The sequence below is a fragment of the Ictidomys tridecemlineatus genome, chromosome 9 (genome assembly GCF_052094955.1).
Source record: "Ictidomys tridecemlineatus isolate mIctTri1 chromosome 9, mIctTri1.hap1, whole genome shotgun sequence".
In the NCBI taxonomy this organism is placed as follows: Eukaryota; Metazoa; Chordata; class Mammalia; order Rodentia; family Sciuridae; genus Ictidomys; species Ictidomys tridecemlineatus.
In genome coordinates, this window is record NC_135485.1 from 32655175 (window position 1) to 32799353 (window position 144179).

The 144179-nt window shown below is 36.2% G+C and overlaps 1 protein-coding gene across 1 annotated transcript; it reads left to right on the top strand.

The window, feature by feature from the left end:
* Positions 1-1258: 1258 nt before the first annotated feature.
* Positions 1259-107215, top strand: Grxcr1 (glutaredoxin and cysteine rich domain containing 1). Its single transcript, XM_005319956.4, has 4 exons — positions 1259-1642; positions 64201-64443; positions 97781-97846; positions 107002-107215. The coding sequence occupies exons 1-4, from the start codon at positions 1259-1261 to the stop codon at positions 107179-107181; spliced, it is 873 nt and encodes a 290-aa protein (XP_005320013.2). The 3' UTR covers positions 107182-107215.
* Positions 107216-144179: the final 36964 nt, after the last annotated feature.

Sequence of the window (144179 nt, forward strand, 5' to 3'; positions counted from 1 at the left end):
TTCATATCTCATAGACAAAAGCTAGGCACTGGTTCCCTCTCCTTAAATGCAAGAGGCTGAGCTATGCAGTTTTGTAAGCATCAGGAGCATGTCTGTCACTCACACTGGAAGAAAATACACAAAATTATCAATATCTCTAGTGAGGTATTCATGATTTTCATTTTCAACTTTGTGCTATAGAGTATTTTCTAAGAATATGAAATTCACAATTAGATAAAAACTACAAATATTAAAATTGGCAGTGCTATGGGCATGTTGGCTGCTGATCCTTTCATACCAGGTGCAGATGGCTTGGCGCCCTCACTGTGTAACACATTTCAATGTGCCTTTATGACTTAAGAGATTCAACAAAGTGATAAGAACATACACTGAGCCTGACCCGGAGGCCCCTTCTCTTCTCTATGCATGGATGGTTTGGAGATAGTATCTATCATTGCCGATCACTTGGATTGCTTTGGCTGATCTGGCTGGCTTGGGGGATTTTCCATTCTTCCCTTACTGCTCCATGTTTTTTTTTTTTTTTCAAAAGCTTCCCTCTAGTAGAGAACAACACTTTCAACTAGCAGAAGTAGAAGCACGACTAACCCAAATTTATCTCTTTTCACAGCCTATTATAAAGATTTCTTGAGCAAAATGGAAATATAGTTTGAAAATTCATCTTATACACTGGTTATTTAATAAGCATTAATATCACTAGCTCTATGCAATCATGGAACAGATTCACTGCCCTTCTCAAAGATCACCTGCTGAAAGTGAAAAAAGAAATTAGCATTGGGAGAAGATGATTACACCTCCTATTCCACACCTGGGATTCCACTTTTTATCTCTGACTTTTACTCTTTGGACATTAAACTTTAGAATTTTTTCTGCTGCTAAGATTTTTTTTTTCAACACTTACCATGGGATTCAAAGTTTGTCCTTCATTTCCTTTCCTTAAATTTACTTTCTGTTTTATTGCATGCCACTTCCTTGCACTTGTCCTGTTAAGGAGTCCACCATGGCCATTTAATATTTAAAGGCCAGGATCATTTTGCAGGTTTTAGTTTAAAGGTAACCATAGCACACACACACACACACATTTATTATTAAGAGCAGAGATGGCCCTGTATGTTCTTGGGACTCTTATTTCCTTTCAGTATTAGTTTTGTAGGAGTGCTGCTGTCACTAGGTTTCAGCTCTGACATTGCTGTGGCAATGAACTAGTGCATTAACAATGGGTTCAAAATGATGTAAACTGTTCATGCGGGTGGAGGCGACCATGCTGAAAAGGGAGATGAAGCCAGAAAGTGACAGGCCACGGAGAGTCCGGTTTCGGATCGCATCATCTCACAGTGGACGAGTTCTGAAGGAGGTTTATGATGATGGGCAACCATCCGGCTCTCTGGATTCTGAATGTGCCAGTATTTGTGGGATAGATGGACTAAGTGATTCTGATGGACAGCAAAATGGCCACATTGGATCGGAAGGCGACGAGCAAGAGAATGATCAGGATAACTTGCTGGTGCTGGCAAGGGCTGCCAGTGAGAAGGGTTTTGGTACAAGAAGAGTCAACATTTTAAGCAAAAATGGCACAGTGAGAGGAGTCAAATACAAAGTGAGTGCTGGCCAAGCTCTATTTAACAATTTGACCAAAGTATTACAGGTAAGTCATGACACTTTCCTCCTCCTGAGCTTTGTTCCCAACTGGCCCTCTGAACACCTCTCAGCTCTGCAGTTTAAAGCAAGCCTCTCTTATTCATGACTCCTCCATACTTCAGAGACACTCCCCATGTAAGACATGGTCTCAACAGCCACTGATTAAAAACAGTGTCGTTATTCTTGGCAAACCAGACTGACTTCTCAAAGCCATGTTTCTAACATGTATATGAGCTTTTCTTCCAATGTAAGGACTAAAACTGCATCTCTACTTCTCAGGCAAGAAAGGAGACAGACTCTAGTGTTCAAAACATTTCATAAAGCTTAGAAATTGATTTCTTTCTGGTTTATTATTCTTAAATCATCCGGGTACCATTTGCTATCAGCTGTGATGAAAATGTTGAATGTTTGCATTCAGGGGATTGGATTCAGTTGGAATATCACAAAGATGCAAAGACTGTGACTTCTTCCCATTCCAGAGGAAATTGCAGGTTTTATCTGAGGTCCAATTCTTTGTTATTTGCCTATCATAACTCTGGAGTAGCATTTGAAAATTCTATTTCTATATGAGTGTACAGACTAAAATCCTGACTTTATAGTCAAAAAATGGTCCTTAAAATGTGGCTCACCCCTCCAACTAATATAGGGATGTATCATTCAGATCCTAACATCATTGACAATGATCTAATGATAAGTGCTTTAAATTGCCTGGGAGCATTGGAAAAATATTTTTTTTCTTAATAACAGACATAATTATTTTAGCAATGGAATTTATAATAACTAACATTAAGGTAGCAAACCAATAATCTTCATTGCAATTCTGTATTATATGATTCTCAGTATTTGAATGAAACAATCTCTTGTGATAAATTATTCAATGCCTCTACATTATAGAGATGCAGGAGTGGTTGGGGGAAAGAATTTCAATAAAAGATACTCATATATGTTTTATTTCAAAGGGAGTATTTGAAAAGATCAAATCATCAAGATTTAAAAGCAAATTTAAATTTTAATAAAAGGAAAAAAGCAGTTAAGACTAAAGGGTTTTTTTTTAAAATAAAACTTACCCATGAAGGATTTTATAGAAGGGGTAGCTATGGGGACAACAATCAGAAACTGATGACTCTTTTATTAGGTTGGGGATGATCTTATAGAGACTTCTAGACATGTGATTGTTAAGAGAATCTCAGTGGAATGAGCTTCACCTAAAGTAAAAATTGTCTGTCAATGTGTAAACTAGGAATCTTTGTACAATTGAGTTTTAAAATGTTTGCATTCATTGCAATTAATTTAGTTCTTTATTATTTGAGTTGCTTTATGATTTGGAGGGTTGTTTATAAAACTGTTTTACCAGTTTTAGTGCTTTGATTTGAATTTGTGTATTCAACTCTCCCCCCAAATTATGATTTGTGAATAAATATCTTAAGTCTTCAAAACCTGCAAGAGAAAAAAAAAACCCTAATCTTCTCCCTATGCATTTACCTCGATAGTGCTATAAATTCACAAATAAGAAATGAAGGAAATTTTGAAGTCAAATTCTAATATTAAATTAGATTAGAGTATTACACATTTTCTATTCATAATTCTGTTACCATTTTATGAGAACAAATCCATTGAAACTTTTTCTAAGAATTTAACATAATTCCACTTACCCATGGCTTTAAAAGGGTAGCAATGGTTACATGTAGAGGTCCCTCAAAGTCTTTGATATTTGATCAGTTTTTTTCTTATATGTGATCCTTCTTTCTTAATAGTGTGGGTAAATCAGCCAGCATGTTATAGGTAATCACAGATTTTGGTTATTGTCTTTACTTTCATCACCCACCACTACCACTACCACCACCACCATCATAAAGTGAATGTTCTCTGATCTCTCTAGGACAAAAAATAAATTAATTGTGGTTGCCAGTGGCATTATTCGAAGGGCTCCATTCAGATAATTGTCTGTGTGAACAGCATGCTTTGACTTGTACGATATAACCTACACAGTTATGTAGAGAGCCAATTTGAATGTTTGCCACTTGCTAAGGGATGTACATGTAATAAGGGGCTAATCCTTGTCCTAGGATGTCTTAGAATGACTGAGTAGTTTTCCACAGACATCTTATTATGCAGCAGTAATAGCTGAAGCTACCATTCAATTATTCCCATACACACTACCAGTTACAACTCTTTCTTTGGATCTCTTTATATTTTCCATATCCCTTGCAAAATAAGCACCAAACTTGACCTCATATAACTGTAACTTAACAGTTTCCCTCCAGGAAGAAAATGTGAGCAGTTGACATCTTAGATGTCTGGTTAGGGATTCAAAGGATGGCTAATTTTATTGAAAAGGAACTGTGATTGATAAAAGAGTCAGACTTTTCTTCCGTTTTTAAGGTATAATGTTTTAAAGCACTCCACTAGAAACTCGAGAGGAAACAACATAAACAAAATCTTTCAAAGACCCTGAAAGTCACTTTTGTTCCTTGCTGTTAGTTTCCCACTCTGCAATTCCTATTTCATAAAATACTGGCATGTGCCTTGCAAAAAAATTCAACTGTGCAGACAATAATCACCAAAATGATTTGTTTTAAAGTGTTTTTACTTTTTAGCAGTACTTATTTATAAAACTGTATATAAAAAGGATATCAGAGCTAATTTCTGTTTTGTCAGTTAATTTACCCTACGGAATCTTGAGTAAGTGAGGATGCCCAATATTAGTTGAGGTCATTAAGGGTAGCAATGGAACCAGGAGGCAAACAGAATGGTCACCTGACTGCTCAAGTGAAATTTGTGGAGAGCAGTTTGTTGGTGAGTCACTCAGGGCTTCCAGCTTGTCTTGATTATAACTCTTCAGATGTGGTTGAATTTTCCATTTCTCCCAGAGATATCATGAATACAAAGCCCAGGAAAGGCTAATTTGGAAATATGAAAACCTAGAATCTATTTGTGATCTGGAAATATGCATTTATTAGAAACTTTTTAGGTTGTTCTTATATAGACTACAGTTTGAAAATTATTGATCTAAAGCATAAAAGGAAAATCCAGCCAGTTTTCTAGAGTAAAACAAAAATTCCTAAATATTCCTATGTCTTTAATTTTTAATAAGGAAAATGAAGAAGATATGTATTGATCTGATTTGTTCTTTGGATCAGGTTAGATCACTAGAAGAACCTTTTCTGAGCCAAAGATGACAGTCATGTTTCCTATTAATATCTTATTTTATCAATTAGTTGATTTGGGAACAGGTCCAGAAATTATACCAGTAGACTCCAATATAAGTTCTGTGTTTTAGTACTTTTGAAGAAATTTTACTCTTAGGATGTTTCTATCTGGATAGATTTTACACTTAATTACCAGAAAATTTTAGAAAAAAAGTTATTTTCTCCTTAAAATCAGTCTCTTGTTACCTCATGCAAAACAAATTAGAAAACCATTGTATAGTTCATAGATCTCATTACCCAGTTTGCATGATTGAATGTGAGATGCACCTTGCTCTTAGATTCCTAATATTTCTTAGGGTGGCTCAATGATGCAGATAATTAAGGTCATTTATTTTTGTTATATTATTTTTATAGGATTAAATTTTGAATAGTAATCTTTTCTTCACCTTATCATTAAACTATATGGGTAGTCTGTTAGAATCTTCTACTATAATTTCCACAATTTTAGTTTTTTCACTTCCAAATTTAAAATTACTGTATTAGAGAACAATAAATCCAAAGAAAATAATTATAATGCATACTATATTTTTGGCAGGTCCTTTCTAGGACTTAGACATACAGCTTCTGTCTGTGCATATACATGCTTATGTCTGGTTAGTGTAGTTGCATGTATAAGCATTCTTTCAAGATAAATAAAATTAAAATAATAACATGTTTGCCAAACAATTTGCATTTTGCATGGGTTTTCACATACATTATTTTGTGAAATAAGCAGCAAAATTATTATAATGCCCATTTTTTGATAACTATCAGAAATAAAAGCTACTAATTCAAGAACTCTAATTTTGGATACTTTGACAGTTTAAAAAACATAACAAATGCAAAATGTCTCACATTTGCTGTTTTAAATGTTATCATGACAAATATGAATATTTATCTGACTACATCATGTTATGATAAAATCTGGTATTCTTAAACTTCAACATTTGGTTGGCATGTTTTAAAATATATCATTTGTTTCACATTTGATCTTCATCTGGCAAAGTTTTTTCAGAAGATATACAAGCTTCTATTCACTTTTAAATAGTATTTTAAAAAATTTATCAGAAGCCATTATTTCTCTTCATCATTTTTTTAGATCCTAATGAGGTTAGTTGGCACTGGAAGAGGATGAGTTGGTTACTTAAAGCAGTACTATTGCTCAGTCTTGTCCACTGACTCAGCATAGATGATATTAACAGAAGTTTCTGGCAGTATTTCGTATCCATCTCTAATTCACTAAAGCTAGCTCTGGTAATTGAATAATATTCCAGTGAGAAGAAGGTGACTCTTTGCATCACTCTATAAAAACAACAACAATATTAAGCCTCAACTAGGTACTTCCTGGATGCCAGGCACTGTTCACATTATTATGTGCATTGATCCATTTATTCCTCACAGCAACCAAGAGGTAGTATTATTATTAATAAATTATTTATAATTTGAACGTCTTCTCTGTGTAAATATTAAATTGTATAATTTCAAATATCATTTACCAGAGAAATTCTTAGGTGATTTTTTTTTGTCAAAATGAAAATATTGTCTTTTGAGCTTTCAGTAACTCTAAAATTTTTGGTACAATTAGAAATGGCCCAAAAAGTCACACTAACAAATCAGGTGACTTGTTATCCAAAAATTAGGAAAGAAAGAATGCCAAAGACATGTTTACACTACTAATAAAATATTTATACCAAAAAAGAATTATTAACTGACAGACCTTAAGAGTCCTGTGATCCTCTTCCATACATCAGCCTTTTGTGACTCTTGGTCACAGCATTAATCATGGATGCTGAGTAGGATATAAGCAAATGTCTTTGTTGTTGTTGTTGTTGTTGTTAAGTTAGTGAACTTAGTGAAATTCACCTAGTGGTTATTTCCCTTTATTCTATTCCTTTTGCATTTAGAGATTCCTATATGGGGAAGGGCTAGAGTTTTCATGGTGAATTGTTGCCATCTGGCTCCATTCCATTCCTCAGTGTTTCTTCAATCATTTTTTAAACAATCATTTATTGCATCTCTACTATGGAGCAGACACGGTTAGGTAATGTGAGAAATAAATTCCATTTCTGCCCTTTGCAGAAATATTCAGGAGTGTGTTGTAAATGGTTGTAGAAAGCAACTTCTGAAAAGAATTTAGATATGAACTTGACTTTGCTTTCCATCTGACTTTGTTTTTCCATCTGTTTTCTTGTTGATGTAACAGACTCTGCTACTCATTTTTTATTTCTCCACTGTTTTAAATTTTCTCTTTTAGTTTTTTCTTTTCTTAGCCCATCATTTAATTGAATTTTTTCTTTAGCGTTCTCTTGCTTTTTTCCTAACTTAGTTTTATCTCAAACATCAGGAACTGAAGGGCAATCTGTAGTATTAATGACTCTTATCTTGATCCTATCAGTCTCTAGAAGTCTAAAACAGTGATTTACTATGAGCACTGACTTACTCAAGTTCTATGAAAACCTTTTCTCTTTAGCTCAATGAATATCTAAATTGGATATCTTTCATTCTTCCTAATCTATCAGAGTTCGGTATCATCATGGTATTTTAATTTGTGCAACCTTGGTTTTAATTGGCGGAGTTTAAGCTTATAAGACTGAACTCTAACTTCAGAATGACATGCTGAACAAACTCATGGATTCCACCAGATGACTTGCAACCACCTAATGAAATCTTATGGGTAGCCTGTGGTTACCACATAATTAGGAAATTAACACCTGGTATTTTCAAACTTTATTTAATTAAAGAACAGCTTTATTAAGACATACTTCATATATCATTCAAGTTTTCCATTTAAAGTATAAAATCCAGTGGTTTTAAATCTTTATAGAGTTATGTAACCCTCATCACAATCAATCTGAGAACATTTTAATCATTCAACAAAGAAACTCCATAACCATTTCTAGTCATTTCCCATGTCTTCCTTCTCCCCTCTTATCCTCTTCTTACAAACTCCCTCAGGTCTGACAAAATCACTTATGTACTTTCTGTCTCCATTTATTTGCCTATTTTGGCCATTTAAAAGATAATCTCCCTATCTAACTATAATTATATATTCATTTATCAATATTTCTCTATCCTTCCATCCCTACTAATTACTTATGTGTCTCATAACTGTGTTCTACTGTCTCCTTTAGGAGATCAATTCTTTATATTTCACATAGGAATGGCATCATGTGGTATTGGTCTTTCCCTGCCTGATTTAATTTCACTTAATAGTCTTCAGGTTCAACTATGTCATTGTGAATGACAAGATTTCTTTCTTTATTTGGCTGAATAGTATTCCATTGCACACAGATCCCACATTTTCTTTATCCATTCATCGCCTGGAGAATGTCCCATATGCATTAGTTGAGAAGAATGTGTACCTGTACCCATTGGATGAAAAGTTCTGTATTGTCTGGAACTTTCATTTGGTGTACAGTGAGGATTAACTCTTATGTTTTCTTGTTGAGTTTCTGTCTGAATGATCTGTTCATTTCTGAAAATAGTGTGTGGAAGTCTTCTACCACTATTACATTACAATGTATATCTTCCTTAATCTGTGAACATTCATTTTATATTTTTAGGTGTTCAAATATTGTGTTCATGTATATTTTTACAGTGGTCAGATCCTCGGTCTGAATTGACCCCTTTATTATTATATTGATCTTCTTTGTCTCTTTTTACAGTTTTTGTCTTAAAGCCCATATTTATAAGCATATAAGCATAGCTACTGCTGCTGTCTTTTGGTTTCCATTTGCATGGAATATCTTTTTCCATTCCTTTACTTCCAGTCTATGTATGTCCTTACAGGTACACAGTAGGAGATTAGGTCTTGTGTTTTAGTCTTTTTAGCCACTCTTTGTCTTTTGAATGGAGAATTCAATCCACTTATATTCAATGTAATTATTGATAGATAATTACTTTTTGTTCATTGTTTTCTGGTTGCTTGTATGTTCTCTTTCTTATTGTCTTTGTGATTAAGTGATTTTCCCTAACAGCATGTTTTCATTCATTATCTATTTCTTTTTAGTGTATCTATTATAAGATTTTGGTTTGTGGTTTCTATGAGGCTTTCAAGCTGGGTATTTTAAGCCAATAGAAACTTTGATTAAAAAATAAAAATAAAAAACCTCCATGCTTTTATTACACTGCTTCCCACACATTTTGAATTCTAATGTCATAATTTACAATTTTTAATATTGCATATCCTTTAACAAATGATTGTGGTTAATATTTTTAGTAGTTTTCCTTTTAACCTTCATAATAGATTTATAAGTGATTTTTATACCACTATTACAATATTATAGGACTCTGAAGTTTGAGCACTTACTTTAACTGGTGGGTTTTACACTTATGGGTTATTTCATGTAACCCATCACCAACTTTTCTTTCAGCTTGAGAAACTCCCTATAGGATTTTTTTATAGGGCTGGTGGTGAAGAACTCCCTCAGTTTTTGTTTATCTGACAGTCTTTATCTTTTATTTAATTCTGAATGACAGCTTTTCTGGGTACAGTATTCTTAGTTGACATATTTTTGTTTTTCCTTCATCACTTTGATTATACTCTTTTGCTCCCTCTCGACTTGTAAGGTTTCTGCTGAGAAATCTGCTGGCTAGGCATATTGAATTTTCTCATATATTATTTGTCTCTTTTATTTTCTTCTTTTTAAAAATATTTTATTTTTTAGTTGTAGTTGGACACAATACCTTTATTTAATTTATTTATTTATATGTGGTGCTCAGGATCCAACCCAGGGCCTCACATGTGCTAGGCGAGCACTCTACTTGCTGAGCCACAACCCCAGCCCTGCCTCTTTTCTCTTGCTGCTTTCACGACCAGCTCTTGATCTTTGGCAGTTTGATTATGATAAGATTTCTGGTGGAAGATTGGTGTCTTTTTACTTTCCTGCACCTGGGTTTTGTATTTTCTCTAGCTTTGGAAAGTGTCTGATATTATTTCTTTAACTAAGCTTCCTACTTCTTCTTCTCTATTCCCTTTTGAATTCTAATGACTTGTATGTTTGCTCTTTAGATACTATCCCATGAATCCCATGATCTTTCTTCATTCCTTTTTATTCTTTTTTTTTTTCTCTTCTGATTGGATACTTTCACATGTTTGGGGTTGCAACCAGCCGGCCCATCCAGAATCCCAGGCTAGACTAACTAGTAAAGGTCTGTCACCACCAAAGAACACCTGCAAATGCTGGACGGGGTCAGCATCTCATCAAATGTGCAGGCATCAACATAAGGACACAAGAATCATGAAAACTCAAAGGAATATGATACCACCAAAAGAATCTAATGAAGCTCCAGAGGTGGACCCAGAAGAAAAAGAGATTTACGAAATGACAGACAAAGAATTCAGAATAATCCTCCTAAAGAAGTTCAGAGAATTACAAGAAATTACAGATAGAAAATTAAATGAATTTGGGGAAACAATTCGTGCACGGCATGAGACATTTGATAAAGAAATAGAAATTAGAAAATTCCAAATAAAAATCCTCGAGATAAGGAATACAATAACTGAACTGACAAATTCAACAGCAGGTTTCAACAGCAGACTTAATAAAGCAGAAGAAAGAATTAATGAACTTGAAGACTCTACATTTGTTTCCAAACTTTAAAATAAAACAACAAAACTTAACAGCAGGACAAGACAAACCTCCTTTCAGTAGCTTGTGCATGCTGACAGTTTGATATTTTCTCTGAAACTCGGTATTTCAATTTTGCATAAAATTAATATAAACATTTCATACTTTATAAACAGATACACTATATAAATATATCAGTTCCTCAATCATTATTGCCTAAAAGGGATTTATAAAATCTTGAACTGAATAAAATGTCATGTGTAAATTTTTAAAGGAATTCTATTTACATGCACAAACACACTCAACTAAGGTTTGAGAACTCTTTGTCAATTTTATTTTTTTAATAATTCATTATCTCACATAATTGCTGATAAATGATTTTCTTGATTCCTCTCTTGTGGTTTTATACATTGACACACCTTTGCTAAGATCATCTGTGAACATAATGTACTTCTACAACCTTTGACATAGTCTTGGCTTCATAACTTCCTTTGGCTGATGAGATGATAATAGATATGGCACAAATAGAGGCTTGAAGTGAACATGCATGGTTAGACATGCCCCCTTTTACTCCTTCATTAGCATGAAAAAGATATGCCATGGGAGGCCTACTCATCCCAGAAACATGAAAGACAAAGAATAGACCTGTATCCAAATGACAGTTTGAAGCTAAGTCTCACAGAGCTCAGCACAGGTCAGCCAACTGCTAACTGATCTTCAGACTCATGAGTGAAAAATAAATGCTTAATGTTTTATTTTGTTCAGTTTGGGTAGTTTGCTAAGTAGCAGAAACAAACTAACTGCACACTTCAAGATACTGAATAGCTTGCTCCAAGTTATGTAGATAGCAAGAGCACAAAACATACTTTAATGGTAATTATTGGTGTATTTGACTTCAGAGGTTGGGCCACTCATTCATCATATGCCTAAATCTTTTCTTCAATGTCTCTGTCAAGGTCTTATCTAGGCTTTGGTGGGGATTTCTCAGGGCAAAAGATTGGACAGGAAAAAATTAAGTCTTCTCACTGTCTTCTGGATAGTGAATGTACTGGAACTGATCATACCAGCATAGAGTAAAGGCCATTTGTTATCCATATCTATTAATATAGTTTAAGATTAAATTAATATTTTTGGTAACTACCTCATGCTAAAGTGATGTTGGTTTGTAACTTATTTGAATATCTTTTCTTGGTGATATGGTTCATGAGTCAAAACTTACATAAAACACCTATTTTTATTTCATATAATTGTTTTGTCATTTTATTTTCTCTATTTATGTATAGGACTCTACTTTGGGACAAAATTAATTTTATTGTGTAATCCAGGTTGTTACAATCTTTTGGGATTCCCATCTTGTGCATACCCATGTCTTAGTACATTTTTGAGTCAATGGAACACAGTTTTTATTATGGCAAATTACTAATGTGGAAAAATTAATACTAAGTGAGTAAAAATAAATTAATTTAAAGAAAATTAAAATTTTTAATGAAGAGACAAATGATTTTTACTAGAAATCCACAAATTTAAACTAATTGTTTTAGGTAAAGAGAAGAAAGATGACTGATGTGAAAACCGTTGTGACACACTGTATCAGTCTTGAGGACTCTGCTGGTTTCCCCTTTTCTTTAAGTATGACTCTTATACATTACATACACATACCATGCCAGAAACTTTGTTCAGAATGGGAATCATTTGTCCCAAAGGCTCATGCACCCTTGCTATGATTTGAATGTGTCCCCTGCAGTTCTTGTACTGAATACCTAATCCCTTACATGGCAGTGTTAGGAGATGTGGCCTAATCAGAGTTTTTGAATCATGGGAATGGAGCTCTCCTGAATGGATTAATTCCTTTCTCATGGTATGGGTTATCAGTTACAGGATTCAGCCTGCTTTTCTCTTGCATGCAAGTGAATTCTTTTCCCTTATATCTTCCACCATGTAATGAAGCAGAACAGGACCTCACATGAAACAGCCATATGGCCACCTAATCTTGGACTACTCAGCCTCCAGAACCATATGATTAAATAAACTCATTTCCTTTATGAAGTACCCATTTTCAAGTATTCTGTTATAGCAACAGACAATGGAATAAGATAAAAAAAAAGATACTGCGAAAAGGGGCTATTGCTATACAAACAAACATCTGAAAATGGAAAAGTGGTTTTGGAACTGGGTAGTGAGTAAAGGATGGAAGAGTTTTTAAGTGAATGCTAGAAAAAGCCTAGAAAGTCATGAATGAAACTTTTAACAGCAATTCTGGTGAGGGCTCTGAAGAAAGAAAAAGACTAAAAAAGTCTGGAACCACTTAGTTGGTCATGATCAGAAAACAGAAGAAATATGGACAGTTAGGACCATTTTGATAAGGTCTTAGAAGGAAATGAAATATATGTTATTGGAACTGGCATAAAGTTCATCCATGTAAAGTTTCAAAGAACTTGTGTGACCTGTGCCCTTGCCTGAGGGCTTCATGGGAAGCAGAGCTTAAGAGTGATAAAGTAGGACACTAGGCAGAATAATTTCTAATTAGCAAAGTCCTTAAAGAACTGTGTGGTTCCTTTTTACTCCATACAGTGAGACAAGAGAGTAAATGAATTATTTTAAGGCATGATTTATAATTAAAAGGGAAGCAGAAAGTAAAATTTGGAAAATTTACAGCCTGTCCATATGAAGAATGAAAATAGTATTCAAGAGAACAAAACAAGTCTAAGGCTAAAAATAATGTTACTAAAGAGAGAAACATGAATAGAAGTAGGTGATAACCATCAAGACAATGGGAAATGGCCCAGAAGGTATTCAGAGATCTTCCAGGCTGCCCATCCCATTATATCCCCAGTGCTCTTGTAGGGCAGAGTACTCTCAGAGTACTCTCCATGTAGTCACTATTGCTCAGGGACCTCAGGATTCTGTTCCCTGAATCTAGATGTAGCAGTGGTTTGTCCCAGCCATGGCCCAAGCAGCCACAAATGTGGCTTGGGCTGTCTCTCTGGAGGGTGCAAACTGAAGTTTTGGCAAGATCCATTTGGTACTGATTCTGCAGACGTACAGAATGCAAAAGCTAGAGAGACATAATTTCCTCCCTGTAAATTTCTAAGGATCTTATATAACAACTGTAGGCCTACCTGCCATAGAGATTTCTACCAGGGAAATGCCTAGTAGAACCATGGGAGTGGGGTCCTGTCCTTAAGACTCTAGAACTACAGATACAGGCATGGTTCAATTCCCACCTTGGGATGCTATAGGTGTGCTAATCTAGTAGAGCTGAGGCAGGAACTGAGCCCAGGAAAGCCACAGGTATGTGATTGCCCCCATGGTTCCCAGGAAGCCTCACATGGAACAAAAGATTAAGCTCCAGCTGTAAGACTTAAGGTCTGCCCTTGGGTTTTGGACTTAATCGGGTCTGTTACTCTTTTATACCTGTCATCCCTTTTCAGAACGGGAGTGTCAGTCTTCTATCTGTTCCACCATTGTATCTTGGAAGTAGACAATTTGACTTGATTTTGTAGGCTTGCAGCTGGAAGGAATTTGCCTGAGTCTCAGATGAGACTTTGGACTTTTGAATTGATGCTGGAATGAGTTAGGAATTTAGGATTATTGAAATGGAATGAATGTTTTGTGCAATGTAAGAAAGACAAGAACTTGGGGGTCCAGGGGAGCAATGATTTGGTTAGCATATCATCCAAAAGTTTATATGTTAAAATCTTTTTTCTCAATGTGGGTGTCTGGGCACATGCATCCTATGGGAGGGATATTCATGATGGGGTTGTAGCCCTCAGAATGGATTAATATCTTTCTCTTGGGAAGAGGTATCTATCCCAGGAGTCTGGTTACTTTTATTTTCTTGTGCTTATATGCCCTTTCTCCCCTTCTAACTTCTACCATGTTATGAAGCATCATGAAGCTCTCACCAAATCTAGCTGTCCACTCCCGAACTTCTCAGCCTCTAGAACTATGAACCTAAATAAATTTATTTTCATTGTAAACTATCCTGTCTTAGGTATTCTATTATAGCTATAGAATCCGGTCTAAGACAATCCTAATTTCTATAATCTGAGGGTGATAACTGTTATTTCTAGGGAACACACAACTTGTCCTCATGGTAAGAACAAGGTTGAGTCATTTGAGTCAATACTCAAATGGTGGTGGTGGTGGGTTCTAGAACTCATGGAGTTTTGTTTGTAACACAAAGAAAGAAGTAGAAGCATTTGGGCTAAAGTAGTACTATATGAGTACTTATTAACAGGTGTAGTAATATAGAAATACATATTTTTAAAATCAAAGAAGTATTGGAACATCTACTGCAAGGATACCATATAAAAACCAATTTCCTTTATTGAGGATAATGCATTGCTAATTAAACTAAATAATAGAGATTTGGGACACAACTTTATAGATTTCATTGATTAATTTTCAAGTTTCAGATCTCTTTCTCTAATTTGGAATAAATGAATATATGTATGCATTTGGAATCTACGTGTGTGTGTGTGTGTGTGTGTGTGTGTGTGTGTACCTTTACATTTTTCTTCTTCTGAGTTTGTGCTTCCCTCAGCATACTTTAAGGCCAGTGCTTTAATGCCTCAGTTACTCAGTTACAAGTTGATGTCATCAGGAGTGTGTGTATATTTCTATGAAGGAGTTTTGGGGAGGAAATTATACTCTCAAAGAAATGATTTGGTGGTGGAAGCTCTTGAGAACTGAAACATACTCCTTGAAAGCTGTGCTGGAGATCAGGTAGCTGCCTACTTGATAAAATTCCTTTCCTTTCCCCTTCTTTCTGTTAAAATTTAAAGATTAAAAGTGGTTGTTGGCTCCTATTTTTGAGAGTTGAACCACAAGTTCTTTATTAGTTATCATTGGCGATCTTTTCCTCACTCACAGTGAAATAGCAATATGTGCAAACTTATAAGGGATCAGAGAAATTAGTGATGGTCCTGGTCCATGGATCCACCTGTGGCACTGCCCCTAAGCCACATAATGCTGCACTCAGGCTTCAGAAAGCTTTCAGGACCCTTAACATTGGCCTTCTCCCAGGATGCCCAACTCTTGATTCTTCTAACTCTTGAACTCCCAGCTTCATTGTCTTTATGTCCAGGCTTTTGCAAACTATCAATAATTCCTAGGAACAAGATAAAACCCAAGATTTTAGGAATCAAAGCTCTGCTTTGAAAGAAAATAAAATATCACTATTCTCTAGTAGTATCTTAAATGATTAATGCGCTCCCTTTCCCTCCATTAATGAGTAAGAACACTGTTCTCTGGATGGAGATGACCTGGTTTCAGATGGAGCCTGCTCTTTCCTAGTGTATCTTCTAGGAGAACATACTTCTATGAATTTCAGTTTCTTCATTGGTAAAGGGTAGATAATGATAATGACTATTTCCTATCAAATAAATGAGCTATCGTGTGCTAAGCATTTTGCGAATGCTTGGCACATTCTAGGTACTCAATAATTCCTATTGTTTTTATTATCTGTCTCCCACACACATTGTGAATCAGGTACTACTAAGCCCTCTGCTGGATCATGAGGATGCAAAGATGAATAAAGCATGATCTCTGTCCTCAGGGAATTTAAGTTTTTCTTATGAAATACACAAGCACATAGTTAATGTAAAACATGAAAAGTACTCAGGAACTTATTGGGGGATAGAGGCAGGACATCTGACCCAATTCTGTGTCTCTTACAGAGATCTTGTTGCCCTCTTGCAGCAGCTGTTGGATATAAGGCTGTGTGAGAAGTCTAACTCCTTAAAAGGCTTCATGGTACTGAAGGCTTTCTTGGCAGAACTCACTTCCCTTTGGTAAATTGCTGCTGTTGCTTCTAATCTTGGCAGAGCTCCTGCCACACAAACCTGTTTTGTGTGGCCAATTTCCTCTGTTTGAGATCCTGTCTTGGCTCTGGCCCCTACCTGGATCTTTGTCTTGTATTACTGAGTTTTCACCTCCCATGTCTACTTGGCCAAATGTGTGCCAGCCTGGCTGTGCTGTACTTGGCTCCATAACTGTGAGCTCAGCCAGACACCCACGTGCCTTGTGTCTGAGTTTTCCTCTGGAACACGAATCACCCTTGGGGCAGAGGCTGACTCAGTCTCTTTGTCAGTGATAACCTGAGTTGGTTTTTAATGCCTTTTCATAATAATCCAGGGAGTTAATTATATTCTGTGGGATGTGTTCTGCTACAAACCACAGAGGGTATTGCTAGACATGGCTTAAAATACACAGGGATGCATTATATTATGTATGAAGGCATTCAGTAGAGGCAGATGCTGAGGTTATTTGGTGGCTTGATAAGCTGATAAAGAACAGCTTATCAAGAAGGGGCTTTTCTTGCTATTCTGCTCCATCATCCTTGGCTTGTTCATGATACCTTTTGGGAATTCAAATGGCTGCAACAACTCAAAGCCAGCCCAGAGTCAAAAATCGAAAGATAGAGGTGGCAAAAGTGAATAGTCCTTGTAAATGTAATCTTTTGTCTGAAAGACAAACAAAATTTCAGAAACTTCCCAGATGCATTCACTTACATTATATAGCTTACATTTCACGTGGCTATTCTTTTCATGTTTTCTTTCTTTCTTTTAATTTTTAAGTTGATATATTATAATTTTACATAATAGTGGAAATCATTATGCCTTATTCATACATGCATATAACACAGTTTGATCAAACTCTTTCCCTAGTACCTGTCCTTTCCCATTCCTCCTCCACCCCCTGATCCATTTTCTCTACTGATTTCCTTTCTATTATTACTATTGTTATTTATTTAAATTAGTGCATTAGAAGTACTATGGTTTGGATATGAGATATTCCCCTCCCGCGCAAAGCTCCTGTATTAATTAATTCAGGGATATTCAGAGATGAAATGATTAGATTTCAAGAGCTGTTACATAAGCAGTCTATCCTAATTTGAATGGGTGGTAACTGTAGGGAGGTGGGGCATGACTGGAAGAGGTGGATCCCTGGGGCCATGCTAGTCATAAACAGTGTGCTCTTTGTTTCCTGACTTCACAAATGGGGAGGGGGAAAATATACATAGATACTTTTCATAGTAGGAGACTAGGAAGGTGAGTTTCTGGACTATCTCTGAAGTAGAAGATATCATGGAAGCATGGGTTGGAGACAACTTTTGAGTAAACAAGAAATAGTGTCAGTCACAGCCTTACTCAAAAACTTGAAGCTGACTGAATTTTTCTTTTAGTTTATGTAGCTTATATTGGCTCATACTGCTTGAATTACAAAAGTCCTTCAATAATAAACTTATTTTACAACCTGTATACATGTCTTTTGCCTGTACTTCCTTTTTTTCTACCTTTTAATTTCTTTAAAAAAATCTCAGTACTCATTTCTTTTGATATCTACTTACCATCGATATTTTCCCAAGGACAAAGTGTTTTTTTTTTAACCAGACCAGTTTAATGATTTTAATAGTACAATTGCAGAAACTTCAAATGACATTAAGATGGGTAAATAATGTTCTGTTAACGAACAATATTAAAGTGTTAGTATATTAGGTATCTGTTCATCTATAGTTATCTATAGTCCTCTGTTCTATCTAGTTTAGTTGGGTAATTTTTAAAAGGTAAATGCTACATTTGATCTAACTAGAGCAATCTAAAACAGAAAGGAACTCTCCCTAAATTGTGCACGTCTATATTTTTCCCCCTGCTTACCTACATTAAATTTAAAAAATAGAAAGTATGATAACTACATGGTCACAGTGCTCATCCCTGAACTCCTCCTTTTTCTTCTTGCCTCAGAAGCCAGTCACCTCAGGAGCTCTGTAGTCAGTGGCTTAGAACCCAATTCACATTTTACAACAGTGGTAGAAACTCTCTGCCTACAGAGCAGCACAGACCTGTGCTCAGAAAGCCCTTGAAGCAATGCATCTCTGCTTCCCTGATCCTCCTAGTCATAAACAAGCCGTTTTTTATTTTTGAATTATTTATTTATTTTAAATTTAATTTGTTATATACGACAGCAGAATGCATTACAATTCATAAAGAAGATTGTTAGTATTAAAGCAAGGTTTTTTGACTACTAACCTACATGTCACAGAAATGATCTCAGGTACCTCTCTTTTAGCATTGTTTTTTTAATCCTCATAGCAAATTTACAAGGTGAATATGAGCTCATCTTACATGATGTAGACTGACAACATGTCCAGATAATTTAAAGGACAATGAAAAGACATCTGTTCTCCAATATTTTGACCTTCATTTTGATCTCAAAATATTTCTGTTATATTCCCTGTTTCTTTGCACCAGAGATCTCTGTTGTATTGAGTTTCTTAGAAGCAGAACCTAAGACTCAATTTATGTAAAAAGTGATTTCTTAAGACAGCAATCTCAGAAGAGAGGGAGCAAGGGAAGCAGGTTAGGGCAGGGAAGAGAGTTAGGCAAGGTAGTGATTTTGGCTAGGGACCAGCTTCAGTCTACAAGTTCAGGAATACAAACTGCTGTATTGATTGGTCCCACTTTGAGGCTTGGGATACCATTTTTCATACCTGTGTCAGTCTGTCATTAGCCACTGGCTGTGAGCTTTTAGTAGCCAATGTTTATAGTAGTTGAGAAGTGGCTTGGCCAGCAGTGTGAAAAGAGTCTGGGGGCATCCACTACTGTCCGCCTCTTGAACTATCAGACTTGTTTGCTTCCATTCATTAAGTAAATTCAACCAAACACAAATTTGCAAGAGTTAGAGTGGGATAGATTATAATTATAATTCCTAAACTTCTATTGGTCTTAAAGTGATAACCAGTATTTATTTTCTCCTTCTTTTACTATCCATTTTAAACCCTCTTGCTTTTAGTTAGCACATTACTCTTTGCAGTGGCTTACATGTTTCTGTGACCCATCTTGTCAGTCCCTACAGAATGAGCTCTGGTCACTATGCCCTAATCAGGTAGTAGGGACTGAAATTGTCCATTTGCATCTAAACCCATGTGAGTTCCAAGACAGGCCAACCATATATCTGCCTGAACCTTATCTAGAGCAGTAGTTCTGTCTCCTCATGACAATAAGGGTCAGTTACCTTTGCCAGTATAGAACTTTTTTATGCCAGCTAGTTAAATGTTCTAAGAACCTCAAGTATCCAGATGTCAACTGTAGCTTTAAGTTTAGTGGAACTCATTGTGTTATTTGGAAATAAAAGAGCTCCCTTCTGGATTCAAGGACTTACACTAAAAATGTCTAATGTTGCAAGGATATAAAGCACAATTCCTCAGGGAGGTGACTGGGGGTGATAGAGAATGGGACCATTCCTACATCTTTCCATTGAATTACGAATTCTAGCTATTGGAAATGATAACTACTGGTTTAGATATAAGTGGCATCTTGAAGAATTATGCCATCTTCCCCCAGAGTGTCACTTCCAAGAAAATGCATCAACTTCAACTTCACAGTGCTCTTCTAACATGCTCTCGGATGGCAGGACAAGATGGCATGGTGCATGGCCGGGCTGTACTCCTTCTTGTTTGTATAGCTTACTGGAGTCTTTGATCCACCTGAACCCAATTTTAGACAAACCTCTTTCATTTGATGATGAATTGCTGCTGTGCCTGCCTGACTTGTGACTTTGTGAGTGTGACAGTATACATTTACAGATGGGTACTGATAGGTAGTTCTGATGACTTGCTAGGGTAGATACTCAGTTTCTTCCATAGCCCATGGCCTGCCAGAAGCTGCTTTTCACATGCTGTGAAGTTTTCTCCTGTTTATGGCAAGGTCTTGATCCAGCACCCTGGGTATTTCTTCTATGACCTTCCTATTAAATCTGGACAGAGACTCTACATGGTGCCCTCCTCTACCACAGAGAAAGCTAGGAACATGAGATCTGCTGGGTTGTTGATCCAAGCTCCAGGCTCCTGTTTCATCCTGGAGCTGTTGCCAAGCCCTTCTTTTTGTGGGCTCTCCCCAAAATGACCAACCATCTACACCACTTGATAAATGAATTACAAAACTTGAAGAAGCCACCAAGCACTGTTATTCTTTCTTAGAAAAATGAAACTATAGCTGGGCATAGGAACACATGCCTATAATCCCAGCTACTCTGGAGTTTGATACAGGAGGATGGCAATTTCAAGTCCAGCCTCAGCAGTTTAGTGAAACCTTGCCTCCATGTAAAAAATAGAATGGTTGGGGATGTATTCCTGTGGTAGAGTGTCCCTGGATTCAAACCTCAGTACCACCAAAGCAAGAAAGCAAGGAGAAGGTACAAAACACAGTAACTTCTTCTTTCCTTTCAAGGGATGATTCCAGCTTTCCCCAGACCAACAGACTCCAAAATAATGCTCTAAGAGTTGTAAGTTCTTGGGTCTGTGTTAGCAGGGCTTATCTTCTATGATTTGGAGCAAATATGTTTTATTTATCAAAGCATCCAGATACTAAATATTTCTTGCTCATCAGGTCTTAGTAAGATGGTGTCATTAATACCAGAGGACCAGTGTGAGGTTCTGGGGATCATCAATTCCCATCAATTCCCTTCACCCTCCAGCTTCCTGGATGAAGAGACCCATTTATCTGAAGGAGCATTTCTCTATTTAGAGGAAGGGGCAGCTGAGCACATTTCATAGTCAACATTCAAAACTGATGGGGATGGTTCATCCACTTGGTTATGGGAAGAGGTGGAGGACAGAAACTAAAACATCTAGTACATGCTGTTAACATAAACCTGCATTCTCTGGAGACAAGGCAGGAGTGTGGTGTGTGGAGAAGGATCAAAACTCAGGATTCTGGGATCCCTCATTAACACACTGTACTGAAAAGCAGTGAAAGGCAGACGCATCTTGAGAGAAAAGAGAAGGGGGAGGGTTGCCAGGAGTTCTGTGTAGCCAGAGTCCCTTTCTGTGGGGAGTGGTAGCAGTGTGCTCAGAGAGGATTGTTAAACATTAGGAAATTCAGAAAGTCAGTTGCAGACCCTTGACACTTTCAATTAGCCATCGTGGCAGTTTTATATCCCAGAAATAAGAAAATTCTTCAAATTAGGGATATTTTTCCTGTGAAAGTAGTTTATTAGCAACATATCTGAGAATGAGGATATCAAATGCTTTTCAACTGAATGTCAAAACAGGAAAAGATGAAAAGCAAGAGACACTCCCTTTCCCACAAACAACAGCACTGCCACCCAAACTCTACATCCTTAATAATTTATCCTGGAGTCAGAACAACTCCCTGCACATTTTCCTTTTCCTAAAGTGCAATCAGAAAGTGCCATCTGGTTAGTCAATTTTTAGGTTCATTATTGTTATTTCCTCATTAAAAAAAAAATCCATCTACCTCCTGGGTTTGATTAGTAGCTTCTCGTCATGTTGCATTAGATGGGAAGAAACTCTATGTATTTCCTTTTGCAGCCTCCAGTCTTAACAATCTGATCATGTTCCTCCTTTGTTAAAAACAAACCAAGGGTTCTCTGCAGCATTTACATTTAAATCAAGTTTCTCAGTTTGCTTTAGTGACCCTAGTTTCTCTGACAAAATAAAAGGTGTGAAATAAGGACTTCCATTCAGTCACTTTAGGCTTACTGAGGAAGTAATTACAAGGCAGAAAGGAGGGATGGAGGGATGTGGAAGAGGTAAGGAGGAAAAGGCCATATGAAGTGCCTTGACTACTGCCATGGACAGCGAGGGTTTGATTCCGGATCCTCTGGGGCATTCTGAGAACTGTCTAGAATGCCTTTCATACTCCACGCTGCCTAGTAACTACAGAGTAAAACACTGATAGATTCCCTCTTTTATTTTTTTGATTGTTGCCCCAAGAGATCTCAAGCTTCCCACACTTATGCACTACTAACCTATATGCCAAGCGGGCTTCTACAAAAGCCCCCCTTTGTGCAGTCAGAAGCAGCCCAGGGCAGAAAGTCAATGATGTGTAACTTGATTTCTTGGAGAGTTTCTATCAGTACAAAGTGATTTGAAGCTTCTATGTAGCTTTTCATGGAAGCTGTGGCTGGAGTCTAACCTGAGGCCTAGAGGAAGTGAGGTGGACTAAAAGAGGCAGCTGATACACCCAGCATAGAAAGCTCCTGGGGTTTCCTATTCCAACTCCTCCAGTCTCATCCCTGGGCAAGGCCACCCTTAAAGCCTGCCCATACCAATGCAGGTGTCTGAACTCCACAGAGCCATTTTATATAGCCAGATTAGTTTTGTTTTTTGATACATGCTGATCTCTCTTCTAGAGAGGCTGCCACTTTCTTCTGTTAGTTAATTTTAAACTGACCTCAGCTGTGACTTTTTGCTGGATGCTTCCGTGTCTTCCTTCGGTTAGTGTTAAGTCCTTCTACATTCCTTGTCGTATGGCTCCGCTGAAGACCTTATTACAACATGTGTAGCTCTAACACAGAAATTTGTTACCCAGCTTCAGTCTGTGAGGGATTGCATTTTTTTAAGTTTCCATATCCTGAATAGCCATATACTTGGTTATATAATAAATGTTCCTTAAATACTTGCGGACTAAATGAATGAGTACATTTTGGTAGTGTATTGGATAGCTAAACCAGTGGATTACAAAAAAAAAAAACCAAAAAAACCCAGATTCTATTAAAGCCTTCCCAAAGCAATTGAAGCATGGGCACATTTTGAAAGAATACCATGTATCCAAATATACCTCTGATGCATAGAATCAACAATGTCATTTGATTTTGTAGGAAATCAAGTAGTAAGTCAATATAATGAATATGGAATTCTTGCTTTCAAGAATTAGACAAGATGCAAACACATAAAAAGATGAGTAACAAAGGAGAAATACAAAGAGATATGAACTATTTATAAGGTAGTATGGGCAAGCAGGAAATGAGTAGCTGGAAACAGATTTGCCATAACTGAGGATTCTAAGATTTTCTTTCTGGAGACAGAAGGACAAGGAGGTTTCTAGAGTTTGAATTTGCCATTATGCATACTGATTTACAGCAGTGGCTTTGGAAAAGAGCACTTAGGTTCAAATTTCTACGTCACATACTACCCTTTGGCTGTGTAATCTTGAGCAAATTTTACCTCATCTATAAATTGGAGTTAGTGATTATACCTAATTCATGTGGTTGAGGATAAAATTAATTAATATATCTATAGAGATTAGAATAATGCTTCGCATATAACATTTGTATTACATTTAGTATAGCTTACCTTAAACAAGGGGGAAGTTAGTCTTTTAGCAGGGATGTAAGTTATGTTTGGAAGGCAGTGAAGGGATTAGTTTATTTGTAGCAGAGGTTTTGTGTGGGGGAAATGGAGATAGATAAAATTGGAAAGCTGTTTGGAATCTTAGTGAGGATCTAAAAATTTGGATACAATTAGTAATGGAAACAAAAAGATGGGATAATTGTATGTCTTAATTTTTCCTGGATATTATAGTTTAATAATTATCTTAGTATAATTATTAGAGCTCACATATTAGTGTTTTGTTAGATTAAAGATGTCTAAAACAGGGGTATGTAAGTAAGAATCATGGAGATTTAGGAATATTATCTAGCACAAATATGTAAGATACATTGGAGAAGAGTTTGTAGGTTGGGAGGAAAGTCTGCATATTTATTCAAAATCATACTTGTTTCCGTAGTGTAATAAGAGCAGTGCTGAAAAGGATCTGGAGATAATCTGGTAGGAGGCTTTCTTCATTTTGCATATTGGTACATTGTGATTTGCTTTTCATGTGTTTTGAAATGTTCAAAGAAGTAAGTGAATCTGAACCCTTTGTGGTAAAACAAAACAAACATAGGAAGAAGTCAAAACTCATTGCTAATGAAGTAAGGCAGCTCATGTAGATGGGAGGTCTCTTGCTTCATATTAGAATGACAGCCCTAAACTGTTTTCATATGCTAGGTTCCCAGTTTTATTCATTAGTTCATAGTTTAGTTTGGACAGTGACAACACCAGCAGTGTTTGTGCCATGATCTCAACACTCTTCTGTTCTTTATATTTATAACCTTATTGGAATTATTATGATTGGGATATTGGGAAACTAAATTGTTGATACTAGTGAGATCACTTTAATGAGGTAAGATATGAAATCATTAGCTGTGCTCAGAAAAGTGAATCTCATGTTATGTTGAGTGGACCTGAGTCCATTCTCTAGGCAGCAGTAAGAGGCGCAGTGCAGGCTCATAATCAACCTTATTCCCTTTTACCTGGTGAAAGCTGGTCAGAACCCCTGCAGAGCTGGTCACCACATCAGAGAATGGAGTCTGAGAGACGTGAGTCCCAGAGGATCAGGATCTGAAATGGCCTGTAGTGGTGTCTGACTTGAGACCATCAGATTGTGGCCAACATTTTCATGCCACCTGTACTGACTGTCTTGCTTCCAGTACCTTTTTTTTCATACATTTAGAATTAGGGAGTGCAGGATTGACTTGAATAGAGGGTAATTTTTCTTTCTCTCCCTCCAATTCACTCTCAGTAGTTATTGTTGCCTCTATCCAGGCTGCAAACACTTCTTAAATGGTGATGCAAGACTTTTAAATTTTTTTTAAATTGATGAATTAATTTATTCTAATTAGGTATATATGACAGCAGAACTCATTTTGATTCATTGTACACAATTGAAGATCAAGACTTTTGTTCTGTGGTAATACAGATATGTTTCAAATTCAGTTACCAAACAAGGGGGTGTGATGTGGCTCAGGACCTGTTTGCTAGCTTCTGTTGGTGTCTCAACACATCTCTTATAAGCTGTGTTTCTAGGCAGCCAATGGACTTATTTTCTTTGTACCTGTCATGATCTGTTGAGCCCTAGTCTAGTTCCATTTCAGACAGTGAGTCTGGCTTCAGTTCACTGCTGAGGGAGCCCTGTGGCTTCAGTCCTGCTCATTATTTTGTTTCTTTTTCATTTCTGGTCCTTGACATGCTATTATGTTTTGTTTTTTTTTAAAGATTTACTGTTTTCATTTTCTCTCTCAGTGCTGTGTATTTGGAACAATGCTTTGGGATACCTCTAAACCATCTCAACTGGACATCTCTCAGGAAAAAAAGATTTTGAATAGATAATTGTATTTCTGGACAAACTACTGATTAAGCATAGAATGAATGTTTTCCATATGTGCTAAGACTTAAGTGATTTTACCTTTCTTGCAGCATTTTTTTGGGGGGGGAGGTGACTCAAGCATGAATTTTTGCAAAGCAGAAAGTTAGAAAGCAAGGGAAAGATTTGGAATTCAAGAAACACTGGTCCAAATCTGGAGAGCTATAGAGACATTGGGATGAAAGTATTCAGTAAACCCAGAGAATAGTTGGCCCAAGTTGGATTTATAAGCTAAATGGCAGGGAGAGGGAAGTCTTCAGGCACAAAGAGGACTACCCGAGGTACTCATGCATATTCATCAAGGAAAATTACAAATACCAGGTAAAACTACACAGGCCAAGAGCAAAGCCACTGTTCAAATACAAAGCAAATGAATATTTGTCATTTTCTTGAGGTGGTAGTTCCGTACCCCCAATTTTTTCTTCCATACTATTAACATTTTGAAGAATACAATTACTTTATAGACTACCCCTCAGTTTGGGTCCCTCCAAAGTTTTATCATGGTTAGATTCAGGTTATGCCTTTTTTTGCCTAGAATATTACATAAACAATGTTGTATCCTTCTGGAATTATCCCAACTGAACACACATGATGTCTGGTTTCTCTCTCTTAGTGATGTTAATTTTGATCACCTTAATGTTGTGTTATTTAATTTCTCTACTATGTATTCGTTTTCCCCATTGTAATCAATAAATAATTTATTATGCGATAGTTGGAGGATATGTAAATATTTTATTCCTCATCAAACCTCAACAACCATGATTAAGTCTCCATTAATGATTTTGCCTGAATCAACTTTTAGAATTATATTTGCAAAATTATGATTTTTAAATATAGATATTAGTCCATACTTCTGTAAGACAGATCTTTTTATTCTTCTTTGTTTATGACTTTATTTATCCATCCATTATTATCAATATATGTAGACTAATGGATGCTTTTTTACTGGGTTATAGTCTGTCATTGTCCTTATTTATTTTTGTGCTCTAAGTGCTTCAGTTTTGGCTGGTGGAAGTCTCTTAAAACTGGGACTGGTGCCTTTTTGACATGCCCCTGTCAATTTTTCTGAGCCCTTCCCTACTTTTGAACACAAGATGTTACAGGCTTACCTTGTCCCTTTCCTGCCCTGTTTAGAAATCAGCAATGTCTTGTTGATGTAGAATGGTATTAAGAGACCAAAATATGTAGAATGGTATTAAGAGACCAAGATTTGTCCCTTTAAAATATGAGTGGTAGTTTTTGTCATTGCTGCTGGTACATCGTTGTCATCTGTCCTTTAAGTGGACAAAACTGATGATAATGTTGGAGGGAACTGTGTTGAAAATTTTCACTTTAATTAATTTGAAGCTCATGCTATTTTCTCACTCCTAATAATATGGAAAACATGGGACATGAGTGATTTTATTTTTGCTCCTTGTTGATGTTATGTTTATTTGGGAAGATGGATCCTATGAGTCTATTCAGAAATCCATCATGCTGACCAGAACCTCTGAGCAGCACCTCTGAGATTCCAGTGGTGTCTCTGTCTCCAGGAAAATTAAAATTTAAGTGGAGATGAATTAGTGTACATGCTGATTATAAGTTTGATAATAAAAATTTGTCTTCTCTCTCCCAATAATATTTCACTCTAATAGTGTGTGGTTGCTTGAGGATCAAAAAGGAAATTTGAGGAAATGAAAGCAAGATTTGTCCCTTTAAAAAGAACACGATAGGAAGATAGCTTTTGTAATTTGCTTCTAATCGTTGCCTACAGAGACTACTGATGTTTTCCCAATGTATTTGACGTTATGTATACATATATGCACCCACATACACAATATCTAGAAGTGCAATTCTTGGAATTTATGAAAGTTTAGTCTGATTTTATTGTTGAAAGCAGAAATATGCTAGAAGAGAAAAAAATGTCCTATTTTCTCCAGTATTGATAGCACAAAGGAGAGCTTAGTGTTTCATTCCAATAAGATTGTGGCTTTCATTAATCTCACACTTGCAGCTGATGAATGAAAATTGTTTTGTCGCCCTAAGCATATGACTCCTGCAAAGTAATTAATCCCAAATGAAGGGCTGGAAAATGCTGTGTATTTGCAGCTCTGCTGAAACTCACCAGTGAGGGCTTTCCTGGCAGAGTGATAAATAGAACCATGGATACATGTGTTAATTAAATAATGTCATAAATAGGTGGCCATCAAGATGGAGATACAAAGGGCTCTGTAGATCAGAGTTTTTACGGGGAATGGATTTCACTGTGAAAGAAACATTCCTTGCAGAAAGATTAGCTTAGTGATTTTGGGTGGAAGGGAATCAGTTGGGATAATTGGGCATAAGCCACCATCCTGTAATAGGAATTAATCTTATTAATTCCTAATCAGTGGGAATCTATCTTAAATGGATTAATTCACTAATCAGGTTACAGCTCTTACAATCTAATCATTTTGCCTCTAAATATTCTTGCATTAACACTTAAAATTTTGGTTGGCCTTCATCTAAACCAGAAGATCTTAATATTTAGTTTTTCAATGTAATGAAATCTGATAAGGAAATGAATCAGTGACAGACATTTTTAGATTCCAGCATGACCAGCACTTAATTTTATCTCAGTTTAAAGTTGTTTGGATACAGCTTTATATGTACAATATATTTGTCCAAAATTTACCTCGTTGAGTGCTTTCTTTGCTACACCAGCTTCTCACCTTCATGAATGGTCGAAACTATGATCACATTCCTATAGTTCTTGAGTCTTGTTTTAAATATCTGTGTAGCAATTCTGGTTCTAACATGATTTTAATTATTTTTCCTCTGGGAACACTAAAATCCTCAGAAAACATAGGATATTCCTTAACCAGTTAGCAGAGGGCCAGTAATATCTACATCACCTGAAAATTTTTTAGAACATAATTTTTTTTTGTCTACAGTCAGACTTAATCTGTGTGTAAGTTATAATGAGATACCCAGGTGAGATCTTTGTAAATTAAAGTTTGAGAAGCACTGCTCAAGAGGATAAAACCTCTCCATAGATGTACATATATTTTGTGCTGCTATAGCAAAATACCCAAGACTGGGTACCTTATAAAGAACAGGAATTTATTTTTGACAGTTTATGGTGGCATAGAGGTAAAAGGTGAAGGTGCTGGCAGGTTTGGTGTCTGGTGAGGGCCATTTCTACCTCCAATATTGTGCCCTGAATGCTGTATTCTTCACAGGGGAGGAACACTATTCCTCACATGACAGAAAATCAGAAGGGGACAAAGCCATACTTGGAAGGCTTATCTATTGTGGCATTAATTCATCCAGGAAGGAAGAACCCTCATGACCTAAATACCTCCCATTAGGCCCCACCTCCCAACACTGTTGCATTGAGGATTATGTTGGTAACTCATGAGTCTTGTAAGAGACAAAATCATAGTATTTGACTTCCTGGTGTTCCCTCCTTTTCTCCATATTCCAGCTCTATTTTCCCTCCCACTCTGGCTGATGCCTATCCTGTCAACACCCACTGCTTCTTCTTAACATGAGTGCTGTCCCTGTAGGCACATGAGGTCTGTGCTGAGTCTATTTGTGCCTAACATTGAAGGAGTGAAAGATGACACCAAGGATATTTGTTCCATCTCTGCTGCCTCCCATTATTTTTGCAACAATTTCTTGTTTTGTCCATCTCTTTTTCTGTACTTGAGTTCTTTACTAGTAGATTTCTCAGTATATCACATCAAGAAAGTTCTATCAGACTCTTGTTATTGGTCCTTCCTTTAGTCAGATTTTTGCCATTGTGCCCAAAAGACCTGACAAGAACAATTTTAGAGCAGGAAAAGTTTATTTAGGGTTCATAGTTTTAGAGATCTCAGTCCATAGATGGCCGACTGCATTGCTCTGGGCACAAGGTGAGGCAGAACATTATGGCAGAGAGGTATGGATGAGGAAAGCAGCCCACAATGTGGCCATCAGGAAGCAGAGAGTTTTCCTCACCAGGGACAAAATATATAGTCCAGTGGCAATCCCCAGTGACCTACTTCCCATAGCCATACCCTACCTGCTTACAGTTACCACCCAGTTAATCTCTATCAGTTGATTGGTGCTCTGATTAGGTTAAGGCTCTAGTAGCCCAATCATTTCACCCCTGAATGTTCTAGTATTCTCTCACACATGAACTTTTGGGAGACATCTTATTATCTGAACCACAACAGTCTTCTATACATATATATTCCTAAGGTGAAGCTATTTTAGGCTCAAGTTGAGAGCTCATCTAGCTGCCATTTTAGTAATAGCTAGTGTAATACTTGGGGTTAAAAATAAGTTGTATTAGTTACTAATATTTTAAAACCAGGAGCTTTTTTACACAGAATCTGAATTGATAGCATCTCTTAACAAAATTCGGTGACATGGCAAAACTGGATTGGCTTTCTTCATGTGGTACCAGCTGAAGCTGTGTAGAGGTTGGTCAGTGAGACAGGGCTGCACCTTCTAACATGGCACTGCTCCTACTGCTTTTTATCACTTACTTAACTCCAAGTCCAAGGGTCCTCAATGTCTATCCTCATGTCTACTCTATTTTTCTTAGATCTGGCCTCTGTCCCTTGTATTAATGTTGCATACTTATTTCCTGTGGGCATTGGATTTGAAGCCATGGTCCAGATGGTTTAAGGGCTTATGCTTATGCTTTTATAAAGGCATGCTATAACACTTAAGCCCTTTCCAGGGTAAACTCAGGGTGTTGTGATTCTAAACATAAAAAGTTTGGGACTTTTCAGATCATTGCCTTCAGAGGTGACAACACAACAGAATGTGGAAGGAAGATCTTTGGATGATACAAAAACTCACCAGGCCATGTTTTCTTAGTTATTCTGACGGGGTGCTTTAGAACACACAGTGGGCAGAAGGCCATTTCTTAAGAACATATCACACCCTAGGGGAAAAATCAACTCTGGGAACTCATGCTTTGTTTTGTATATGCAGACCTGAATTTTTAATTTCTAAGATGTTAAATTCTATAATGGTTATTCTGTTTATATTATTAATTTAGAAATCTATCAATTAACCTCTATATCTCTCCAAGGTCTGAGATATGTGGTTTTTTAAGAAATGTAGAATGTGTAGAATTATCCTATATATTCTTTGTATGCCTGTGAAAAGCATCATGCTCTTTGTGGCCCTGGACATCCAAGAGGAGAGTAACAAGTCTTGCTGGTATCTGAGGCCAGGCAGGAGGTAAAGCTTTCCCAAGAAATGTTTCTTCAGCATCACTAGCTGAGAGTTTATCATAGGGCAGTGGACACCCTGGTGAACAACCTCTAGGACTGGCTGCCTTACTTGGAGTGAGCAATTGGCAAGGTGGGAGGGAAGGGGAGGGAGACAAACATGGAGCACAGAGAGTGAGATTATACCAGCAAGCAATTACCTCAACTAAGGAGAAATTTTCAATATGTCTAATGATATGCCTGTTCAGTCAGCCAAGAAGTCTTTCATTTCACAGCTTATGATGAACCAATGTGAGAATTAATTTGTTACTGCTGCCATCACACTTAATGCACACATAGGGGAAGAATGGCATTTGAAGCCAAGCATGAAATTATGATATATATGTTGGTACAGCGTGTCACGTAGAAATAGCAGATAGCACTGTAGTGTGTGGCAAACATGCGGAGAGGAGCCAGAAACAGAGAATGTGTCAACATCGGGTAAGCAGAGAACCCATTTAGAGAGTTGAGAGGTTCTACGAAGATCCCAGCTCTGTGTGGCACAAGCCACAGGGCTCTTCCCTAAACAAACCGGGTAAATCTGGCAGCATCTAAATTTCCCTTCCTCTCTTCCTTTTTCTCTTCCTCTGTCCCTCCCTCTCTCCTTTTTATTCTTTCTCTCCTTTGTTCCTTTTATTTTTTAATTTTCCTTTCAAAATTTCTTAAATGCATTTTTGGGAAATGAAATCTGTTTCATTTTTCTCTTATTTTCTGTACTATGTCATTACTCTAATCCTGAATAAATTCTTATTAGTGCCCTTTGTAGTTGTTTCTCTGTTTTTCCTTCTTTGATCTTCTTTAGTAAGTAGAGAAGAATAAATTATTCTAAGTCTGCTTTGCCATGGGATTATCTATTGTTCAGGTTTGCATCCTAGACAAAGGCAGCATAAACATACATTGGAGAAAATATGGCTTTGCAATAATTTCCTTTTAATCTGCAGCACAGAAAACAAGTGCCAATGAGCTTTACACCCAGGCTCTATTTATTTCCACATGTTCACTTTTTATCCATTTTTAGATTTTCCTTTTTTCTCTTAGGATTTTCCAAATTTGAGAATTCAGAAATATATCATCCGTCTGGTAAGATCCCATGGCAGGAAATATAACAATGCAGGACAGACAGTGGATAATTTTCTAGTTAGAATTCAGTGGTGGAGGCAGGGAGCAACCTGGATATAGGCAGATACTGTAATTATACACACACATACATGAATCTTTCTTGTTCTGAATCTGTCTTGCACTGATAGCAGCCTACTCCATCTGTGTGCAGTCATCTCAGTCAACATGTTCAAGCTTTAGTTTACTTCTTACTATGTGCTGCAAACTTCTTGGCTATTCCTTGGGCCTGGAGTTTTTTTCCTCAGGAGAATGAACACAGGAAAGAAGTTCGTGTAGACTCTGGTAGCAGGGTTGAGGCCATTTGGAGACAGAATTCTTGAGTACTCAGTACTCAGATCATAATCTAGAAGAGGTTGCAAGTTTCCTACAGACATGTATCCTTGTCCTTGTAGGGATAAGAATGACTGTAGGAGGACAAGAAAAGGTCCTGTAAAGAGCAGATTAGGGGTAGCAGCCCCTCTTACCCATTTGTAAGAGGTCATGTTGGTGGCACAAAGGAATTCTTGAGGTCTTTCACTAAATGACCCCAAAATATGGGAAATCCATTTCTCCTTCCTATCTTTTTTTGTCACTTAGCCTTAATGCTGGAGATAATTCTCTATAGCCTCTTGCTACTGGGATTCTCTCACCTGGAGACTAATGTTCTTGGATGTGGTACCTGCAAGATGTCTCCATGGTACCCACTTCACCTGAGGGATAGTCCTACAGCTATATAGAGTTAAATATTAGGAAATTAGATTGCTTCAATCTGTCTTTCCCTCATCCTGCTAGTTCTCTCCACTTGTTTTCCTCTTATCCTGATTACAGATCTGCAGAATTGTTGCATAAATGGACACCCAACCTTAAATCAGTTGCTGGTCTGCCTTTTCATAGGAATCTGTTAATCATGATAAATGATTCTCTTGGACTTTTGTTGGCTTTCTTAGTGGGGAAGTCACATTCATTATTTCTCCATGAGGAGGGAGAGGAGTGAATAAGCAATAATTCTCTCCTTCTAGACTCATAACTGCCTACTTCAATGGTCCTTTATTCCCATTTATCTTCTGCTGATGCAAGGTAGGAAATGGCAATGGGATAGCAGGTAGCTGAAAGATAGCTGAGTTTATTTACTTGTTTTTTAATTAGCCCAGGAAGGGCTGTTTGCTCACAATTATAAGGCAATTTATGCTCTCGTATTCTCAGCTACAGTCACAGTATTCCATCCAGGGCCAACAGGAAAAGCTGTCAATATCCTAATAAGCATGCAAACAAAATATCCTATGAGAGAAGGTAACATTGCTGCCAATTAAAAAAAATTGACTATTTAGGCAAATATTTACTTTGATCTTTGCCTTTTATATATAGAAAATTTCTTTTATTTCACAGTTATACAAATAGCATAGTTGTAATTGGCTTAAAATGTGTTCTGAGCCATATGCAAGTTACCAAATTAATCCCTTGTCTTTCTTGCCTCACTCCATATTTCTATGCTCCATCTGTCACCGTGCAAGAAGTGTACACAGTATATTCCCACAAACACCAAATCTCAAAAAATCTCCAAAGAGTTTGCAATATGTATTCTTTGCTCCTTTCCTCCCCTCTCCTCTTCTTCAGAGACATTCACGATAGATATTGCTCACATCCCAAGCATCATTTAATGGGCAACCCTAAAGTTGATGTTCTATGCCTGGTGTGCTGCCTTCATCCACTTCTCTCTTAGTCAAGGGGAACATTTAGGGATGTCAATGAACAACAGAGAGTGATTATGGGGATAACTTTGAATTCTCTCCAGTTTATATCAAAAGGAAAGCTAATCACAAACTTTATTGCTATTCTTGGTAATAAGTTGCTGCTACAAATTGCACAAGGGATTGTGACACTACAGTTGTCAAGCAATTCCATGGAGGTCCTAAAGTAGAAAAATAAATATATAGTAGGATGTTATAATGAAGTGGAGAATTTGACTTCTGAGTGATTCTTGAGAGAGACCCTAAATTATGGTGAGTCCTGGGTACACAACAAGGTCCTATAATCCAGTTTCAATTTCACCAAACACTCATTGACTATTAGGGTACTTTTACATAGTTATGGTTTAGAGATATCTATGTGAACCATATGAGAATGCTAAAATAAACTCCTATGTGTTTACATGTATGTGGATGTGTGTATAACATACACACAGGAATGATGATTTTACTTATATTATCATACTTAACTCTGTGGGAAAAGTCAGGTTAATTCTATTTCTAGATAAGGAAAGAGAGCTGCAAAGAATTTACTTAATTTGCCCAACTTTATACACTTAAGAAGCAATGAAGTCATATTGCAGCCCAGGACCTGCTAACTTCAGAACCAATGTTCCTAAAAACTATCTCCTCCTCTCTCTGATTTCTTCTTTAGTTATTTCCTTTATTTAACAAAAATATATGGAGAAAAATTATGTGCCAACTATGTTTCTAGGTGCTGTGTATACTACAGGAACAATACAGTTTACATCTCCTGGAGCTTATTTTTTATTTAGACTGCTAAGTAATAAGCAAATAACTAGGTATATCCCATCAGGTAGAAATATACACCACGAAGGACATCTCCACAATGTAAGGAGATGAAAAAGAAGGATAGCAGTAACAGTTGGGAATAGGAACCAGATGCTATTCTAGAAATGGGGGGCAGGAAGTCTAAAAATTGATGTGCTTCCCAACGCACTGGCAATTTTATTGAAGTCTGTAAGTTCCACTATTTCTCTGTAAACAATGGGCACTTGTTAGTAGAAACTCTTAGTTGGCTACTTGGGAGAGGAAGATGGAAAGTTTGAGCCCATCCCAGACTCAATATATATATTTTAAAAAAAGCCTGGGGATGTAGCTCAGTGGTAGAACACTTACTTAATATGCATAAGGCTCTAGGTTCAATCCCCCATATTATAAAGGAAAAAAGAAAGAAAACCATAACTGTTTTCTGTAATTTGTTCTAAGCTCATGTTTTCCTTATATAGCAATATACGCATGTGCTCATTGCATCTCCATAAAAGACAAAAGTTTGCAATCTGTTCCTAAAAGCATGAAAAATGTCTTAGTGTATTTAAAGAGTGTTTTAAGTTATATTGCAAGTAGGCTCATATCCTGTGTTTAGGTGAATACCTCTTTGACCAGGATCAAGATTATATGTTTTGGAAAAAGAAGAAAACTGGATTGAAGAGTGAAAAATTATATGGGTCAAGATTTTGGGAGGGGAGTGGTAAGGCTAAATTGCCAATGGAAGCAGAATGTGAAACCTACCAATCTAAAACAAAAGACACCTCAATTTTGTTTTACTTAGGAATATAATAAACTTGGATCTAGAGGAAAATAAGATGTGAGACATTTTACGAAGTACATTAGGGCCCTGAATTAGTGTTCAAGAATAAATTTAAGATTAAATTGCAGAAGACCAATTAACCAAATTTTGCTAATTTCAATAGTCTGTTATTTTTTTCCAACAATTCAATTACCATTGTAATTTATTTCAACATTTTCCTTAATGATTTTCTCTGAATGATGTTCTCAGATATAACTAACTTTAAAAGTATGCAGAATTCATGCATGTAAAGACTTTACAGTCCATTTCCTTCTTCACAGTTGGAAATGAAATGGAATACTTGGACTCATGCCCTTCCCTCTTCTTTGCAGTGAACTTAATGAGTTGGAAAGTGAGAGCGAGATGGAGAAAGTCCTTGCTTTGTTAGCGAGTGTAAGAGGAGAGGCAGGCGTGGTACTATGACAGCTGATTCAGTTAATTCCCCCAACCAATTTCAACACCTCCAAAGGTCAGACTCTGAAGCTGAGAACTTCAATGTGGAACTTATGGTGGGAAACGTTCATATAACTCCATTAAATGCTGCAAAGAAATAAATTGCTCTGATTGAACATTTCCAATATCCCCAAGAGAAAACATTTTTTTTTTCTGTCCGATTCTTTCGACTTGAAAATGTTCAATGGATGTATTTTCTTCCTTCCTGTTAGGGAGAAAGCAGAGGTTCAGCAGGGCAGTTCTATTTTAGATTTTTATAAACTCAGACAACACCAACTGGGACCAGAGAGTTCTAGAACAGAGTTAAACTTATTTTAGTGCTTTCTTCATTTAGGTTCCTTTGAGCTCAACTTTGAATGAATATATGGGTAAAAATATTCCAAGTGTCCACTAGAAAGTTAATTCCATAAAAGGCATAAATTAGTGTTTGCCTATTCACTGTTGTTGTCTCCAGTGCATGGAACAGTTCCTGGCACACAGCAGATGTACAATAAATTAAAAAAATAAATGAACCATGGAGCTAGTATGACCCAATATAAGCTTTCAAAATTCAGCTAATGCCTGTAGAATAGAACAGTCCCTGGCACATAGAAAAAAACTCAGTAATGTTAATTCCTTCTCTCCATTCTTTCTTTTTTCTCCTGCTGCAATAAATAGAGGATAATCAAGCCACTAAATTTTCATAAGGGTGTAAGAAGTGATTTATGTCAAGTGTAAAATCTAACGCAAAATCTGACAGGTTCAGAGACAAATGTTATATTTGAGTTAATAAGTGGAATATATGCAACAATAATATTACATATTTAAACCAATCTCCTTGAAAGATGAATACAGTCTCAGACCCATTTTCCAAATAGAACCCCAATACCAATGTTCTTATGTAACTCTTTGAAAACTCTAATGAATACTTGAAAAGAAATAAAGAAAGAAAACCAAGTGTTTTCTGCAATTTGTTCAAAGTTCATGTTTTCCTTATAAAGCAATATATGCATGTGCTCAGAGCATCTCCATAAAAGAGAAAATTTTGAGGTGTGAGGTAGGTTTTCTAAGGTGGGAAAGCTCTTCACCTGGTTTCCCCCCAGTATCATGAACTCTTGAGAATGTTTTAGAATCTAATAGACTGTGAAATAGAAATGACAAAAAAAGGTATAAATATAGATCTGGCTGAAGATATTTCAGTATGTTTCTGGAGACTTTAACAATATCATCAATTAGCAGGCAGTGTTTTGGGTTTTGGAAATGGAACTCTGTTTAGACTGCTGCATCCATAATGGATACTTGACAGGAAGGAAGGCATCAGAGCAATTTCCTTCTGTTAATTTATCCTGCTTTGCAGTCTCTAGACAATGCTAAGTTTTGAAGATAGTAGCTCAGCAAAAGTCAGAACGGGAAGATGGCTGGTTTATTCTCTTTTATTGTGTGTTTGAGCCCAAAATTTATACACCTTTTCTCCACCATTTTTTGCGTTTATGGATAGTTCTTCATAAAGTATTGGGGAAATATCAGGTAGGTTGTATTCAGGTCGGTAGTTGTATGTCCTTTTAGAAAGTGTTATGATTTGGATCTTGAATGTCCTCCCCATACTCAGACCTTCAGAAAGGCCTTTAAAGCCTTGGTATCCAAGTGGAACTAGTAAAAGGTGGGTTCAGTGGGAGGTCGTTAGAACATTGGGGAGTGGGCCTTCAAAGGACACTGGGGGATGCAGTCAATCATGGAATGGAACCATTAAAACTATGAGTCAAAGTCAAACTCTCCTGGTTATAAATTGGTTATGTGAGATTTTTTGTTATTTTGTAATTGACTAACACAGAAGGTGAAAGGCCTTTTGGCTTAGTCACAGACCCATTTATATAAGTAAATATATAATCTAGTGTAATAAGTAAAACTTTGAACTTAATTCAAAGTTTATTTCTATTATCCTCCAATTGGGGTCTCTCAAGTCTGAAAGGCTGACAGTGGGGAGCGAGAAACAGGGGTTTCTTCTCTAGTTCCCTAACTTGTTCTTCTCATGGTACACCTCAATACCTTTCCCCTGTCCTCTGTAGGGTTTTTGGTTGATGGACGGAGCACAAGTCTTTCATGATCAAATGTAACCCGTCATGCTATCTTCTGGGAGTTTTGCCTTTGCAAGCTGATTTTTCCTCTCATGCTATACTTTTTTGAGTTTATCATTGATACCTCCTTTGGGCCCTTTCAACTCTTGTCTTTATTTAAAAAAAGGAATTATTTTTAACTGATAAATAAAATGTTTGTATATATTTATGGTGTCCAACATATTTTGAGATATGTGTGCATTCTGAAATGACTAAGTAATTAACATATGTGCCACCTCATTCTTATTGTTTTTTATAGTGAAGACTACCTTCTTAGCAATTTTTAAGAATGCAATGCTTTGTTACTAGCCATAGTCATCATGTTGGCAATAGATCTCTTGAATTTATTCCTCATATAAATGAAATGTTTGTCTAACCAACATTTCAACTGCCCTCCTCCGGATGTATCATGCAGTACCACCCCCCTGCATAGACTCCTTCATTGGCCTCTGTCATCTGGCTATTCATTTCCCATCACTTGAATGTGTCTCTCCACAGCAGTATTATTGGGCAACATTCACAACAGCTGCAGGCTGCTCCTTGCTTCTTGGCCCACAAGTAGTCTACAAGGAGAAAAGACATTAACCCTTCAGAGTTGGTTTAAGTGCAGTTTGCTCTCCAATGCTGTCTTTATTATGCAGCCATGGCCTCAAAGCCAGCCTCTTGTCTGTAGACCTTTCTGTAAATCATAAGGGAAATAGGTCAAGTCAAACTGTCTCTGAGTGTTTACTTTTTTAAACTCTCTCCTGATCCCAACTAAGTAAAGGATAGAAAAATGCCACAGCCCTCCAACAACACATCCAAGAAAATTCTTTCTCTTTTCCTTTTGTGTCTTCAACCTTTTCATGTACTTCAGATTAGTGAGGTTAGTGATAAAGTAGCTTGATTCTTCTAGCACCTACTCTGCATGTGGATCACTTGGAAATGATGTTAATGTGCAAGATCTGATTCAGTAAGTCTGTCTTCTGTCCTGGGATTGTGCATTTCTTTCTTTCTTTTATAAAATAGTTTTTAGTTATACATGGACACAGTGTCTTTATTTTGTTTATTTACTTCTTTGTGGTAACTGAGGATCGAACCCAATGCCTTACACATGGGAGGCAAGTGCTGTACCGCTGAGCCACACCCCAGCCGTCCTGGGATTGTGCATTTCTAACAAGTTTGTGGGTCATATTCTTCTTGCTGGTTCATGCGCCACACTATCTATTCTAGAGAATATCCTTTATGTAATACTTTTGTGAGTTTTATCAGTGATATCTCCTTTGGGCCCTTTGAGACCTCTGAAACTGTGAGCCCCCAAATAAACTTTCCTCCTCTACAGATGTTCTAGTTCGGTCCTTTACTCACAGCAGAAAAATAGTTGACTAATAAAGTGACTTCTCTGAGTTGGGGAATGCTTGTATAAACTAGGAAGACTGCTGCGCTGGGATATCAAGACAGGGTTCCAGCTCATTCTTTTAATTCTCTATTTTGTTTTGGAAAATTAGCACTAAAGATGAAAGAGTGGTGACTAATGTCCTTGCTGATTCAATATCACCCATAGAATCTTGAAATGAGGTTAAAGGATATGACAAAATGCACAAAACAAGTTTAAATATGCATCAAATCTCTCTCTCTCTCTCTCTCTCTCTCTCTCTCTCTCTGATGTATAAAGCTTATGGAGAAGTTCATTGTCATCACCAGGTGAGAATTCTCACAATGTGAAGGACTATGCTGCATTATGAAGGATCAGTCATAGGCAGCTGTAGAATAAGTGAATAACTATAAGTTTTTGAATGCCAGTCTACATAAGGCACTGTGCTATGCCAAAAAGGAATGTGAAATATCCCTGTTCCCATGGTGTTTATAGTTTATTTGTTGAGTGAAAATATACTTCCTTTGGCCATGAATTACAACCAAGACTAAGACCAAACACAAAAGGAGTTGGGTGCCTCTGAGTTTTATAGAGCTGGTGGCACTTGGGCTTGCCATCATCCCAGAAAGTTTATTGGGAGAATGTTCTTCTCTACTGACCACAATCCTAGTCCTGAACTCCTGAAGGTGGAGAAGGAATAAGGAGATCTGATGTTTCTTCTTTCCTAAGCTAAGGAAGGGAAGGGGCCAGTGTGGGGAAAATTAGAGTCATCTATGATTCTAGGGACCCACAAATAAGGAGAGACTACAACTTTACTCAATGATTAGACATGGGCTGCATGGAAAACCTAACTTTCCAATATATTATTAAAATATAGGAAAAGAGAATTAGGGATTGATGGCTTGGTGAGACGTTACTAAGAGAGAAAGCTAAGACATATCCCATGCATAATTCTCAGCTTAAGTAGATACCCCCCACCCCCATTCCTGAATATTTAGGATAATGATATAGGAAGCTACAGTCTTCCTGGACAAAAGAGGAAAAATTGGGGAAATGGGGAAAAAACTGAGTCATAAACCAGAATGATGTTGCCTGAATCAGTGAGCTGGGGATCAATTAGAAGAGGCAGTAATACCTTACAAAGACTTCCAAAACAAAGTGAGTCTTTGAGAGTTTGCATTCACACCTATCCGTCTCTCATCTAACAAGAACAACTCTCATGCTCCATCAAGCAAATACTGAGTAAAGTGAGATATTTGTGTTTTAATATCTTCCCTCCTAAATTCACATGTTAAAACATTCCCCCCATCAATATAATGGTTTTAGGATGTAGAGCCTTTTGGAAGTGATTCAGTTATGATGGGTAGAGCCTTCAAGATTCGATTAATACCGTTAATATGAGAGTGGGTTAGTTATCACAGGAGTAAGATTTCCTGATAAAAAGAATGAGTTTTGCCTATTTTTTCTCTGTGTCATGCTTGCTTGCCCTTCTGCTATGAGATGATTTTCACAATATGTGCTCCCTTGATCTTGAACTTCTTAGCCTCCCAAACTGAGTGAAATAAACTTCCATTGTTAACAATTTATCCAGCTTGTAGTATTTTGTTTATAGCAGCAGAAAAATGGACTGAGACACAAATACTACTGTATTATTCTGCTTTCTGCTGCTGTAATGAAATGTCTGAGGTTGGGAACTTATAAAGAAAAGAGATTTATTTAGTTCACAGTTTTGGAGATTCAAGAGCATTTGGAGAATTAGCACATGTTTGGCTTTGGTAAAGGCCCATCATTCACTGCATTATGACGCGGTGGATGACATCATGGTAGGAGCATGTGTGGAAATAGAGGTCTCATGGTAAGACAGGAAGCCAGAAAGAAGGGGAAAGCTAGTATTTCTCTTTTTATAACAACTCATTGTCTCAGGAACTAACTCATTTGGCAAGAGCAGCATTAATCCCTTTTGAAGGCAGTGTCTCTGATGACCTCATGACCTCCCACCAGGCCTCATTTTTTCCACTTCCACCACTTGCCAACATTGACCAAGCTTCAAACACATGAAACTTTGGGAGAAATAAACCACGTCCAAAACGTTGAAAGTACCTTATTTATTTTGCTACTCAAATTTCTCTAGCTTTGATCATTGAAATCCCAGATGCCTCTTTTGACCCTTTGACATACCCACATGATTGAGGTTTTTGTTTTGATATGACCATGGTTTTATATCTAGTACAATTTCAGCTCTAGTCTTAGAATTGTCAATTTCTCCAAGTAACTTGAGTTCATTTGAGTGGATAAAGCGTATTAAAAAATATCTGGGTGCTAAGTGTGCTGAGTGTGCTCATTGCTTCAGGGATATTATTGCTTGTAGGTCTTCTCATTTGTCATAATGATAAAATATATGTGTGTATACTAACCTGTGTGTAACCCTTATCTGTAAATATTTCTGTCACCACATAAATTAAACTAAACATAAATTCATACCAGTGCCTACAACATGGATATTATCACATGAATTATTGTAGTCTTCCCCCTACCTTGCTTATTTCTAAACTTCCGTTTTTAAAAGTGAAAAACATGAGTCCCATCATCTATCATTCATTTACTTAATTGTTAAATTTCAGTGTATATGTATGAATGTTACAATATATACTTTAAATAATCTATATTCATATTCAAATATAATTATATGGTTTCATATGTAATGTAAGTACCCTAATAGAATATCTATTGTAGTATTCCTAATTCTTCTTTCCTGTCTCATATATTGGGGTTGTTGGAAGTAAAATCCATTAAATTTTGGGGTAGCCTGTAAGACAATGGCCATCTGGGCTTTCTTTCTTTTATAGCAGTCTATCTTTGGTCACCAGTAGTTTATTAAAATTATCTCTCATATTCCATTTGATATGAAATCAATTGATGTGCCCATTATCAGATGAAAAGATAAAGAAAATGTAGTATACATGCAAAATGGAATATTGTTCAGGCATCAAAGAAACGAAATTCTTTTATTTGTGGCAACATGGATGCACATGGAAAGCATTATGTTAAAGGAAAAAAACAGAAAGACTAATATTTTCACTCATATGTGAAAACTTTAAAAAGTTGGTCTCGTAGAACAAGAGAGTTGTGTAGTGTTGCTAGAGGGTAGGAAGACTGGGAAAAGAGGATGGAGTGGGTAGGATACTTAGGTGAAATGAATAAGTGCTAATGCTCTATAGTATGTTAGGGTGACTATAGTTCACAACAATTTACCATGTATTTTGTATGGAACTAGAAAAGAAGGGTTCAGAGACTCTCAAAACAAAGAGAATGATTCATGTTTAGGGAAAGGGAAATACCCATTACTCTGATTTGATCATTACTGATTTTATATACGTATGGAATAACTACACTGTACCCCATAAAAATGTATAATTATTATGCGTGAATTAAAAAATTTACAGAAGTAGAAAAAAAAGAATAGATGAGGAATAATTACCATTTAAGTATTCTTACCAGCTGTGGCATTTTTAGCTTGTGCTCCAGGTGAGTATATCTCAGTTACATCTGTCTGAATGCATCTGTCTCTTCAAATGTCAGGGTGACAATTTGCTCTGCAACCTGCAACCCCAGTTCTTTCATGGACCCAAGGAAAGTCATTACCTTTCACTTTCATCCAGCTTTTTTTTTTTTTATTGTAAGGAAGGGATCAACAACCATCAAGCTCTCCATGTTGGAGCTGAAACTGGAAAACCCAAACTATTTGGTTTTAATAATGATGGTGTCATTTGATATTCTGAAAGAAAACAAGTGGTTTATTTCTATGATCAGATTTCAGCTGTAATACATTGTAATAAATGGGTCAAGGAATGATACTAATTGGCTTTTAGGAGCCTCTTAGTTTTTCCATTTTAATTATATAACCATATTACTTTCCAATAACATCAATAACAACCTTTTTTCTTTAACTTTAAAAATCATCAACACTTTAGGCCAGGCATGGTGGTGCACACCTGTAATCCCAGCAGCTCGGGAGGCTGAGGCAGGAAGATCAAGAGTTCAAAGCCAGCCTCAGTAAAAGCGAGGCACTGAGCAACTCAGTGAGACCCTGTCTCTAAATAAAATGCAAAATAGAGCTAGGAATGTGGCTCAATGGTTGAGTGCTCCTGAGTTAAATCTTCAGTACCAAAAAAAAAATTATCTACACTTTAGACAATTCACTTTTTAAAAAACATTATTAGCCCTATCCTTAATTTCTACCTTATAATAAAAATTAATCTTCTAAGCATGCGCTGGTATTTTATTAATATAGAGATGTCAAAATAATTCAGATTTCTCATTAATTTTAATGGAGTAGAACAATGACTATTGTTTCCATATAAAATATTTCCTAACTTCTTTCAAATATTACTTTTATCCCTCATTCAGTCTCTCTGTCTCTCACTCTGCCTCTCTCTTTTTTTTTTTTTTGGAACCAGGGATTGAACCCTGGGTTGCTTAATCACTGAGCCAATCCTTTAGAGACAGGGTCTCTAAGTTGCTTAGGGCCTCACTAATTTGCTAAGACTGGCTTTGAACTCCTGATCCTTCTGTCTCAACCTCTGGAGCTGCTGGGATTACATCTATGTGCCATAGTGCCTGGCCCATTAAGTATCTTAATTATTAAGGTTTATTATGTTAATATTTAGTCAATTATGAAGTATATTTGCTCTATTTTGTGGTTCCATGACAATTTGTATACATACAGAAATGTAAGTGGTTTAATTTGGGCAAATTATTTAAACTCTTTATGCCTCAGTTTCTTCCCCTGGAAAGAGAAATTATAACCATAATATTACCTCATTTTGTTGTTGAGGATTAAAATGAGTTATTGTAAGTGAGATCTCTAGTGTAGAGCCCACATGTGGTAAGCACTAAATGAATGTTGGCTATCATTAGTACCTTTGGTGGTTTCAGTGACCATTACTTAGAATAACGCTGTGTGTGTTTAAAGCTAGAAGGTTCTTGAAAAGCCATCTTATCCAGGAATCATGACCTGACTGAATTTGATTTTCAAAAGTTTTGTTGTATAACTATTTTAAAAATTATTTTTAATCTGAATGCCTTTTGAGGTGCCACAGTCTGGCTGGGCAAACTAATAGGGGGATGACAAGCAACTTGTGAAGGTTGATACAGCAGAAGCCGCTTTATTATGGGACAGAGAAGTATATATACCCAACTAATTACACACAGCTTAACTTAATTAACATAAACTAGATACAGCAGTCAGTCATTAAGAAATCTCCATCATCTTAATGGCTCTCTGGCGTTACTCAGAAACCACTCCTCCTAGCATACTGCCAGGCGCCATCTTAACCTAGTTGTGGCCCTCATCATGAGGGAGCATTCAACTCTAGCTCCTCAGACTCTCCATTAATCTCTGTCAAATTCCATTTGTCATTTGCCTCCAACATTTGGTTACCTGCTTAGTTCCTGAAAAACCTTTAATTTATGGCCCCTGATTAAAGCTGTTGCTCTCATTTAGTACAGAGGCAAATGTCTTCCATACAAAAGCCCCAAAGTTGTGACCATGCTGCAAATAAGATCAGAGACTTGAGTTTCCTAGCCCAATGCTACCCCCACACTCCCTGGTGTCTGCTTTAATTGGAATTGCTTAGATCAAGTCCCCATGGAATAACAATAGACTGCAGGGCTTATCAAAGAGTCACATTTCCGTACACATCAGTGGGACAGTATGAATTCTTGGGGACAAAATAATCCTCCCTATTGGGAATTTCCCCAAAATGACACAAAACAAAACAAGAAACATAGGAAGATGTGTGGCAATGTTCACACTGTCCTTGCCCACTTTTAATGATATGGGTGGGTCAGGTGAGGGGTGTATTTGAGAAGTTCTTCCTTTATAAATCTGGCACATATCCGAACCTAGGGCAGCAACTCAAACACATCACTTTTAAATCTCTATGTGAGGAGCTCAACAAACACAGCTGCTCCTCCTGCTGTCTGTAAAGAGGGAGTAAAACTAAAATTATTTGTGTGGGACTAAAGTGTTGTAATAGGAAACTATTCTGGTGGTAGGCATGGTAACAACAATGAAATCGTTTCTACAAAATATAAAAGGAAGCAGAGTGAGGTAATTAATTTTAGCACTCTAGATCTGGTATGCAACTTGAAGCCTGTTAAACTAGGAAAGGTGGATGGGTTGTGATTTATTTAAAATGAGATGCCTGTTTTAAAAGTGAATTGAGTTTTGGTGCAAGATTTTACTTTTTCCTTCATATTTTCCTCCTGAAATCAAGAAAGGAAATAAGACAGGATAGGTGCTTGAACATGAACCACTGTCAACCTAGTGGGAGGTTTGAATTAGGACTCTCCTTCAGTAAGAATGAGAAAATAAGAAAAAAAAGTTGACAGTCTCATCCCTCAACAGTCATAGGACTGGGAGAATTTCCTGTAGAATGTTTGTTTACTCTCCATAGGGTGTAAGTAGAATGTGCTATTTAAAAATTGGGGCACAAATAGAATATGCTATTTAAAAATTCATTCTTGTGACAAGAAGAGAGATTTCAGGTTGGTGATTTACAATTTGTCATGTGCATCAGAAACACGTGGGGCTCTTATTGCAGTAGTGGATTACTGCACCAGCATCAGTGAGGTTGGGGCCTAGGACCTGCATCCCAATACAGCTGAAGCCAGTGACCTATAGACTTACTTTGAGAAGGCATGATGATACATTTGTCTCTTATAGAAGTTCTAGAGGATTTAATCTCTACCTGCCACCTCCTGTTCTTAGCTTTATTTTAGGGACAGAAAATAAGACAAAATAGATAATAATATAATTTGAAGTACTTTGAAGACTTAAATCTTTCCATCAAAGTACTCACAATCTGCTTGGTAAACACATGTCCATTAATAAATGGCATAGGGGTTGGGAATGTAGCTAACTGGTAGAGCACTTGCCTAGCATGTGCAAGGCCCTGGGTTCAAACCCCAGCAAAACACACACACACAAACAAATAAACAAATAAAACAATGTAAGAGTGGCATAGGTTGAAGAGTAAGGGGAGAAAAGGAGGATATTTGAGAGCAAGAGGAAATTGCAAAATTCTCAATGAAAGGATTGAGATGTGATATGTTCATAGAAAACACCGCATTATTTAGTTGAGAGATAGAGGTAACAAAGCTTAATTCTATTTTTCTGTACTTCAGCTATCCATTCTAGGAAAAACTATTTTATGTCTCTGAGTCTCAGTGTCTACATCTTTCTAAAAAATAAAAGCACACTACAGAGTTGTAACACACACAAAAAAATCATTTAATTCTACGACTGGCACAGAGTAGTTGCTCCATGAGTTGCTATTTTTGTTATCCTTTAAAGAAGAGTTGGCTGTAGAAATAAAGAGGAAATATGCTGAGAGTGAAACCTCAGTAGTTGTATTCCATCAGGTCACTCTAGTTTAAGTATGCTGGTATTCAGAAAGTTATCTCTGAAGTTTTGACTTCCAGTTCAGAGTTCAAACTTTTAAGATCATACAAATCACCAGAACTATTTGACACAGAAAGAAAGATCTCTGGGCCCAGTGCCAGAGTTTACAAGTCAGAATCTCCAGAACAAAAGCCCAGACACCTAGCTCAATAAATATCCATGTGGCTCTTAGGTTAGGTACCAGTCAGAGATCATCTCAGATTCAGGAAACAACCAGGCCAAAGCCACTCAAATGGAAACACAGAAAAAATATTTATGAAGAATGAGAAGTGGGGCTCACTAAGGTTTAGGTACTTTCATTTATTCCTTTAGGAGATATTTTTTTTCAGCATCTTGTATGTGCCAGATATTGCTCTGGGTCAGTGGTTGTCAACTGGCATAAATTTGCCTTCTAGAGGTCATTTGTCAATGTCTGGAGACATTTGGTTTTCACAGTTTGGAGGTTGCCATTGGCATCTGCTGGGTCGAGGCCGTGGATGCTGTTAAACATCTGATAGTGGATAGACAGTTAACCATTTCCCCTCCAATAATCATCTATTGCAAAATGTCAACAGTAGTAAGGTTGAAAAACCTACTCTCCGTGTTGGTAAGGAAGATAGCCAAGCTCCATGCCCTAATGAAATGTGTATTCTTTTAATGGGAACATAATTGAGAGTGATAAAAGGTAAGGAAAAATTAGAAAGTATGGGACAGAATATAAAGAAGTATATAAGCCAAAATAAGAAGTTTGGATTTTATGTGGCAGGGAATCAGACCCACTAAATATTTTAGATGGAAGGTTTGAGAGATTATTCTGAATGGGTAGAGGAAGTAGTGTACTAGGGAGGAAAAATTGACGAAGCAGAAAGGATGTAATAATCTAGGCAAAAAGTGATGAGATTTGAGAGTTGCTTAAAATGACAAGAAAAAAGCAATAGAGATAATAGAGAAAATATTTTAAGGACACTTCCCAGGAAAAATTGGCCTATGATTGGGTATGACCAATAGGAGGATTGCGGGGAAGGAGGCTCCGTAGTCCAAGAGAAAATAAGCAGACCAAAGCTAGAGAGGGAGCAGAGAGACAAGGAAACTGGGGGAAAGTTCAGCATGTAGACTAGCCAAGTTTGAAATGATGTCGGGATTCTAAAAATGGATGGCCCATTAAACTGTCCCACAAATGAGAGGAAAAGGAAATAAACATTAACCTGGGAGAAGAAGAAGGAAAGTGATAGTTTCAGGAAATCAGAGAGATGAGTCCTTCAAGACAGGGTTTTATAGAAAAGATATCAGGGTTCAGCACCCAGCCTTGAGGAAGGCCAGTGTTTAGCAGTCACTTATGCATCTTTGTACAAAGTCCAGTCATGCCACCCGTTTTATTTGATCCTCATCAGGGCTGGGTGATATGAGTGGATAGGTACATTTTACCTATTTTATGAATATGGGAACCAATTGGCTATAGGTCATCTTACTACAAAATATCAAAGATGGGATTCACAGTTGAGGTTTCCTACCTCTGAATTTCAGAATTTTCAATGCCATGAGCACCAGGAGTCAAGAGGAAGGAGATTATTTGTGCACTCCTAAGGTCTGTGCTTATTCTGAATAGCCCAGGTGATACGTGAGTGTGGAGGTGGGCTTACGTCCCCAGTGTGTGGAAACTGTTACTACCTTTCTTTCAAAAACACTGTTTCTGGAAAGTTTTTGATTTATAAAGAGCAAAACAATCTGAAAAGTTCACTGGATCTGCTGAAATCCTGGCTATTGCATCAGTCAGTGTCTTGGTTTGTGTTATGATCTGAATATTTGTGTCCCTTTGAAATTTATTAATTGATACCTAAACGCCAAGGCCAAGGTGATATTATAAGAGTTAGCACCCTTGGGTGGTGAGGAGGCCACTCTACTTCGCTCTCATGAATGAGGTTAGTGCCTTTATAAAAAAGGCCAGAGGCAGCTCATATGCCCTTCCACCTTGATAGGACACAGAAAGAAGTCGCTGCCTATGAGGAATGGGCCTTCCCCAGACACATAATCTGTTGCTTGGGTTACTGGTCTTGGGCTTCCCTGCCTCCAGAACTCTGAGAAATAAATTTCTGTTGTTTGTAAGTCTATGGTATTTTGTTATGCATCCCAAAAGGACAAAGACACATTGCTCATGACAGAAACATGGGAACACGAAGAATTAAACAGACACATACACCCCCAAACTACCCCCAAAACACAAAGAGGAATTAATTTATTGACTCATGTAAATAAACCATGGCCCTGGCAGGGATGAAGATGAACAATGAACATGGAAATGCTGTCAGATCCCTTCTCTGACCGTGTGTAGGGGGTAAGAGCACTAGGTCTGGCATCTTCTATGCTTACACTTTCATTGCTTTGGAACCAGAGACAAAGATGATTTCTCCTTCCCATGTCCAGTTGAATAAGTGGCTATGTCTTATAAATCTGGACTGTAAATTTCAACAGGTGCTAATGGGTGAACAGTGGGTGATGATAAAAGGCAGCAGGTAGGGTTTTCTTGGGCCTGGTGGACATCTGCACAATATATCACTGGCCAATAATGATGCTCTGCTCTGTTTCAGGCGTGGTTTGCCTGTTTTTAATCCCCTCTTCCCTCTCTCACAAACGAATATTTTTGAGTACCACTTCACAGTCTTCAATGTTTCTGAAATCATTGGCTTTAATGACTGTATAACATTATTTCATTTTAATTGTGAGCAAAAGTCTTTTGGCCTTTTTTGTCTTCAATCTGCTATTAAAAATGATAAAAATGAGGCAGTGAGAGACTTTTGGCAACATGTTTACATGCGTCATGGTGTTCAGGGTAAGAGGTTGGCCACTGTGCAGTTAGCCTGCAGCTTCTGGCCTGGCAACGTGGTTTCAATTTAATCAGAGGCAAGTGCTATAAAATTACCCTGTTCAGAATGATACACACCCACTTGGAAAGCTCAGACACACCAACAACCTGCATTTCTGCCTCAGCTACTGAGAAGAGCAAAATTGTATAAAATTTTTTAAAGAGACAGGGAAAAATGCTTACTTGAGTGACAATTCTTGGATGTTATACCAGTGAATTACTGTTGATTTACTTATTTTGGATTAAAACACTTTTGTTATTTTTCTTTTTTCTTCATTATCCCCATATACAATGCTAGATTATGCTATTTTATTACAACAGAACATATACATATAAAATTTAGCATCAGACAGCCTTAAATTTAAATTTTGGTTGTTCTTTATTCAACAAAAATTCATGGTATCTGTTTTGATGCATTTGGGCTGCTATCACATAACACCTTAGACCTGTAACTTATATATAATAGACATTTATTCCTCTGGAGGCTTGAAATTATATGATCAAAACATTAGGGGCTGGGGTTGAAGCTCAACAGTGGAGTGCTCACTTAGCACATGCGAGACACTGGGTTCGATCCTTAGCACCACATTAAAGTAAATAAATAAAATAAAGGTATTGTGTAATATATATATATATATATATATATATATATATATATATATATATATATATATAGTTGTATTTGGACACATTATATATATAAACTTTAACAGATTCAGAATCTGGTGAGGCTTAGTTCAAGGATGGTGACCATTGTGGTAGCTACATGGTAGAAGTTTCACACAGCTCCCTCTGGTCTCTTTTAGAAGGACGACAATCCCATTCATGAAGTCTCTGTCCTCAAGACCTAATTACCTCTCAAAGGCTGACCTCTTAATACTATAGCATTGGGAATTAGGTTTCAAAATATGAATTTTTGGGGGACAGCAACATCCAGGTCACAGCAGTGTCTATGACCATGTTCCAGACTCTATTAACTCTAGAGTATATAAAATTAAGTAACACAAACTTTTTGTCTTGGGAAATTCATAGAGGGAAAGAGTCAGTGCAGGGATCCTAGAAGATGGACAAGTCATATCCCATTGAAGAGAGAGGGCTGGGAGGATCCCCAGAGGTGCTGCTGCATGACTTGAAATTATCCACTGAGGAAGATGATGTTAAGCTCCTACTCCTGGAAAAGAGTAGGAGTTTTGTGTCTGGAGGATTTTGCACATAGAACATGGTAAATATTAAATCACAGAACTTGATAAATATTAGTGAAACAAATAATAAACACACAAAGGGGAGTGTTATAACAAACAGGACTAGGGCAAAAGGCAGAAGCCACAACAAACAGGGTTTTTCTTGATATTTTGACTTTTATCTTTAAAGCAATAGGAAATGATTATTTCATTATTATTTTATGTTGTTTTAGGCAATTCACTATTGTGACCAGAAGACCCAACAAAAGCAATTTTAGAGAAAGTAAAGTTTATTTGGGTTCACAGTTTCAGAGGTCTCAGTCCATAGATGACTGATTCCATTGCTCTGGGCACAAGGTGAGGCAGAACATCATGGCGGAAGGGTGCAGTGGAATAAAGCAGCTCAGGACATGACAACCTGGAAACAGAGAGAGTGTTCCTGAATATGGGCAAAATGTATAGGACAAAGTCCTGCCTGCTTACAGTTACTACACAGTTGATTCCAATCAGGGGATTAATGCACTGATTAAATACTGGCTTTCATACCCCAGTCATTTCACCTCTAAACGTTTTTGCAGTGACGTGACTAGTTGATTGTAGAACATGGGTTTGGTTAGTGTTAGCTCAGAAGATGTCCAAATGATACCTAGACTTCAGGCAATTGGTTGAGTAGGCTCAGTGGCAATGATGATGTGAGCTTCTGACAATCTGACTTCAACCTATGATAATTATATGCAAGTGCAGATGCTACACAGCTGGAATTCAGATCCATATTGTAGGAAAACAGTCTGAGATGAAGATATACATGTGGAGTTTCATTAGCCTTGAATTAGCTGGTGAAAATTTAAAAAGATCATTAGCGAGAAGGAGGTAGCCAGTACACCCAGCTGAGAGCTCCTGGGAAACAGGATGCTCAAGATAAAGTGTGACCATTGTGGAACATGGAGAAGGAACAGCCAGATTTGTAGGAAAAAACCTAGAAAATGGGGAGAATATATATATATATATATATATATATATATATATATATATTTATATTTTGTGACCTTGAGAAAGTTGTAAATCTCCTTGTGACTCATTTTTATTGTCAATGAAAAAAAGAATAAAAGCATCAATTACATAATATGTTGTATGGTTATAATAAGAATAAAATACATTCAGTAGACATAATTCCTGGAATTCACTCAATAAATAATTTTTATTTTTCCAGTTTTAACTGGGTTATTGATAAAATTATTCACATAAAATCTACCATTTAAATAGTTCAGTTAGATCTCTTTCCTATTGGCTGAATCTCCAAAACCTAATTATCAGCTACAGTATGGAGCTCTGGTAACAAACCAAGCAGATTTGGATGAAGGACATTTCCAGAAATAACTCTTTTCTTCCTTCTGATAATGACTCTGTGATCAATCTTGTTTTAAAACACCTGCATTCATTTCTCATTTGAATCTACAATGAATAATAAGCATTAAACTTCCTTCTCAGAATTGCATAGGTCATTCCAAATGATAAAGTGTATACTTGAAAAGACATGACTTTTAATGTTTTGAGCATTATTCTGCACATCTATTGTGTAATTTTATGTTCCTCACAATTTAGGTGCTTTTATTAAAGCAACCCAATTTGGGGACATTTCAGAAAAAATGGAAAGGCAATATTTTCTTGCTTTTGAAATCTTAGAGTTATTTGTTCTCTTTGAAGTTGAGCTAAGAAATTACCTAGATTCCTTTGTAGAATTCACAGACTATTTAAACCTCTGGCTTTATGCAGAAATTTCAAATATTTTCACTTGTGTTTTCCTTTTCATGTAACACAAAGCACCTCCCTCATTTGGTCATGCTTAGAATCTGGCTTTCGTAGCAATTTCTAAGGCTTATTTGACAATTGAAGGAAAAGCATTTTGCAAAGTAAGAGATACAAAAGAGTACAGAAGATAGATGGATACACAAGATCAATAAAGAATAAGCAAACCATCTCCTTCACTTTAATCCACTTGCTTCTTTTTTAAAATACTCTTTTCATTTCTTAAGTAGCAACTTAAAGAAAAATCCTTTTCACAAGTGATTCTATCAAGGGTTTTCAAAGAACAATGTGTTTCATGCTCACCTTACTAGAATTACCTTCCAGTTCTGTTTCTAAAGCAATCTGAAAATTACAAGGAGGAAGATCTAGGCAAGCAACCAGAAGTTTGAGAGTGTTCTTGATATTGTCATACATTTGCTTGAGTTGCACTAGATAATTTTCAAGTCTCCTTTCTGTTTTAAGCTTATGTAATTTGAAGAACTTTCTTTCCTGTAGCTGGAATCTGATACTTTACCTACCTATTTGTTGTAGGCCACTGAAAAATAGCTACCTACCTTCCTGTAATATCTGTCTCCTAATCCCCAGTCTCATATATATGATATCTCACAGTAAAAAGGACTTGAAGATATAAATGAGCTAGAAACATTGAGATGGGAAAATCATCCTGTATTATTGGATGAGCCCAATGTATATGTAGCATCATAGCCGGGCCCAATGGAGGAAAATCTGCTTAGTTCATGGCAGAAACAGAAAGCAGAGAGAGGGAAGAGAGAGTAGGGCCTCACGGAAGATGAATCCTTTCAGAACACATCTCTTACAAAAGGGAGGCAGGGAAGTTCAGAGGCAGAGAGAAAGGGGAGACTGGAGGTAGTGCTTCATCTTCAAGAGCCTTGAAGATGGAGGAAGGGAACTTGATCCAAGGATACTGTAGCCTCTGGAAGCTGGGAAGGCAAGGTAATGCCTCAGGCTCCTCCCCTGAGTCTTAGAAGGGACTGTAGCCCTGCTGACACCTTCTACATCCTGAAACCTAGCTGGGACTTCTGACCTGCAGAATTCTAAGATAATATGTATTTGTTGTTTTAAGTCACTGAGTTTGTGGTAATTTGTTAAAATAGGAGTATGAAATTAAAGCAATAGGAAGTGATTATACTATTTATAAAACTTTAGGATTCATAGATTCTCCCTCAGTCGCTCTAAATTCTTATTTATCAAAAGACATGAGGTATAGATGGAGTCAAGAGTTCTATGATTTATGTAGATCAAATACCAGCTTTATAATTTGCTAGTCACCTGACTTTAGGCCAGAAACATATTCCTCTGGGCCTCAGTTTTTTAATTTGTACAGTTAACATAATAATAGGACTTACCTTACTTATAGAGGTAAAGGATTTATAACCCATAAAGTGTATCTCAGCTTCTTACATCAACCTCTAATTTCCTCATCAGAGTTCTTCAGCAATTACCCCTACCTATGGCCCAAGTGCAGCATTAGGAGTCAGGTGAGTCTGGAACCCTGATCAACAGGGTAGTCAGAGGGACAGATTAACCTCAGGATGGGAAAACAGGAGGTGACAGGGATGAGAAGTGTGCCTGCGGCTGGGTCCAATTTTCTCAACTTCTGAGTTTTCTGACTTTGCCGCTCTTGGTTCTCAGTCTATTATGGGAATTCCTCAGAGACTGAGATCACTTCTCTCTGTCACTCTGGAACTTATGAAAGCTTCAAGCTGAAATTTGGTACAGGTAATTCAGTCTCTAAGGTAAATTCTTATTGCATCCAAATCCACTGAAAGGGATTGGCTATAGTTAGCTGACAATTCAAACATTTTCCTTGGTGTAGAAAATTGAGGACATTTTAAGGTTTTATTGTTTGATATTTATTCATGATATGCATGCATTTGAGAAAATGGAAAAGAAGGACACCTTTCCTGTTTAGAAAGAGCATGAGGGTTTTTGTAAAGAAGATGAAGGGCATTATCAAATGACAGCATGGTGCTTATCTAACCACTTATTCGGCGGCCACTCATTGTCCGATGTTTTAGGCCTTTTTCTTTTGGATTTTCAATTTTAATATTTCAAAGGATGAGATTAAAAATATATTTTAAAGATTTTCATTTGTAGAATGTTCTTGATTCATTTGTTTCCTGGCTTTTTAATGTTGTAAGCCTATCATTTTGGGATTGGATGCTCTTGAATATGGTAGTTTTGGCATTCACCTTGATCTTTCTTTTGTCTGCAGAGGTGAGCAAATCTCAAATCCCATTAGGTAATGTTTGTGACAATTTCTACAGAAGTCAAAGTGTTTTTGTTATAAGAGAGACACTTTTGCAGGAGCATATTTTCTAGTAGAGATTTCTGAATTAGATCTAGTCCCTTTTTTCCCATACATGAACTTTGAGTAATAATGACATTGGTGAGCTTGCAATGTTTTATAATTAACAATGTGTTTTCAGGTACATTTTCTATGTGATTCTACAACTACATCATGGGCTAGTGCGTTAGTTAGCTGTTTGTCTCTGTGACCAAAATACCTGACAAGAGCATCTAAGGGGAGGAAAATTTTATTTTGGCTCATGGTTTTAGGTTTTTATCTCTGCAGATTCCATTGCTGTGAGCCAAGGTGTGGTGAAGTATCATGGTCTAAGGGTTCAGTGAAAGAGAAACTGCTCATAGTGGAGTCAGAAAGCAGAAAGATGGGTGTGGTGGGAAGGGTCACAGGGAAGATGAATCCTTCCAAGGAACATCCCTAGTGACCGGCCACCTCCTTCAGCCATACTCCACCTGCCTATTGTTATCACAGAGTTAGTCCACTCAAACTAGGGTGGACTGTTTAGGGTATAGCTTCATAGTCCAATCATTTTCCTTCTGAACATTTCTGCATTAATATGAGAGCTTTTGGGGTAACAACTCATATCCAAACCATAACAGCTAGATAATAGCTATTTGCATATTAGGGAAGAGAAAACCAAATCCCAGAGAAGTAAACTAGGTTCCCCAAATTCATATAGCAGCTATATTGCTCAAATTTTTCTGGGAAAACATAGCCAAGGTGCAAAGTATGTCCATAGCTACATCTATATCTATGCATACCTGTAGAGATATCTATATCTAGGAAGAGATTTATTGTATTGGCTCACGGGATTATAGAACCTGAGAAGTACAATGCTCCTCAGATTGCAGGTTACCCCAAGGAACCCAGTGGTATAGTTGGAAGGCCTGATAGCCAGAGAGTTAATGGTATTGATTCAAGTCTGGGTCTGCAGACCCAAGAACAATAAGCACTGATGTCTGAAGACCAGTGACTTAGCTCAAGCAGTTAGGTAAAAAGAAAAGACAAAAACTAACCTCTGCCTTCCTGTTTCTTCAGGCCCTCTACAGATTATTACATGGTGCCCACCTATATTGGGGGAAGCCATCTATTTTCAAGTGCTAATTTCAATCCAAATGCTAACCTCTTCCAGAAACACCTGCAGAGACAAACTCAGAAATAATGCTTAGTCAGATATCTGGGCATCCTCTGGTCCAGTAGAATTGATACATAAAATTATAAAATTAACTATCACAGTTGTAGTGCCAGTAAGTGCCAATGGATTGATGGCTGGGCTGTTTTTGTTTTTGTTTTTTTTTTTTGCTGTTGTTGTTTGTTTGTTTTTGTGCAAAAATATTGCTTCCTAAAGAAATATTTGATTCAAGTAATTAAACTGTGTGGGTCTCAGTTTTTTTTCATATAAGTGTCTGTGTGAACAAACCAGCCCAGATTCCAAATTGGTAGTTCAAATCTGAAGGGGTGATGCAAAGTCAATGAATGAAATTGTCCAGATAGAGGGAAGTGACATGAAATTCAGCACTAAAGGACATGTGTCATCTAAAGGGAGTAGCTGATGCCAAACTCCAGCTATTGCTTCTGTGCAGGAATGTATAAAAAACTACATTTTTGTTTTGTCAGATATTTTGTGTTTTCAAAAGATGAAAATCTAGATTTGTATTGGAAACCTTCCTGTGCCTGATTAATGCTGACTTGGTAGACCTGTGACCACCTTCTCTGTGGTGGGTGAAGGGGCTAGCTTCATTTTCATGAACTTAGATGAACTACAAAAGCAGCATTGTTTTAGTTTAACTGTCTGAAACACACATGCGCGCGCGCACACACACACACACACACACACACACACATACTGATTTTTTGGAGAAGAGGTGGAGGATTCATTAGGTTCATTGACTTTTCAATTAGTGTCTGGGCTAATTCAGTAATTGCTTTGGACAAATAGACAGTTCCTAAGGATGTAATCAAAATGTGTTTATATGCAAGATTTTAGAAAGTTAACAAAACAGAAAGAACTCTCTACAGAAACCTTTGCTTGCAAAGATTATGCTCCTGCATTTCTTCCATGTCAGAAAGGGCAGTGAGCTTGGAAAAAGAGAGATCTGGAGAGATGTTCATAACATTTGTTAAATATATTCTTCTCCATCACTTTTATTCTTAGAATTGGTGGCATATTCCAGACAAAAATAAATGACAGTTAACCTCAAAACATTTATTTTTTGATCACTGTGTAATTGTGAGGTTAAATTTGCTGCTAAGGTTATGAGAATGACGTCTGTAGATTTCAACTTTTTGTTTATAGAAATAATGGTATTGGTGCTGATAGGTGTCAGTCACATTTTACAAAACAATGACACACCATTTTCCAAGTATTTATTATGCATAAGTGTTCATGTTAAGATTTTCACCCTCATTCATTGTATTATTTAATCTTTACAATCTCCATGGAGTAGACATTATTATCCCTGTTTTAAAGACAAGAAAAATTGGACTTAAAGAATTTTAGTAATTAATTCAAGATTATTTAGTTACAAAGAGGGTAATTCGAACCAAGTTCTAATGGAAAGCATGAAAAAGAGGCCAAAGGTACTTCTTGAGCATCTACTATGTACCATATTACATTCTGCTTTTTTTAGTTCTAGGGAACAAAACTAAGTTGGTGATTAAATGGGGTTATATTTTATTAGTAGGAATAGATAGTGAAGCAATAAGCAAACACCATATAATGTTCCACAACACTGAGTACATTAAAGGAAGGAATTAGGTAAGAGTACAGAGGTGATATTTTCCATAGGATTTGTGGGAAAATTTGTCTGAAGGGTGACATTTAACCAGAGATTGGAGTGAAGTAAAGGGACAAGCAGTGGGGCATCTAGGATTGTTCCTGTGACAGTCCTTTCATGATATAATTTGCCACACAGTTCTAGAACAGTGGGATGTGGTAATTTACAATAATAGGGTGATGGAGCATCTTCATGGGAAAAGAGCAAGGACTAGGGAGACAGACTGAGCTCGGATTCTGGCTCTGTTACTTTTCCCTAAGTTCCCTAAGTTTATTTCTGCACCATCATTTTTTATCTATAAAATCTGTATCATAATACTCATTGCTTATGGGAATAAAGAAAAAACATGTAAAGTCCAACTTGAAGTCTCTAGAACTGCATCTAGAACATGCAGTCATCATGCAAAAAATGACAATGTAAGTATTTTAAAAACTTTCTTATGGAGAGACATGGTGAAGTTCCCTCCAAAGCTTCACACTTCCACCCTAAAACATAAAATATGTTTTGCATTCCAAGTGTGGGAAGGGGGATGCAGCATAGAAGATCATGGTTCTCATTTAGGACTGAATAAAAAAAAAATGGTTGCAATGGAAATGAGCTAAGAAAGGAACCTGTGTAGCGAAGTGGGCTTTCAAATCATGTTACATTCAAGAATGAGAATTCAAAGTGATTTGAGAGCAAGATGGGCAGAGGTTTATTTAGCTATTGAACATCAAGAAGCACTCAGGATACACATTTAGCTACAGGGTTCAGAGTAGCACGGAGAAGGAGAGAGAGCAATAGATATAAAAATCCCCTGCCCACCCTTGCAAGGGCCCACGGCCCTGCATCCACTGGGCCTGCTTCTTAAAATTGTACCCTGGAGCCAGGTTGGCCTGTTGCTTGGCAATCAGGAAATCTGGGTCTGGTCCCAATTGCTTTCTGACATGATTCTGAGTCAGACTCTGAGTCAATCACTTTGCCTCTTTGGCCTTCAAGAGGACCAGAAAAGATCCCTACACCTTATCTATCTCAAAGGAGTTTTTTGAAACTCAACAAACAAACAAATTGTTTAAAGTGCCCCTTGTGTGTTGTATCGTACTGTTAAATGTGGTAGCATAATTTAGTAAAAGGCAAACCTCTATATATCATAGCCCTTATCTCTATCTTGTTGACAATGGATTCCATCTCCTGCAGCGTGTAAATTAGAAACAACTTTGTTGTGGGGAGTTGTCAGCTAAACAATGGGGGTTCAGAGGCTCAGCTTGGAGCTCACAGACTTTGGGAGGGTGTGCTTCTTGGTTTGCTAACTTGGCCTTACTTTATTTAACTGTCACCTTGTCAAGGTTCATTTCTGAGCCCAGGTTTTTAGATCTATTAATGAAGACAGGAACATCATCTAAGTTATTGCGAGGATTAAATGAATGCCAAGGGATTAACATTATGTCTTCCACTGATATTCAAAAACTTTAAAAAATTATTAAATTTTTCCCCTTGAGCTTAGAGTTCCTGGAGATGTCTGGGAATTTCTAAGTCCTTGATTTAAGGATATGCTTGGGCAAATATCAGAGACCTCTTCTGGAGAACTGGACCAAGCTGAAGTGGGAATAACGGGCTGGGTTTGCTGCAGTGGAGGAGCTGAACCTGCTCTGCTCTGCTCCTCTGTGAGGGACTTGTGGGGACTAATTCTTGGCCTGAATTCCAGGGGCAGTTCCAGTAGGGGCGAAGCCTTCAAAATTGTCTAAGATGATTGGGTGATGACAGTACTTACTGTTTCACCGGGGCCATCATTGCAGGGTGAAGGCAGACTGAGGACATAGGTCGGCTTTTGTTACCTTCATTCTCATTTTTAGCAATTTCCATCCTAATCCATGTGTGTTTGCTGCAGGTTGTTGTGAGGCTTCCAGGCATCCCTGATTCATATTTTTAATCAACCAAGAAGAGGAAATGGTCTGCCTTTATCACCCTCTCGGTGGCTCTCTGAGAAGCAGCAGGCTGCAATCCCAGTTGCTTCTCTGGTTGCTCACCTGCTTCCACCCCTCATTACACTATTCCCATGGTAACCCTCAGGAAGCCAGAAGAGGAAAGGCGAGCCATCCAGAAGCTATTTTTAGATTTCTGGCCAGATGCTTTGTCAAATCTGTTGAGGGAAAGAAAATGGAACAAATGTAGAAGAGGATTTTTTTTTCCTCCCAAGACAATATCTTTTAAAATTCATATTATAAAACTGGAAAAGATTTAGAGGAATCATCTGATCTACCCCTATCTCTAGGAAAACCTACTTCACACCATATAAAAAATGTGCAATAAGTTCTCTTTTAGGACATTATATTGGATACCCCATTTAATACACAGCCATACTTTCTATGCTACCTTTGCCCCACATTCAATATGGTTCTTAGGCAAGGGGGTGAGCGATTAAACTGAGTATGCTAGCACAAAAATATGGACTCACAACTCTGGACAAATCATTTATTTAGACTGTGATTCTTCCAGCACTATCTAGGGCTTTGCAGTGCACACTGTCTGCAACTACATATGCTGTCCCTTCTCCATTCATCTTTTTTGAAATGTAAACTTCATTCAGTGCAGCCTCTGCCATCCTCCATAGAAACCTTTAGGAATTTCCCATTGTTCTAGATTTTTAAAGTCTCAATAAAATACAACCCTGCATATCTGTCTGGGCTAATTTAGTACATTTTTTTCTATTTTTTTCCTCTCTGTGTTTCAGAAAATGACCTTTGAAGAATTTCAGAGAAGCCACCTTCTTCTCATGGTCTCTAGTTAATTTCTGTGACTCTCTCCTGTGCTTCCAATCTGAACTCAAATGTCAAAAAACCCTTTCTTGTCTTCTAAGATAAGAAGAGACACCACTGCTGCAAAATGTTCTAATTATACATCTCTTTTATGGTACTTAACAGTTTGTAATTCCATACTTATGTAATTGTTCAGTTTTTTATTATTTTATACTCTGAGCTTCATGTTGATAAGGAACTGTATTATTTGTACATTATTATATAGCTATTGCCCAGCACTGTGCTTAGCAAATAAATTTGCTGAATGAATGACTAGGCATTATTTTATTTTGTTTTCTTAAGTATTGTTTTTACTTGTAGTTGGACACAATACCTTTATTTTATTCATTTATTTTTATGTGGTGCTGAGGATCAAACGCAGTGTCTCGCATGTGCTAGGTGAGCGCTCTATTGCTGGGCCACAACCCTAGCCCATAGGCACTATTTTAAATGGACATAAATCCATTTTGTCTTTCAAGCTATGTGATCATAACATAGTTCTTCAAAATGTTATGCATCTAGTTCAATGTCCTTTCATGATACAAGAATCTCAATAAAATAGAATTAAAAAAGAAAATTCTTCACCATAACACAGGCCACTCATGAAAAGCTCACAGCTAGCCTCCTGATAGGTAAGCCTGATAGGACATGGCAAGATTGTCCACTCTCACCATTTCTACTCAAGCATTCCTGGAAGTCCTAGCTGGAGCATTCAAGTAAGAATAAAAAAAGAAGTTGAAGGAGAAGTAAATTGTAGAGGAAGAAGAAATAAAACGATCTCAACAGGATCCGATGAAGGAGAACACCCATGCTCTTCCACAAACTGCCAGGTCCCCAGTGAGCCCGGTGCCTCACTTACTTGTGACTGTGAGCATGGAGAAGAGCCAGGGACTCTGGGGTGTTTGGTTGCTTCCTCTTAAAATTAGTGCTTCTTAATCTAAGCAGAGTAAGAATCCATCTTTGTGTTATCAGTTATCCTGGTCTTTTCCACAGACTTATTTTTGTTTAAGTTTGAACTGCAAAATCTCATGGTGTGAAGTTTAGTATTTTTCCGTATTGAGCAGCACCATCTTTCAAGGCCCTACAATAGCTGTTTTCATAGTCTCTCTTACTCAGTCTTCTCAGAAACTCTGTTAGGTAGCTTTTGTTATTATCACATTTTCAAATGAGGAAGCTGAGGCTCAGTAGTTCAAGTGCTTCCTTTAGTTCCTGTGCTGCTTCTTTAGAAGAACAGATGGCCTAGGTTTATCTGATTTTCAAGCCCAGGCTCTCTAGTGGAAATAGATTGGCAGTTTATGCCGTGCTATAGTTTGGATCCAGAATGTAATCCAAAGGCCCATGTGTTAAAGTTTCATTCTCCAAGGTGGCACTAGAGAGAGGTGGTAAAATCTTTAAAAGTAGGGCCTGATGAGAGGTCTTGAGGTCATTGGGAGCATGTCCTTCTTGCTGTCTTTTGCTTCCTGGCCAAGAAGTGAGTTTTCTTCCACTACATACTTCTGTCATGATCTGCTGCTTTGCCACATACTCAAATAAATGGGGCCATACAATCATGAACTGAAACCTCCAAAATTGTTAGCCAAAATAAGCCTTTTCTCTTTCATAAGTTGATTATCTCAGGTATTTTGTTATAGAAATGGAAAAGAGGACAACTTCACATGTATTGGTCCAATTGGTCTTTCAAAACATTTTTCATTAGATACAACCATTCAGAAATCAGAAAATTTGCTACAGAAATCTAGATTTTAGTTTCTATATAAAATAAATCATGTCTAACCATACGGGGGTCACACGTATGCAAGCCAACAATTGCCTGAAGCTGTGTAAAGTTTGTCTCTTATGGATGCCATTTTTCCATCTGTCACTAATTTTTCTACTAGTCCTGACCTGCTTTTGTATTTGTGACACCTGTTTAGCCCCTATAGGTCTCTGAGTTTTCAACTTAACATTTATATTCTATTGAGGGAAGAAATGATTCTTACATCTTGAATAAATTTTATTGTTAGGATGTTGAGAGCCAGAGTTTAGTCGGAATGATGCCTGGTATTTTGCTAGAGGGAATGGTTGAAAGGTGACCCTGCTCCAGGAATAGGGCAGCTCTGGGATTAGGGCGGATCCAGCTGCCTCAGGCGCCCACTATTCTGGAGTTCCCGTTGAGTTCTCTCAGAGTTCCCAGAGAATTGGTGCGCAGAGCCTGGTGGAGAGAGTGTGTTCCCGGGAAGTGTGTGTAGAGTGCTGGTGAGAGTTCGGGAATAGAGTTGCTGTTTGAACCTACAAGGCTTTGTGGCGGCTCGGTTATTTTTGTGCCCAGACAAGACTATGGCATTTGGTGGCCCGTATGGGGAAAAAAAAAACTGTCCTTTTTTCTCCACAAAGTGGAGATCATTGTATTGACATCTTCATAACATTAGATGTTCTTAGTTCCATGCATTTTTATAGTAGCAGATGATCTGATTTCTTTAAATATAAAGTGGTGATGATTAATGTGGCTGGTTTGGTATTTAGCTATGTGAAATGATTTCTGATCTAGGTTTTGACTTCATGGGGATATCACAAATTATATGGCTATATTTTTCTTATTTTTTAAAGAAAATGGTTTTATTACTAATTTTTATTTCCATACAGTTTACAAATACACTTTATTTTGATAATCTGTCTTTGCAACCAGCAAAGCAGTTGAACTAACACCCATAAATACAGCTGGATAGACAATAAACATTCAATAGTATTTCTCTACATAAACTACTCTTTTAATGTCATTATTTAAAATAAAATTCCAAATAGACTGCATAATATACATGGGCAAAAAGGCAATTCAGTGAATATCTTGAAACACTAAATGTATAATAAACAGCATATTATCAACATTTACGCCATTCACATCAAAATGATGATATCCTAAAATGCATTCCTTTTGAAGGATAGATTTATCAATAAAATATTACATATCTTTTAATACTCTAGTACAATACTTCTCATAGAATGCAGGAAAATTAAATGTAGGTCTGGCCATCAGCCTAATAAAGAGTGTTTTCCCATTACCTTTTATTAATAAAAGAATTATAATTAGGTCACAAACAAACAGGCACATTTTTAATTACATGATTTGAGGTTTAGGATGGAAACTTTAAAAAATTTCTTTGATATACAGCATAGTTACGACACACTGTAAGGCTACATTTTTAACAACCACAGCCCTGTGAATTCTCAAGAATTTCTTGGCTTCAGGGTATAGTTATGTCCTATTCAGTCTCTTTCAGTAAGCCTGTGATAAGGACAAAGAGGAGCTTTCCTGCTGGCCTTGCCCCAGTATGGCCCCGTAGCTCACTCTAGCAGTGCTGTGGAGTTTCCCAGGCCAGCAGTAACTGATTCCTGATTTAGCAGGAAACGGAGATTCTCCCATACAGCGCTATTTGCCTTAGTTTTGAATGTTATTTTCCTCCACTTCCTTGATGTCTGAATTCTTTTTTGTTTTGTTTAGGTACCTGGCTGCAACTCTGGGTTCACTTCTGTTGGCTTCTGTGCACTCCCTTTCTGGTCCATTCCTTGTGGCAGAGACTGCACCTTGCAGCCCCGACACTCAATAGAGCACATTTACCTGTACTGTGCTACCTTACCTTATGAGGGAGCTCTTATTATTCCCAGGAAAGTCTGGCTCAAAAGACAATGAAAATTCACTAAGTTGATATGTAAAAGAATTTCCAACTGGTTAAAACGTCTAAACTTTTCTATTCAGTATACTTTGTGTTTAAGGCACAGATATAGAAATTGCTAGAAAACATCAGAAATAATTCAGCCATTCCTACATAATTCACCATGTTGCATCTTGTTTGAGACTTTGCCAATCTTCAGATAGGACATTACTTGAAAGGAAAGAAATTATATTGTGTCATTTAAATGATATTAGAAGTCCTATATATCAATTACAAATATTCTAACTTAGAAAAAAACAAGTCTTTATAAATAAGGTACCCATTCAACTTTTATTGCATGTTGTTTGTATAATATACTTGCTAATTTTCTGATGATAATAAGATGTGGGAAAGTAAAAGATATGTGTTTACACTGCAATTTTTTTCCCCTTCAGCAACCATCAACTGACCTAGAATTTGACCGCATAGTGATTTATACCACTTGTCTCCGAGTGGTGAGGACAACCTTCGAGAGATGTGAACTGGTTAGAAAGATCTTCCAAAACCATCGAGTAAAATTTGAAGAGAAAAACATAGCTCTGAATGGTGAATATGGAAAAGAGTTAGATGAAAGGTGCCGGCGAGTTTCGGAAGCTCCATCCCTCCCTGTGGTGTTCATTGATGGCAATTATCTCGGGGTAAGTACTCAGCCAAGGAAGAGATCCTTTGTCATAGACCCCAAACAGTGTTGAGAGAAATATGTAAGCTTATCTAACAAGATGACTTGCAACATAACTACCGGGACACGTGATATTTTTTGAAGCTCTAACCAAAGAGATTGAAGCATTTATGTCTGTCCCAAATGATGTGCTGTTACCATGTTCAGCCTTACAAAAGTACAGCGACATAAAATCAGCACGAAATTGCATTTTTGAATACATTTTTTAAATGTTCAGGTTACTTGAATTTTGCAATGTGAAGATTGACGTGGGATAAAACTACCTTTTCTTTCATTACAAATCAGAAAAATGAGAGGCTTATGCATTTGTGTTCTCTTAACACCCTATTATCAAACACCCAGTTTCTTACCCAATGAACCTGAGATGACAATCTTGAAATGAGATAGATAGAAAATGGGGCATGGGATCTGAATTTTATCTGCTTGTTTATTATCAAAATAATAATTTTTTAAATAAATTATTATTGAAATAATAAATAATTAAAATTATTCTTGGTTTTTGTAGTGCAGTGTGAAACATAAATTCAAGCTTGAAGTAAGCAGAGAGAACTCTCAGAGCAGGAAATAAAATATATCTAATTTATTTCTCTTTGAATAATACTGTTAAGTGTAATTGACCCCCAGTGATCTGTGAGCATGCTTGGGTAAGAAGCCCAAGGCAAGGGCTTGGGGAAGTGCCGTCTGGAAAAGGAGACAGCACCAAGGGAAACCAACACTCATTGAGAGCAGCAGCAGATGACATGATCCTTTATCATAGAACAGAGACTGTGAAGGGTACTTGCACCTTGGTTTTGTCTAGCTTCTGACTTTAACCTTTAGCTTTCCAGAGGAGATGGAGAAATCCAGAGCAGGAGAGGATTGTGTTCTGTTTCAGGGAATGTGTGTTCTCATATCTCAAATACAGCCGTACCTGTTAGAGGCAGCCTATCCTCTAATGGAAAGATAAATGCCAAGCAGTTGTAATTCCATAGTAAGGACATTATGTACTCTTATTTTAACCAAAGAGCATCAGCTACATTTTGGAGTAGAGGAATTTTGAAGCATTGATCCTGTTTTTAGTGTATTTCAATATATACCCTTAGGCTCCAGAAAACCATAATAATAGTGATAAAAACTAATGATAGTAATAATAATAACAACACTATACTGTGCCCTCATGTTTCCACCAGTCATCTTATCTAATCCTCATGATAACTTGGACAGCACACTGGTTAAGAGGGGAACACTGGTATTGGGTAGGTAGCCTTATTAAAATTCCTGTTCTGATATGTAACTTGTGACTGCTTGTTGGTTTCCTCATTTACAAAATGAGAATAATAATAGAGCTTATCTCACAGGCTGATGGTAAGGATTTTATGAAATAATACATATATGTACTTAGTTTCTATGCCTAAGTAATTGGGTTTTCAAGAAACACTAATGATTATCCTTGTTTTGCAAAAGAAAAGATTAATTTCTCTGCTTCAAGTGACAAAGCTGGCCAAGAGGCAGGGCCATGACACAATGTTAGATTTGACATTCCAAACCCCTGCTTTCTGGAACATCATCTGGAGGAAAAGGGTTTGGGGCTCTTTGATGATTCTGTCTTAATGCTTCCAGCAGGCTAGGCACTAATTGGGTGCCCACATAAGGCTGGGTTGACAGGATGGGTGGATTATGCTGCATTGCTTTCTCATGTTCTTTCCTCCCCCTCCTGACTTTCATCCATAAAGAAAGGATCTGATAAACTCAATCACATCAGGGAGAATATAACTTACCAGGGCTGTAGGCATTCGTCTTTCAACTCAGGAAAAATTCTGACAAGAAAAGATGTTTCTCATTGGATTTGTACGAAACCTCACACACAGGTTGACCCCACCCTATAGACTGCTCTTGACCATGCCTGTTCCCATCCAGAAACCTCAGACTTCCTTCCTTCCTTCTTCTGAGGCACTGTAACAGACTGTAATGCCTGTCCTGCTCTTTCAGCTGGGGGCATGGAAAAGTGCAGTGGACCAATGACGTTGGGCACATGTTCCCCTTTCAATTGCCTTTTCTCTGTGATCACTTTATTTGCACACTTAGTAAACTTGGGGTGAAAGTGTCATGCAGGTGCAACCTCCCTGATAATGCAATTTGAATCCAATGCTCCAAGCCTGGAAAGAGTCCAGAAACAGATTATTTTTTTTCTCCTTTTAGTTTTGTGTTACTGCTAAACCTACAATTCAAAATGGCAAATGATAACTTACATAATAAAAAATGACTTATAAAACATACCTCCCCTTCAACTACAACAGCCCCATTATTGAAATCCCAGTGTTCAGTTGTCAAGGAATCCAGTGCTGGCATTGTGGAGCCTTTTTCCTGCTGCTCATGCATCTGAAATGGAAGGATGCCCTCTGCTGGGTTTTGGCATGTGGTGAAACATGGCTTTCAGGAAACTAAAGTGATGTTGGTAATTTCCCTAACATTTGTGATGTTTTCAACAGTCACGTGAAGCTATTCGATTGAGTTTACATTTAGGTGGGTGAGAAAACTCAAGATGTGTGAATCATCTAGACAAGAGTTTTCTTTAGAAAATGAAGTGAATAGATAGAGACAGAATGAGCGGCACCTGGAAGCAGAGGCAAGGGACACCTGGAGGGGATTGGGACAGCAGGAGAACATTTTGCACCTCCTTCACTGTCCTACTGTTCTTGCTACCCACCCCAGGAGTCTGGCGCTGGAGGAAGCCAGTTATCTTCCTCCAAGTGAAGACAAGGAGTTCAATGAGAAAGAACAGAAGAGCTGACAAGGAAGGAAGCTCTTTTTCCTGACTCCCATCCTCCACCAAACTTAAAACTAAAGATGGGAACAGTCAAAGGAAAGGAATTACTTTAGAAGACAAATCAACACTACCTTGGAATGCTGCAATGTGGGGAGAGAGGAATTCAAGTTGGAATGGGCTTGGAGCCACTGTTCTGTAGTTTTGGCATCGGAAAATATTTCCACAAAAAGATCCAATAGTTTAGACAAAAGTTCTTAGAAATTGTATTGGGAAATAGGTCAGAAATGATGATGTGTCTGGACCAACCACAGAAGTCTACAATGGAAATCCACGAAAACTTCATTGGATGGAGCTATAAACAGAAAGTACTTAAGTGGAGTGTCTGGTATCAGTGAGTCATAGAAGGACCATTGATAAGTGTCTTATACTAGCTGATATTGTGACTGTGATATTTCCCCATCTATTTAACTATATTGTTCCATTGAAGAAAGAAGGTAATTATTATTGAGCATAACTAATTTATGGACTAGAAATAGAGTCTAGGCCCATTTCTAAGGACTACTCACAAAACTTTTCAGCTGAGATGGGTCCCCAAGGCAGCTCCTGCCTCCATTAAGAAGCATGGACCAGCTCCAGAGACTCACTGCCTTGGCTGTGACTCACACCAGCAGAAAGGGCTATTTGTTCTCTGCCCTTCCCAATACTCAACTCTATTCCTAAATATAGTCTTCAGTAAGTTTATTTGATCTGTGTTTACTAAATAAGCTCCATTCTTAACATGAGGGAATCTGGAAAATGTGCTTTTTGGTTTTCTAGCCTCTGAAGTACAATAAGAACTTCTGGAACAAAATTGGATTGATTATTGAGTGAGCCAAATCACAGCATCTGCCAGATATGCTGTTTTCATTTATTATTTTAAATGCAACTTTATTGGGGTAGACTTGTGCCCATTCAAGGACATAATCCAGTCTTGTCTAGTGGCAACACCTATACTCCTCACACTGGAGCTAAGGCAGGAGGATCACCTGTGAAGAGGAGTTTGAGACTAGCCTGGGAAATATAGTGAGACCCTGTCTCCAACAACAAAAAGTATATAATTCAACAAGTTTTGACAAATGTGTATACTCATGAACCTACTACTTCTTTCAGAATGTACAGTCATGTACCACTTAATGATGTTTAAGGACAGACCACATATACCATGGTGGTCCCATAAGGTTATAAGGAAGATAAAAATGTTCTATCACATGGTGATCTTATAACATTGTGGTATAACATATTCCCCACCTCTTTTTGATGATGCTGGTGTAAACAGACCTACTTGATTACCATATGTTTTAAAACAACTTTGTTTTGGTGTGCCTAAATTTCACAGGATTCTTGAATATTATCTTTGGGGTTTTTTTTTTTTTTGGTCAAATTTGGAAATTTTTCAGCTATTATTTTTTTCAAACATTTCATCTCCTCCTTTTTCTCTTCTTCCTCAAGGGCTCCATTTATATGAGGATTAGGCTGCTGGAGTTTGTTCCATAGCACAATTCATTTCATTCTGTGTAGTTTCTATTGCTGTATCTCCTCAGTCCCTGATCTTATCTTCCATAATGTCTAATATTTTATTAATCCCAGCAGTATATTATTTTTTATCTCAGACATGGTAATTTTATCTTTATAAGTACAATTTTTAAAAATAGACTCAATTTTTTAAAGAAGTAATTTTAGGTTCATAGTAAAATTGAGCAGAAGTTATAGAGATTTCCCATATAACTTGGATCACATGTACAGCTTCCTCCATCATCCACATCCCCCAACAAATGATACATCTGTTACACTGATGAACCTACATTGACTTATCATTATTATCCAAACACCATAGTTTATCTGACAGTTTACTTTTTACATGTACATTCTAAGAATTTGGATAAACTTATAGTGATAAGGATTGTGAGCATAGCTTGGGGGTAGAACACCTACCTAACATGCAAAAGATCCTGGATTTGATCCCCAACACTGCAAAAAAAAATGCATATGCCATTAAAAACTTATAATAACATGTGTTTACCATTATAGTACCATTTGGGGTACTATACTAAAAAAATCATGTACTATCTAAAAAAATTATGCTTCCACTACAAGCAACTACTGATCTTTTTGCTGTCTCCATAGTTTTGCCTTTTCCAGAAGGGTGTATAAGTGGAAATAAACAGTACATAGATTCTAGATTGGCTTTTTAAAATTAAGTAATGTGCATTTTAGTTTCCTCCATGTCTTTTCATGGCTGGATAGCTCATTTCTTTTTAATGCTGAGAAATATTTTATTGTCTAGATGTGCCAAAGCTTATTTGTGCATTTTCCAACTGAAGGGCATCTTGGTTGCTTCTACAATTTGGTAATAATGAATAAATCTCTAGTAAATAAAAAATGAATATAAAGGTTATTGTAAACATAAATTTTCAGCTCTTTTGGGTAAATACCACGGAGTACTGAGTTAGCTTGATTTTCATCACTATGACAAAATATCTGAGAATAACAGTTCAAAGGAAGAAAAGTTTATTTAGGCTCATAGTTTCAGAGATTTCAGTTCACAGTCAGCTTATTCCATTGCTTTCAGCTGGTGGTGAGACAGAATATCATGGTGGAGAGATGTTGTGGTATTGAGATGCTCACCTCATGGCAGCCAGGAAGCACAGAGAGAGAGAGCAAGAGAAGGGGCTGGGCAGAAACATGCTCCCTTGTCTAGTAATTCTAATATCTGTGCCAATTCTAGTATGATTTAATTGATTGATACTTTTCCTCATTATAAGCCACATTCTTCTACTTCTATTTCTTTGTATTAATTAGCTTCACATAACTAGGATGAAATGCCTGAGGCACTAACTTCTAAAGAGAAAAGATTTATTTAGTTCATACTTTTGAATGCTTGAATATATGGCATCAGCATCAGCTTAATTCTGGTGATTGTGGCAGATGGAGGCACATCATGGCAAGATTGCATGTGGGAGCAGAGCAGTCATATCTTGAACCTGGACGGAGAGGGGCTGAGAGATACTGCAGTTCTATCATCCCCTTTGAAGGCACACCCACATTACCTAAGGACTAGCTTCCACCTCTTAAAGATCCAGAGCACCTCCTGGTACCATCACCATAGGAAACAAAATTTACATTTGGACGTTTAGGGGACTTCAGATTACACTCAAATCACAACAGCCTCTTGGTCATTTTGAATGGATGACACATGTTGTGAATCTTGTGAATTGGTCCCGATTCTTTTTCGTGGACCAATATAAATAGAAAGTGTTTCTTTGTTCTAATAACTAACTTTTTTTTTTTACAAGAATATTGACATGTTTTCTACATGGTTCCCTAAACTCTAACTCCATGGTGTTTTGAACCTCCACATCTTAATTATTCTCTACTCTGGTCTTTATAGCATCCAGAGCCAATCTCCCTGAAAATGGTTTCTATCCCTCCTATAAAGGAGACCAGATTGACTTTAAATAGCTATGACATATATTTGATCAAATGAATCTGGGACAAGTCAAAATTTTCATGTAAATTTCACATAGATTGTTTTTCAAGATAGATTCCATATCTTCATGGTTTTGGGTTATATTTTACTACACTTTTTCCAAGTTTTTTTCTCATGTGTGTGTTGTTACTGTGCAATGATTAAGTCCTCAAGGATCAAGTTTCTTTCTGGTGCTGGTATCATTCCTTAGATCGGGAAGCTAATGTCTCAATCTTCATCACCAAAGAAAAGTAGCATGGACTGGAACAAACCATGGTTAAGGTTTGGGTGTTAAGATGTAGACATATTTGTTAGTTTTTGTTATATAACAAACTACTCAAATCTTAGTGGCTGAAAACAATTGTTTTCATAGGTTGCAATGTTGGTGGAATTTGGCTGCTCTCTGTAGTCTGCTGGTGGCTTGGCCAGAGCTGAATGACATAGGATGACTTCAGTTACATATCTTGAGATTGGCACCTCAAGTTTTTTTCCAAGTCTCTTCTTGAACAGAATGTCTGGGACATGTTAAATGGTGGTTAAGGGGTTTGAAAGAGGCAAACCACAATGCTCAAGCACATTTCAAGATGATGCTTGTATCATATTTGCTTTTCTCCATTGATTAGAGCAGGTCACATAATGAAGTCCAGATTCAAGATGGAAATAGACCCCATGTGTTGATGAGAGGCACACTAACATCACACCATAGGGGTACTCACACAATTCCTGTAACAATCTACTAAAGTGCAGGATTTTGATATTATCTAATCCTGGTTTTTGCCAATGTTTTCATGTTGGAGGATTGTATACTTTTGATTGACCAAATTCAGTTAAATGCTTTAATACCTCATCAGCCCATGAAATGTTTTTGGGACAGTTTGGCATTGAAAGCTCAGTTTTGTAGATTTTAATCAAAGTACCAGATTCCCTTCAAATTTCCACTATCAGCACACCATCATTTTGTTCCTTTAGTAATTTTCCAGCATAAAAAAACAGTATTTTGAGATACTTTGGGTCCATTGATCAAATCTTTACCTGCAGTGTCACAGATTTATTTGTCATCTTTTCCCTCAAGTCTTCCCTCATAGAAGAAATGCAGAAATACTATGGCTACAATTTCCTTATCTCATATTTTGGAAGCTGCGGTTAATTCAATGACATGAAAAGTCAATAGCAGTAACCTCTTTATGTACAATTCAATTTTCACTCCTGAAACTCAGAGTCAATTAAAGAGAGAGAACTTTTGAGGCGTGCAGACATTAAATATTCCTAGGAATAGTTTCCTCCACATACTTTGTATTACAAATTAATAAAAAAGAGTCTATATTCTGTCTGTATCATTTCAAAGGTTTACCTCTTTTATCATATTAGATCAAGACTTGACATTCTCAGTTTCACCTGCCAGATACTTGTAAATTGTCTAGTAGGTTCATTATTTTAAAATTTGTATAATAAGTCAAAATTTAAGTCTTATAGTTGGTCCTCTGGACCTAAACACTAAGAAAAGTATAAAGCAGTTGTGTCTATTGCAACTTGACCACAAATTTAATTACCTACAATTTACCTGTATCTCAACTTACTAAGTCATTAATCATTCTCAATCTGATTGAGGAGAAAATGTATTTGTGTATACTTAATGTTTTCTTATTTGGATTTAAATATTCTGTAAGTATTTGAAAATGTCCTTTTTAATCCTAAAAAATGAATAAAAAATGAATTAATGAATAAAAATAAAGTAAATGGAAGTTCATAGATTTTTTTTTTGTACCAGGGATTGAACTCAGGGGTATTTTACCACTGAGTTACATCCCCAGCCATTTTATTTTGAGAGAGGTCTCACTAAGTTGCTTAGGGCATTGCTAAGTTGCTGAGGTAGGCCTTGAACTTGCAATCTTTCTGCTTTAGCTTTCTGAGTTGTTGGGATTTCAGGTTTGCACCACTTGGCCCTGCAATAGAAATTTTAAAAAGCATCCATTTTTAATAGAACTTAAAATCAGTATCTTCATAAAGAAAAGCTTTGGTTGGTAATGAACTCTGTTTATATTCTTATGAGCCTAGAGATTTAGTGTCTTCTCAGCCACCAGAGGGCTCTCACAATATAAGAAAACACATTAAATGTGTAAGAAAACACATGGAAATAAAAGAAATCATTTGTGATATATCTTTTGTAGAGCCCAATTAAAATTACATGTCTTAACCATATAGATTACATGCAAAGTTTCAAATCCAGATTTCCTTTAAGAAAATTAAGAATTAAGAGGAGCAATTTTAAATGGATAATTCAAAAGTTTAAAAGAAATATAATAAATATTTTACTATTTTATGCCTAATCTTGAATCAGATATTTAAAACCTTCATTTATCTTTTGAATGGAAAATAGTAAATGGAAAATACATGGATTTTTTTTCTGAGAGATTTTGGGCCTTAGGACCCCTTTTCTCTAACCATCAAGTTTGTTACTATGATGTTATATGTAATTACAGCTGAGCAAACATCTCACACAGGGATTTGAGAGAGCAAAGCTTCTGAGCCACGCCGCAGGCATGCTTATGCCCAGGTAGGATCAGGATGCACTCACTGTGGTTTGGCTTTGTTTTTAATCACTCCTTGGACTCCTGGTTTGATTGAGCTCTGCCCAAGGTACTTCTCTCTCCATAAACAAAAATTAAGCTAAAGACCTGGCCATATGTTTGATCCTGATGGTGTTTATTCTCCGGGTTAGACTCAGAGAATGAATATAATGAATAAAATGAAGCAAACCACCTGTCCAGTGGCAAGCCTGCAAGGCTGAGACAGGGCTCCTGTGTGCTGCCTCTTTGGGTGTGACCTTGCAAGATATCAACAAGGGCTAGTGCTCGTCCACTTGTTTTGGCTCCCAGCATCTCTCCCTGATTCATGTGTCCATCTGAGGCATCAAGGGGGCTGGTTCAGAATTTATGCTTTTTTAGTGGCTTTTGGTGGTGCCTCTGAGCTTCCCCCAGCCGTTCCTTTGGATGAACCTGATGGGTAATGTAAGTGAGAAGGATTTCAGGCTCTTCTCCCAATGCCAGCTGTATCCTCTATACATTCTTCTATTCATTTTACATAATTTCCTTTGAAAGGTTTTAAAAAAATAAAACAAACTGAAATTTTCCTTTGAATAACTTGGGGAAAAATAAAAATGAATGTGTGCAGTTTTTAAATTAATGTTATATTATTATTATTTTTGTATATCTCTGGCACTTGGGTGCTTCTGTTAATCTGGGTGGAGACCAGTGATTGCTAATCAGATGAGGCAGGTGAATATGTTTTTGCATAGCCTACAGGGTAAATTAGAAATTATTTACCCTGAAAAATCCCAGAAGGAACAGGCTATATAGTCATGGAGCAAACAGCGAGCATTCTGTCTGTACAGCATTTTACAATGTTCTAGAGGGTCACAGATTTTAAGCACACAGTCCCTGCTGTCTAGCCTCCAAACTTAAGGAATGCTTGTGTAGGGTTTGGGAAGGTGGGGGTGGACCATATGGACACACACCACCTCACCACAGGCTCTGCTAGTTGTGCTATGTGCTAAATTAATGGTGAAAAAAAAAGTTTATTTAGGAAAAAAAATGAGACAAATACACTTTAACTAGGACAATGGGGTTGATTCTAAGAAAGTAGCTTTTGAACTGTGCTTTGCAAATGAATCAGGTTTTAAAAAGGAGTGAAAATATGCCTCTGATTCTAGGCCTAGTGTTTTCCCAGCAGGAGGCTTTGAAAAAGAACAAATCTTGGCCACACCTGACTTTAAAAATTCTTTGGTTCCTTCTGAAGAGTTGTGATTCAATTCAATTGTAGGAAAGGTCTAGGTGATAAAATGCAAGATCAAAGATCTCTGGAGACTCAGAATGTTATCCTGAAGGAGTTTCAGATCAATTTAGACTTCTACAAAGTGTCAGTGTCTAAGGACAGAAGGTTCTATTAGGCTTGTCTGACCGCTTAGCTCAAGGCTGATGGTAACCAGTTTCCTTGCTGCCTATCTTCCACTGTGGCTGCCAAAGGACAAACTGTGTCAGAGCCTACATCTGGCAGGAGAGCCCCTTAGTGTTCTCAATGGATCCTCAGATGTCACAAATTTCCTGAAGTGTGCTGTGTGCTCTGGAGCTTGAAATGAGTGATCCTGGGATTCAGTCTTCTAGTCTCTTCTTGAATGATTCTAGACAGGGCATAAGAAGGTGACCTGAAGATCTGGGGTACTGAATGCTGTCTGCAGCTGGGTGCTTGCTGAGAATCCATCCTCCGCTCAACTGTGTTCTGTGGCTGGGGAAAATAGGACAAGACCTACATTTCCAGATTTTTTTACAAGTCAAAATGAGAAATAAATCAATTCCTTCTGTCACTAACTGAAAGCACTGATGCAGAATGACACAGAATTTCAGTCATTTCTCAGGCAAAAGGTACAATAAAAAATAAAATATGCCCTGTCCAGAGGACTGCCAAGTTTGGTCTACTGTTTCTCTTTTGGGTAGGGCAGAGTTCAGGTTAAAGAGAGATTATTGACAATAAATAGTCTTTCATGTTTTCCTCTAGATTCAAAAGATCATATTTCAAAATATACTATGATAAATTATTAGAAAACTGGAATAAAAATCTAGCTAAATGTTCAGTAGTAGGTCCATTTTTCTTTTGTAGAGGAAAACTGGGTACATTTTCCAGAACTTCTTTCAGTCAGTGAATAGTTTGTGAAGTTCTAGTTGACAAACTGTGAAGTTCTAGTTGACAAACGGATAAGAATCTATCATATGTTGCCTGGGTTTTTTGAGCATCCAGGAGCCTTGAAAACTGTGCGATCTTTCTTACTAGAAACTTCTAAGACTGACAAGATGTGGTAAATATAGTGCCCCCGTGCAAGATAGGGTTGTTGTGGTTTTTTTTTTCTTTCTTTCTTTATTTTGTTTTAATCAACTAAACAAAGATCAGAGGAGGAAAGGTCAGTGTGAGCTTCCTGAAACAGAGCCTAGCCTTTGATTGTCCCCTTCTGTAGATGGGAAAACCAAAGTAGAGTGAACTTAACTAACACACTCAAGGTCACCAAGTCAGAAAAGCTGAGTTAGATCTATGGAGAAATGGATTATGAAAGAGTGGAATCCTGCTGCTTCAAGAAGTCTTCTCCTGATAAGGGCAGCTCACACTCACCTTTTCTCTCTGATCATATACCACTTAATTGGCCCCAACTTTATGAACTTATTTAACTTTATCTCTTTAAAAGCCCTATCTTGAAATATAGTTTTAGCCCATCTTGTGTTGCTATAATAAAATACTTGAAGCTGGTTACTTTCTAAAGAAAGAGGTCTATTTGGTTCACAATTCTGAAGCTTCAAGAACAAGACATTGGCATTGTCTTAGCTTTGGTGAAGGATTCATGGTGGATGGGATCACAATGATAGAAACACATGTGGAAAAGATCACAGGGCAATATAGGCAGGAGGGAACCAGAGTGGGCAGACACAGATATTGTGGGAACTAAATGTGCCTTTGACAGACTTGACTTGCTCCCAAAACATAGCATTAATCCATCCATGTAGTCATAGCCTCACAACCTAAATACTTCCACTAGGTCCTGCTCTTACAGGTTCTATCACCTCAATATAACCACACTGCAAACCAAACCTCCAGCAGATGAGTCTCTCAGGGATAAATCATTTCATATCAGAGTCACATTCAATGTAAGGGCTTAAGAGAATTTTGGAAGGGGGCAGAGGCACAGTTTAGCCCATAACAACCTATAATAATGCAAATTACTCCATTTGATTTCCATGAGTATGCTTCTACCTCTGTGCTGTTGGGCCCCTATGGACTACTCCTGTTTTATCCTACAGTAATCTGGAAGTAGAACTTCATTATCTTGCACAATAAGTCCACTTAATCAAGCATGTCTGGGCTTTATTTGATCCAGAAGGATCACATTATGCCCCATATAGAATTCTTCTTTTCTTTTTTTTTTCTTTTAATGGTTGACTTCTTTAAATTCACCTTCCTTTGTCATTTTCCCACTTTCCGTACAGAAATAAGCAAATTCTTCCTCTTTTCTCTTAGAACTAAGAGTTCCACAAATATCTCAGTGTCTTCAGGCAGTATGGTCTATCTGCAAGCACCTGACAAGTCATTTTTCCTATTAAATATAGGGTCCTTTGTAAAACAAATCCTGAGGTATTAATATAGTATCATTTTCCATATTTATAGTAATGATTCCTGAATATTTTCAAGATTGTGCAAACATCTGATTTAATAATTAGAGAAAATCATTTCTTGCAAATTTCAATAGTTTCCAGGAAAGCACAGTATATACTTGTTATAAGATTTTGGTCTTTGTTATTTTCTTCTTTTTTCTTAGATACTTTTGATTTATATTGTTCAATTTCTTGAATTATTAGTTCATTTATTTTTCTTAGGGAATAAAAATGAATGGATATGATTTTTTTCTCATAAAATGATTTACATTGTATGTGTAAGTTTGATTTAAATTTTTATTAGAGTAGGTGGTAATTTAAATTTTTCCTTCTTTAACCTAAATGTTTTTTGGATAATTTATTAATTTCCAAGAAACTGAATATTTTTGTTTTATATTTAACCACTTATAATTTTACTGCATTGTGATCAGACAATATGCTCCATGAGATGCTTATTATCTGGAGTTTGTTGATATTTTCTTTACAATTTAACGTATGATAAATTTTTGTAAAATTTACATAGCTTATTGCAAAGAATATGTAGTCTCTGTTTTTGCATATGTATACATATATATGTACAGAAATACCATATATTTTAAAGTTATATCATTCAAATATCTTATTTTAATGTACTAGTTTCCTCAAACACTTGTAGTGATTTATTAATCTTCTATTATATTTTAATTTTTTGTCAATTTGGCTTTGTATGTTTAAATGTGCAGAGATATATTTTTGACTAATCTCTCTTTTATTTTGATTTAATCTTTTATTAATGTAATATAATCACCTTCATTCAATTAGTGCTTTGACTTCAGTTCTTCCTTCTGTTTATTAATACTCACTTGGCCTATTCTACATCTCAGTATTTTATTGATGTATTTTGTTTTAGTTTGCCTTATATTTATTTGTTCATTCTTTATTCTTCTTGGTAATTTAATTTAAGAGTGGCTTTTGTAAATAAAGATATAATTATATATAAATATCTATTTTTAAATATTTTTTCTAGTTGTTGCTGGGCCTTTATTTTATTTATTTATATGTGGTTCTGAGAATTGAACCCAGTGCCTCACACATGCTAGGCAAGTGTTCTACCACTGAGCCACAAGCCCCATCGTAATTATATTTTATTAAAAATTTTTCTACATTTTATTTTCATTATATAAAAATATATATTTAACAATATATATTTTTATTATTACATAGGTTGTATTTATTAATATAATATTAACAATATAATATTATGTATATGTTGTCTATAACTATTTTTCTTTGCAGTTTAAGGGAACAAGGAAGGAGACAGCAGGTGAGGTAATTACAATAATCAACTGCCTCTTGCAGTGAGGCAGTCAGGAGTAGCTTGGGGCACTTTTTGCCAACTGTCCATGCCACTGTTAATTGCTGTTTCTTGTGTCAGAAGCCTTTCTCTGTAGTTGGTGCTGTACAACCTATTTCTCATGATTTTTCATTATCAGCCCTATTGATGTTCTATATGTAGATCTATATACCTGTGACTATATATAAAAAGATATTTTTTTTTTTGGTTAATTCCTACTCACCCCAGAATTAATTTTCACTTGCTTGGAGACAATATTGTCCTCAATGAAAAATCCATGCAGTACAGAGAGGTCTCATTACTGCTCCTCACTTCTAAATGATGAACTATTGGTGACACCTTCTGAAGGTATTTTCCTTTTCCTCCAAGACATGTGGCTCCTCTGTATGGCAGAGTTGCAGCACATTCCAAGCTGTCTGCCCTTCCTTTTGTAACATTTCCTTTAAGCACCTGATATGCAGATGTAACCTTTTAAATCAACTCTTAAATTCCTCCTCAACTCCCCATGGAAAATCTGGTAGTGGTGGATAAAAGAGTTGGACTCATGGACTTATGTTACCAGCGTATGTAGAAATCCATATTGTTTTTCCTAAGAAGATTCTAGAATACAGCCATGAGCATAACGTCGAAATGAAGCTCAGCAAATGCTACAAGTTAAGCTTGGGATAATCATTTTATTAGAATGCCAATTCTTCTACCATTTTCTTAATAATTAGAACAGGGATGATAAGGTGATTTTATGCTTTATACACTACAAGATATATAATGATGCCAACTATTTTTTTCTACCTTTAAACATTGCTAACATTTTATGATCCAGAGAATTTAACTTTTTTTCCCCTCCTGTCACAATTTTCTTGCTTAGAACTGTAATACAAGGGTGGAAAAAGTTTAAATCAAATTTATGCTCAATATACTCGTAGTGGGCCGTGCTATTGCCTGGGTAACCTCAGAGCCTGTGTCTTTGTTTCCACAATGGAATGTAGGAGCTCATAATGCTTACTTGATCCAGGTGCATGACATGTTGAGAAAATGACTTTGCATTGTTCTTAGCTGTCAGTACATGCAGAATATTAAGTTGAGGCTGTTGTGGGTGGCAGTAAAATTCATAGATTGTAGTATAATTACTTAAATACAAAACATAAGTGAAATGGGTTCCTTAAAATGACTTACAATATTTTTATAAAGATGCCAAATTTTTTATGCTACCTTTGATTAATCAGTATTTTTCCATTTCTTACATTTCTTAGTCATTCCCAATTTGGAGAGAAAATTAATAAAAAGTTGTTTTTTTTCTGAAGGTAATATTTATTCCCCCTCATTTCCTTTTTTTTTTTTTTTTTTTTTTTAGTAAACACCAACTCAGTACAAGTCATTTTAGCTTTGAGACAGCAAATTCTGCTGTAAATTCATGGTGGGATTCTTCCTACCATACCTCTGCTTCTTTTCTTCATTCCTTTCTCCTTCCTTCCATCTAGGACCAGCTAAAAATGTGCTCCTGGCCGCATGAGAGTCATGTCCTTGGTAACATCCCAGAAACACTCTTGTCATCTTCCTCATTGTCTCCTGTTTTCTCTTCTTGGATCCAGGGGTATTAATTCTTTGAAACATTTCTTCCTTGAATTGAAAAAAAAAGAGTGGGGGGTACAGTGAGGAACTAGACTTTTAGCTTTAACCTCTCTTATCAGCTTCTGAACCTAAGATCTGCTGTTCAGTTATTTTCAACAAAAAAATACTTATTAGGATCCAAGTAGGCATCAGTGATTGGGATGGATGCTGTGTTCTGAGAGTGGAAAAGACATATGGTCCTGTTTCCATTCTATCTTCATCTCTTCCATAAATAGAAGTGTGAAAGAAAATTGATTGGGGCATCGTGAGCAAAAGTCCTCATTCTATAATGTCAACAGGTAGCTTGGAAGGAGCCTTTTTCTTGCTAAAAGAGATTTTTTCCCCCCAGTGCTGGGGATCAAACTCAGGGCTTTGTACATGCTATATGTGAGCCATATCCCCAGGCAGAGAAAATGTTTTATAGGGCTGTAGCAGCGCAGGTCAGCAGAATTTCACTAGGTTTAAGGAATTCGTGGTCAAAGACGTTTCTTGAAACAGGGTATATTGCTCTTACAGATTAGCAACAACTGTTGATTACTTTGGATATCAAGAAGTGTGGACGAGTTAGGGCCTACGTCATGAGCTGGAGGGCAGAGGACAGGGCCGTCCAAGTGCAAAGCTATCCTTGTTTCTTATTCAAGACAGTGTAGGAAGAGCTGAATGAACAGGGGGAAACTAAGAGAACTTCTGTTTAACTTTACTATAAAGAGCTAGGCAATTCTAAGAACATCAAAATTTCCAAAATAAATGAGGGGCCATATCGTTGCCTTGCTCTGCTCCAGCTCCTACAATGTGGGGACAGTAAATTGTGCAAGTTAATTGTCCGCTTTGATATGAGGCATTCATAATAAGTGGATCATGTTTACTATGCGGGTTAAATCTAATTTAACTTTTTTTATTGCCAAGTACTTGTAATTAAAATTGAATATGATTTGACTTTATATCATCATGTGACACATTTAAAATTATTAAACATTTCCAATGCAGGGATTTTTATGCTTTATATATAACACTGGAGCTACCTGTTGAATTATGTTCCTAGGACAGAATACCAGAAATGGAATAATTGAGTTTTAGTTGTATTTTAACAATAGGCATCAATTCTGCTTTGGACAATTTACAATATGCATTTTATTATAGCTTTAAATGTGCTTATCCTTACATGTATTTTCTTTGCAGGTTTAATAATGACTTATTTAAAAATGTTTCTTGAAAAAATAACTTTTTTGTTTAAAGGACAAAGAAGCATGTATTATGTTTTCCCCATTTTTATTTTACTGGAAATAGATATTTGCACATTTGTATACCAACCACTAGGAGTCACTACCTTACCACATCCTTGCTGCATTGAGTTTGTATCTGCAATCCTGTGCACACAGATGAGTTGGTGGCATTGAGGAAAGGCACATGTGGTGCAAATCTTATTAAAATGTCCATGTGTCTGCTGTCTTAAAAACAACATGGGATGTATGTATGCCACTCTTTAGGTCAATAAAATTAATAGGTAAATAAGACTTTTAAATTTTTCATGGTTTTTTCCCTTCCAAGGTAAGGAATAACATGTCACATGTGGGGATTATTTTGTCCATAACAAATCAAAGTATCATCTCTAAAGAATTGGAAGAACTTCATGCAGGAGTCTAGGTACAGGAGCCTTAGAGACAGCTAAGGATATGCTCTTATTGAATCTGAGGGCTTAGAGGGTGTTTGAAGCAAAACTATGGTTTATGTGTTCAGGACTGATGCCAGGCAAAGGCCTTACTGACTGCCATGGGTCCTTCCAGAAAACACCTCACATATAAACACCCTCAAGCTTTCTGACTTCTTCATGATGCTGCTTTATCTAAGGAGTCATTTAATCAGTTAAGAGTGGATATTATTTGTTGAAACTATGATACTCCAAAAGCATGCAGAAAAAATTATATACTTTTAAGAATGTTTTAAAAATGAAATTTAGGGTTCAAAATTATTTCTTTAGAAGCAAAATTACTGTGGAAATGGAGTGAAAATTTAATTTGGTGAATAAATCCTGCTTTAGATATAGTGCTATAGACATCTATCTCTAACATAAATAGAGTTACAGTCATCTGTCCTTGTGACTTGTGGTTTGCTCTGCTGTGGCTAATACTGTCTGATTAAAAATATACATTATGGCAGGGTAGAAATAGCTTTGGTTATAAAATGACAGGGGACAAAGCAAAGACATAAATTTACTACATCCAGTGCTATTTTATGACTCTAATAAGTCATCTTTAACTTTGACCTAGAGTTACTTGGAGAATAAAATCATTGCAGTTTTTCTAACTTGTATATTTTGATACATGGGACTGTTGGTTTGCACAATCAAGAAATCTTGACTAATAATCTATGAGTTTTGAGATGCACTATGTAATCCTAGTAAAATAACTGATTTGTGATTGAGTTTTATTTTTGCTTCAAAAACTGTAGTCAAGTATTCATTTCATTGTGAATTTATACAGGAAGACCAAAAATAAAACATTTAGATTTATTATACAGGGCTGTAGTCCTTAATTATGTATATGTAATATACTTCAAAATTGTTACTATGAAAGATGATAAAATAGCATACTGACTGCATAAAACATAAACTCTAATAGACACTATAACTTTTTTGTATATTAATAAAACAAATATATTAATAAAATGTAGATAGACAAGAAGATGAATGTATCCTTCTCTCTGTCTCCTGCCGCACAATGGTGTGATTACAAACCCTAGTAACTAAGTACTTTACATTTTACCTCCTGAATATTGTTTACTTCTGTTTCTTTTCCTTAATTTAAACTATGTCAGTTTAGTTTCTTACCATGTTTAGTTAGTGGCCATTTTTATGACTTATTGAGTAAATTTTTTCATATGTCATTGATAGTTTAATTGATATACGTATGTACAAATTGTAACCGACGTGATTCTGCAATCTGCATTTGGGGTAAAATTGGGAGTTCATAACCCACTTCAATCTAATGTATGAAATATGATATGTCAAGAGCTTTTTAATGTTGTGAACAACCAATAAAAAAATAAAAAATTAAAAAAAAAATAAAATAAAATAAAAGGAGGTTATTGGGCTGGGGTTGTGGCTCAGCGGTAGAATGCTCGCCTAGCATGCAGGGGGCACTGGGTTCGATCCTCAGCACCACATAAATGTAAAATAAAGATATTGTGTCCACCTAAAACTAAAAAATAAAAAAAGGAGGTTATGACCTGCAGGCATGGCATATTTGGGGTAGATGATGTAATAGATTTGGAATAGTTTATGTAACCCCCTGTCTCCACTTTTGCCATCTGTGAGAAGCCTCAAATATTTGGTGTAGGTTATTAATGTTCACAAAATAGATTGGCAAACTATGATTTTAATGAGCAGAAATGTGTCTATTTACATAGGCAGTGTCTAGTTAATATTCAAACACTAATTAAAATCTATGGCAGAAGAGAATAATCACGAAGCTGAGATGTCTGAATTTTTTTTTCTTGTGTTTTGATGCTTTGAGATGGACCCTTACAGACAGTGGAGTGCCCCTGCCAGGGTGAGCTAATTCCTAGAGGTGGCAAACAAATGGCTTTGGAAGGAGCCTTTGAAATGCAAACCAACCAATCAGAGCCCACACCCACAGCCACCTCCTCTATGGGATTCTCACACTTAGGTCCACTCTGCCCCTGCCCTAATTTACTCCAGGGCTGGTATCAGATATATAGGGACAGCCTGTTTCCCAAACCCCACTGAAATTAACCAAACCAGCCAATTCTAGGCTAGCTGACCCTTCCTTGCCAGTTAAGGGTCCTGCCTGCTTTCCCCCTCACTCCCGCTGCCTCCAGGCAGGCCCTGATGCTACTTCCACCCCCTTGTCCCTGACCTGGAGTGGTGAGCCGCCTCCTCTTCAAAACTGTAAGCACAAACAGTGTTTTCCATGGCCAGCTGTCTCCTGATCTGCTGCCATCACCACACTTGAATCACCATTAAACCTACATTTTAAAATAGAACAGATTACCACTTTTTTAAAAAGCTTACATTTATTGAGTACTTTGTGATAGGCATGGTGGTACATGCTTTTCACAGGGGATCTTACTAGGTCCTACCAGCTTTATGAGGTAAATATTATGTAGCCTCATTTTGCAATTAAACGTTTTCTTACTGTAAGAGGGTAAGGAACCTACCCAAAGTTCTATAGCCAGGAAGTGGTGGAGTAAAAGTTTAGAACAAGACTTTCTGCACCCAGCCCTCAAGCTCAAATATGCCACCACTAGGCTGAATTCTGCAAAATCTAGAAAACTTGTCCCTTTGTTTCCATTCATTCTTGTCAACTATTGGCAGATTCTTTTTTTTTAATATAAGAGAATATGAAAACAAAACACACTGAAATATCTACTCCATTCCTAAAGAGCTTCACATCTTTATTTATGTAACAATTGCACTATGTGCATGTAATTGAATAGAACATGTAATTCGTCACACCTGAAAAATGGAAAATAGGAAAATCACAATTTCTAAAGACAATTTCACCAAAGTGCAATTGAGTGACATATTGTAAAGGTATCAATGATTGGATTAACAGTCATCAAAATGGCCAGGCTTCATAATGCCAAAAATGTTTTTCCATGACTCTTAATAAAAACAAAAAAGAAAACCCAATGGAATTTGCATTTGAGTGGTCATGCTTAGACTTCACCCTTGTGACATTTCTCCTAAAAGCATCATTGGTCCAGGACATGTCACATATCCTGACTTCTCCATAATGCAGAGAGAGTCTTGTTTCAAGAAACAATCACCTTGGAAAATGTAAATTTAAACAGAAAAAAAGTGTTTTTCACCTTTTTGATCATTCTTGATGATAATCATTAGTTGGAATTTTATAAATTTTTAGAACTGACTTAAAAAAAAATTAGTAGACTTATCTTTCTCAGCCATGAAATACAGCTCATGATGGTGATTTGATATTTGGTACCAACATTATTAAGTCCCTCTCAACTGTCAAAACATATTTTAAATAAGCAGAATTTAGGAACAAATGACTTAATTGACACACAACTCAGATAACACATGGGTTCCCTGACCACGCAGGATCTGAGTACCAATAAACTGAGTCACAAGATTGCCTTCTTGGTGCCCATTCAAAATCCTCACCAAGAGTTTGGTGAATTCTTGACAGCAAAATGGGGAGAGGCCTGAGGGCTTGCATTTTTATGGGCACTTCTAACTCAAGCATGATGTCTTTCACAGTTTCTTTGTGCAGTTTTTCTCTGTATGTGATTCCTGCAAAGTACCTGTGAGTGGAATTTACTCAAGAATCAGAGGGTATGTGAGAAAGGTAGAGGAGGGACTTGTTTCAGTCCCCACAACTTCTAGTTAAATGTGAGCTTCTCCATGGTCCTTCTGGCTACAGGGTTTCTCGTGTGCCCTTGATTTATCATCATCTTAATGGCTCGCCTCTCAACCATTACTTCTGGCAAAATGCTAGGGGCCATTCCGACTCGGCTGTGGCTCTCAACATCCTACAGAGCAGTGCAGCAATTCTCCTTCGTGGCTTTGGGTTCTTACTACCTCTCTCACTGTCAGATTCATTCTTTCCCTCAAGAAACCCCAAGATCAGGGTCCTCCTTCCAAGAAGCCTGCTTTGTTAAAGATAACTTGCTAGGTGCAACTAGTAGGGATTTTTAAAAAGTCATTGTTAAAGTTTGTCATACACTGAATTAAGAAAACAGCTTTAATTCACTAATGGATCTAAAAAGTAGACAGATTTTAAAAAATCCCAAAGCATATTGTTGGCTCATTTGTCTGTATGCATCAGTAAACAGAAAACAATCCTATTAAATTCCTAAAATCGTTTGTGATCAGATGGTTGCTGGAGTTTAGCTTCTGCTTAATGTGACTTTTATCTTTGGTGATTCGTGAGCCCACTTTTGATTATTATTATCAAATCACAGGGGGAGAGGTGGAGAGCACTATATCACCAAGGCATAATTTTTTCAGCCATATACTTGGACTGTATGCACTTGGCTCTTTTTTCAATATAACTTTTCTTTATCAGAGATGATTGGATGACTTTGTACCAGAGCCAAATTTCCTTCCCTGGTGGTCAGGTAACTATTCTTACACTAAAATAAACTTTGAGCAAGACTCTACTTTTGTTTCTTTTACTTGTCTTAAACCTAGTTGTCTCATTCTTCTTATTGAATTTACCTTGAGGAGGAGCTAAAAACCAATCAAACCTCAAGAAATGGTAACTTGGCACTGGGCTTATTGCTAGACTTTGCAATGTATCAAACATGCTCTCTCTCTCTCTCTCTCTCTCTCTCTCTCTCTCTCTCTCTCTCTCTCTCTCTCTCTCTCCCTTCCTCCCTCCCTCTCTTTTGGTGCCTATTGGGGGTTGAACTCGGGCATTTCACCTCTGAGTCACATCCCCAGCCCTATTTTGTATTTTATTTAGAGTCAGGGTCTCGCTAAGTTGCTTAGCACCTTGCTTTTGCTGAGGCTGGCTCTGAACTTGGTGATCCTCCTGTCTCAACCTCCCCAGCCACTGGGATTACAGGAGTGTGCCACTGCACCTGGCCAACCTCTCTTAATTGAGTTTTGACTATTGGAAAATACCCAGTTTAAAATGTTGAACTCAGGAGCCAGTGACAATTATTCTGAGAAAAATTATTTGCATTATGTGGCATTTTCCTAGAGGAGACATGTTTTTGGTTAGCATTTTTTAAAAAATATAAGTCCTTAGCAGTATACTTATCTCACTGGAAGCTTCCAAATGGCTTGCTTAGATGTACATGTCTGTGACATCCGGTTTATGTTTCATTTGCTTTCCCCCTGAATACTGGGTTAGATGTAATAATGCTGTGCTTCCCCATCTTTTCATCCAGTTTATAAATCCCTGAGGCAAAGAAATGATTATTTATTTTGGTCTCATAGAGAGAGGAGGTACTGAAGTTTGTGGTCTGTGTTGAGCCATGGTTTAGTTTCTGAGGTGTTTTCTAGTATCTTTGATTTTAAAACACATCTGCAGGTCATGGTAGCTTTTGAGAGGTCAATGGGATGTGTTTTGTTCTTTGTACCATAGACTTTAACTGTAATGCGACGCTCCTTTTTTGAGGACTGATGCATTTTTATTAAGTTTAACCATAACAAATTGCTGAAGCTCTATCATTTTTGACAATGAGGACAATGCCATGTAGTTAACCCTTACGTTGCTTAGGAACAAAGTGCCACTGCACTTTGAGGAGGAGACTGTGACCAGGTTGCAGCCTATGGGTGCCAAAAAGCCAGGCCACAGAATTCTCTAGTTTGAACACCGAGTTCTCACATTACCATCTAAGGTAGGCGGGATATGTGGGGGAGTGGATCATCAGTTGAGGTAAGGGGCAATGACCTGACAGCTGTTCCCTGATGCTTGATCTTGAAACTTCTTTTTAATAGGAGGCCGCCAATGCTTCAGTAAAGAGGCTACAGCTTGGACTTTCATTCTGCAATTTTTTTATGAGAAAGTAAGATGAGTTTAGTCCCATGTTGGGCCCCAGTTACGTACAGTGTTAACTTAAATAGATGTTTTTGCTTTCCCAAGGCTTATCTTCTCCCAGGGTGGGAGGCAGTGGAGGAACAGGTAACTAAATTTATACTCAAGTCCAGATTAAAAGTTGCCATAAGATTAATTAATAGGATCTGGGATTGAGAGCAGTTAGGAAAAGGGATATATTTAGTGATCAGAGGTTTGTTTGAAGTTTTGAGACATGAAACATATACTAAGAGGCAACCATAAAGAGATCCTGGGAGCTGGGCATTCCCTATGTAGAGATTTTGTACATTTAAGCATGAGCTGGTGCTCTAAGGAAGGAAGGAGCCGGGCATATTCCAGGAGCTGAAAGGAAAGTGAAAGAAAACCCTGAGAGGAATTCAAGGACATAAGACAGAGACCAGGCTGTGAGGTGGGGCTCGAGAGATAAGCAGGGCCATGCTGTAGACTACTGTAGACCCTGTAGACTACTGATCAGCTTCTGATATCAATAAAAAACAAAAGTATTCAATGTTTATAATCGGGAGAATGCCAAGGGAAGTGATCACTTACGAGTTTGTGAAAGATCATTCAGGCCTCGTGCAGAAGATGGGAGGTGAGCAAGAATCAAAGCCGAGTGATGGTGGACCCTTGCAATAGGGTGTCAGCATCAGAGATGAGAAAAGAACACATTGAAGATAAACTGCAGGGGATCTTACTGATGGATTGAGTCTGGGGTGAAGAAGGAGAGGAGTCAAGGTGAAGTGCTAGAATGTGGGTACTTGGTGGTACCCTTTGTAGTTTACTAAATACATGCTTTAGCTTTAAGGCTCCACATTGTTTTCATGTGAGGATTTATGCTTTGGGTCTCAGAGGCTGCCTCTTTTATACATTCTAATAAAATTCTTGGCTTTTCCTCTGACACTTTATAGTATCTTAACTGGTTAATTTTACATTTTCAAATATTTTGCACATTTTAATTTATTTTTAAAGTGTTTCTGGAGCTCTCTTTATCTTGATTTTCTTACTCTGCTGTGGCTTTGGTTATAACACCTTATTTTATTAATATCTCTTCTTCAGGTTTTATTTGCTGAGTTATACTTAGTTTTTATTGATTATATGTATATATATATACATATATTTTTAAACTTGGAATATGTTCTTCAATTTTATTTTATACTTCTTCAAGTTTGTTTTCATTTTTTGAAAATCTTTTAGTATTTAGGATATTGTCTTTTATCTATGATCAAGCTTTTCCTTAATAGATGCCTGGCAATACCAGTGGTCACTATATCAATACCATTCTTGTTATCCCACTTCTAAACAAAGGGACTGCATATTTACTCTCCAGATGGCCCTGACACAGACCTGCCTATGTCCTTTAGCGATAGCCTGTATTTCCATCCATTTGTTTTTTGGTAAGTAAAATAGAAGACACGATTCAGAACCACATAAGATTTCACTGGTTTATGACTTCACTGGTGACACAAATGAAAAGCTGAAAGAATCTGTGAGGCATAAGAAATGACAGGACCTAAAGATCATGTTCTGCATCATCTACCATCACTGTTTATTTGATGAAATTCACAATATCATAGTATCCAGGGTGTGATTATAATACTAAAAGCAATAGTAATAATGGTAACAATAGTAACAGATGCTATTTATTAAGCATTTAATATGTTCTATATTGGACTATACTTTAATTTGTATTCATATCATACTAGAGGTAGATATTATTTTAAATATATTTATAAGTGAGGAAAGTGAACTTAAATGAAGAAAGGCAGGGAATGGGAAGCTAGATGGATCTACATTTGCATTCTGATCTGCCAACTGTCAGCTATGGGATCTTGAAGACAAAATTTTGTAACTCTTGAACTTATATAATCTCTTTGTGTCTCAGTTTTTCTGTCTTTAAGACTGAAGATTTTAAAAGACAGCTTGTGGGGATGCAGTTAAGAATAATAAGTGATGCTTGTAAAACATCTTCTTAAACAATTAGACTTCTCCTGAGGGTCTGCTCCCATGCTATTGCTCAAACTCCCTCTTCTCCACCTTTAAGAAATCCTTCTGGCCTTGTCTTCCCCACTGAACATGGAAGGTCCTCAAGAGATGAATTACAGAAGCCCTGTAACTTCGAGAAAATCCCAAACTCGCTTGGCTTGGAGGCTGTAGAGGCCATGACAGAGGGCAATGACAAGGGAGTACCAGGCTTTGTTCTCAATCTAGAGTTAAAGACCCGGATTTATTAATCTTCCCAGAATAATTACTTCCTTGATTTTCTTCTTCAAGCAGGACACAGTTCTGGTAGGCAGAGTCAGTCCCTAAAAGAATGGAGGAAAAGGCTCTAAAATATCTACCAATATTTCTTCTGGAAAAGTTCATTATTGCTGCATTGTTTTATTTCTTTCCCTAAGCATTGTAGATAAAATAAATTGTTTAACTTTGGGTTGCATCCAAGAGTTTGTGTGGGACTTCAATTCTCTAAGGTCATACTCATCCTGTCTCTCTCTCTCTCTGCCTATCATGTCCATTTCTGTATCTCCACCTGTATCTAAATATGTATGTATATATGTACACACAGACAAGCATGTCTGAGCCCACGAGGGCTGTTATAACAACGTATCATAAACCAAGTAGCTTATAAACAACAGAAATTTATTTCTTATAGTTCTAGAGGCTGGAGGCTGGAAACCGGAGCCTGGGAAGTAGAAGATCAATCAAGGCACCAACGGATTTGGTGTCTGGTGAGGGTCCACTTCCTGATTCACAGATAATCATCTTCCCCCGTGTCCTCGCATGGTGGGAGGGCAAAGCAGCTCTTTGGGGCCTCTTTTATTAAGAGCACTAATCTCATTCACGATGACCTCTGCTTTCAAGTCTGAATTACCACCCAAAGGCTCTTCCTGTTAATAACATCACATTAAGGGTTAGGATTTCAGTGTTTTTTTTTTTTTTTTTTTTTTTTCCTTTTTGAGGATAGTATACAAACATTTAGGCTATAGGAATCTCTCTGTCTCTCCCAATACACACAAAGACACAACGCACACACACAGATGTGTATTTGTCTATGAGTCTGTGCATCTACTTAGCTACCTATCATCACTATGAATCATAGGCTAGTGGTTCAAACAAAATATATATATTTACATTTATTTTCCAAATAAGCCTGAATTTGAAGTGGTCCAGGGGTAGAGATTCCTCTCCTCTATGAGTAATTGTATTATTTTATTACAACTTCCTCTAGGGAAATCTCTACTTTCATGAGTAAAAATGATTTGTCCCTATCACACTTTTTCCAGATTGTTGAAAGTTAGAAAAAGGAAGTATAGGAGGAACAGCTTGCTTTTCAGGGTATGGCCTAGAAGATGCATATATTACATCTGCTCATTTCTCACTGGCAAGAATTTACTCTCCTGGTTACACCTAACCCCACCAAATGCAGGACAGTGCAGTTCTTCTCCAAATGCTATGTTCGAATACATTGCAGAGCAGACTCTAACAGGAAGAGGGGATGGTGGTCATGGTCTGGGGATAATTGCTCTTCATTATTAACAGAAGGAAGAAAGTTCCAATAAAAAGATTTTTGTAGTTTATTTAAACAAAAAAAATGGTTACAGTGAATTTTTCCAAAAGTTTTTTTAGAATGAGGCTCAATAGAAAGTTCATAACTTAACACTAACATTCTGAAAACATCAAGAGTAAGTCAATATTGTTCTTGTTACTTAAGATTTCTATGTGTTGAAAAGTATATTACGTGTTTAATGTCTGTTATTTCATTTGTACTTTAAAACCCCTACATATTAGAAATAGTTTTCTCTTCCATGCTGCTTTGTGAGGTGCCCCATCTAGGGATCTGGCAACAAGGTAAGTGGTGGGGAGCTACTTCCAATCACTTGTATCATTATCTGATACATTTCCTTTCAGTGTTTTAAATCAAAATGGAAGTTTTGAGGAATTAAGCAACTTGCCTAAGCTCATGAGCCAATAAAGAAGAGAGACTGAGCCCTGTTTCAATGTGGCTGAGCCCACAATTCTAATCTCAGTGCTTCAGCCTTTCCAATATACATTTTTACATAAATGACTTATTTTTCTTCAACTCAGGATTATGGGAAGATTAACATGATCATCATCATCTCCATCATTTTTTCTGTCTTTTGAAAACATGTAACAAATAAATTCAAATGGGGAATGACCATAATAGAATAAAAGCAAGTGATTCATTGCTGGTTATGCTGGTTACTTTCTGTTTTTCCTCCAAAATCCATATAATCCCCTCCCCTGGCCTACTCTGAACCCCAGGAAGGCAAACTTTATAGACTGCTGCACACAGGTGCCTTTGCCCTTTGACTTCTGACTGGCTTCCAGTTAGAGGGTGAATTTAGCAGGAAGTATGAAGCAGGTAAAGCAGGGGAACTGGGGTATTTATTTCCTCTGCCATTGCTGAGTTCCTCTTAGCCTCTTTTCTGTGGATACCTCTCTTATAAGTTTCTGCAACATCCTATCTTCCCATGAACCCTAGACCTCAGGTGGCAAGAGCTTCCAGTTGCTGACAGCTCCTGGGTATATGGACTAAGTCTATAGGTTTACATAACCTTGTTCACATTAAAGAAGGTGGGACTTTCTTTTAATGTTTCTTAATAAAATTGGGAATTCCACCTGTTTCCTGCAAGGATCCTGAAGCTAACTTGGGTTATTACTGTAAGTTAAAAAAAAAAAGTTTGACTAAAAAATCTTAGTCTGGATACCACTTTCATATAATTTGATAATAACTTAAAGAGGATGGCTTTTTTTCAATAAAGAAGCAAACAATTTATTTTGATGATATAGTTTATTATAAAAATCAGAATTGGCTTCCATTGGAAATCATTCTTTACCATCCAAGACTCTTTAGTGTTGTATCACCTTTTAGAAATAGATACCTGTTTCATTTCATGACCATGAACTTCAGTACACTGCAGACAATTCTTTGTAGGAGTCAACTGGGGTTTTACAAAAATAGTAAAATAGTACAGAAATTGTCATGGAATGGAATAAACCGCAGTGATGGATCTTTAGTAACCAATCTATGTTCAAACATCCCTAAATCCCATCTGGGCTAAGAGCCCATTCAAGTTGGAACTCCTTCCAATGAATGGAATTTTAATTGACATTTTGATCATCTAATTATATTTCTCAATTACTATCACAATGTGAATCTTCCTCAAAATATCTACACTGCCCCAGAAAAACAATCAACTCAGTCTTCTTTAGCAATATTGTTCACTAACTTTTCTCACTCTTTTGACTTTTCAGAAAGCCCTGGATAAACACTACCTACATATCTCATATTAAAGAAAACTTCGTCATTTTACAACTTACCAGACAACTTTTATAGCCTGCAAAATCTTCAGGTTTCATGCCATCTTTTCTTTGTAATAAATCACAAATTTGTCTTTCTTCTCACTATCTTGCATGAGTAATAAGTACATATTAAATCCAAGTACTCCATTCATTCCCCCTCCTTTTTTTATTACATTCTATTTTGATTTATGGTAACATCTCCAGAAACTGGAAGACTCTTTTTGGCCTCCACTATCCTTTCTTTATTGATTGTCTGTAGATAAGAAATATTTGTGGACTCAATTTATGTACTTGACATTGATTCTTAGGTAATTTACTATTATTAAAAATAAATGACTAATATTTATTCCTATCTTACGATGATTTAGACCCTTATATAACATCTCCTGTAATTATTACAACAACCCTATAAGCATTATCGTGAGCATTTTACAAATGAGGAGACTGAGTCTTAAAGTGTTCCAACTGCTTGTCCATGTTAACTTGTAATTTGAAGAGTTTTAATTTAATCCTGGGTCTTTTTGTAAAAAAAAATATGTGAATTTAACCATTGCATTCTAAAATTTGTTTTTGCAAAGAGGGATTTAGGTTCACTATGAAAAAAATATGAAATCTGTTACATAGAATAGTCTTCTGATTTCTTTTAGCCCAATGCCCAACATGACCATTTAAAACAAAATCAGTCTCGATACCAGTTTCATATAATTTGATAATAACTTAAATAGGATGGCTCTTTTTTCCAACAAAGAAGCAAATAGTGCATCCCCATGACAATTTATTTTGATTATATAGTTTATTATAAAAATCAGAATTGGTCTCCAATGGAAATCATTCTTTACAACTACACTAAACAGTGGCTCAGCACTAATTATGTGAAACTATATTTCCTCTCTTTGGTAGAAATTTTCTGACACCCAAAGGCCTGTATTACATAATTGCATCAAAAAAGTCCATGAGTTTAGTTAATTTTGTAGTTAATTCTTCCTGTAGGGACATAGGAAAACCATGCTCTTTAGAATGAGATTATCCACAGGAGCCTTTACTGTGTTTTTAAAGACACTGATGGGATATTACTACTCCTGCTTTGAACCGTTTCTAGGTCTAAGTGTTTGGTATAGAACTCCAGAGACTCCATGGAGTTTATTCATGCACTAGAGAAGACCCAGAGCTGATTCCTGAAGTAGATTCTTTTTTTTTTTTTTTCAGCAGGGCTCAGATGGCCCATTTCCAGGCAGAGTTGATGTAATCTCCCATTTCCAGTGTGAATGACATTGCAACAAACATTTATTGAGCACATCCTTTGGCAGACATCATGCTAGTTTCTGGTTGAGCTCTTTCAATGCCCAAACTGCCATCTGCTCTCCTGATTACACAGCAGAAGGGTTCTTTATCAGCTAGTACTAGATAGTCCTAGCCTCTTGGTCCTCATCAGAGAGTGCAACCAGAGTACAACCTCCAATGGTTTGATCTTTGTTTTCCATCAAGTGTCCAGCTGAGAGAAGTGATAGGCAGAGGACATCATTTACATAGTATTCATCCTTCTAGTTATCTGTCATTCCATTATGAAATCACATCATCACGGTCTCTTGCATATCACAAAAGTGCATTTTGATATATTTGCTGGCTTGTTTTTCTTTTTTGAATCAGTAGTCATTAGAAGACATAACTGCTTAGAATTTAATGCTATATTTGCTACAAAAAATGTTGAAGACATTAATGTAGTAAATACTTACAGATTGTCTATGGTGCACTGAATGAAAGTCGTAGTTCCTATTATCACCACTGGGTTTGCTGCCCAGTGAGGCAAATGTGATGTGAGAATACTTACAGAGGAAGATATAATTGATTTTTGCTGGGATAGTAAAGGATTCTTTATTGAGAAGGTGACCTTTAAATTGAAATTGAAGGACATATAGGAGTTTTCCAAGAGACTGGGGAAAAGGATTGACAAAATTTCAGGCAAAGAAGGATGGAGCATGTACAAAGGCATAAAATCTCATGGAGTGACTTGGAGTGTCAGGAGAAGAAAAATTGAGGGTATCAGGCACTGATGATGTTAAAGGCAGTGTTGCAAAGATTGGTGCAATCAATAGTGAAGGCATTTATGGGCCAAAATGAGGTTTTGGGTTTTTACCATAGTCAGTAGAAGATAGTATAACAGGCACTGTGGGGTATGCCATAACACAGGGATAAATAAATGGCAGGAGGTAATGAGAAGTAAAAAGAGTCTGGTTAGAGCTAGTAGGAGGGATGTAAACCTGTACTGGTGGGATTTAAGAGCCGTTGTAGCATTTATTTGGAGACAAATTTTTTAATGGGTTAATGAAAAAGCAAGAATATTACCTGTTAAATCAGCTAGTCCATCTGAAATAGTATGTAAGGCATCATTTAGACTACTATTCTAAGAAAAATCTGTCTTGTCTGTTAGATTATGAGAGTGGCTAACTGGATGGTAACTGCAGGCAGGTAGAGTATGGCTATAGGTGGGTTTCATGGGACATGTATTTGGAGTTTATATTTTGCCCTTGGACAGCAGAGCTCTCTCTATCTGCTTCCTGGTACCATGTCCTGAGCTGCTTTCCTCTGCCACACCATTCTACCATGATGTTCTGCCTTAGCTCAGCCCCAGAGCAGTGGAGTCTGCCATCTATAGAGTGAAACCTCTCTAAAAGTGAATTTCAAATAAACTTTTCCTTCTCTAAGAAATTGTTCTTGTCAGGTCTTTTTGTCACAATGGCAAAAAAGGTTCACTGAAAAAAGAGCAATCTATAATTTTTGCAGTTAGGCTAAGATCCTCATTTAACTGGAGTTGCTGTTAGGATCAGAGAGGGGATCTTCTGATTTTCTTTGTACCATTCCCAGAAATCTTGCATGTAGAATCACCAATGATAGGGAGTTAAGTTGGGGGAAGAGACATGAGACCCAGTAGGGAACAGGAGATTTTGCCTACTGTTACTGCTTCACATGTGGCACATAGACTAGAGGAGTGGTTCCAAGGAAGAGAGCAGAGGACATGGCCAGTAGAGATGTAGAGGTCATGTGAAGTAGCAGCACTGAGAGAGGAGAGTTCCTCCTAACAGCTGCCTCTTACTGGGCAAACGTTTCCCAGCCTTGAGCACTTGATGTACTTCATGCCCCGTAGACACCAGGGTATGCTGAAGACCAGGGACCATCATGCCTTTTTATACATTGCTTGATATGAGCAAAGCTTACATTTCTCCTTTGAGGTGGAATCTACTTCCTTATTAGTAATGCTGTTGAAATTATTTTGCTGAAGCAGAGCAAATTTCATATATTTAAGGGCAAATGCTTTTCTTGGCATATCACTGTAGTCTACATAGTAACAAAGGCAGAGTGTTTTGATGAAGAAGGGGACGTAGAAACAGGCACATGGAAGTTCTGGCACATTCATTTTGTTTGAATTCATCCCTGTGTGTCTTCTTTCATTTACAAAAAATGAGGCATATATTCTTTTTACTGCCTTAGTTCCTGTACCAAATTCCACAGAACCAGTCCCCCATTTTAGCTTAGCTAATTCTTAAAAGAAGTAGAATGTAGCAAAACTAAAATATTACCAGTTATTACTAAGTTTCAGACCTTGATGCTTCGTCATGGTGTTTCATTACCTTTGCTCTTATTTTGGCTGTGTCAGGTTTGTATTACTGTTAAGACTACCAACATAGGAAAGAATATAATCTGCCTGGAAGAGCTATATATATTCTCTATAGCCCTGTATATTCATTTATAGTGTGTTTAATATATTGACCTGATATTTCTTATGGTGATTAAGATGACATGAGATATATAAAATAGTCTGAAGCTAAATGAAACCAAGGACTAGAGTCTCCTATGTAGCACTACAGAATTCCCTACTCTCAGAAATCTCACATAATCTTCCTGGCCCAAGCCAAGCCTTCTCTACCCTCAACAAGCACATCTCCCCAACCCTTATCCCGTGGGTGCCATTTTTATTTCTGCATCTTTTATTTGGCATTTATTTTCCATTCTACATTGTGGGTTACTTTTTTGTATGTTTACATAAAAATATATAATAATTTCCTTAAGATCTAAGATCCTCTTTACATTTTAAAATGGATCTTTGTGTTTCCCACCATGCTGAGTAAAAAATGGGAATCTGAACATATTTATAGTGTGATGGTATCCCTCCCTTCCTGGTTCATTAATTAAGAATGGATTCGACACCTACTCTGCTAAGCAATGCAGACACAATATAAAATTCCTGCTCTGTGGTTGTTCATTGGGAAATGGAGTGGGAGAATATAGGACATTGGAAAAGAAAGAAACCGGAGTAGTTCAAAGGAACAGAGGAGTTTGTTGGAAAGTGAATGCAGTCCCTTTTTTTTTTTTTTTTTTTACTTTCATAGCAAAGTTTTAGAAATTAAAAGCAGCTCTGGAGCAAGTTCCTGGCTGTGTGTAAGTTTCCTGTAAATGTCTTCCTTTGGTAACCTTGGAATTATTATATCTCACTGACACTCAAATTCTACTAATAATAGAGTCTACTACATCAAATGAGGTGATATTTGGTGCCTGACTCACAATAATAATTAGTATTGGTTATTATCATTATTTTCATTCTTAGCTGTTATTTTTATATGCATGAGTCTAAGGAAGGTCATGTCCAAGACTGCTTGGAGTAGACACCAGGGTATCTTGAAGACCAGGGACCATCATGGGCAGAGATAACCCAAGGTTGGGAGTTTGTTCAAAGGCTTCCTTTCCCAGATGGCATAGTTGACTCCTTCTACTGGAACACCCCAAAGGGTATGCAGGATCCTGCCATTTCTGGACTTGTGACACTTGCAGCTGCCCGGAGATCAACCCCTGCTGCCAATTTTCTCTTTGCATATAGTAAGCCTTACTAGAGGGGCGAAAATTTGAGAATAAAGAAAAACTTCTTTTTGGCCTTCTGGTTTGAAGTTTACTCAGATCTGAAGAGAAGAATCATGTTTATTGTTTTGTGAGTTAAACTTTCCTAGCTAGAACTTTGTTTTCTCAAATACTAACACCATGGATTTTCTTTCCCCCCACCCTCTCTTGTTAATAGGGTGCTGAGAAAATTTTGTCAATGAATGAATCAGGAGAACTGCAAGATCTCTTAACCAAAATTGAGGTAATTGTGCTTTTAGCAACTTATTTTTAGTAATCAAAATGTTAAGCACATTCGATTGTAATTCGGTTTTCCTAATTGAATTTCCCCCTATGTTGTTACAAACATGTAACAGGATACATGTGATGATTTTAATTGAATATCACATGCCATTAGGTTTGCTCCAGCTAAAGTGACTTTAGTTCTAGGGTTGAATAATCTCATACTATTACTTGAAAATTTTGGTCTGCTTTATTTGAGCCTAATTCTCTGTAGCAGAGATATTGATGAGGTGTTTCAAGTCTGGCATTTGTGTTAAAACACACTTTAAATTTTGTTAAAACTTTTATTTTTCCCATGAACTAGCTCATCATTTCTAAAGATGAAAGAAAAAGTTATTTCTCTCAAAACCACATTTTAATTTTCCCCCCATACCTCTAATGAAAACATCAGAGAAATATAATTCAAATACATAATGCATCAGATTAATATGCAACCAGGGAACCCTTTTCACTTCTCTGATAAGTTATTGTGTTATCCTGTTTATTCCTATATATAAAAAAGATTACATTCGTTATCACGCAGATTGGGACCTTTTGAGAATGAATGTCCCTTTTCTGGGACAGCAAACAGGAAACATTGCTTTCCTGGATGAACTAGGCTGGTCTATGATTACCCAGTATCTCCATGCCATTATCTCCTCTTTTAGTCTTAACATCCTTTGCTATCCTTATTTCTGATGCTTTGCCAAATATTTCATTTCAGTTAAAACAAGTATTTATATTGTGATCTTCCCTAGAAGGAAAACACACTGTATTCATTCATTCAACAAATATTCTGAGTATCTACTATTTATAGGCATGTTGCTAAGGGACATAATTGTGCCCTGTCAAAGAATTGGTTGCATAGAGCAATAACTCAGAAAAGTTTTGTATTAATTTATGTCATAATACAATAGCATTGCATTTAGATACTATGCTTCAATAAAGATGATAGTTAGAAAATATCTGGGAGGAAAGGTCCCTGGATATAGGAAGGCAACGTACCATGATCTGATTAGTAAATTAAAAAACCATAGGGTATTTTCAGAAAGCTGACCTTGTGTAAGAGTGGTTTAAATTCCCTTGGTTGCACAATTTAAACTTGTGAAGTAGTATGTCTTGCAAATCAGAGGATATTAACTCTAACCTCAGCTCCACTGATAGCTATGTGACTTTGGGCATATTTTTTCATCTCACAGAATCTTGGTTCCTTTATCTATTAGATGAGGGTGTGTACCTCTTGATCATTAATATGGATTAAATAAATCATTAATATGGATTAAATAAATCCATTCCATTTGTCCCCATATGCAACTCCAATCCTATGGTATCATTAAGTTAGTGTGTATCCAACCATTTAACTTGGTTATTTTGTATTATTATTATCTCTGCATACTTTAAATTTATATAAATGTCATTATATAATATACCTAATTTGGTTTTAAAGTATTCTCACTAGGTACCTATGCTTTTCACAACCATCTACATTGCTATGTGAGCCTTTAATCTACTCATTTTAACTGCTGCATGCTTCTCCATAGCAGCCATAAACAATAGAGTTTCTTTGATGTTATGAATATCTTTTATTTCTAGTGTACAAAATAGTAATCTCTAGCTGCTAATGGCTATTGAGCTATGGCTAGTATAACAGAGGAACTGGATTTTAATTTAATTTGATTTGATCTAAATCTAAATATAAATTTACACCTAGCTAGTTCTTGTTTTAGACAGTGTAGTTCCACAGTGCCCACATATTTTTATCTATCTTCCCACTTTTCCACTGATGAACACCCAGGTGTCCTCTCATTCCCTCCTTCAAACAAACAGCACTACAAGAAACAACAGTGAATGTATTCCTTTATGGGTTTCCCAGGAGTAGAAATGGCTGGAGCCTTGCTTGTGTGTGTGCCTAATTCTAGAAGGTGCCAGATGGGTTTTTGGAATGGTTGCATCAGTCAATATTTCCTCCTATAAAGAAAGAGATTTCTTGTGTTTCTATATTCCTGGAAATATTTCATATTACCATTTTCTAAAATTTTTCCAGAGTAGAAGGTATAGAACTATATAACCTTATTGTTTTAAATTATGCATTGCTGATTACTATTGAGTTTGGGCACCTCATTGTGTGTTTGTCAGATTTTTACATTTTTTTCTTATGTAAATTCTGTATTTTTATACTTTTCCAATTAAAATCACAGAATTATCTTTTTTGGGAGATTTGATTTTTCAGAATATTCTTTTCTAATCTAGATATTAATTCTAGTTGTTTTAGTCTTTGACATAATATCCTTCCCCTTTTAAGTTTCTTTCATGTGTACTTTATCCAAAAGAAATCCTCTAATAAGATAATAAAATCTACCATTTTTCCTTATGTTTTGTGCCTCTGAACTTTAATTTAGTTCTTCATCTGAGAATTCCAAAAATATTATCTTCTATTTTCTTTTATTAGCTTTGTACTGTTTTTTATACCTAATTCTTTAATTTATATTCTACTTCTATTTTATTATTATGGTGAACTAGCTTCCTAACGCCATTTACTGAATAATCTATTATTTCTTTATTGCTTTGTTGTGCCCACTTTACATTATAATGAATCTCCTCATGTACTTGGGTCTTTGAGCTTTCTAGTCAATTCAATTGATTTGTTTGTTTCTTATTACACCAATATAATACTGTTTTTATTTCCATTGTTTAATTGCGATTTTTTAGGGTCTTGATAACTGACTTAGATATCCTTTATTTTTCTTCTTTTGAGTCCATAATTCTTGAATTCTGCAATTTAACACCACCATGCTAGATCAATAGAACCATTCTCTCTCTCTCTCTCAGCTTAAAATACTTTGGAAAACAGTGAAAGTTTCTCTGGGAAGCTGAGTGGATAAGACTTGTTGATAAAGGTTGGCAGCATCCTCCCAGGTGAGAAACTGGCCAAATGGCGCAGATGCATGTGGAACAGAAGGTCGTGAATATGAAGACCAAGTTTCATACAGCTGTTTGTAGCAATGGGGTTCTGCTCCTAAGGTGACAGTTTGTAAGTCATCCTTCTAATAGAATATGAGCTCCAGTGGATACAGACTCTTATCTTTCTTATTCTTTCCTTTCCTGCTGGTGCCTAGAACATGGATTGGCATATAATGGGCACTCAAACATTTGTTGAGTGAATAAATTAATGATTCCAGTTTCATTGAAGGATTTTGAATGAGGTAAAGCAGTTAAGAGATGAAAATCAAAATTATTATTTTATATAGGAAAATGCTTGGATGAAAAGAGTATTTTTAGTAGAATTTATTAATTTATATGTTTATGTAATTTGTTTATATTAATATAAAGGCTATAGGTTAGAAGCCAAAGGTATCTAAGGATCCCTCCAAATGACAACTAAGACATGCAGAGAGAACCCGGGGAGCTCAGAGATGTATTAGCATACCACTGATTCTGGCAGACACTCGGTTCAAGATCGTAGATGGCAAAGCATCTCTGAGTAAGCTTTTGCCTGGCTTTCTTTATTTTTGAAAATATGAACAAAAGCTTTACTGTCATCTCTGCTGAGCTTGCCAACATTGTATCCATTTTCTGCCCTTAATTTCTTAAAAAGCTTAAAATGGTTACCTAGTCTGATTCCCCCCAGGGGGTTGGTGACCAGTTATTTGTTGTTCATTAAAAACAGAGTTTTTAATTTTAATTAAATATAAAATATAAAATTTTAATTAAATATAAAATATTTATATAAAATATAAATATTTTATATTTAATATTTATAACCTGATTCCCAGCTATACAGCGAGATGCTGGAAATGGCACAGGCTGTGTGACAAGGCATTGGAGCTGTTAAAGACTGTCCTGAGCCCCCCTGCAGAGGATGGTCCCTCTTAGGGAGCAGACAGCAAGTTCAGAGGCTATGGCAGCAGAGCCCCACTTTCTCACTTGGGCAATCAGGTGATGTCATCTGCTTCTCACTGAAAACTGATAATCTATTGAGCAGATTTATAGCACTCCATCCCATTGGGCTACAGAATTAGGCTCCTATATTCAGGTATAAACATTGAGAATTATAAATACAAATTTCCCGTGTCTGCATTTTGTGCAGTGGCTTTCCCTCCCAACTTTAAACTAAGAATGCTGGAAACACCGTTGATTAGGAAAGATTCTGTTTAATCTTTTTAACAGCGTGGTCCAGCAGTGAGGTGTTTTAATATGCAATTAAAAAGCATTTGCTAAATTAAACTGTCGTATCTATGTACAGAGAGAGATGATTATATCTCAAGTGTGTGCTTGTTGATAATTTGTTACATGAATAGATCTACTTACAGACAATCTGGATGATGAGGTTTGTTGTCACAGAGACACAAATAAATAACCTTCTCTGTGGTAGGTGTTTAAGGTACTTTCATACTCTACTAGAATAGGATTGGATGATCTGAGGTTAAAAAAATATTTACTTTTTAACCTGATTGATATTTTATATTTAATATTTATAACCTGATTAATAACCTGATTAATATTAATATTTAATATTTCCTGATCTTGAAGATGATACAAAGGCTTTTGATTTTGGTATCTTATTTCTATATTAGAGGACGTGGGATCAACTCTCTGTATTCTCCAAATATGAGTTTGCACCACAAAGCTGACAATCATTCATGCACTCCACCCTTGAGTCCTGGTCCCTTGGGTCTTTTGCTGTACATCTGAAATTTCTGTAAGCTTCAATTTAAATGACTGGAATGAATTTATTCAAAGATCTAAGGATAGAGCTGAGAGGTCCTCTTAGGGGAACAAGGAAGTTTCTAGTTCATTGCTGTAAACGCCAATGCCTATGTAGTTCTTGGCTAGTGGACACTAGGTAAGTATTTGTGAAATAAATTAATAAGTAAAAATATCTCACCTAGTAAGTTCTTTAAAAATGCCCTTCACCAGAAATACATGAACAAAAAGAGGAAAAGGGGAAAGATGATTTCTTACTCCCCTTTCCTTAAAATTTCATTACAAAGAGACATGCCTCAATCTAAACCACTATTCAGCGGAGGAACATTCTGTGGATTGAGAACTCCAACGATGTCTGTTCTCAACCAGGTCTGCATGGTTTCTCATTTTGCTGGCAACTAGGGCACTGAAGAGCTGCCTTAGATTCCTGAATTGCTAGAAGGTCAAAGTTTTTGTTGTTAACCTCTTCATTGAAAGTGGAAGTCTGCTTTGTTACTAACAGTTATGACTATATTGTTAATCTCAGTCATTTCTCCATCTTTTAACCTGAAACATTGTCCAGATTCTTTGGAAATTTCCTAGCTTTTTTTTTTTTCTTTTACATTGTTCTGTAAAGAAAAAACTGAAGTCTTGGACTTTGGGTGAGTCAGGAGGATCTATTTTAAGCAAGTTCTTTGTAGAGAGTACTTTAAATTGGAATGAGAATTTCAGTTTTACAAAAGTATTCTTTGAAGGAGGTAGCTAGGAATGACTGACCTACTTATTTTTGTTAGAAGAACCACTGATTTAGATTGTGTTGGATGATGTAACAATAATGGGATTCCTGAAGGCTGATAGAGCAAGTAAGAGCCATAGTGGGTGCCCTCAAGACCCTCCTTTTGCTCCACATTCTGTGTTAGTCACCGTATTTATTCTTCTAATTATTTTACACTTGGGGACCTCATGTATGTATCATTTGAGCCAAGAAACAAACAAACAAAAAATAATTATGCCAATGGCTCAGCTCAGTAGTAGTAGCCCCTGCCTAGCATGCATGAGGCCCTGGGATGGATCCCAAGCACTGCAGAACAAGCAAATCAATAAATAAAAATTAGCACACTACAGAAGAAAGCCCATGGATTTTGCTCATGAAGAGAACACTCCAGTTCTTATCTTCTAGTGGTGACCTGAATTTTTTTCCCCCATTAAGAGGCTTTGTTTTTCTCTTTGTAATATGGCAGTATCTATCATATGGGGTTGGTGTGAGAATGTGTGTAGGCAATGCGTGTTTAAGGTACTGAAAGTACCTTTCATACATTCATCCTGAGCTGGCTAAGCTGTTCCTTTTCTCTCCCACATGTATGGTTGAAACAGCCAGGTTTTCTGGAGAATGGAAATGGTCTCTGGATCTTTCCAGCATTGCCTTAAACATCATAATTAGCACTGGACTGAAGCACATTTGCTCACCCTTCATTATAGTGGCAAGACCTTAAATCGGAAGGTTAATTATAGAACATGGGTTTGATAAAATGACTCTAAATGATAGAAAAAATTGCTTGTGGTTATGTTGTGATCATAAGCAATTTAGTAGTTAATCAATATCCCTTCAAATAAGGATTTATTAATGAAAAACTTGCTAATAATGAGAAAACTTGTTGAATGCCTACTATGCGCCAGGTGATATTCTATTCATCGTATGTGAATTAATCCTGACCCTTCTCACCAACCCTTTGAGTAGGACAGACTGCATCATAGAATTGCTTCAATTTTGAGGACACTATTCTAAGATGGCTTTGATATATTTATGATTCCCTTTAAGAATGAAAATGACCTTTCAGTATTGATATGCTAATTTTATTTTAGGAAAGGTATTGTTATGACTTAATATACATAATTAAGAAACAGTAGACTCTTGGTATTAGTGGATTTAACATTTGATATTTGTGGTTTTTGGAAGTAAGCATTGTGAGTCATACTGACGGCCCATGGTGTAAAAAAAAAATAATTTTTTTGAGTTACCATTTTAAATTCTGTTTGCCAATAGTCTGGTGTCTATAGTGAGTGATGTAGGTAGAGAATGAGCCTAGGAAGCTACCTAATGCATATCATTTCAGCTTTTCTATTCTTTGCTTTTCATTCCACATATAGGTTGTGGGAAAACCATATGCAATTCAAAAATTTGATCATTTGCATGTGTCTTGGGAAATAGCAGGGTTGATATTCAGTTAGTGTACATCCACACAGCTATACTGGTTATTAAAAAAATTGAAGCATGCCTTGAGTGGTTTTGAAGCTACTGAAATAATTTTTATTGATTGATAAGTAGCTGCTGCACAAACAACTCTCCTTTGCCTGGCATCCTCTCTTCTACAGGGTTGCCAGGTAAAATACAGGATGCCCATTTATATTTAAAACTCAGGTAAATGATCAATAATTTTATAGTTTATGTTCAACAGAATATATAATTATACAAACATTATTTCTGAAATTCAAATTTAACTTAGCATTCTGTATTTTTATTTGCAATTTGGACCACCTATTTTCTTAGGGCACTATTTATGATTCAGCAGTAATAAATGAGATTCTGGCCTCAGGGGCCTTAACATCCTTGCTACACTTCTAGGTAGGCTCCACATCTGTTCTGTGTAGTTGGTGCCTTTGTTGTAGAAGTCATAACCATTTTTAATGTAATCTCTCTTTCTAACTTTAATTATGTCAAGGATATCTCATAATCTCCCTAAAATTGGACAAGAACAACATTACTTACTAATTCTCTTATATTTGCTTTTAAAATAGGTCCTTTTTATTATTGCCAGATTTGCTTTTACTCCAGGTATTTTTCTAAAGACTTTTTAGTATTATAAAAATTATAACTTCAGGGCACTTTTCTTGGTGTCAATTCTTATACCAAGCAATGACAAAAAACCATTTAAAAAAATAACCAAATTGCTACATTCGCTCAATTCAACTTGTTGGAAGACCTCTAAATCATTACAATCTTGACAAAGTTCCTTGTTTGTGTCATTCAGATTGGCAACCACTACTTTCCAAGAAAGTAATTCTGTGCTGTTAAAAACGAGCTATTTCATGGGTTTTGCCATCTTAATATGATAGCTAAGCCAAACTGTAATGGTAACTGAATCTTGCCACATACAGAAAATGTACATCCGAAAAATAGTCTGGAAATATATAAATTTTAAGTTAATGTTTGTTTTCAAAGTATGTTTCCCAAGTTACTTATTATGAGAGAGTTATATTTATTTCCATGGGAAAAGTTGTATGTGTTAGAGAAATGTTTGGTTAAATACAGGTAGACAGGTTCCTTTTAAGATGGATTTTTGGAGACTTTAAGATATGAGATTTTTAACCTCTAAAGAAAAGCTGTGTGCATGTGCAAGTGTGTTTAGCATGTTTCTCTGAGTATGTCTTTGGATGTATTCCTACATTTGCCAACCTTGTTTTAGTAATTATTTTCTATACAAAGCCAAGCTTTCAAATATTGATGCAGATTCCCATTTTACAAGTCAGAAACTGACCATCCATTCACTCTTTTCTCTTGCTATTTACCTTGTTATGGTTCCTAATGTCCTCCACCTGACAGAGACCATTAATGGACTCTGACAAAGGTTACGTGCTCAGAAAAACAAAGAGAAATACATGTGAATGATTTTCAAAATATTATCATCAATGTGATGCCTAATGGTTTTTCATTCTACTATTAGGATACTTGAAGTTTGCTTGAGATAGAAACACTGATTGCTACTGTGGGACATTTTATAAATGCACTTAAGATTTCTAAGCTTGTCTCTTAAGTATAAAATGAGGATAATGATGCTTGAATTATGTTTTTATTGAAGAAGATGACTATATATGTGGAAGATGGATTGGGGGAATATTCTACATAATAAAGCATTTTAAAGTGCTTTGAAAAGAATAAAGCATTGTTCAAACTGGCAATGTAAAGATGGATATCATTGTTAGAGGCTCCTCCACTTTTTAGCTTATAGTTTCCTGATTTTCCAAATTCACTATTAGAGGTACTATTCTATAAACAAAGAAATAAAGCTGTTAAAAAATACTAAAGGGAAAGTTAAAGTATTTTCTTTGTTGGAAAAGTAAAAGTAGTTTCTTTTAATGCAAATATCTAGCGCCTCAATTACATCATGTGTAAAAAAAAATATATTCCTAGGATAAAACTCTGGAAGGTGTTTATGTTAAATCTACAACTTACCAGCCTTTATAAGCCATGTCTGTGCTGTCAATGGGGTAATGAAGGAAGACTCCGCCAATTTCCCCCCATGGCTTGTGTATATTAATGACAGGTCATTTCAAATTCACAGCCATGATATATTGTGCCAATGTCATTTTACAAACTCTCAAAGGACAGAAAGATGGGAAGGATAATTGAGTTGTTCATGCTAACACGCTTTCTATTCTCTCTTGTCCCCTACACAGAGAGTGCAGCATCCACATGAGTGTCGCTCCTGTGGAGGCTTCGGTTTTCTTCCATGCTCCGCGTGCCATGGGAGCAAGATGTCAGTATTTCGAAATTGCTTTACAGACTCTTTCAAAGCCCTGAAGTGTACAGCTTGCAACGAGAATGGTCTCCAGCGTTGTAAGAACTGTGCTGCTTAGTGTGAGCTTCTGCCTAGGGAAAGACTCATTTTAGTAACTGAAAGTCATCATTTGATTTATACTTTTTTTTTTTAAAGAAAGCCATGTTTTTGGATTAATCAATAAAGTTTGTATATTACAATTGCCTTTGTTTTGAATTTTTTCTGTGATTGATTTTGTTGATTTGTTAAATAAATATTTGTTTAATAATTAGTTTGTGCTAAGACCTGTGCTAGACCTTAGTTTCTAAGTGGCATTAAGAGAGTATGCAATACTATTCCAAGATACCCAGTCTGGTTTGCTAAATGTGTTTCATTTTCTAAAGAAAAGACACAATGTAGCTAATGGTGCCTATTGTGACCCTATTGTCTGGGATGAGTTAGTGTAACTCCCGAGATGCACAACACATTTGTAGGCATGCTTCAGCAGCAGGAAAGAAGAGTGGAGAATATTTTCATAATTATATTTAAGCTTAGACTTTTTAAAGTAGAATAATCTTGTAGTAGAGATCTCTTTAGATGTGCAGTTTTTAAAAATTGTATTATGTTTTCTTTCTTTTTTTAAAAAAATAATTTAATCTTTATTTATTTGTTGATTTGTTTTTATGTGGTGCTGAGGATGGAACCTATGCAGGCGCTCTGCCACTGAGTCACAACCCCAGACCCTGTATTGTGTTTTCAAAGGACAAATATATCATCTGTTGACAGAATAGCTCTTAAAACATACAAGGAAAGATACTACACAATAAAGCAAACTCCAGTCATGAGACACTACTTACATCATGTGAAAGCAGTGGTCCAATCTTTGAGTTATGAAACCTAGAATCAGAAAGTCATTACACAGAAGAGTTCCCAGTTTCTAGTGGAAAAACTTGGATGCAGTTACATGAAACATTTAATACAAATTTTTATGCCTATGTGTGAACAAAAAGATGACTAAATGTGTGCCTGGCCATTTCAATTCAACTCTGAAGTACACAAAACACACAGACTCCTTGTACATGTCACTTGTTAATTAACCATTTTTTTTCCTTAGTTGGTGGGAGGAAAGTCACCGTGATTATGCAAAACAAAGATGTAGGAAGTAGAGATATTGTACACTAGACATTATAAAGTCATGGTGAAATCAAAGCCACAATTAATGCATAGCTTTAGGGGAAAGACCATTGGTGTGGATGATCATAAAGGTACATCACGAATGTTATCAGAGTTTTTGGTGATGCTATGAAAGCTGACAGAAGATTTATTTTTTATAAATAAAAAGCACCACTGTGACAGGCTCAAGGTTTCTGGTATTTTTTTTTAAGATTTTTTCACCTACTTTTATTCTATTTATTTATTTTTATGTGGTGCTGAGGATCAAACTCAGGGCCTCACATGTGCTAGGCAAGCACTTTACCACTGAGTTGGAGCCCCAGCCCCAAGGTTTCTGTTTTAATGGAGCTTGTATTCTAATTAGAAAGTAAGTATTCAACAAATAAATATAAGCAGATGAGTCTTATAAATATCACAAAAGCAGCACATCAGGCTTTGGGAATGTAGAACAGGAGGATCAACAAATATGATTTAGAAAATGGTTAGAAGAGACCTTGTTGAACAATTGATTTAAGGGTAATTGGAAACTAATTAGTCAGAGAGCAAGGGATAGTGCTTCAGTTTAAGAAATAGCATACGTGGAGCCTGTGCTCAGAGAAAAAGTGTGTGAACTGTATGAGAAATTCAATACAAAGAGTGACAGGTTCCTAATAGTAAAGAAGATGCTAGCAGCCTGAGTCTCCTGATAATAACACGTGTATACTCCAAACAATAATGAAAAATAAACCCAACCATTGAAGGCCTGGAAAGCAATTCTGAGCAGAAAGGAACAGAAGGGGATTCAGGCACTGAAAAAAGGGAATCAAAAAGAATCCCACGTTAACTCAGCTTTTCCTCTGAAAGCACCCCCTAGTTTGCACAGAACATAGTTCATGAGGACAGCACCATCTAAATGGGTTGAAGAAAGATCTAAAGGTTAGAGACTGGAGCTGCCACAATGTTTGGAATTGAATGGACAGTTCTAAACAACAAGGGCATCAAAAAGAAGAGAGCCCCAAATCTGCTCATTAATTCAATAACTATTAAGACAATAACTGTGGTTAATTTGAATTCAAATACTCTCATAAAAAGGCATGTAAAAATGTAAATGGAAACCAGAACTAAAAGAAAATATGTACACTATATATATATGTACAAAACTAAAAGCTAGAATATATAAATAATCCTGAAAAATTAAAAAAGACAATCTAATAGAGAATGGACAGACTAACAGATAATCCACAAAAGAAGACATGAATGGTCAAATCCTTAAAAAATATGACATTATTATTCATCAGGTGAATGAAAAGTAAAGTCACAATGGGATTGTAGGACATAAGACTACCATCATATTTACAATGTATAGAATTAAAACATCCCCAAATAGCAAGTGTTGGTGTGGATGTAAAGCAACTGGAATTCTCATACATTGCTAAAGGAAACGCCAAATGGAAACACCATGTAGGAAAACCATTGATCAGTTTTTAGTAAATGCACACTAATTAGATGCCAAACAACGATGCCTCTAGTTATTTACCCTAGAAAAAGGAAACATATTTTCACAGTGTATAAGAATTTTGTAGAAGCTACATTGATAATAGCTAAAAAGTAGGAGTATCTTAGAAATTCATCAGTGGGACAATTGATAAGAAATTTGTGATATGTTTACACAGAGGCTCAGGACCTGGTAATGAAAAGGAACAAAATACTGATCCTGGAAATAACATGGATGAGTCTCAAAAACATTACATTGAATAAACTAAGCCAGACATGAAGGGTGTGAACTACACATACTATACTAATTTAGGTGAAGTTAGAGAATAGGTGAAATTAATCTGTAGAATTATTGTCCACAAGTTGGGAGGAGGGGAAGAAATTAAATGTAATTAGAACTAAGTGGAACAAGATGGGGCTAGTTGAGAGTTGATTTCTTCTATCATAAAAGAAGGGAAGTGCTTTGTATCAACAGATTTCATCTCTCTTGCAACATGATGTGAGACTCCAATAAGTATTAAATAGAGCTTATCTAGAATTTTTTTTTTTTTCACTTTTCAGGATCTCACTCTGTGTCTGAGAATACAACCGAGTTTCTGTGTTCTTCTGGTCTGAGGTCTCATCAGGATGGAGAAATGGGAGAGCATGAGGGCATCTAATTTTCAGGTGCTGTCTTGAACTATAGACTCTGAGGACAAAGCTAACTGACTCTCAGTTGTGCTCCTAAGAAATTTATTTCCTTTTTTACATCTTATTATTTTTTGGCATGTATTGGCATAGGTGTTAAATGTGATGTTTTCTGCTGATTATTATAGACTTCTAAAGAGAATATTATGAAAGACTAACTAAAAAAATGTCAAGACATGGGGTAGAATTTCAAGAGTTAAAAAAGTAATAGGATCAGGATGAACTTAAAGTAAGTGACGTTTAAACATAAATTTATATACCTTTCTGAGAGAACTTGATTTAGACAATTCACATCCATCTGTTTCAGTTTTATAACAAATAAATAGGAGAAAATTATACCTGGTATATTTGCCCTTTATTGTCAGTGTGCAGGATTAATTAAAATATACAAAGAAGTACTTAAAACAAGGACTTAAAACAAGGACAATGCAAAGGCATAAAAATATTTCATAAATAAAAAATTATGCATTAGCAATGTATTTTTTTATTGGCCAGTGAAGGGAATGAACTAACATTCACATAACACCTTCTGATTTCTATATTAATTTGCTGTTTCCGCAGAGTCCATGTAAGCTGCCTTTATTTCTTGTACAAAGTGAAAAATCAGTGGAGCAAACAACAAACTGGCTCAAAGAAGAACATTTAAAAAGCAAAAGAGTTGGAATGAAAAAAAAGTCTGTCCTGTGTCCCTGACTCTTAAACCCCATCATACCTCTTGGCAACTCTTAAAACCTCACACATTTCTGTTGGGCACAGTGGCACACACCTGCAATCTCAGCTGATCGAGAGTTGAAATCCAGTCTCAGCAAAGGTAAGGTGCTAAACAACTTAGTGAGACCCTGTCTCTAAATAAACTACAAAAATAGGGCTGGGGATATGGCTCAGTGGCTGAGTGCCCCACAGTTCAATCCCTGGTAGCACCCCACCCCCCACCCCCGCCAAAAATATATATAAATAAATAAATAATAAAAAAACAACCTCATGCATTCCTCTCCCTGATCTCAGAAGTCAGGTGATGCTGGTTGTTGGCAAAGGATACACAGTAATGAGATCAGGACTGGACTTGGTCCATTAATTTAAAGAAAAGATTAATGGAGGAATCTTTAAAAATGACCTAATATATTTAGCTACATTTTTATTTTCAGTATTTTTTGTCATTCCAAGTTCTTTTTTTTTAAAGCCAAATTATTGGCTTATTGATTAGAGTTTTGTCTGGTCTTTCATAAACAAACCTCACACATAATAAAGAAGCCAACCTGGCTTTCTTCAAAATGGAGTGAAAATTAAAAGGCTCTTTACCAAGCAATCGGAATGTAATACTGTTTTAGATTTTTGTGATCATTTCTTCTGACCTTTTCTAGTTTCCTCATCCACAATTAATTTTGACAGTACATTTTTCTTAGTACTTGACTTTATAAAGTCATTCCTGAGGCATTAATCTTAGGTTTCACAGAATAAACAGCATTCTTTCTGTTAATTGTATTTAACCAGTTTTTGCAATATTTAGTTATAATAAATTATTTCATTTAATTAAAATTAGTATGTTACATAGTTATCAATTATACATATAACTGTAAACAATTATAAGGCCACCAGATTTGGGAAGAAACTAACCTGAATCTTGGGATACATATTTGCCCAAGGGAAGCAGAAGTGAGCAGGATGGCAGGAGTGTTTTTGCTGGTTGCAAGCATTCAGTAGGCAGGAGGTGTTGGAAGGAATGCATTACAGAGAGACTGGGGAGCATCTGCCAACCTTGAAAGCATGTGAAATTGAAGTTGGCTAAGAAAGAAACATTAGCTAACTTTTGTGTCCATAACAGTAACGAGGGGCCCATTAATAACATACTCAAGGTCATTCATCATTGCCTTTAGTACTAGTCTTCCTATTCTTCATCTGCTGGTATTGCTTAGATACCAGCATCCACACACACTCTCAGTATGCACCCTTTGACAGAGACTTCTGCTTTGTTAGAAGTGACTGCAATGAGTTTCTATCAAGACGCACTCTTCTGGTTGGGCTCGGTGGCACATGCCTGTAATCCCAGTGGCTCAGGAGGCTGAAGCAGGAGGATTATGAGTTCAAAGCCAGCCTCATCAAAAGGGAAGTGCTAAGCAGCTCAGTGAGACCCTGTCTCTAAATAAAATACAAAATAGGGCTGGGGATGTGGATCAGTGGTCCAGTGCCCCTGAGTTCAATCCCTACCACCTACCCCCTACCAAAAAAAAAAAAAAAAAAAAAAAAAAAGAAGCACTCTTCTGCAGAGGAATACTAGTATCTCTAGGAAACCTGGACAAGCTATGTATGAAAAATTCTATTCAAAGAAAAAATGTTCGACCACAAGGAAATATCCTCTTCTGAAAGCACAACTCTTCTAGGGAAAGAAGGAACACCCATTCTGATTAAAAAAAAAAAAACCTTTATATTTTAATCTTGTTTCATTAAACCTAGTACAGAACAGACTAGAAATCAAAATGCATGGTTTGGTGGCAAGGTAGCTTGGAATAAGCAAATAGGTTTCACAGAAGAATGTAAGATGTCTTAAAAACACTGTTTAAGTCTAATAAAACTGGAGCCTCCTCTCAATAATAATCAACATCTAGAAAAATTCATATTGATTCCTGGCACTGCACGTGCCTCATTAGCATTCTGTGTCCTTAAGTTCTTTCCATTTTCCCTCTATATTTTCCCACTTTCTCTCCCTACCACTTCTTTAGAAGAATATCAACATAAATGGCTTCTGTATACTCAAATATGGTACACAGAGCTGTTAGAAAGCAAAATGTTTGCACCATCTAGACAATGGTGCTGTGATTTGCTGTCAATTCATTGCAATGAATGAGACATGCTAAGGCTCATAGAAAAGAAGGGTCTTTTAATTTTTTTCTAAGTTGCTGACTGTTTTATTCCTTGTTTCCTACAATGCCTTTGCATTTCATGAATGAAGGTGTTGTGAAGTTCTAAGACCTTAGAAGGATCAGTGGTACAAAATCAAAGGAGCTGTTTTCTTAATGACCACATGGCTTTTGATCACTATTTGCTTCCATTACAGATCTTTTTTTTTTTTTGAGTTTCCTGTTGCTGTAGATTTTTACCTGGAGACAGAGCTGTCAATATATTTTTGTGTCACATTTTTGTTTTATGGTTAGGAAATATTACAGCATAATTTAGTCTTAGAAAAGAGGAATATAACTGTTTTTCAGAACATTCTTTCCCTGAGGTGCAAGTGTTCTTTGTATATTTTTAGTAGTTGCTATGAATCCTTGTGCTGTTATAAATATGAAAACAGCTACCAGTATTGGATTCCTCTTCCTTACATATCCTCTTCTCATTTTATATGTCTGCAAAAGTAGGGATTGGGAAAGACTATTAAGCCTATTTACGAAGAAGTACTTGGGTCTGAATGAAATATTTAAATTTGCTAGTAACATTATAGTGATAATTATAGAAAACTTCCTGAGTTCCTGGAGTCAAAAGTAACCACACGAAAGACAGGATATATACCAAGAATTCTGAAGGGAACAAAGATAAATTTGACAGTTTTGCCTCTATTAGGATTGAGGGGGTAAGATATTGTAGATAACTAGAACACAAACTATTTCATGAAAATCATTTGTTATCAAATGTCTCAGAGAAACACTGAATAATATAGAATGCTCAAAGGAGCAGAATACATGAACATGAGAGCTCTCTTGGTGGGCTTAGATTGAAGCAGCTTCTTTCTTAATGGCCGGGATTTCTACTGCAAGAGCATGGGTAACAACACAGTCCACCTATGAAATTCAAGTAGGTGGTAAAGCAGAGTTCTTAGAATATGCAAACATATTCATAGTAACTGGCATTTTCAAACACTCATCACTGCTTCAAGTGATCCCAGTGACAGCTGGTGGATCACTGTGATTAGGAGGGTAAGCTTTGGATTCTAACTATCTGGTTTTGAATTCCACTTCCACCATTTACCAGCTGTGTGATTTTAGGCAAGTTACCTCTACCTTCTATACCTCAATTTTCTTATTTGTAAGATAACAATACTAATGCCTAACAAATAGGATTGCTGAGATGATTAAATTAATACGCATAAAGTAGCTATTTCAATACTTGCTGTAGGGTTTGAGATAAATGGTAAAAAGCTTTGAAGTTGTAGGAGTTTGTTTTTGTCCTTAGGCAATGAAGGCATTGACAGTAAAGTTATTTGTTTTATGAAACATTAATTTGGCAAAAGAAAACAATTATACATTAAAATAAGCAAGGGAGCTAGTAAATAACAACTTGAGATCTGGGGTGCATTATAAGCTTTTAACCAGTGGCAAACTATGGCACTGATTTTTGGATATTTAGAAGACATGCAAAAAAATTACTGAATCTCAAGACTATGAGAACCAAAAAGTGGAAGTGAGAATGGACCTTCTAAATATTAATCCATATTGGGACCCAAAATATTTTAGTTTCCCAAATCCTTCATGTTGAGCTATTGATACATAGATGAGGAGAGCTTCCATCAGGGGCCAAAACAAGGGTTCTGTTGAACCAGAAGGTGAAACTTCCACAAAGTTATTCTCAGTTTCTGCTACCATCAAACTCACAGAGAAAAAGTTACTCTTTGGTTGACTTATTGATTATATTTGTCAATAAAAAAAATGTTGCTTTTTTTCTCTAATTGCTAGAGATGTTGAACATTTTTTTCATATACCTGTTGAGTGATTGTATATCATCTGACAAGTTCATTTCCTTGGCCAATTTATTGACTGGTTATTTTTTTGCGTGTGTGTGTGTGTGTGTGTGTGTGTGTGTTAAGTTTATTAAGTTCTTTATATATCCTAGAGATTAGTATTCTATCTGACATGCATGTCGTAAAAAATTTGCTCCCATTATGTAGGCTCTCTTCTCACCTCACTGATTGTCTCTTTTGCTGAGAAAAAGTTTAAATCCATCCCATTTATTGATTCTTGTTTATTTATTTATTTATTTTTGTATTACAATTCTTAATACACCATTACCCATTTACTGATTCTTGATTTTATTTATTGTGCTAGAAGTGCTAGAGGTGTCTTGTCAAGGAAATTGGGGCCTACACCAACATGATGAAGATTTTGGCATACTTTTTCTTCTATTAGGTGCAGGGTCTCTGGTCTAATTCCTAGGTCCTTGATTCACTTTGAGAGGAGTTTTATACTCCAAGATTTCATCTCACTCCAGTCAGAATGGTGGCTACTAAGAATACAAACAATAACAAGAGTTGGCAGGGATGTGGGGGAAAAAGGCACACTCATACATTTTGGATGGGACTGTAAATTGGTGCAACCAATATAGAAAGCAGTATGGAGAATCCTTGGAAAATTTGGAATGGAATCACCATTTGACCCAGCTATCCCACTCCTTGGTTTATACCCAAAGAACTGAAAAATACTATACTTCAGTGATGCAGCCACATCAATGTTTATAGCAGCACAATTCACAATATGTAATTTGTGGAATCAACCTAGATGCCCTCAGTATATGAATGGATAAAGAAACTGTGATATTTATACACAATGAAATATTACTCAGCATTAAAAGAGAATAAAATCATGGCAGGTAAATGGATGCAAGTAAATGGAGTTGGAGAATATCATGCTAAGTGTAGTAAGCCAATTCCCCAAAAACCAAAGCAGAATGTTTTCTCTGATATGTGGATGCTAAACTATAATGGGGGTTGGGGGAGCATGGGAGGAATGGAGGAAATTTAGATAGGGCAAAAGGGAGGGAGGGGAAGGAAGGGTGTGTGGAGGTAGGAAAGATAGTGGAATGAGATGGACAACATTACTCTAAATACAGGTATGAAGACATGAATGGTGTGGCTCTACTTTGTGTACAAGAGACATGAAAAATTGTGCTCTATATGTGTACCATGAATTGAAATGCATTCTGCTGTCATGTATAACAAATTAGAATAGATAAAGAAATTTAAAAGACAAGAAAATAATGTTGCTTCAGGGAAGAGGATATGTGGAACCCAGGCTGTTTTTCAGTCACATCCAGTGATGAAGACTAATGGAAGATTATAGTCATGCAATAAAAGCAGGGCACCCAAAAGGTAAAAGCTCTTGTAAAGAAAGATTTGGATTACCCTACCAGAAGAGGAACCCAGTGCACTGAGGTGTTGACTGAGGGCAGACTTAATATGGAAGAAGGTGAGGAAGTTTATAAAAAGAAACTGGATATCATGATCTTTTGCAGAAAAACAGAGGAGGGTGATTATCCCTGTGCTGTAATTCCCCATTATATCTTTATATGTATGGATCCATACCCTTAATTCCCCAATTCCACTTTTTTTTTTTTTACTATTTGAGAGTGTGGAGTTGATCATTAACTTTATAACTGAGTCCATGTTTGAATTCAAATTCATATCAAAGCCCCATCAGTTGTCTGACATTGCCTTCTCTCTCTTCCTCTCTGGATCAGCTTCATTCCTTTTCTAGTTCATCCATAATTTTTTTTTGTGTGTCATCTAGGAATAATATCCTAAAATTTGTGGGTTCTTGCTTTGGAGGGAGCACATGCTTCAACACAGGGTGAAGCTGATGTGAAATGCTTTTTAACATTAGACTGACATAGTGTTGTGCTTCAAAGAATAATATCTGGCAATGGGAGTGTGAGCTAAAAAGTATAGATTTGGTTCCTTTACTGTGGCCTGGACAGCATTCTAGAACTCTGTAGGAAGTGAAAGTCAGCAGAAAGCCAAGAATCAGTCGTCAAACTATTAGACCATGTCTTTAGCAAAAATTCTTGTGGCTTGGAGGTCATGCCACCAGAGGCATTATCAGGCACTGGCTGGGAAAGCAGGGTCCCTCTGGGACTTTGAAACATAATAGTCCTTGAAGAAACCTTCAAGTGAGAGATATTTACCACCTACTAATAAGAAGAAAAGAGATTTGATCAGACTGGAAAAATCAAACTAATGCTATAGTAAGCTAATACCAGAATAATTTTTTTTTGTATCCGAATAGCAGGAGTGTTCTTGATGACAATTTTTATTTCTGAATATTAAACTAATACATGATAATTATAGATCTCTTTTGTAAAATAAAGAAGAAAGAACTCAGCACAACCGTACCTCTTGACATTGTTTCCTTCAAGACTTTTGTCTATTTAAGTAAACTGTATTAATTTGTGTATATCTATCTATCTATATCTATATCTATATCTATATCTATATCTATCTATCTATCTATCTATCTATATATATATATATATATATCTTACTACTTTTTAGTCTTCAAATCAAGAAATAGGATAATATCTTCTTCAACTCTTTTTTTTCAGTATGGCTCAAATGTCACCTCAACCCAAAACAGCTTCCCTATGTACCCTATCTAAATGATAAGCCTTTATTATCATATTATTACTTACCTTGTTTTCCTTCAAAACAGTTGTTGGCACCTGGAATTGTAGTGCATATGTAGTGGTTTATTATCTCAGGGAGTTTATCTACTATCTTATTCCTAGATGCTAGAACCATGGAAATCATAAATTATAAACTAAGCAAATATTTGCTATATAAGTTTATTAAAATGCCTATTTACATAATTCAGTAGAATTTTATTTATTTGTTCATGTGAGTAATTCAACTATTTTGTTAAGATTATTGTGTTCTAGTTTAATTTTCTAGATTATTGTCATGCAGTCTGTTTGTCATTGTTACTATGATAAAATGACATTTATGCAACATCTATTTTCAGTTAAAGTTGCTATGGTGAATGATCATGCTTTCTAATTTTATTTCTTAGTGATTTATAGATAATTTGCTATTGAAAAGTTGATTCAAAAAATTACTTTGACCATTTATTTTTGGAACTCTACTGGTTCTAAATTATCTAAAAATTTTAAAATATAAGCAATCTAAAGTATTAAATTTTCTAGATATGTATTTCATTGGGTTCTGGAAATGTTGTTTGATAAGTCAACTCATGGAATTTTCTGTATAGCATATCACCTTCTTGCTGATTGTAATAATAAGCTTTTAACCCTTATATCATCAATGATGATCACATTGCTTGAGTTACACTATATTTCAAAGCTTCGTTAATGCCTACACATGAATGCCCACACATCTTTACATCTTTTGCCTTCTAAATCCTGTTAAGTATGGAAAAATACCAAGCTGGAAGCCCCAAGGGAACTGATTCTGAAGACAGCTGGTTGAAATCTGTAAACTCACAGAATTTTTACCATTTGGTGCCATTCAGATTCTCTTATAAGAAATTTCAAAACCATGTGTTTTGAAATTTAGTGGCACAAAAAGAGTAAATGGGGATGCTAGTTACTTGATATGTGACCCAGCTCTGCATATTACTATATATGTTAGCAAGTTGAGGGATTTCTGGCTCCTACTCCCCTCTTTTATTTTCCCCAATTCCATTTTAAGCAGTGCTTAATGACTTAGAAAAAATAAAATTTAACCACACTCATTGAGTCAGCATAGTTTATCTATTTTCTCATTCTATTACCCCTCCATAGTGCAATGGCAGGAAGAACACTGTGAAATATACATTGAGTTTGAATCTTTTTCAAAGATTTCTTCTAGGATGGGTTTGTAGTCAGGATAATGCTCCTGTATTCCCACTACCAATTTGTGTAAAGTGTTACCTTTTAACCACCCAAACTATACTCATGGAAGCATTTGCCATAAGAAAGAGCATGGGTCAAATGTACAATCTTCTAGTGCTGATAAAAACTTGGCTAACCTCCATGTCCCTTTTACTTCAGAAGTGCTGAAATTCCTGCCAATAATGTTTGGTATATATTACCTTCCTTAGGATAACATAAATATTTTATAGACTAGAGTACAGCAGTAATAACATGAATTAAAAAGTGCATATGTAGAAGTGCTAGAGAGTGATTCATTCTTAAATTTCCCTTCACAGATTGAAAAATGTCATACTTTTATAAGAAAAACCCAAATTAAATTTTATATTAGAGTTTTTTGACATGACTTAGAATTTTCCACACATAGATACAAGTCTATAACAAAGCTTTTATAGTTCCTCAAGGAGAATTCTCTTTGCCAACTGTTCCCTGATGTCTTATATAGAAGGAAATGGAAAGAGTAACCTAAACCCCATTGAGATACTAAAAGGAGGCATATGGATGAAGCTTATTGGGGTATTCATCTTGGAAGATTATTGAAAAATAATAAAATAGACTTAGATACCTGTAGATTACAAAACAAACAAACAAGCAAAAAAATAAGCTACCTCCCAGACCAGACCTTTGTATGTATGTTTTAAGTAGAATTGGAGCCATGTGTTTTGAAATTTATGATGTCCTAGACCACTTTTCTCCTTACAAATATCCCAAATCTTCCATTTTCCCCTTTTGGTGTTCCAAATTAACGTGCTGTAAACATAATAAATGTAAAATTGGGTAATAGAATATATGAATAATTATTGTTGTTTATTACCGTATCAGATGTTAGTATTTTTTTTCAATCAAAGTACACTTTGATGTTTGTCTTATGCCAGGAATTTTAAATTTAAAATCTAAAAAGATAGAACTGATAATATGAAAGATTCTCATCATTATTTAAATAAAAAAAGAAAGCCTTGAATAAAAGAACTGGGATTCCTTTATTTGTGTTTCATACATTATCTAGTACTTATTAAAGAAAAGTAACATTGAATTTAGATATTACTTGGTAGATTGTATTAGTAGTGATATCTGATCTTGGGAAACTAGATAACTTTAAGTTTTAAACTGAATTATCAAGTGATTTTTTTTATGGGCTTCATTATACAATCATAATGATCCAATGGAGAAATATGGAGAAGAAATACCCATGTGTAAATATTATTTATTCTCCATTATAGTTTCCCTGACTGTGTAATATTGTTCTTAATAATTCTACCAATCCTTTGCATAGGAAGTCACAACACAAAGCCTTCTAGAATTTATAGGGGTTTGTTGGGTTGGAGGTAGGGGAATGTCACATAGATTATAAACTTAAACATAGATTGCAAGACTTGGTATCTGAGTTCAGAACAAAATTCATGCTTAGATGATTTTTCCAAGGAAATGGATAATAGTTTTAGTAGGATGTCTTTCTCTGAGATCTAATGTAGACAAAGGCTTTCTTTTTAAAGTCTTGCTGCTTCTTATGATCAAAGTTTGCATACAGCTTTTGAGGATGACACAATCTCTTTTATAAAGAGCTCTCAGTTTTATTTAACTTTTTCTCTGATCAGATAATAACCTCCTGCCATCATTCTCCATTGTTCTTGGGGTTTCTTGTTTGTTTGTTCTTTTCTTTTTTTTTAAGTTGGGTTTAGAACCTGGGAACGTAAATCTTATATTTTTTTCATAGTATTTTCTCTCAATCCTCAAGCTGTGGTCATAAGGAAATTCAAGTAATGAACTAGAGTGGTTACTAAAAATGTGCTGTTTATTGATATTTAGAAAGTGTACTAAGGATTTCCCTGGTAGTGTGAAAAATAAATATAGTTTCTGAAAAATGTCTGCATTTTTTATGAAAATTTCTTAGAATTACTTGTATTATAATACCTACATAGTTATTAGGAAAAAGATTAAAATTAAAACATATAGTTTATAGCTTTGTTTTTCAAAGTAGTAAGTCTAAACACATTGAAAGTTAATGTAACTAAAAATAACAGTAATCTTTCCCCTCCACTTTACTGACACTTTTCAAACTCTTGCCAACATTACAGATCTGGGGGAAAGAACTTTTTTTTTTTGTGGCCTCAAAGAGAGTTGTGCAAGTTTATGAAATATGTGCTATTATTTTAACTGCTTGAGATGCCACATCTTAGAGGTTTGCTTTGTTTAAAGTAGACATTGTTCTATAAAAAGAAAATGAGTTTAGAAAATTACTCCACTTGAAAATTAAGTTTTCACTTAAACCTCCAGAGGAGCTAAAACAAAAACTTGTGGGGTGTAAAGTTCTGCAGAACTATTTTCAGAGAGAAAGATTTTGATAATTATGAGTCTACACTCACTGATATCTTCTAATTAACTATCAACTTTGTTTTAACACTTTCACAAATTCTAGCGAAGAACATAATGAAGTATCAATGCACTTGCTTATTCTAATGTGTGAAACTCATAATAGAGGACTTTGGTTTCAACGTGAAAAAAAAGGGGTTCAACAGCTGGCTTTCAAAGACCATGCAGATTCAGCCTGGATGGGCCAGTGAAGTGTGAATGAAGTACTTTGGCCTGCTCATTGGGAGCCGTTGCCTGGCTGTGCACATGCGTTCCAAAGCCATTCATCTCATATTGAATTCCTGCAAACATGCAGACGCTTCTGCCCCATTGCACAGCCCACCTAATGCTTTATTCATTTGATTTGACTTATTTATACTCTCCATATTTCTCCCAGTGCTCTGATGTGAACTTAATCCAAATTCAATATCCAAGGCCAAATCTAACAGCCCAAGCTTGATTTAATGAAAGTAAAACATAGGAGGAAACTATGGAAAGAGGAGTCATGTTTTATACTATAATGATGCCATCAACAGGGGGCAATGAGAGTTTCAGAGGATTTCCAAAAGTACAGATATTTTGGCCTCTGAAACTTTTAGCGGACACAGTTAGCTTTTTGTGTTGGGTCATATCCAAAGAAGAAAATATGAAGGAAGGTATCTGTATGGAAAGTAACTGTTTGATAATGACTAGACTATTAGTCTTAAAGACTAAATTTTTTTCTTTCAGGGCCGAGGATCAAAACCAGGGCTGTGAGCAAGCTAGGCAAGCACTCTGCAACTGAGAGAAACCCATAACCTCTTGGAGGCAAATTTATAACCGTTGTCAAGTTTCATTCCCAAAGGATTATGGATATTGTGGCAGAGAAGGCCCTCCGTGGAGCTGCAGTGACTGCAGAGATCCTCAGTCACCAGGTGTTTGTTTTCACACCAGAAGAATTTCAGACAAATTGCTCAGAGGGGCAGGCATGAGTTTATTAGAAGGGATAGGAAAAGGGGTAGAGAGAACACTCTCAAGGGAGAAAAGGAGAGAATGGGTCCTCTCAGGACAGGCACAGCATGCCACTCCCGTCCTCCAATTTTGTTGGGAGTCTCAGAGGAAGTTTCCAGAGCCCTGCTCTGGTCTACTTCTTGGCTTTTGACTGACAGCAGAACTGCATCAAATTTTCACTTCCCCATTGTGCATGGTTTTACCCCAGGAAGGGGAGATTTTCTATTAGACACAGTAGATCCTGACTATAGATTTTTTCCCTTAACCTCATGTTCCCACCACTCATGTCTGTTTGCTACCTATCAGATGTTAAAATATAATGAGATTATACCATTCTAAAAGAAAGGTAAAAAATGAATTATGAGAATTTTTGTTTGAATACTTTTGAAAAGATTGGTTATATTGGTTGAAGTGATCAAACTCCACATGATTCAAATAGAGGCAATGTTTGAAATGGAATGAAATACCTGAATGCCTTCAATGTAATTTCACAGTGATTAAGAGCATAGATTCTTGAGAACAGGTATATTTTATAGTACATGAAAAACAAGTAAATATGATTCAATAAGTTTAATTTTTAAGTCATTTTTCCATCAAGAAAATGGGAGGCCATATGTGTATTCTGTATAAGAGTTTAAGGTATGAATTAAGGAAGTATACCATTGCTGAGGGTGCTGGGGTCAAGTAAATGGACACAAAAGATATCAGCATGAAATATCAAATAGTGGGTCCCCAGGAAGCTGCTGAAATACTCAGGCATCTCAAAGAAGCTTCCTTCAACATATTCAGGCTACAATGATGAGACTGGAGTTCCTGAGCTCACTAGGAATCACTGAGTCTTAGATCTGACTTCAAGTGTCTCTGGAGAATGATGGTTCCTTTTTCTCTTTTATCCTACAAATTTAATGTGAATGCCGATCATCGTCAAACTCTACCTAGAACAAGGAAAAGAATTTTGGGAATTTTTAGCCCTTACTTTTACAGTTCTTTCTTATAATGCTGAATTTGGGGATAAAAGTTCTGGTGTACTATGAACCCTCCAGTTCAGTTTTGAAGACAACTTCAGGGAAGTGCAGGAAAAGCTACTTCAGATATACAAATGTGAAAAATACTGGCAAAGTAGAAACTGAAGGGAGAAAACAAAACACCCAATTTACAAAGTACATGACACTTTGTAAGATGGAAGTTTAGTTTTTACACTGTGTAGACAAAATGTAGAATTCTAGAAGGATAACACCTTGGTGTTTGGCAAATGAAAAATGCAAATTATTAAAGGAACTGATCTAAAAGAAATATTTACTTCAAAATGGGATATCTACAGGTTTTTGTGGTGGGCCTGTTATGAGTATCTGTTCTCCTTTGATATGGAAACTTATGATGAGTGCAGTCCCTTAAGTCATATAATATTTATGAAATCCTTGCTTACAGTTTATTGGACCATGGAAAAGCATTGGGCCCCAGCTACAATGATAAGATTCTTCCTCCAGGAAATTTCAGGTGAGGCTGGGCTTTTCTTGACCAGGACTCCCAAGGATACCGGATCTATCCTTGGGAATTCCGAGTTAGCCAAGTTCTGTATGCTGCATTAACCGGACAGCCAATCTACTGAGCAAGCAAAATGAAGAGAAAGCCTAGAGGGAACCAAGATGAATAGGTGTAGTGAGATCCTCTTCTAGTTTCTTCTCGAGACCCATAACTGTAGCCCTTGGATTCTATGAAATAGCCCTGTGTCCATATAGAAAATTCCATCTCCACAGCTCATCTAATCTAATTATTTCCCCCTCAATTTTCTTTATCCTGAATTGGCTTCCATTACTTGAAAGCATAAACTTCTAACAAATAATTCTCCTTACACATAAAATATCATTCAATTCAGAGGGTACCTCAATTTGATTCAATAGAACAAAATAACTTTTGAACAAAATAATTCCATGATTATTTATTTTTCCTCTGATTCATTTAGTCATTTCCATTATCTTATTTCCCATATCCATTTCCATTATCTTATTTTTCTTACGGTCTTGTCATTTTGGAACATTGGTCTTCTTCTTCTTCTAATCCACTATTTCTCCGAAAAGCAGTAAGAAGAGAACAGAAATAAAATCTGAAAGTCAAATCATGTAGTTTGGACTTGCTAAAAGCACCACTAAATGAGAGGTAATTAAAATTAAAGACAGAAACGAGGTTCCAGTAAGTCTTCAAGATAGGCTGTTTCTAAACCAATAGGGAAGATGAAGCACAGTACTATCTTTTAGTAATATAATCTAAGGCATACTCCAGAGAGAACTCGTTGGATTTCACATAAAATCACAAATTGCCAATTCTTCTTCACCAAGGTAATTGGCCACATTGGTAAGTATATTATTGCCAATATAAAATATTCTAATAGGTATAGAAACTTGAACTAGAAACAGCATATTTAGAGAGTAAGTTAAAAATTTATTGCAATTGACTTTCATATATGGTAAAAAAAAAAAAGCCACATACCTCTGTGGAATAATTTATTGTTGGTGCAAGGCTAACTGAATAAAACAAAAATGTGTATTGTGGCCAACATTGCTTCATCAGTTTCATAAGGAAAAAAATGGCAGTCACTTCTTGTATTATTTCTGGACATTGCTTTTGTATTATTGCATTAAAGCTAATTTTATTCACTAGGCTAAGATGCAAAATGTAACCACAAAAGCATTCAACAGGAAACATTTATGACCTAAATAATTCAGGTAGCAGAAAAATTTAGATTGCTGAGTTTTCTTTAAATAATTTAGATGTGGCACTTAAGGACACTGAATAATCTGGGGTGAAATGATGGTGTTTAACTTTTTTTTGTATGTAAATCTTAGAGGACTTTCCTTTTTTACTCCAGCATAATGAATTTGAAAAAAATATATTCAAAAATGGTAGGTTTTGAGGAATCACTTGAAATATAAGGCAAAGCTGGAGTAAAACCCTTGTGTGCTTTTCCAGCAAGGCTTAGGTCCATAAATCAGTTTCCTTTTTCAGACACCATATATTTCTTTTGTAAAGAAGCATCACTATTCCTTTGAATGTTTGTATATTGCTCTTAAAAGATAGTACTTCAGCAATTAAAATTGCCGTGAACTTTAGGAAAACAGAATACTCTATTTGGGTAAAACAGGATTATGATAAATCTTTTGTTTTTGAATGTTTCAAATACCTTAAAGAATATATGGATATTAAAGTCACAGGGGTGCTTTCCTTGGCCACATCAAGAAAGGCATTTGTTTGCATATTTAGGCTAATGGAATTGTTTGACTTTAAAGAGTATAACACTGTTTAACAAAACACCATTAAAATAAGTTTAAGACAGGAGGATAAGAAACACATTAAATAAAAATTCACATAATGAAATAGTTTGGTTTAGAAATTTATTTTTATAATAGAATTTTATTAAATGTGTCACCTTAAAATTGAGAGGTAAGTAAATTAAATACTTATTAGACTATTGTATTTGCTAACTGATTAAGTTCCAGTAAATAATCAGGTTAATTTACAGTTCATGACTGTTTGTTAAATACACCTCCATAGAGAATAGTTGTACTTTTTAAAAAATTTTGTTTTCATTGATATTTTTATTACCTGGCTTATTCCTTTTGTTGATATTTTTATTACCAGCAGTATTTTATTTTAAAATCAGTTTAGAAGGTCCTATTCTCATATAATAAAATTTATAAGCTTTAAAAGTATAATTTGGTGACTGTTGACACTGGTGGGCACCTGCTTAATGGTGTCTTACTACAGAATGCATTTCCATCACCCTAGGAAAAACTTGCCTTGTGTCTGTTTACTGCCAGTTTTCTCTGACCTCTCTAATCTCCATGGTCAGTTACATATGTGATTTCTTTTATTATAGGTTAATTTTGCTTGTTCTGGGATTTCTTGTACACAAAATCACACAGTAATTTTTCTTGTGTGTGTCTGCCTTATTTCATTTGAGTATGATATCTGTGACATTCATCCATGTTAGCATGTGTGGGTAGTTTGATCCATTTATTTATCAAGTAGAATGTTGTGTGAATAAACTGTAACTGTCCATTCACTTTTTGATGGACATTTCAGTTGTTTTTAACTTTTGATTTTTGTCACTTTTTAAAAAACCTAACAATAATTTTAATACTGAAATGTCAAACTTAGACAAAAGTTATGAGAATAATATAGCTATTTGTATTCCATTAATCACTTAAGAATTTGTTGGTGATATGGTGTGCCATCAGCCTAAATACTTCAGTGTTAATCCTGTAAGCAAGGACATTTCTCTAATAAATCATAATACATGCATCAAAATGAACATGGATATATTATCACCACCCAATCCACAACTCCAATTTGAATTCTATTAGATGTTCCAATTGTTCAAACCAGGATTGCATATTGAAATATCTTTAATGTCTTTTAATCAGAAACAATTCCTTAGCCTTCTCTCCCCTTTCATGACTTTAGAGTTTTTTTTTCCAATTTATTTCATAGAATGTTCTCCAGTAGGGATTACTTGATATTTTCTTACAATTATATTTGTTATATTTAATTAAGTTTGTCTTAAAGTGGCCACACTACTTATTCTAAATTTGACCTAAATGTTTTTCTTTACCTAGTGAACTGGGACCTAACTTAACGTGTGAACAGACTTTCTCTCTCTCTCTCTCTCCCTCTCTCTCTTTTCTATAATTAGTTAAGTCTTAGTTGTTATAATAGTCAAATTTCAGTCAAGTAGGGCAGCCAACTATGTAAACCAGTATCAAATAAGGCAAGTGCCAAGCTTCAACCAACACACGTTTTTGTATTTCAGTTTTGTTTTCTGTCCATAAATGCTATCTAGCCCTATGGCAGCCCTAGAGTCACTCTGAACCTATTCTGATTTCTGGGCATTGCTGGGTTTGCCAATCCTTCCTTTCACAAACTTTGGTGAATTTAATATTTCTAAAGTTTTATTTTTAACAGGCATGAATTATGCATTTTGAGCAAGTTTATTAGAGAAGTGTGTGTGTTCTTTTCATTGTATCCTATTAAGTAATGCAGAGTTTTAATTTGTTCCATAACTGGTGATTCTAACGTTGAGCACTTGATTATGGTGACATCTGCTATGCCTTTCCACATTAAAATTACTCATGTGCCCTTTTGTGATTAATAAATGTTTTGTAGGGAGGTACTTTGGTACTATGTAAATTCCCATTGCTCATAAAATTTTAATCTACTCATTTTAGCATCCCCTGATATGTCTTAGCTAAATTAATATTACTTTGCCAAATTGTAATTTCTTGATTCTATCATTCATTCTAAATTTATTAGTTGATGTTATACCAAAGAAAAGTGTTTCTCTTGTTTGTACTTATTTATTTGTTTATTTATATCACTATGGATTCAGGAACCAAATTGTTTTAAAATATGGCCACAGTCCCTGTAAGGTAGTTTTTTTTTTTTTTGTTTTTTTTTGTTCTTTAAACATGTCCATCATTCTTTGAGCACTTTTTTGCTTTTGATAATAAGCTCCCAAATCAGCTTGGAATCAAGGATTCCTGTACCTTTTACTATGTACAGATATTGCGAAACTAATATTTGGGTATTAGGTTTGTTTATTGCTATTGATGTGTCATTGCTCCAGAACCCGTATCCATGGATAGAATTTCAAAGTATATGTATATATGTGTGTATATGTCCGCGCGTGTGCACACACACACACACAGACACACACACCCCACACAGATATATATGTATGTGCATGTAGAGGTATATGAACATATAAAATACCATCTCATATTTGTATATTTATTTATTTGTATGTATTTGAGCTCATTTGATTATTTCAAGTCTGGTTCAGCAACAAAGTATTCTGTCTACATTTTTGCTTTTCTACATTCATAACTCTCTTCTCTGGTGAAACATAGGCCCCATCATCTTCAATGTATCATGTAGTGAATTCATTTTCCTGGTAGGTGTCAATCTCCCATTGTGATTGTCCCCACCCCTTTGCTCATTATGGGAGTACTCTCCCACCCTGCCTAGGCTCAGTTAATAATCTCCAGTGCCACCTAAGAGTGCACGGACATGATTTTCTTTTATTCTAGTTTTAACACTTTATGTCAATCCACTGGACCCAGTCCTGGCTGACACCTATCTTGCTTACCTGCTTTGAATAGATAAATTATCCAAGAAGAAAGGAAAGTGAACAAGCTAGTGGCATAAGTTATAATTAATGAGTTTATTACCTCAAATAGAATTTTTTAAAAATTTTTTTCTAAATTACTGTTTTCTAAATTACTATTTCAAGGTAACTAGTCAGTAGAAAAAATGAACTATAAATTTTTCATTCTTATATATAAGTAATGTGTTGGTTTATATATCTATAAAAAATTGGTATAATCTCATAACTATTGGGTTACATGAACTATAGAATCAGAGGTTTAGAACTAGAACATATTGATTGACATTCATCACCTAAATAAGTCATTTTAAAACTAAATTAATAAGAGGTGGATGGCTATTCCAAAGTAACACAATAGGTAGGCATTAGAATATATGGGTTTGGTTAACAAACCTAGAAAAATTATCCTCAGACATTTAAATTTTTTTCTTACAATTTGTGTTTATTTATTTATTTATTTATTTTTGGATACCCATGGGAACCTTTCAGAATGGTTCATTATTCTTGCTGTAGACATAACTACCAATTATTGAGTGCCTATGGTGGGGTATATTGTATTTTAGAAGATATACTCTCATTGATTTGTCACTGAGCATTGATCATTTTCTGTTTGTATGTTATAATACAACTGACCACAGAGAGGTTAACTCACTGCTCACAGTCATACTTTGAAGTAGTGACAGAATAAGGATTCATTCCAGATATGTTGGATTCTAAATCTCTTCTACCATGTCAGAAAGCCCCTTCATATTTTATGTAGGCCCTCACAACAGTTAATAGTATAAAACTGGCTTAGTTACATGGGGGTAATTCTTGGTTCATATAATTGAAGAATACAGATGCAGCCTGATCAAGCCAAAAACTCAAAGTAAGGCCTTTTTCCATGTTATTTTTTTTTCCCATTTCACAGCTCAGCTCTGCTCTGAAATTATTGTATTCATTCTCAGGGTTCATGAAGGACAGACCAATGGTAGGAGCTACAGTCTATTCAACCACATTTAAAACCAAGGGAAAGAGATGGAGGTCTCGCCCCCTAGGATTCCTACCAAATGTTCCATTGTGTTTTACTGACTCTCAGTAAATCATGTGTTCCTCCCTCCACTCATTACTGTAAGCTGTCTACCGAAGCCACATCCAGAATTCCCATGGCATGATGATGCAGTAAGTGTAAAGTAGCTTTGCATGAGAAATTAACAGTACAGCTTATAGGAAGACAGAGGGATGTGACGGGGCAAAAACAACAGTTATTCTTATTTTATTTTATTTTATTTTTACTACAGCTCTTCACAGAGAATTGTCAAGCAGAGCTTCTAATTCTACTGAATATTTCTCTGACTTATAACCCACATGCCATTATGCCTTATGCAGTATAATTTTGATGGTTCTAAATGCCTGATGGTCACATCATAGCTGGAACATGGTGTCCAGGGGTCATACCTCTTCACCACCTTTCAAAAGCCTGCCACCTCTGTCAGTATCTCAGCTGCAGATTGCGGTCACCTTTGGCTCTTGATCATTCTCCATTCTCATGTTTTGCTTTTGGTCCACTTATTCCTTTTGAGATCTGTAGATTCTTGCTACCTTTTCTGCTCTTCCCTCTCCGAAGCAAAGAATGACATTTAATAAGCAAAAAAGAAGACAAGTCATATTTTCTCATTTTTAAATATGTTTATTAAAATGGCAAATTCCTTAATTAAACTTAACATTTCGAATTTCTTTTCTTTTGTATGTTTAGTAGATTCAGGAGTTTTGATGTCCAAGATAATAAGGTCTATATACACATCTTCTCATAAGCAAATGTTTAACAAATTCTCCTGGAGCAGGTTGTGTCCTGTGAACTCATGAATAGTCTCAGATTGGGGGATTTGTGGCTAATCGAAAGTACAAAAGTTAGCAAATGTTTAAGTATAAAATTTGTTTTTCTTTAATATATTAATTAACATAAAATAATTATATTGAGAATAAATCAAGGAAGACGAAATAAAATTATTTGTTTATAAATTTGCCTCATACCAGATGTTAAGGCCAGTATTGTTAGCCTGTTGCTATGGATTTAATAACTTTTACCCCAATTTTTCCAGATATGAGGATGATACATGGACTTATGTTTGGATCTGCAACATACAGTGGAATTTTGAGAAATTTGAAGTCACCAGTGCGTCATTATAGTTTACCTGATCATAGTACATAGACTGACTGAATATTTGCCTGTTTTTCTTTTACCTATTTGCATGGGTAAACTAATAAGAGTCTAGGATTTTCCAACCACTTACTCATGAGAACTCTTTTATCAAACAAATAGCAGATCAATGTTACTCGAATTGAAGTGAACATATAATTACATATACTTAGACTATTTAATTGATTTTATCAGAAATTTTATCATGATCTTAGAGCATTAGGAGAGATTATGTCTAACAACATCCTTTAACACTTGATCATACTGTTTGAATTAATTACCAAAATATCAAAGGTAAATCCTTCAACATGTCATTAATAATAAAAATCATTATACATCATCACATTTAAGGATCCATGATCATACTTTCTACTTAAAAAAATAGAAAGATCATGTTACGGTAAATTGCTTAAGCCCCACATTTCTGAAATTCAGGTTACCTGGTAACTGAAAAGAAGTAAGAAGATGATCAACTACAGAAGTGACATAAAGAAATCCTCGAATAAGCTATTAAAAAGAGTTTTCTTCCTCTCTCATAAGGCCTGCTAGTAGGGACCAGACTATATCTACCATTTAGTGCTCTGAAGTATGATGTTGATGATCTTTTCTAAAAACAAACAAGCAAACTTTATGCAGTCTCCAAAGTTGGTTAAGAGTCATAAGCTATTAACAGTAACATTTCTTTGTAATTAAGATGATGTTAGTAAACTAAATTGTGTTCAATCATGATACCAAGTCTCTAATAGTCTTTAAAAGGCATTAGTAGTAATTATTGCAGAAATCCTTCATTCTGTGCACACTAAAGGAAGATCACCTTTCATTAGTTGCAATGTTTGAAGAGCAGCTGGCAGTACCTGGGACTACCTGGGAACTAAATCTCTAGGTGTCTCTCTGTACCTTAGGACATAGTTTGAATTATGAATGAACAAAGCCAGAATGTTGCCACTAGATTATATTCTGTTTAAAAGAGCATAAATTGTGTTAGTTTATTTTGTATTCTCATCAGTATCTAGCATATTGCTTGGTTCATGGAAGTTGCTTCATAAATATTTGTTGAGTTGAATCTGCAATTACCCCATGTGGAAGTTCTCACTGAACTGTATTGTGATAGCTTGTTTACTTTTAATCATTTGCTAATGATTTAAGTCATTGAGTATGGTCCCTCTCTTTTCAATTCTCAATTTCCAAAATTAAGCCTCAGGCTTTCTGCCTACCAAGAGATCAATAAATATTTGTTCCACAAATGAATGAAACGTGAATTAATTATGATGCTCTTGAAGATTATTTGATGAGAAAGGCCCCTAACATGAGAGATGAAATAACTGAAGCCAGAAGTTTATGAAGGATTTTCCCAAAGCCAGAAAAAAAATCACGAGAAACTAAAATTTAGGTATTTGGCTTTTTACTAGCACAGTGAATGAACTGTATACACAGACCTGTTTTGCCTGTTACTCAAAAAAGAAAAAAAAAAACCCACTTAATCCTACTAGCTGTGGCTTAACATTAAGCCATATGTTTCCATTGCTGATTATATCAGAACAATTTCTACTTGGGGTAAACACAACTCCATTTTTTTACTTGTTACTATCTCCCAATAAAATAGAAAAAAAAAAGACATTTAAATAGCAAGATATTTTCTGCCTTATTATTTAAATCCTTATTGTTCATCCTTGTTTGATATAGCATTCTTTAAGATTTTGTTTGCTTTTGGTCACAGAATATCCCTCTGCCCTGTAAAATGTCCTTCATACTGCCCTATGTATAAGAAAACCTGTTTCACCTTGTTTTGTCTTACCTATGAATGGTCTGTTTAGCTCTTTGACAGTATGGAGCTGATATTGCAGAAGCAGTTTTGCTTTCTGGTTTGTTGCTCCTTACCTGAAAGCACTAATTTTCTCCTCATCTGTGAGAATTCCCAAAGTCTCAAGGGTAGGCTTGTACTATACTATGCCCCATGATAATAAAACTCAGCACATGGTGTGTCTATTCCTTCATGCTAATATCCATAGTGGTTGAACCAAAAGTGTTTAAGTGTTCCTTTCTCCCTTGAATCCTCACCATCATTTATTATTGTTTTTTGTGTTCTGACAAAACAACATTCTAACTAGGGTGAGATTAAAATCTCTGTGTAGGTTTTTGTTGCATTTCCCTGATTACTAAATGCATTAAACATTTTTCATATATTTTCTGGCCACTTGTATTTCTTCTTTAGGAAGTGTCTGTTTAGTACATTTGCCTATTTGTTGATTGGGTTATTTGGGTTTTTTTTCGGTAAGTTTTCTGAGTTCTTTATGTATTCTGGATATTAATACGCTGTCATAAGAGTAGGTGGCAAAGATTTTCCTCCTTTCTGTAGTCTCTCTTTTCATGCTTTTAATTGTTTACTATAAAATAAGTGTCCCCAAATAGCCAAAGAAATTCTGAGCAATAAGAGTAACACTGGAGGCATAATAATTTCCTACTTAAAAATTATAATAGAGGGCTATAGTAACAAAAGCTGCATGGTACTAGCATAAAAACAGACATGAAGACCAATAGATTAGAAGAGTCAGAGACAAATCCATACAGATGCAGTTATCTGGTACTTTTTTAAAAATTTATTTATTCAATTTATTATACATGACAACAGAATGCATTTCAATTTATAGTACACATACAGAGCACACTGTATACTATTGTGTCTCTGATTGTACACAAAAAAGAGTCACACTATTCACATCTTCATGCATGTACTTAGGGTAATAATATCCATCTCATTCTTCCTACCCCCAAGCCCCCTTCCTTCTCTTCCCTTCCCTTTTCCCTGTCTAAAGTTGCAATATTCCTTTCAATGTCCACCCACCACCCCCCTTATGGGTAAGCATCCACATATCAGAGAAAACATTCTTCCTTTGGTTTTTTGGGATTGTCTTACTTCACTTAGCATGATATTCTCTAACTCCATTCATTTACCTGCAAATGCCATGCCTATTCTTTTTTAATGCTGAGTAATATTTCATTGTGTATATATAACACAATTTCCTTATCCATTCATTTACTGAAGGACATCTAGGTTCGTTCCACAATTTAGCTATTGTGAATTGTGCCGTTATAAACTGTGGTGAGCCGCCTCTGCCGCTTATGCAGATTATGGTCGCCATTACAAGATGGCGCTGGCTCCGCTGTGGTGTGTGACAACAACTCCTTATTTGGGAGAGTTGGCGCATGGTTTTTCAGCACCCTATGAAAAAGTTCCACGTGGCAGCTTCGCATTGGGGCTTGAGATGCTATATTAAGGCTGGGAGGGGCATCTGAGGGGGTAGTAGAAGAAATATCAAGGGCCTGAATAAACTGCTGAAAGAAGATTCCCGAGTTGCGTCTTCCTTGCGGGCAAGGGGTCGCGACAATAAACATTGATGTGGGCTGCATCACTGTAGTATGCTGTTTTTCAGGAGTGGGATAGCTGGGTTAAATGGTGGTTCCATTCCCAGTTTTCCAGGGAGTATCCATACTGCTTTCCTGTTTGGTTGCACTCATTTGCAGTCCCACAAGCAATGTTTGAGTGTGCCTTTTCCCCATATCCTTGCTAACACTTATTGCTGTTTATATTCTTAATAACTTCCATTCTGACTGGAGTGAGATGAAACCTTAGAGTAGTTTTGATCTATATTTCTCTAATTGTTAGAGATCTTGAATATTTTTTCATATATTTGTTGACTGATTGTATATTATCTTCTGAGAAGTGTCTGTTAAGTTCCTTGGCCTGTTTATTGATTGGGTCATTTAGCTTTTTGAGTTCTTTATACACCCTAGAGATTAGTGCTCTATCTGTTATGCGTGTGGTAAAAATTTGCACAATTTCTGTAGGCTCTCTATTCACCTCACTGGTTGTTTCTTTTGCTGAGAAGAAGATTTTTAGTTTGAATCTATCCCATCTATTGATTCTTGATTTTAATTCTTTGGCTATAGGAGTCTTCTCAAGGAAGTTGGGGCCTACTCTGACATCATGGAGATTTGGGCCTACTTTTTCTTCTATTAGACATAGGGTCTCTGGTTTAATTCCTAGGTCCATGATTTACTTTGAATTGAGTTTTGTGCATGGTGAGAGATAGGGGCTTAATTTCAGCTTTTCCAGAACCATTTGTTGAAAAGGCTATCTTTTCTTCAATGTATGTTTTTGGCAGCTTTGTCTAATATAAGATAATTGTAATTATCTGGGTTTGTCTTTGTGTCCTCTAACCTGTATCATTGCTTTACCATTCTATTTTGGTGCTAAAACCATGCTGTTTTTGTTATTATAGCCCTGTAGTCTAGTTTAAGTTGTGGTATAGTGATACCACTTCTTTAATTCACTCTTTTTTGCTAAGGATTGCTTTAGCTATTCTTGGTCTCTCATTTTTCCAGATAAATTTCATGACTGCTTTTTCTTTTTTTCATGAGAAATGTCATTGGGATTTGGATTGGAATTGTATTAAATCTGTATAGTGCTTTCGGTATGGTGATTTTTGACAATATTAATTCTGCCTATTTAAGAACAAGGTAGATTTTTTCATCTTCTAAGGACTTCTTTTTTTTTAATTGATTTTATTTTTTTAAGTACACCACAGCAGAATATATTACAATTCTTATTACACATATAGAGCATAATTTTTCATATCTTTGTATAAAGTATGCTCACACCAATTCATGTCTTTATACATGTATTTTTGCATTACAATTCTTATTACACATATATACCACAATTTTTTTTTATATTTCTGGTTGTATAAAAAGTAGGTTGACACCCAATTCATGTCTTCATACATGTACTTTGGATAATGATGTCCATCACATTCCACCATCCTTGCTAATCCCCTGCTGCCTCCCTTTCTCTCCCTCCCCTCTACAAGACCCTTAATGAGAACTAATATCAATATTCTTCAATTTATTTCATGAAATAAAAAAGGAGGAAACACTTCCAAACTCATTCTATGAGGCTAATATCACCCTGATTCCAAAATCCAGAAAAAGACATATCAAAGAAAAAAAATTTAGACCAAAATCTTTAATGATCAAAGATGCAAAAATTGTCAATAAAATTCTGGCAAATCAAACACAAAAATATGTTTAAAAGATAGTGCACCACAATCAAGTAGGTTCATCCCAGATACGCAAGGCTAGTTCAACATATGAATTCAATAATGCATCGCATCAATAGACATAAAGATAAGAATCATATGATCATCTCAATAGATGCAGAAAAAGCATTTGACAAAACACTGCACCCCTTCATGTTCAAAACACTACAAAAACTAGGAATAACAGGAACATATCTCAACATTGTAAAAGCTATCTATGCTAAGCCCCAGGTCAATGTTATTCTAAATGGAGAAAAATTGAAACCATTCCATCTAAAAACTGGAACAAGACAGGGATGCTTTCGTTCACCACTTATTTTTTTTTCTTTTTATTTATTTATTTGTATATGACAGAGGAATGCATTACAATACTTATTACACATATACACCACAATTTTTCATATCTCCAGTTATATATCTATTTAACATAGTTCTTGAACCTCTAGCCAGAGCAATTAGACAGATGAAAGAAATTAATGAGACACAAATTATTACTATTTTCCAATAACATGATTTTATATCTAGAAGACCCAAAAATTCCACCAGAAAACTTCTTGGACTAATAAATGAATTTCCAGAGTAACAGCATATGAAATCAACATCCATAAACCAAAGGCATTTCTGTACACCAATGACAAATTCTTTGAAAGAGAAACTAGGAAAACTACCCCATTTACAATACCCCCCCCCAAAAAAAATAATTGGGAATAAAAAAAAATGAAAGACCTCTACAGTGAAAACTAGAGAACACTAAAAAAGAAATTAAAGAATTCCTTAGGAGTCTCAAGATGGCGAACCACAGGGAGGCAGCATTCTGTGTTGCTTTGTGATCCAGATCTCACCTAGTCGGAATACTGCATCTCTGACAGTGTTAGAGAACCCCTATTCAGCTACTCTCTGCAGAAATCACCAGTGCTGTGACCCCACACCGGGCTCCAGGCTTTGGTGTTCGAGCAGGACTCAAAGCCCAAAGCTCCAGTTCACGCAAGACTCCCGCAAGCACCTTAGCAGAATCACCTATCACCACATCTGCAAACGGCCAAGACTTCATTCCACTCCCATGCAGGTCACTCAGGTGCTACCTACCCACAGCACAACGCCAAAGTCTGGCTCCGCCAACCTCACTGGACACCCAGCACTGAAAGCAGAGGGCTGACATCTTGGCTCAACATTCTCCCCACATTAGGTGGGGGCAGTTCCCAGATCAGTTCTCCAGGGGCCAATGGATTTTTGCAGAAATTACCAGCATTGCGACCACTTGGGCAGAAATCAGAGCCTCTGAGCTCCAGTAAGTTTTTGGACTCAGGACCCAAAGTCTGCAGTTCTAGCCTATGTATAGCTCACAAGCAACTTAGCAGAAACACCTACCAGCACCTCTGCAGAACTCCAGACTGCGCGATGTTCTCACACAGGTCACTCGGCTGCTACCTAGCCACAGCACAACACCATCGCCCAGCTCCGCCATATCACCAGACACCCTGGCGCTGGTAGCAGACCTTCTCCATCTTGGAAAACCTTCCTTGCCATTTTGAGGTGGGCGTGGCTATCAGATGGGATCGCCATTTGAGCAGGTCCCTGATTGCCAATTCCTCCCCGCTCCCAAACAGTGTTAACTCAGCACAGTGGCCACCCAACACTATCTTGGATCTCTGTTTTCCAGGTATCTGATACTTGACAAAGAATACAAAAGCAGACATTAGGGAAAAGGTGGTCTTTTAAGAAAACCGTGCGGAGTAAACTGAATATCTGTATGTAAAAGAATGAAACTTGATCCATACCTCTCACCCTTCACAGAAGTTAACTCAAAATGGATTAGAGACCTAGAACTTAGCTAGTAGAAAACCGGGTTGTTACAAGAACATAGACCCTTTATTTTTGTCTGCAAATGGCTGATGGATGGTTAAAAGCAGGATTAAAGATTTGTCATCTCTTTCTTCGTTGTGCATGCATTCTAAGCTATCTTGGATTTCAGAAACAAGGTCTGATTAATAAACTTTTGTAATGAGTGAAAGCCACCCTGCAGGAAAAAGCAACTCTCTTACCCTGGAGAAGGCCCCACATGACCAACCCTGAAATAATAATCAACAGACCAAGTCCGATCATGATCATCTGTTTTGGCACCTCTACAAAACCTCTAGGAAGGAAAAGCCTCAATCCTTGCCTTCATTCTGTTCTTGATAAATCCTCAAAATCACTGTTAGCCTCCGGGAGGATGGACTATGGTTATGGACTTCCTTTGGCTCCTGGATTATTTGATCGTTGGTGGGAGTAAGTAATTGTGTAACTTTCCAGGAAAGTGAATCCTTATTGTCCAGAGATAACTTGCTTACTTGCTTAATAATGCTCTTTCTTTCTTTCTTTCTTTGCATTCACTTTCTTATTTTTCTCCCTATCTACCATATATATTTCTGGAATTTCTCCTTAATAAACTATTACTTGTGTTTGAATCCTTGCCTTGGGTCTGCTTCTGATAGAATTAAGAACAGGTATACTAAAATGAATTGAGAGCAGAAATTCTGGCTGCTCATCCATTCATCTCATATCTTACCTCCAAGAGGCTTGCCCAGACCTGATTGAACAGTTCTGTTTGAGTGGCCTTCTGAGATTGCATAGTAATGAATGTCGATATGAACAGAGATTGAGATGTCATGTTAGATATACTCCCAATAATCTTCAAGACAGCCTATTAAAAATTAAGTATCACATTCAAGTGATAGTAGTTATTATTTATTGATTGTTTGTAGTGGTTGATAGATTCTGAGGTGGGCATTTAAGATATTTATCTTATTTTATCCTCATAAAAGCATCAAGAATTGGCTAAAAAATTATTTCATTTGGAACCAAATGGAATTCATGTTCTATTACAACTTTAACTTGCTAGGTAACTTTAGAAAAAATATTCTTATGGATGCCCATTTCCTCTCATAAAATGAAATGAAAGTACCTACCTTGTAGGATTGTTACTATGCATGCCTATTAAGATGATGCATATAATGCATTTAGCCCAATGCCTTACACTGTTCAATAAATATTAGCTATAAAAATAGCCATCATAAAATACCATTTTGAGAGAAATGGTTGATTTTATTTTAAGGTTGTAGTAATTATGACTCAAGGACTCAAGGAACTTACTAAGGTTATGTAGTTATCTCTCTGACCTTGAACTCCCACATTTACCCTCCTCTTCCCACATATACTGCTACTTCGTTTATCTTGGCTATTCTCATTTTTTTTTGCTCAAATTTCTGAAAAATTCCTCTTTGTTCATTATGTAGTCAGAATGACCTTTGAAGAACATTTAAAAATCTGATCATCTCACATTTCTTAAAGTATTACTTATTCTCCCCAAGCTATAATTTGAACGCTATCATTCTCTACATAGACTTTCATGATTGAGTCTCCATTTTTCTAGCCAGTCTTACCACTCATCACTATCTTGTTTCTTCCTATCACCCCATCATTGTCCTCTGTCCAAACAGTAAGCTTTCTTGCACTGAGACTTGTCATGTACAGTCCTCTCCTATCACTTTTTCTACTTCATTGTTCTAACTCAAGCCTGTTTTAGGTTTCAGTGGAAATTTTTTCCTATTCTTTTCACAAAACCTCTCCTTACTCTACAAGACTGTATCAGGAGTTGCTGTGCATTACAGATGGTCATGGAATGTTTGATACTGCTCCATTTCAGTACATGAGATAAGCACTTAAAATACACACCTCATTCAGTCCATTTTGATGAAAATCCCAGGTCTTAAGAGGCTGATGATGTCTACTTTCTTTCTGGTGGAATACTCCCTCTTGAAGTCTGAACTTCTGTGTAAGAAGTTATATTACAATTGCTATGCTCTGAGGAAGCCCAAACTTGTCATATAGAGAAGGTGAATAGAGGGAATACGGAGAGGGAGAGGGAATGGGAGAGAGGAAAGAAGAGAGGAGAGGACAGAAGAAAAGGAAGAAGAAGAAGGAGGAGGAGGAGGAGTAGGAGGAGGGGGGTGATTATGATGGGGGAAGGAAGAGAGGAAGAAGAAGAAGAATGAGAAATAGAAGAACATGGAATTGGATTAGCACATATTCTATATTGTAGTCTTCAATTATTCTAATTATTCTAACTAATAGACTTCATAAAATAGTGACTAATCAATTTCTTTATGCTTTGTCTAAATTTATGACCCAGAGAATTATGAGATACAATAGCCTCCCCCTATCTGCAGAGAAATGTTCTGAAACCCCAGTGCACTGATGTCTGAAACTAGAGATAGTACTGAACACTATAAGTGCCATATTTTTTTCCTATACATGTGATAAAGTTCAATTTATAAATTAAGTGCAGTTAGAGATTAACAACAATAACTTACCCATAGGTCTTAGTAACATTAGCATATGGATTTTTAAATTTCGGTATTAAATCAAGAATTTTCACCTTTTTACTTAAAAGGAGGACTTCAGTATATCTGAATTCCAAGCATTACGGCTCTTGTACATTGGTACCATTATCAAGTAAAATAAGGGTTTCTTTAACATAAGTACTGTGATGTATTAACAATTGATCTGATAATTGAGATATCCATTAGGTAACTAATGAGCTGGTAGCATATACAGCATAGATATGCCAGACAATGAATGGGATGATTTACATATTGGGCAAGACAAAGTGGGAAAGTACAAATTTTTTTTTCACAGTACTCAGAATGGTGTGCAAATAAAAACTTAGGAATCGCTCATTTCTGAAATCTTCCATTTAGTGTTTTTAGATCATGGTTAACCACACTTAATAGAAACCATAAAAATGGAAATTTCTCATAAGGAAAGACTACTGAATAAAAATAACCAACTGTTTTAACCATTGTATTTTAGAACAATTGGTAACACAACATGTATATCTGGGATTGGTGCCCCTCTTAAATATTTCCACATTATTCTGTTCTTACCCTGTTGTCACAGTATGTCATCATTATTTCTTATGGTGTGCTTCTTCCATGGATCTGTAAGTACCCTAAGAATAGAGCTCATGTATTGTGCAATTGAATATTTACCATCATTTAATATATAGTTTTGAATATAGAAGGTGATTCATAAATATTTTCTGACAATATATTTGATATTGTTTATTAATATGGTACTACTAGTAATAAAAATTAGAGATGTTATTAATAGGAATTTTGGATATTTTTCTCACAAGATTTCTGAGTTATCTTTCTCCTTTTTTCATTAAAAATTATAATACATATATTTCTGACATTGTGGTGATTTTGGGGACTACATCAGGGACTAATAGGCTAGTAGCATATACAGTGCGGATATGTCTGACAATGGGGAGGATTCACATCTTGGGCATCAGGGAGTAAGAGAAACATTGTCTTTAACTTCATGGATAAAATATTGTAAATGAGACAAATAGAAATGCACATAACTAAAGGTTGAAAGATGAAAATATATAGTTAAATCAGAGCATATATCAGAGAGGCATTAGTTAGCTTGAGAGGTCTGAGAAGTTATGGAATTGGGGACGGGCTGAGTTGAGAGAAACATTCTCACCCAGGAGGGGAAGTTTCTCATTGGAAATCTCTGACGGGGCAATCTTTGTGCTTTGTGCTTTTGGGGAGCTAGGGAAGAGCTGTGTCTTTAGTTCTCAATATTCTAGAAAACCCTACTTTCATTGTTTTAGCGACAGATTTTTCTCTGCACCATTACATAATTATTTTCAATATCAGAGACCTTTTGTTCACCTTGAAGAACTCCCCAAAAATTTAAATATGAAAATCTTAATAAAATAAAGTTCTAGCTGACTCACTTAGAGGTAATTATTTTAAAAGTTCCTAGGTTTAAAAACTCTTTTGTGAGCTCAACTTTAATTTCAGGGGTTTGGAGGAAAAATAATTATATGCTGATTGCGATCTCAAAATGTCACTGAGAATTATTAACCAGAAAAGAAAGGGATATTCTATTTAAATATTTTGTGCCAGAATAAAAGAAAAAAATTGGACTTCATTCTTTTAGATTTGAGTATTATTATCTCTAAATGTCTCCGTTCACATTATATAATAATTCTAAATATTTAAATAAAATAATCTAAAGAGATTCAGGCTTTAATAACTATGTGTACAATAAAATTTTAGCAGTTTCATTGATATGGGGTACTACTGAAATATTTGCCACTTTATAATGTAAATATTTAAAATAATAAGCCTGGCATAATAGTAATAGTTTGATTTTACAAATTAAAAGAATGAACTTACAATCTCCTTGTTTTTAATTTTCAATTTCTAGCTAAATTTTTGATCAATTAAATTAAATTAATTAATAGATATAAAGTATTTGGAAAAATACTTAGCTCATGGTGAACATCAATTTTTTTGTTTAATCATCATACATTTTCTCTATGTTTATTTTCAAACTACTTCTGCCTACGGAAGATTCAGTAGGCTCTGAGATGCAAATAATGAGCTTTTATTTACTATCAATCATGAACCAGGATTGAACCTGAAAATATAATGGTCCTATAGTCTCTTTTCTCAGGAAGCAGAGTTCAAATGACAATGACAAAATTGAAATCATTGAACCCTGTACTTTTGAGTCATTTGATTCCCCAAATACTCACAATATTTCTTTCTTTTCCCTGTTTTTATTTATTATTGTCAATCTTATTGTCATGACATTTTATTGATAGTATAATGAGTAGATAACTCATTATACTATCAATAAAATGTGTTCCCCATCTCCCTGAGTCTAGGGAGAGAGATATTTTCTGTTAATCATTTTACCCCTCCTTTTGACAATCTGGGTTTTCAGTGTTTCCTTTGATCATGGTTTTACCTTGGGATGAGCAGAGGGGTAGGATCTATTATTCTCTTGTGCCAGCCCTTAGAGTAAAAGAGACAGAATTCTCAGACACATGTGGATGAGGGATTTGATGGTAGGAGAGAGAGACTAAGTAGAAACCAGTCTATATCCCTGGAAGGATATATTGCAGGCTGTAGAATACCTGATGATTATGCTACCTTGGGAAGTAAAAATAAAACAAATGAAACATTTAATGTTGAATCTGGGATCAGGATAGAGTATGATGAGCCTTGGGTATATTGATCTCACTCTGTTTATTCTCTGTATTGAAACTCTATAACTGTATGTATGTTCTAATTCTTCATGATAGATTGAAAAGAAGACACATAGTTGTTAAGAATGGTGGGCTATTCTTAGAACTGTGACCAGGTGAGTGTTTTTAGGGGTGAGTTAGGAGGTTTGGGAAAGGTGGGAGCGGGCCACTAAAGAGGTCAGAGAAGGTAGAAAGAAGTTTGAGTGATACTGATTGTCAGGAAGAAGACTAGCAATAGTCATATTCAGTTAAGGAGACACAAAGGGGATTGTGGATTGAGATGCTGAAGTTCACCCTCAGAACAATAGGCAAAACAGTGGAGATGGAAGTCAATGGCAACAAAGATGGCCACTATGCTTGAGGTGGACATATCTGATTGGCTAATGATAAAGTTATCACCAAGATTACAGTGAATGGGTTAGAGCTGAGAATTGTGAGCTTGGGGTTGAATGTATCTAAGGACAAATAAATGTCCTATGTTATAGATGAAATTGCAGAAGCATTCAGATTGCCCCCAGGAAAACAATAAACATGGGTGGTATAGTGGGGAGAACTCTGAGTAAATAGTCCAAGGGCCTGGTTTCCAGTCATGTGATTCTGGTGTTGAGCCCATGGCACAAAGAAAAGACCATAACTCCAATTTTAAACCAAATTAAAGTAAGCTTATATTGTGTACACAAGACAGCTGGCAGTGTCTGTCTCACCCAAAGCTGGGACAGAGAACAGCAACAGCTCTCCTGGGAAGAAAGGTTTTTATAGCACAAAAGGATACAAAGTGGGGTGTCTTGGGAACTTACAGCTAACAGTTTCTGACAAGCATAATGCAAAGGAAAATAGCAGGATAATGATCTACATGACTTAACATTTTAAGGTAGAGAGTAAATTGAAATTCCAACATTAGAATTTACGAGGCACTGCTGAGGTTTTAGGGAGGGTTGTTATCTGGTCAAGGAGACCCAGGCATGGGTGAGTTCAGAGTATGGGCAGGAATTCCAAACAAGTTTATGGTCAGGCCAATTTAGAAATCTTAGTGTTTTATAGTAAAACAGAAATGAACTTTTCATGAAATCGTGTCGACATGACTCCCAATCTTAAAATGGAATTAGGCTGGTTTCATCACTGGACAAGACAGTGTACATCTGGGTCTCTGGTTTCTCATCTTAGTAGACAGGGATTTTATTGCTTAGCCGGCCTCACATATCTGTTGGGGAGAATCAAATGAAATAATACATGTGAACATATTCAGTAATATGTAAAATTTTATAACAGAGTAATT

What these genes read in the sequence shown, in the direction of transcription:
- Grxcr1 (XM_005319956.4), top strand. Translation starts at nt 1,259, where the DNA reads ATGCTGAAAAGGGAGATGAAGCCAGAAAGTGACAGGCCACGGAGAGTC. An exon ending in ATTTGACCAAAGTATTACAG is followed by an intron (nt 1,643 to 64,200) that starts GTAAGTCATGAC and finishes TTTCCCCTTCAG; the next exon opens with CAACCATCAACTGACCTAGA. An exon ending in ATCTCTTAACCAAAATTGAG is followed by an intron (nt 97,847 to 107,001) that starts GTAATTGTGCTT and finishes TCCCCTACACAG; the next exon opens with AGAGTGCAGCATCCACATGA.